General features: G+C 45.5%; 2 protein-coding genes across 8 annotated transcripts; one reads left to right on the top strand and one right to left on the bottom strand.

Moving 5' to 3' along the window:
• Positions 1 to 35512: 35512 nt before the first annotated feature.
• Positions 35513 to 43067, bottom strand: PTGS2 (prostaglandin-endoperoxide synthase 2). Its single transcript, XM_032118374.1, has 10 exons — positions 42964 to 43067; positions 42478 to 42594; positions 42223 to 42366; positions 41653 to 41796; positions 41089 to 41270; positions 40200 to 40283; positions 39783 to 40029; positions 38584 to 38870; positions 38276 to 38423; positions 35513 to 38132 (listed from the first exon to the last, which is right to left on the bottom strand). Exons 1-10 carry the CDS (start codon positions 43016 to 43018, stop codon positions 37726 to 37728), a joined length of 1815 nt encoding a protein of 604 aa, XP_031974265.1. The 5' UTR covers positions 43019 to 43067; the 3' UTR covers positions 35513 to 37725.
• A 26900-nt stretch (positions 43068 to 69967) lies between these two features.
• PLA2G4A (phospholipase A2 group IVA) lies at positions 69968 to 140202 on the top strand. 7 transcript variants are annotated; one of them, XM_032118019.1, is made up of 21 exons: positions 70157 to 70265; positions 79115 to 79215; positions 82633 to 82793; positions 86089 to 86191; positions 86346 to 86497; positions 92771 to 92852; positions 106213 to 106361; positions 108822 to 108935; positions 111329 to 111366; positions 113092 to 113233; positions 118368 to 118504; positions 121689 to 121911; positions 123068 to 123182; positions 125512 to 125649; positions 125992 to 126084; positions 127438 to 127509; positions 129213 to 129464; positions 134390 to 134574; positions 137418 to 137613; positions 137814 to 137971; positions 138776 to 140202. In XM_032118019.1, the coding sequence occupies exons 5-21, from the start codon at positions 86465 to 86467 to the stop codon at positions 138905 to 138907; spliced, it is 2259 nt and encodes a 752-aa protein (XP_031973910.1). In that variant the 5' UTR covers positions 70157 to 70265; positions 79115 to 79215; positions 82633 to 82793; positions 86089 to 86191; positions 86346 to 86464; the 3' UTR covers positions 138908 to 140202. The 7 variants fall into 7 exon arrangements, with proteins under 7 accessions (XP_031973914.1, XP_031973912.1, XP_031973910.1 ...); XM_032118021.1 differs by lacking the exons at positions 70157 to 70265; positions 79115 to 79215 and adding an exon at positions 70014 to 70059; XM_032118020.1 differs by lacking the exon at positions 79115 to 79215.
• The last annotated feature ends 2492 nt before the right edge of the window (positions 140203 to 142694 follow it).

Genomic DNA, 142694 nt, shown 5'->3' with positions numbered 1-142694 from the left:
TTGAGGGAAATAACCCCTGAATTAAGCTCTTCTGAAATAGCTCTGTCTGGGGAAAGTATGTTGAGTTCCTCTTTGTTTAACTCTTATTTAACCCTGGTATTTTCACAATAGGACAACAACTTCAAAGGAATTTTGTGTGGCAAACAGATTTCTTGAGTTTTATACCCCCTCCTAAGATCTCCTAAGTGGTGTAGCATTGTCATGGTCCAGAGAAAATGCAAGAGCTATTCCCATCCATCCATCCATCCATCCATCTATCTTTGTGTGGTATCCCTGGGATAGAACTGTTGTATAGGTCCCTGTGGTTCTGGAGTCATTCCATGCTACAACTTGGGGATTGAGGAATGAAGAGGAAGAAATTTTGGGGGTTTGCAGAGCAGCTGTAAGGCCAGGAAAGCAATCCTGGCTTTTGGGGGCTTGGGGAGGTTTTGTAGCACAAATCTTGTCACGTACCCTGGAACTGCCCCTGGCTTCTGCAGGAGGCTGAGCTGCTCTGGAAATCTCTCTGAGAACTTCTCAGAACTTAGGCATTAAGACTTTTCCATTGCTCAGGAAATTCACCTTTTCCACATAATCGCGGCACTCATCTCAAGCAGGCTGGAGAGCTTCACGTTTCTTTATCTTTTGCCTGAGTGTTTGTCCATGTCCTCGTGAGCTAAATGGCAGCATTTGGCTTCTGGAGAACAGCAACTGGGGCAAACTTTTTTCAGTGATGCTCAGCTCTTGTAAAGGTGTCCTCAAAAACATCTTCAGAAAGTGCCTCAAAAGTTGAAGAACCCTGTGGTCACACCTAGGGGAGGGCAGTGACTCTGAAGGTGAGATCCTGCCCTGCTCCCAGGGAATGTGCACTGTCCTTCTCTGGGAGCGGCCAGGAGAGGATGGGGAAGTTTTCCTCCAAGACGAAATATGTGCATGGGCAGGCAGGAGCCAGCGTGGCACCTGAGGGATCCTCCAGGCTGGAGCATGTGGAAAGTTCATGTAGGAATAGACAAAACCCCCTATTTTTCAACAATATGCAATTTCCAGCACCTGGAAGGTGCATTTACTTCCCTTGGCACATAGAAGAGACAAAGATTCCTATCCCTGCTCCCAAGGAAAAGGCAGAGTGACCTCCCAATAAGCCAATGGAGCATCCTAACAGGGACATGCCACTGCTGTGGGGTGTGCTGCCCTTTTTGGGGCTGCTCCCCAGCCCACGGAGCTGGACGGGCACCTGGACACATGCAGGCACATGGACACATGCCGGAACATCCATGGAGAGAATCCAAAGCCCGCATTGTTTCCAGAGACAAAATCCCTCTGCTCCAGCTTTGTTCTCATCCAGCAGCTGTTCCTCTGGGGGCAATCCAGGGTCCTTGAGCTTGCGCTCGTTTGCTTGCCCTTAGCACACAGTGCTGGTTTAGATTTATGACACAGTGATTTAATTGGAGGTCAGATTTTCCCTTTCCTTTCTGAAGCCTACCTAGTCCAAATGCTGGATCATGCAGTCTTACAAAGTCTTTTTTGTTAGGCCAGTTTTTTTCTTGGCCCCCACAGAACCAGCTACCTGAATTTTCCAGCATTCTGTTTATTTCCCTGATTTCAGGGGTCATCAGTGCTCCAAAATGTTTGTCTTGAATGTAGCTGACTCTAACACTGAAGTAAAGAAAATGAAAATATTTACTAAATCATTAAAGAATCATTTGATATTCCAGGTTGACCTGTCTGATTCTCCTTATGGAAGCACAATTTGAATCCATTTTTTTAAGTAATTCAAGTGTTTAGCTAAGTAAGACTGTAAGTATTTAAAGATGAGTGTTCTGCCCAGTGCTGCCTTGCAGGTTTAAGGATGGAGTTGTTTCCTCAGCTGTTTCATGAAGCTAAACAATACTTGAGCTTCAAAGTGGTTTTTGAATTTGATATTTAAAAAATAGCTGCTGAAATAGTGAAAGAATAAGTGAAAGACTGGTTTTTTTGTTGTTTTCTTGTTGTTGTTCAAAAGAGAGGACCTGCTGATGCATTATCTTTCGGGTTTTTTGCTTGAAATGGATCTTTAAAGAAGACAAATGTAGTTGTTTGGTGGATTCAAGGCCAAACACTGTTGGGCAAGTACTGCACAGGGATTGGACTCTACTGCAAATTCAGTCTGCCCAGTCCTGTTCTCTCTGCAGGATGCAGAAAATAAGAGACACTAAAAACTTCTTGTCAGCTGTACAAGCCAAGATCTCGATTCAGATGGGAGACAGACCTGTGGAGCCTTCTTTTTGTGGTTGTGCCTCATGGTGAGGCCACACCTTTGGACCTGAAATTCTTAGCAGGCTTCTGGATGCTTTGGAGAGTTTTCCTGGGTGAAGACCAGAAGAGCCCAAGAAAGGCAAAAAAAAATAGGTGTAAAGGCAGGGGAAGACGTGGCCAGAGTCAGGTACGTGCCCGGATACACCGACTCCATGGATCAGATCAGATCACAGAATATTCTGATGGTGCAGAAGAGCAGGAAAACGCCGTGGCTGACCAGAGGAGAAACACGACACACAGAGGAAAAATTTGGAAAATATTCCTCCTTTGTCTGGGCATGGTAAGAGCTGCCAGTGTCTGTTCCAGTGCAGCTCAGCACATTCCTCTTGTCCTGGTCACTTTGCTCCTGGACCTTTGCTGTGGCCGGAGCCTCATCCATCCAGGAGCAGGAGGAGTCTCAGGGTGCAGAGGACCATGGCAAAGAGGGTGTTTGGACAAGCTCCTTGCTGCCTTCAGGAAAAGGCAGCAGGCACCCAGTGTAATAGGGGAATAGGAATTCATAGGGAAATCAGTTCGGCACTGGTGACCACGCGCTCTCCTCACGTGGCGGTGTCAAAGCTTCCCTGGAAAGGCTCTCAGCAGCCTGACCCAGCTGTGGGGTGTTCAGAAACATCCCACTGGGGCCCACCAAGGCCTCCTGCTCGTTCAGGAGGTCACACCAGCCTTGATGTTTCCATGAATGTCACTTTGTGCCTCCGTAGTCGAGGAGAACAACCCTGATCACGGCTTTGGATGTTTCCTCCAGGGAAAACCCCTGCACACGTGGGATTTATTGAGGTTCCTGCCAGAGCTGCAGCCCTCCATTTATCCCATTTATCAAGAGGAGCTTTTGGAGTACCTGTTCCAGCAGGATGCTCAGGATGGCAGCTGCTGGCCTGGGACGTGAGCAGGTGAGGGATAAGGAAGCAGACACGCTCCTGCAGTGCTTCAAAGGCATTTTGATTTTTATGGAATATGAACCTGCTGCCTTGAACTTTTATGAGCCCATTAGAAACATGGGGTGAGTTCAGGCTTTGAAGACAAGTCATCTGGTAAAACTGCCCGTGAGACTAAGGCACAGTAAATAATCCTGCAGCAAAGCATATTATTAACTTTGCTGTTCCTGGTGCTCTTTTTTAAAACATTTCTTTAATGGAAACATTTTGTCTCCTGGTAGTTTTGTCTCGGCTGAAGTGCACTTCTTTGCTATTTTATGGTTTAGGCATATCAACATTGATGAATTTCAATAGACAGACCAAATAAAATTAAAAGTATGTTTGTGGGTACAGCCAATACTTTCAGGAAAATAAAGATTTTAGAGGGTGCTGTGATAAATAATGCAGACGGGTATCTAAGTTAATAAACCCCAGATACTGAGAGGGATAGAAATACCTGTAAAAGGTGAATTTAAGAGCTAATAAATGTGTTCACAGGGAATGTGGGGTGGCCTCAGCTGGGACTTCCTCACCCCTGCCCATGGCTCCAGGCCACCATTTAGGCTCAGCCATGGAGTCCCAGGCCCAGTTTGAGTTTGATCCCAGGGCTGCCAGCTGATTGAGACACAAAAATTTATGGGTTTCTGGGAAATGGTTGGCGAGAAAGAAGGATTATGAAGCCCAGTTGTGGCACTGTCAAACCCTTTCCATGGCACTGCTGGCTGATTCCCCACGTTTCTCCCAAAGCAGCTCCTGGGCAGACTCCTGGTGCTGGGCTGGGGGTTGGCTGGTGGATAAGGCCCTTTGTGTTTGGGGTGCTCGGGATGTGGTGGCTGAGGGATCCTAATGAGCTCTGGCTCAGTTGAAGTGGAGAGGAAGTTGGCAAGAATGAGCAACGTCTGGAGAATTTTGATCACCAAAGAAAAATGGAAAACCAGATTACTTTATACACAGCTTTTAAAGTTTTTTGAACCAAGAACGTTTTCAATGGCTATGGAAGATCCTGAGTCCTCTAACTACATAGTCTTGCTTCTCTACGCTATATTTTATGGACTTTTCTCTGTAGGCTTAGTTTTAAGTTGTGTTTTATGGGGGACAGGCTTCTGGATCCTGGAGGAAAGAAGCACGTCCTCTAGCTGGGAAAGGTCTCTGGGAGGGATTAAGGGAATGAGCTGTTCCTTCCTGGCCACGGGCAACAGAGCAAGAAGCTGTGGGTTTAATTTCCAATAGGAAACTCCAGTGCCTGTCTGATGGAAGCAAACCATGGGTCTGAGGGTGTGGTATCTCTGAGGTTTTTAAGAATAGGTTGGACCAGCATCTGTCAAATTATTTGGGTCAAATTGATCATGGCTTGGGGCTGCGGGAGGGAGCACGTCGAGGCTCCTTGGAGCTGAGCGTCACTGAGGGAATAAGCGCCATTCCCTTTCCTTGGGCGTCTTTTCCTCACTTCCAACCACAGCAGCTCTTGCCAGCTCCTTGCTCCCCTCCAGGCATAAAAATTTGCCAGATTCCACCCTTTTTGGGTATTTTATTTCATCGATTCTTGCCCCTCATCAGAAACCCTTTTATTAACAACCACAGGCCCTATGGTAGGACATTTCCCTATGATTATGGCTGCAATAGGATAAACCCCCTGGCTTCTAAATGCAATTATTTTTTATTTTAAAGTGCACAATGAGTTTCTTAAACACTTGAACCAAATCATGGGAATTCATGGGTATGGAGTTAATGGAGAACTTGCTCTCTACAACTCACTGACAGGAGGGTGCAGCCAAATGGGGGTCAGGCTCTGCTCCCAGGGAACAGGGACAGGATGAGAGGAAAAGGCCTCAAACTCTGTGAGGGGAGGGTCAGGTTGGACATCAGGAGGAAATTTTTCATGGAAAGGGTGGTCAGGCCTTGGAAGGGGCCGCCCGGGGAGGTGTTGGAGTCCCCATCCCTGGAGGTGTCCAAGGAAGGCCTGGATGTGGCACTCAGTGCTCTGGGCTGGTGACAAGGTGGGGATCAGGCACAGCTTGGACTCGATGACCCTGGAGGGCTTTTCCAACCTTAATGATTTTATGGTTCTGTAATTCCCTCAGCCTAGGGGAGCCTAAGGATCTTTGTTTGAACAGAAGAGGCAGTGAACTTCAGAGCCCCCAGCCTGGGGGTCCCATCTGCATTGAGGGAATTAGCAAATACCTGGATGCTCACATGAGCTTTCTAGATCTGAGCACCCTCAGCTTAGCAGAAAACTGTTCTCCTATGGGAAAATGTACCTAAGAGAAAGTGGTCATTCCTTTGCCCCTTTTTCCTCACCTTTCTTCAGTATGGTCACTTCACTGCAAATTTTTATTAATTAAACCACAAGATGCTCAGAGACCCCAGCAAGCCCCGCATGGCACAGGAATTTGGGGAGGAGGGTACATTGAATTGATCCTTGTGATCAATTAAATGGGAGAGCACTCTGGAAAACCCAGTCCTTAGTGCACAGCAACGTGTGCTGCAGGGGGAACTTTGGGATGCCTTAATTCACTGCTTGTAGGGGCAGCCTGGGAGGCTCCACACCCAGGGAGGGGGAATGGAGTGGTTTGGGGAAGGCAAAGCAGGAGTGGTTTGGGGAAGGCAGAGCAGGAATGTCGTACGTGCGCTGCTGCCTGTGCAGGAACCCTGTGACTGCAGCAGCTCTGGGCTGATGGGGGAAGCAGCTGGGGCTGGCCAGTTCCACCCTACAGCTCACCCATGATGTGTTGAGTTGGTTGTGTTGACAAGGGAGGTGATAAAATAGGGGTTCTCCCCTGGATTCCTCTGGCTGAGGGTGCTTTGGTCATCGAGTCACATGTGAGCATCTGTGGGCAAAATGAGTAGGAGAAAATTCCTCTAAAGCTGGCAGCACCCAGCCCTCAGCAGAGAGGCTGAGCTCTCTAAAACTCATCCTAGAAACCCCATTTTAAGTCTGCATGCATTCTTTTAAGTGGAAAAAAACTGAAAAGGAAAGGGAGTGGAGGAAAGCCAGAAACAAAAGTGTGTCTCTTGGAGCTTGAGTCTGGGGAAAAATAAAGGGAAAGGGAGATGGAAATCAATTACTCTGAAGAGGTACAGATGGAAGCATTGACACAAGTGTGCTTTGCTTTCAGCAGGGCTGTAATTTGAGCAATGAACAGAGCTGAGAAAGTCAGACTAACCCTGAAGTTTGGAAGCGCAGCACCTTCTTGTGACTGCTTATTCTTATTGTCAAAGCTGACCCAAGACGAGCTGAGTTTCCTCAGCTGACTTCCCTCCAAAACAGTGCTAGAATTGAGTTTTGCTGGCTGTGGATAATTCCTCTTTTTTGGCTATTTGTATCATACTTAATTTTCCTTTCTTCCCCTGGAGAGAGAAGCAGTGAAAAACTGTGAAATACAATACAGCTCTTAGCTGAACTGATGATCCCAACATAGATTGTAATGATTCAAGCACTAGCAATTAATTTTATGCAATTAACCCATTTAGTTAGTTATTCAGAGCAAAATTAGAACATGACTTCGCTGTCTGTTCACTGACACAATTTCCCAGTTGCCAGCCAGAGCCTCGTATGTGCCCAGATGTGAAATCTATGCCTTGGCCACCGGGCAGATTCAGGCTGGCGCAGGCTGAGCGCCTGAGTCAGCAGCCCTTGGGGGCTGATGTGCTAAATACAGACCAAAGCGACTGCAATGGGTTTGGTCTCCGTGTGGAGCTGTGTGTTCGCCCCAGCCACACCCAGGGAGGGGTGGGAGCCGCCGGTGTTGTCTCTGCCCAACGCGATCCATCCTGGATCCCGTACACGGCTCTGCCTCTCTTGGTGGTGTGGCCTGGACTCAGCTCTCAGCTGGGGCTTCCCAGTGACACAGGTGTCCTCACATCCAAAGATCCTGCTGGATAGCTCAGGAGGGAAGGGATAGGCGTAAGCCATGCAAGAGCTTTAATCCTGGTTTTCTGCGTGTGGCACTGCAGTTCATCCCCTCACTGCCAGGAATCAGCCTTTAAAAGGGAAAGCCACCCTCCTTTTATGTCAGCGTGCAGGAGCCTCTGCTCAACAGCCCCTGCTCTCCTCAGCAGCATTTCCTACCACAATCATAAAACTTGGCAGTGGGGCCCAAAGGAACTGAAAGAAAGAACTCTGTCACTTCTTCTCACTGGAAACTTGCTTTCATCTCCTGGGAGGCCTCCTCTAAAGCAGGCAGTGGCTAAAACAAACAACAAGCCCTGGGGTCTTCTCAGTGCTCTGTTAAATCAATTGCACTGAAGAAACTCAATTTTATAATGAAGTGATCCCTCACATCCCCTCAAGAAGGGGCTGCAGGAGGAGTGCCTGGCTGAGCTGGAGCTCCTCATCCCCATGCACATCCAAGTGTCTGTGACATTAGGTTAAAATTCAGCCATTCTCTTCTGTGCAAAGCATGAGTGCTTTGGAAAATACATTATTTTCCATCAATTACAGGCTAGAAAATAACAAAACTTCCTCCCACCCCAAGGTGCTCCTCTTCTTTTTCATTTTGAAGAGGGTGTTCAGTTGTGTGGCCTCAGAGCCATGAGGATCCCTGTGCTGGGCTTTAGAGCAGTTCACTGAAGCGAACCATTTTCAGTTGGATTCAAAATAGGATATTTTGATTACTGAGATAATGAGGAGAATGCTGAACCCTTATCACTGTTGAATGGACCAGGAATTTAGAGAACATTATTCACCCAGTGTTGGTCTTGAAAAGGAGCTGCTCCTCCAGCAGATTTTTGATCAGAGGAAGGCGATGGTGGGTCCTGGGTGGCCCAGTTTGTATATTTTGGTGATTTTTAACACATGTGATAATTGCAGAATTGAGTAAACTTTATGTTTCCTAGAAATCTTAATCTGGAGTCATTAAGATGGTCAATATTGCTGGAAATCAACCACAGACTGTGCATGTTGGTGTAGAAAAGGGGAATTCGGTATTTGCCACAGAAATCATGAGGATGATTAATCCACCACTGGTAACCAGCACGTGGCACGAATGGAATTAACCCTGAATTTTGAACAGGTTATTCAGTGATGCTGGAATGCCAACATCTGCATATCAGCACAGCTCCTGCAGCCTTTAGAAGGGCAAGACTTCACAGGTTTGGGGTGAGATCATGGTTGGAGAGAATGAATTTAGTCTAAATTTAGCCATCTGAAAGAAAGTCTTGTCTAAACGGGGCTGGTACCACACATCACAAACATCTGTCAGTGTGTGGCGTGACTCACCTGGGAGCACATCCATCCCTTATCTACAGCCCAGGGATGGAGCCTGGCTGACCAAACTGGTGAACTTCGGCACTGACAAGGTTTGGGAGCTGACTCACACCCGCAGTGTTTGCTGAGTGCATTTCTTCCACGTGTTTGGTATCTCCAGGCGCCACTTCTGCTGCCAGGGAGTTGATCTGAGGTCTCTGCAAAGCCTCTCTCAGGCAGTGGTTACAGAGCTGCACTTATTATTGATTTAATGCAGCCTGGAATAACTAAACTTGGCTTACTGGAACAAAAACATCTGTTTTGACCAGGGCTTGAACTTCTCCTTTTTCTCCCTGCAGAAATCCCTCTCCCTGTCTGTGGGGTTCCTCCAGGTGAGGAATTTGGTGCTTTTAATTCCAGACTGGTGGAAACCCTGTGCTTTTTGCCTCTCTGGCCAGGGGACATGCAGGGAAGCAGCTGGCTTGGGATGGTTCTGTTTGAAACTGTGGGAAGAAAGGAGAAAGGACAGTGGGAACAGTACACGTTGAATATCCAGGGAGATGCTGGGAATGCACTGCCCATGCATCTGGGAAACAGGGACACAGACTTTTCTCATTTCCCATGCAGGCTGGAACTCCAGAGTCAGGCTCAACATCCGACTCTTGAGCCCTTCCTCTTCTGTGGGCTCAGGGTGACTCTGTGGTGGGTTAAATGAACTCTCTCCACTCCCTACCATTTAAGCTGCTTTTTAATTAACTTTCTCAGCAGGAAACAGTGCTCGAGGCACACAGCTAGCCCAAGGTGCTTTGTGTTTAATGGTTTCTAGTGCAGACACATAAATTCATTATTAATTATTAATAATGAATTAATAGCTGATTAATGATTTCCTGCTGCTCTGACTCCTTGTCATGCCAGCTGCGGCCAGTGGAGAGTGTCCCTCCACCACTCTGGGACAATGCTCCTGTGCAATGCTGTAGGGAAGCCCTAGATGCAGCTCATGCCACCAGCTTGGTCCCATCCTATGGCTCTGCATTCCCAGCAGACATCTGGGATCACACCTCTGGCAGCTCCCTGGACGTGTGTTGTAGGTGGAGTCTGCAACCACAGGCTGGGAATAAAAACAGGATGAGTTTTTATGGGGAAAAATACGAAGTTTCAGGTACTTTTGGTGAGGCTGTGGGAGTGAGGAAAGGTCCTTTTGCAATCTGACAGGGATGCAGGGACTGTCTCATACGACTCTGCAAACCACGAGTTCCCCTGGTAGCTGGGAAGGCAAGCCATTGAATTACCATCAAATCAGTAACTCTGAACTCTGTATCATTGGTACAGCCTGGGTTTCTATAGTGATTGTATTTTTTATAGGGTTTGGACAGGTTCTCCTGTGTTCTTAGACCCCAAAGCTTCTGCACTCATGCAAGGAAAACAGTTTGCCCTGCTCTACATCACATTGAGGCAGCTTCAACAGTTTGAGGCTTTTTACTTTTTTTCTTTTCCTTTGTGTGCTTTTTAAAGTCAGGTTGAGTGGGTTGGATTCCTCTGTCCTGGTAGCTGCAGAAAATAAAATTAAAATCTATTTCTGGATCTACCCAGATCAGCTCCTCTTGCACCAGCTTGTTTTGGTCCGTAATTATATTTAAGTACTCGCTTTAAAATTAACCCAAAGCCACAAATAAAGCAGACTCCATAACTTCTACCTTCAGCTGGGGGGGGCTGGATAGAATCCCCCGAGTGAAACAGAAACTTGAAGTATAACAGTTCGAAACACTAAAGTGCAATTTCAGCTCCCAACTTTCCTCTTCTGTGTAATTGAGGTACTTAATTTGATGCGCATTGAAAAGTAGTTTCCTCCTTTTGGGTGCTGCATGTTTCATGAACTTTTGTGTCTCTCTGAACTCTTCTGTGTAAAGGGTAGGGTTGTCAGGGAAATATAATGGTAGCTTGACCTCAGATTTTTCTAGGAGAGGAAGTTGATTTATTTGTCTGAAGTTTTATTAGACTAGCTGGAAATATTTAAGGAGAAATTGGGGATTTTTCTAAAAAAATCCTCTCCCAATTATATGAAATAATTGGAAATTTCACATGTTCCTTGTGCCTGTTTCAGCATCTGTCTTGCTCCTCTATCCCCCACCATTTTACCCCTTGATTTAACTGGCAAAATCACTCTCAGGAAACTGAACATGCCAGCACTATGGTAGAAAAAGAAAAGACCCAAACTTCTATTTTGCAACAAGACAATCCTAAAACTGTTACATGCAGTGGAAAATTTCTAGAAGGAGTTGACCTGTAATTCACCTCCCTGCTGTATTTTTATTATCACTTTGAAGTTGAATGAGACACCTTGAATAATTCGTACATAATTTTATAATTACTTGTTTCCAGAGCTCTCTAAAATCCCAGGAAGAGGAAAATACAGATACAGCACTCAGCAGGCTGCAAAATTGGGTTTTGCTGTTGGCTTTTGGCATGGTTTAGCTGTACTGGATTGAAGTTATGCTTGTAGGTGTTAAATGTAAAATCATCTATTAGTACAAATACTTTTTGACCTGGGTTACATCAGTTCTTGGTCAGGTTTGCATCCACCCAGTTTGTTAAATAAATGCAGGTGAGGAGCTTAACCCTGCCCTGAGTTACAGAAGGAAAGGTGGCAGGTAAATAAAGGAAGTTATAGTTCACATTGGTTTGCTGCTTTCCCGTGACAGATCTGAGGTAATATTAAAGGGCATTTCAGCACCCACTGGCATCTAGGGTTATTCTACTGTGTTTTTTATTAAAATACATGATGAACAGTGAAGCTAACCTCCCTGTTTCACTTTTCTTAATCCTCCACGAAGTTCAGTGCCTGTGAGTCAGGCATAGTCAGATACAGCAGGAATGTTACACACAACTTGCTAATCAATTGCTTCATTAAGAAAAAAGTTAATCTTTTGTTTGTTTGTTTCCTTGGGGCTTTCCTTAGATTTCCTGGGGCTTTTTATGTTTTCCTTAGTCTCAGAGTTCTGGGTTATGTTTTAAAAAGTTTATATCTTCTGAGAGGATTTGAAAAGAAACCACATCCTGGTTTCTATTCTTTCCTATCCATCAGAAATAAAAGTCGGGCTGTTCCCAGATGGTTTTTGGATTCTGTAGAACTGTTCAACACAGATTTCCTATTGCGGGGCATGCAGCTCCCTCCTCTCTGACTTTGGTTTTCATTCAACACAAGGCAGTTGTGGAAACAAACCCTTTTATCTGGATCTTGAAAAGTGGTGTGTTCACTTTCAGATTTTGGAAGAAAAGCTAGAAAAATTTTGAAGACCACAGTTGAAGAAAGAAGGGAACCATCCAGGATGCATCTCAACCAATCCATCATGGAGAAGGGAGACATGATGTTGAGCTCCTCACACCCAAAAGAATTCAGGAAAATACACAGTTTCTGAGGGACTCATGGCTAAAGAATTCAGGGTTTTGGTATAAACCTGCCTGGTTACCTGCTCTTGGAAGAGGGAGCCACTGGGAATCCCAGTGACCAGAGCAGGTTTTGGGAAAGCTGTCTTGGCGATGACTGGGAGGCTGGGAACCATCCTGCTTCCAGTCTGACCAGCTGGGTGTCCAGTTCTCAGAAGAGAGCCAGAACTGGACAGGTTAGAGTGCCCAATTCTCGGAAGAGAGCACAACCTGGACAAGTTAGAGCGTGCAGTTCTTGGACAAGAGCCAGAACTGGGCCAGTGAGGGTGTCCAGATGTCAGAAGAGAGCTCGTGGTGGTGCCTGAAGATAATTATGTGGTCTTCTTCCCATCTGTGGCTTTCCAAGACCAGGGATCAGGGAGCCCCAGGAATTTTGGTGCAGGGAACTTTGTATGGATTTGGACAATGAAGGTGTGTGACCAGCCAGTATCCATGTAGGTGTGACAGGTGTTCCATGTCCCATGAGCCTTTTCCATGCTTTCCCCATGGAAATGACCTTGAGGATTTGAGGCTTTTCCAGGCTGAGCCAGGAAAGAGCACTCAGGGGTGGGATCATTTGACCTTTCCCCATTTGCATTTTCAGCATCCCAGAAGCCATTGGCTACATTTTAAGTCACTCTTTGACAAGTTGAACAATTCAGGGCTGAGGGGGTGCTGTTGGGACAGCCAGACAATCCCATCTGGATAAACAGCTGGGGGATGGATGGATGGATGGATGGATGGATGTCTCAGAAGCACTGGAGTTTTTCCCTCAGCACACACAGCTCATGGAGTACGTGAATCAAATCACATAATTGGACAGGTCTGCAGGGTCCCATTTCTCTGGCCACTGGGAAATTGGATCATTCTCCTGATATTTATGGTATCTCTTCCAGTTCAATGTGAGATATTGGTATCTGCAGCCAGAGGATGGGAGTTGCAGGGTAAATCTCAAGGGTGAGTTTGGTCCCTACACCTGATCATTCTACCCCCAAACCAACACTGTGAAAGGGAGTTCAGGACTTCAGCGGCTCAACCTCATTGAGAAAAATTATTGACTATGAATTCCACTCAGAGCAGTTTGGGTCTGCAAATAATTTTACTATAAATATTGGGGTTTTTCTAGACGGCTTTGGGATTTCCGTACGTCTCCATGCTTTCATGTTTGAGCTTTACAGTGAAGGACTGAATGGAAAAGATTCTTTTAAAATAATTACGAATAGTCAACTAGACCTATGTGCATAAAAATCGTAGCTCTACAAATAATTGCAGTGAAGGATAAATTCTTTGGTAGCTGCTGGTTGTAGAAGCACCAACAAAAGGAATTTTTTTCTCTTCTCTGAAAGGGTAAAAATGAGTAGAAATAGGTTTGACCTGTGAGAGCACCTGCTTGAGGAGCTGAGGCTGTTTTAGATGTACAGTGATAAAAGCAGACAACCCAGATTGCTGGTGGGTTTGGAAAGTAAAAGTCGTGAAAAGGAGACTTTCCTCCTCCCCTGCTTCCAATTCTGGAAGGAAGGTGAATGTCTGGTCCAGGAAGTGTGAAAACTTGTGCTGCACTTGTCGTGGGGGACTGCCAGTGCAATGGTCCTATTCCACAGCTGGAAATACAACCTTTTTCCCTTCATAAATATGCAAATGCTCTTTGCTTTGGTTGGTTCATATTCCCTAACTTTGCCTTCAAGCTCCCTAATTCAAACTGTTTCAAACTGAAGAGGGAACCCAAAGATTGTTCATTAGTTTCATAACTTCCTTCCCCAGACACTGTAGTGTCAGAAACAGGGAGCTGTTGATGGTTGAAATCCATATTTGGCTGTAAACTTTTGAGCCAAACTCTTCCTTAATGTGTTCAACGAGTTGCCACTCGTTGATGTGTGTGTGTATTTGAGTGCTCTCCATGCTCAGATTGGAGGTTAAAATCCTACGTGTCAGAAATCACAGCCAACAAACCTCTACTGTAAAACCCCCCACTGAATCAATACATTATGGAATACCAGAATGGTTTGTGTTGGAAGGGTTCAAAAAACTCATCCAGTGCCCCCCCTGCCATGGGCAGGGACACTTCCCACTAGCCCAGGCTGCTCCAAGCTCCGTCCTACCTGGCCTTGGACACTTCCAGGGATCCAGGGGCAGCCACAGCTGCTCTGGGCACCCTGTGCCAGGGCCTCCCCACCCTCACAGGGCACAATTCCTTCCCAATATCCCATCTAACCCTGCCCTCTGGCAGTGGGAAGCCATTCCCTGTGTCCTGTCACTAAGGTTACCCTGGAGGCTTCTCTTCTCCAGGTGAACACCCCCAGCTCTCCCAGCCTGGCTCCCAGAGCAGAGGGGCTCCAGCTCTGGGATCATATCTTAATTTTGAAAAGTTCTCCATGTAGTTTTTAGTCTGAATTTTACAGGCATCAGCCCAACTTGTATTTCAGCATAACTTCTGCTTCAGAGTTCAGCCTCAGCGGAGCTTTTTGAAGGCTTCTCTTACAAAGAGACTTCTTCTTATTGGAAAAGATTTGCATGAACTGCGGCAGTTCCCAACAATTATCCTCCACTTGCAGACAGTGGTTTTCCCCTTCTCCTTGGCAACGTCAGCCAAGGTGCATCCACATCCCCACTGCTGTATTTACAGCACTCTTCCAGGAGTTTGGGGTTAAATTTGAGGATTGTGACATCAAAATTGTACATGAGGTTTTGTGGTGATAGTCATGCACAAGAATTCTTCTCCTGTGAAAAGTGTTAGCAAATTAGGGAAAAAAGGCTGAAACTCCATGTTCCCAGCCAGGACTGTTCCTGTGCTGCTCGTACAAGGAGATGAGCAGTTGGGAGATTCCCGATCGCAGTGGGAGAGGAAGGGGATCAGCCCATCTCCTCTGGGTAACTTCCACTGAGCCAGTGCCAAAGGCTTCATGTTGACTGATGCACAGAAAGCACCACTTCAGCTGCATCCCCCCTTTGGGGGACGATCCTCTGAAGCATGGAACATTTCCAGAGTGCATCCGCGGTGTCAGCACAGTGGCTCCTGCTGTGGCCAGCTGGGCCATAGGGTGACTGCCTGGGTGACAAGCTCAGCTGTGCCAGAGGTGTCCAGCAGGCTTCTCATTGGGACATGCTTTACCTTGGTGATCTCTCAAACACAAGGTAAAGGAGATTTTTCTGGGAAGTCTCACCCACCAAATAACCTTTGTATCATGTCTTGGTGTTACTTTTCCAGGAAATATGTGATAATTTCTACTTTAAGGGTCCTGTAGGAGGTTGATGTGAGGATTTGTGTGAAAAACCACCTCTCCAGATGGGTCTCCCAATTCCTCATGTTTGTCTGTGGCTTTTTCTGCCAGGATCCATTCAGGATGCCCTCCTGGAGGCCTCTCTGTTTGTTAGACAAGGATGCTGTGGCAATGGACCATGTATAAGTCTGATTCACTGAGTCACAGAATAACAGAATATCTTGAGTGGGAAGGGACCCACTAGGATCACGGATCCAGCTCCTGTCCCTGCACAGACACCCCAACAATCCCACCCTGTGCATCCCTGGCAGCGGTGTCCAAACGCTCCTGGAGCTCCGGCAGCCTCGGGGCCGTGCCCATTCCCTGGGGAGCCTGGGCAGTGCCCCAGCACCCTCTGGGGGAAGAACCTTTCCCTGATCTCCAGCCTGACCCTCCCCTGGCCGAGCTCCGGCCATTCCCTGGGTCCTGTCCCTGGTCACAGGGAGCAGAGATCGGAGCTGTCCCTCAGGAGGAGCTGCAGCCCCCTGGTGAGCTCAGCCCTGGCTCCTCTCTCCAGGCTGGTTGATGCTGGTGCCAGCACTGTTCCACCATGGTGCTCCCTGCCCAGCAAAGCCTGACAGCCCCCACCCTCCTGACCCCTCTCCCCACACAGCAGGCTAAAGGGTGAATAAAAACAGCTGTTTCCTCTCCTCACTGGGAGTCAGGAAGGCTTGGAAACACCCAGACAGCCCAGGAAGTGCCCCTGTGAGTGTGTAGGCACAGAGCAGTGCTTGGCATAGCAGTGATCATGCACTGGCAGTATGTGCAAGGTTCAGGCATCTTGCATCAGCCCCTTGGCTAGCTAAAAAAACCCTCTCCAGGAAATTCAGGGGTTCCCCTTTTTCCTAGTCACTGCTTGCACGCAAACAGTCTGTTCAGGAACTGTTTATATTTCCCCGAAATAATAAATATACTACCTTTAACTCCCATTTGAGGAGAGCAGGGACGATGAATGGAGCTTCTGCTCTTCTTCTAAAATCCTACTAAAATCTGCAACAGCTGGGAAGCTTTCCTTTGCCTGTCCCATGGTCCCAGACACTGGAAATGGCCAGGTCTTTGCTGTTTCTTCCCATAAACTGCTGGATGAGGAGAATATGTCAGCTCTGTGCAATGGCAAACCATGGTATATAACACCAGGGATGGGGACTTTAAACCCTGTTGGTCTTCCAGTGATTTCCTTTCAGAGGGCTAGCTGGTTCCTTTATACTCAGATTCACAGTGAAGGATATTTAAAAACTGGTCCTAACTTGCATTAAGAAACAGGGAAGATTTTCATAACAAAACCAGCCTATTATGATTCTTTCTATATAAAGCATTAGAAAAATGGAAGTGACCCTTGGTCAGACATAAATGTATTTGTCAAGCATCAGCAAACAAAGAGGCACAAAATCTACTCAAAAGGTCCAAATCACTTGCATTTCCCTCCACTTTCTGCTCTGGTTAAGGACAGAGCCAGGGAAAATGGTTTGTTGTACTTTTACTGGTGTGTAGAACTCGCTGTGCAAGTTTGACCCCTCATTATTATATGAATAACTTGATTGAAATGCAGATATTAGGGAAGGAGAGCCTTTAATGCCTCTAGGAACAACCTTATCCACCGACCTTACTGAATCGTACGGAGGGAGAGATTTGGGGTTCATGAAACCCTTCCATGAATCTTATCAAAGACTCAGAAAAGCCAAACAAGTGCCATCACTGGGTTCAGAACAACGCGTTCATCCACAAGGAAACATTTCCAGCACTTTATAGAAAGGATCTGAGAGGAAAGGCAGAGTGAGGGGTGTATATGCAAACCAGTTCAGTGAACAGCTTGTTCTCTTGAGTAACTTGAGCTTGATAACAAGCCCATGTGGGCTTGATATGACGGCTCGTGAGCTGCGGTGGGGCTGGAATCAAGTTTCATCAAGTTCTTCTGGTCTGTCTGTTCTGAGCCTATGACCTCAATCAAGGGAGCTTTCCTAGCAAAGAAAAGGGATGCAAGAGCTTCTGGGCCTCCGTAATACTTGTGGGTGTAGTGTGGGCAGCCCCTCACAAAATGTGTCTGCAGCAGGTGATGGAGCTCAGAGAGAGCAAACACTTCTCCAACACCTGCTGAATCCAACCTGATGTCTCAGACACCCATAAATGTCACTCTTTGGGAGAGATTTCTCTAGGCTTTTGCTTCTGCTGGTCAAAAATGCCTCTGCTGTTGGCTGCTGAGGTGGATCACATGAACTTTCCACACAGACATGGCTGCAGGAATCCAGTGACTGTAATTCCTTCCCTCTCATGCTGCTGTCAGGGATCTGCATAAAGGTGTGCAGAAAATCTGGATTCCTCAAGTGTAGGGTATGCCCAGCCCCTGCCCTGGAGGGATGTCTGCTGAGATAAGAGATTACACAATCCCCAGCAGGACTCCCTGGGAAGGCAGCTAACCTTTTACTCACCCAGAATCCTCTGGAAAACCCTATGCAGATCCTTTGTAACCCATTGGCCTTTACCCTCTGACATCCACCCCCTGTATCCCTATAAAAGCAAGCCCTCTACCCCTGCGAGGAGAGAGCTCTTGTCCCTGGCTTTCCCCTTCGCCGGAGGGGACCAACGATAAAGCTCCTTCCGTGCAGAACCAGCCACACGAGCCTCTCCTCTCTCCCTGGTCTGGCCTGGAGGCTGCCCTGCAGAGCTGAGCTGGAATCACGAGCTGACAATCACTAAAGAGCTGACAGCCTCTGCACGGGCCCTCCTGGCCAGCAGCTGAGGGAAGACACCGGGCCCCGGGAAGGCGATTCCTTTCAGGACCATCTCTCCAGACCGGTCACAGCTTCCTCGGTCAGAGCTACTGACCCCTCTCCAGCTGTAATACCGAAGTACCGAACTGAAATATTTACTTTTCTCTCTGTGGATTTAGCTATTGCAAAGCCAATGTCTATCAGCAAATCATGAGGGCTAAAGGAGCAGAGCACCCTGGAAGTTACCATAGAACATGGTGAGACCAGGTGTTGTCCCTGCCAAGGACTTTGGAATTATTAACATGGGGCTGCTTCTTCTGCTCCTGGAGACCGGAGGAACTTTTTGGATTGCAATTTCAGCTTTTCTTTTTCTCCATGGCCTTTAAAGGGCTTTAAGGGTTTCCCAGATCCTGTTCATGTAAAAAGCTAGTTATAACAATGGTAATGTGGGTAACTGTTGGATCAGAGCTGAAAAGCAGAGTCTGACCTTTATACAGCTATTTTTCCCCTCAATTACACAGAAAATGGATGCACGATTAACAGACCACTAATAACTGCGTGACCAGCACTGGGTATTGCAGAATAGGTTAACACATCCAACCAGTGACTGCGTTTGGTCATGGGAAAGGGCTGTAAATCCATGAGAACCGGTGTTTCATTCATGGAAGCTGAAAGGATGGACGGTGCGTAACTCCTCGTAAGTCACCGGTTGTGTAAGTGTGAGGAAGCGTGGTCAGCCCGAGGGTCCTGCTCCTGGATCATGTATCCTGCAGGGAAATGGGTTTGCACAAGTGCAGGAAATCAGCTGTGTCAAAGATTGGTGACACACTGTGAGTGCTGAGTGACGGATGCACAGGGCACCCTGTCCGTGCCATGGGGTGACAGGATCACTTGGCCTAGAAGTGACCTCAGGAGGTCCCTGTCCAACCCCCCCTCGAAGCAGGTCAGCTCTGGGTCACACTAGGTCACTCAGGGCTGGCACCAGCTGGGTCTTGAGAGCTTCCATGGATGGAGCCAGCCCTGGGAGCACATTGTACCTTCCTCCTGCCTGGAATGAGCAGTGAGGGTCAGCCCTCATGTCCAAATGGCCACTGTAATTCCTGATCCTAATCAATTCCTGAGCTGATAATCCTGCTCAGCCTGGGGACCCTCAGGCTCATCTGAGGTCTGGGCCTCAAATCCACTGTTGTTGCTCTGCTTGTCTCTTAGGTACAGTGAGTAGATTCCAACAAAACTAAAACTACACTAAATGTTCTGTGTTTGAATAGCAAGAAACACCCTCCAAGATAACTCCAGCCAGGCCCTGGCGAGTGCACGGATGGTTGGGAGTTGAGGTGAGAAGAGTTCCAGGATCTGCTTTGTGGACGTGGCTTCCCTCTCTGTGCCAGGCAATAGGAACTACAGGAACTTTTCCTTCCTGAGAAAACTCTCCTTTTTTTCCCCTGCATTTCTTTTCAAGACTCTGCAGAGTTTGTTTTAAGGACACTGCACATTCAGAGGCTGCATTGCATAGTTCCTATTGTCCTTGCTAAAGCCTTAAAGGAAAATCACTTGAATTAAATATTTTTCCCCCTGCCCCAGGCAGGATGTAAAAGAAAACAGATTCCTTAAACCATGGATGGCCAAAGTATTTTTATTTACTTTTTTGATGGCCGGTTTAATTGTCGTCAGTGACTGGTCAAGGGATTAAATGAAATCCACCTGTTTTCAATGCTGGTTGTGGAATTATTATGTATGAGGAATGTTTTTATGCACATTATAAACAAAATGGGGGTGATTTACACCAGCTACTGTAACAGGAAGCATTACAGAGTGAAATGAATTGCAACATAACACGCAATGGCTGAAGGCAATGAACTTAAAGTAAAATTCATTCTTCTGATTGCAACTTCTTTAGTGCTGTCATTGCTTAAGAAAATTGTGAAAGAGTGGGAGAAGTTTCAGGTCTGCTTGAATCCTCTGAACGCGTTCAAACTGACTGAGGGGAAATTTAGGTTCAATACATGTGGGGGTGGGGAGGTCCTGGCACAGGGTGCCCAGAGAAGCTGTGGCTGCCCCTGGATTCCTGGCAGTGTCCAAGGCCAGGTTGGATGGGGCTTGGAGCAACGTGGGCTGGTGGAAGGTGTCCATGGCAGGGGGGCACTGCATGAGCTTTCTAAGGTCCTTTCCAACCCAAAGCATTCTGGGACTCCATGATACAATTTACTTTTCCCACCCTCCTTTATCTTTTTGCAGAGAACAGACCCCGGGAGGGACACTTGCCTTGTCCATCCCCTGGGTCCTTCCCTAATGTCCACGACCTTTCAAAGATGATGGACAGGTCTTGCAAGGACACCAGTCAGCACTCTGGGCACCAGTGGATGCCACCCATCAGGTCCCATGGACTTTATGGGAGAAGGTCTCTTGAGAGACCCTGGCTCAATTCCCTTCTAGCACTGCTGTATCCTCTCCTCCTTGATCCCCATCTCTAAGCTCTGAAGCCTGGAGACCTTCCTGGGGAACAGTGAAGCAAAATAGCCAGAGTCCCTCATTCCCACCTGCATCAACAGTCACTAAATCCTCTGCCCCACTCAGACACGTTTTCCTTGTCAAGCTTTACTGCCCGTATAGGTTTAGAAACTCTTCTTGCCAGCCTTGACCCAGTCCCTTCAGCTGTGGCCTTCCTGATGGCACCCCTGCACGCCTGGGCCATGGTCCCAGTCCCTTCTTTTGCAGACTGTCCCTGCTCCCAGCTCTGTGTGCTCCCTCCTCAGTCTGAAACTCAGAGTAGACCAGGCTGCCATGGACTTCCACGTCCCCAGACCAGACTTCCTATTTTTGTGAGAACTTGCTTTCAGTTGTGAACAGAGAAAACATCTCAAGGCAGAGATTTCTTTCTCTGTTTAGACCTAAAGGCATATTGTGACACTTGAATTTCTGCTTTCTCATTGTGCTGGGGGAGCACTGTGTCTTCAGCTTCTCACCTGGCAATTAACCCTGTCAAATAATCAAGGTGGTATTTGGATGAGTGTTCTCTTGTAAGTGGTGCTACTGAATCAGGAGTTGCCAGGTGAGAGTATTTAGGAGCTGCCATGAATGTTTATAGAAGTGAAGAAGCCTAAAGAACTTTGCTTATACATGAAGAAAGTTTTAAAAAGTGTTTATTCTAGAAGGCAGAGTTTGACTCGGATCTGATTACATGATGCTGTTGATATTCTGCAGGCCTGGGCAGATCCCTGGACATTTTTGCTGTGGCCATGGTGACATTTACATGCCAGGTCTAAGGGGAAATTAGTGAAATAGAGTCATTTATTTGTATACATTCTTGTCTAATGGATTAATCCATGTTTACATACCTACTGTGTGAGCCACCCGGTAAACACCGAAACTTGAGGAGAACACAAGATATTGGACATGGCTTTGCAGAGTTCCTTTTCAAAGTAAACAGGCCTGTGTTGCTGCTTGGTGCCCAACAATTTGATTTCCATTGTATGGAAACGAAGCCTGGCCAAGAAGAAGGTGCTCGAGCACCGAGGAGGTTAAAGCATTAAAGGATTTTCTGCACTCTGTTACCTTCCCTTTCTAGAGGGAGGCACTTCCTTTAAATATTTGGTTCTAGTTCCTGCAATTTTTGAGTATGTGGCACTTGGACAGATGATTCATATGTTTTCATATACTTCTAGGCACGTATTTATTAGCTCCTCAGATACAGAGAATTGAATTTGTTAATTAATTAATTAAGAAGCTGTGGCTGCCCCATCCCTGGAAGTGTTCAAGGCCAGGTTGGACAGAGCTTGGGGCAACCTGGTGTCCCTGCCCATGGCAGAGGGTGGAACTAGAAGAGCTTTAAGGTCATTCCAACTCAAATTAGTCTGGGATTCTGTGATTTGTGAGTGAGTACATGAGTGCGAATAGGAATTCAAATTAAGTCATTTTTTTGTAACAAGTCTTGTTATGAGACAGTGTAGAGCTGCATCACTGCTGCATGACCAAAGCAAGAAGATGATGAAATCCATCAACAGCTGCTGAAATCCATCCCAGCCACCCTTATTTCTCATTATTCCTGATGCTGGCATTTATGAAATCTCTTTTTAGAGAATTTCTACTCTACAGGAACTCTTGAAAACCTATTTTTCTTTGAATTGCAACAAACCCAAGATGAAAATGTTGGGATTCCCTGCAAATTGGAAGAGCTGTTGGTGATGTGCCATGTGTGACAGGCTTTTTTCTTGGCCATGCCACAGGAGTGAGTCAGCAGTGTGGACAACAACAGAGAAACAAAAGCCAGGGATGTGAAAGGTCTTATTTCACTGGTGTGTGTGTGTGTGTGGGGGGGGTGGGGTGTTGGTCATTTTTCCAACTCAGAAACCGGTAATTTGTTTCAAAGGTTTTCTCTGTTTCATGCCCTTGATGGAGATGACTCAGATGAGAAATTTTCTGAAATTTCCCTTGGCAGGTTATTGCACAGTTTTATAGCCTGCCACCATGAACAATACTTTTGTGAACGTGTTAAGCCCTTAAAAACATGGATTTGTGAAAGTTTTGTGTGAGCTAATGCAGGTTCTGTAATAACTTGGTGGCATAAATGGAATTCCATTGGAATATGGTCTTGAGGCTGTTCTCACCCAGGGAGGGGCTGTTTGGGCAGAAGCAGACAAGTGTCCTTGCAGAAGGAAAGCCCTGCATGGCACTGGCGTGGTGACGGTGTCAGCGCTCATGTCCCTGCCTTGGAAAAAGCTTTTAGGAGAACAGAGTAGCTGAGGCTGCAGACACTTACATTTGTTGGTCCTCTACCTATGGCAGCAATTCTTGATTGCAGGATTTTGGTTGTGCCCCCAGCCCAGGCCCATAGCGTAGGGGTGACCATACTGACTTGCATTTATTTATTGTTACTAATCAATGAATGGCCCTTCTTCCATTCATCCAACTAATTATTACATCTATTTATACTCTGGGCTTTGCCATTACACCAAAATGTCGTGCAGCTTTACAAGTTGCGTGGAAAATGTCATCCTTTTGTTTTAGAATTGCATCAGGTGAGCTGAATAGGCCTCAAGATGAAGAAGAGAAGCAATGACTACTCCAGTGCCAGTCACCTTCCAAATGCCACCCGCTCATATCTGCGTCATGGGTGAAGCTCTGGGCTGATCCTAGAGGTGACCTGCTTTGAGCTGCAGGTTGGACCAGGGTTTTCCTGAGGTCCCTTCCAGACTGGGTTTTCCTAGAAGCCAGTTTCTCCCACCAGCTCTCTTCCAAACAATATATAATATAATACAATATAATACAACATAACATAACATAACATAACATAACATAACATAACATAACATAACGTATCAAATCACAGAATGGCACATTTCCCACTAACTTTATTATCATAAATATTCCAAATTGGAAGGGACCCACAAGGATCATCAACTCTTCAGTGAATGGCTCTACACAGATCTACCCCAAAACGTTGGTGTCATCAGCACCATGCTCTGACCAGCTGAGCTAATCTAATCTAATGAATATATCCAAGTGTCTCAGGTGCTGGCATGGCTTTGTCCATGGCACTTGACTTCCACACAGATCTTTTGTCTACCTCTGCAAGATGGCCAGCTGCCAACATCGAGATTGGGTCTCTTCAGGTGACAACCTGAGTTTTTGTCATAATTCTGCCAGGCATGCAAGGCAAAACTGATTAGGAAAATGAATTCTGTTGCCAAAACTTTGCCCTGAAGTATTGTGCTGTCCTGAGAGCATTTCTTCACCTAGACAGTGCTCATGAAGACAAGAAACCTGGAGAACTTCACACGTGTCCTGGTGCCTGGGAGTAAATTACCTCAGGTCTCTAATGGCTTCTCCTGATGATCCTGAAAGGAATTTTTTCCCTCTGTCATCAGTTTCAAAAGTTAGCCAGTCCTTGGTATTTCCTCTAAGAATTTAAGCTCATGGAGAAGCAGTTATAGATTATTTCATTTCAGCCTGTGGGATGAACACACAGATGCCACACAAATACCAGTGAAATAGAGTTTTCCCATTAGGAGTGAGAGCAGGAGTATTTGAACGGGCTTCAGGCTTTGGATCCAGAATTGCCTTACTGTGCTAAACTTGCTTACGCACACCTAAGCTGTCTGCTGGACAGCCCTGCTGTCTGCTTCTGGTCAAAGAAAGATTGGGGGTTGATGATTCACAGCAGGCAGAGAAATCAGTTGTGAAGGTGAAGCTTCTCTTAATTCCGGCTTTTGATGTACGCAATCCATTGAACCAGAACAGGTCAGCAGCAGTGGATGACATTTACATGTGTAAATACATTACACACATAATCCACTGCTCTCAGAAACCTTTCAGGCATTTTCAGGCATTGTTAGAAGTCCTTTGTTTGGATTTAAATAGAGTGTATAACATGTCCATACTCTATATGATATATAGTGTTACTGTGCTCCTCATTTAGAGTACTTCAGGTGAGGTGGTAAAGGGTAAAAGTGTAGCAGATAAATCACATTTTGCCAGACAGCTACAATTAGTTGGGGTCACTAAAAGCTTTCTTTTTCTGGGATAGAAGGAAAAAGCCTTGCTTGGAGTCTGAGCCGGGTCTGGGTGTGCTGCGCTAGCGCCGTGTCACACCGAGCAGAGCAGCACATGGAAAACCCATCCATCTGCATCTGCTTTTCCCAGGAACTCACATTTTCTTCACCAACCAGCACCAGGCGATGTCAGAGTCCAGGAATTAAAAAAAACAGCAACAAAAGAAATCATTGGTGCTGTTCCAAAGTGCTGGAACAAGAATGGTGTTACGCCACTCCTCTGCAGCCAGACGAACAGGGATGGGGATACGAGAAGCTTTCCAAGCACTGTGATACAACTCCTGGCTCTCTAAGCCTTTCACAAGGTCTTCCTAACCCTCATCTCATAGTGTTTTGGCTCCAAACTGGAGCGATTTCACTTTATTGGGATTCTCTCAGTACTTCTGGCTTGAAATAGGGTGATTATGCTCTTCTTCTTTATTCTCCCCATAAAATGTTTTGCTCTGGGTACTTTCTTCCTGCATAAGTGACAGCATGAGAGGACATAAGCAGTTTCTGCCTTCATAATTTTTACCTTTTTTTGGTTATTCTATACATTCAAATCCCTCTAAAAGCCAGGAAAGTTACAATTCCACATTATGTAGAATCATAGAATCACAGAATATCCTGAGTTGGAAGGGATCCAAAAGGCTCGTAGGTCCAGCTTTGATGTAATTTGATGTAATGTAAGGAGGAACCATGAAATTTTCATTGTATTCTGCCACTACCAAGCGCCCCAGCCCATATTTCTCCTTCCTTGGCTTTAGCGTAAGTCACAGATGATTTAGGCAGCCATAGGAAGCTTTACGATTTCAGACAATTTCAGAGTTTTTCCAAAAAGCAAAATGTTTTACACATCCAAGTTGGTCTGAATCATCCTCTGTAGGTGCACAGCTCTGTCCACTGACTACACTGGGGAGAAAAGGCTCTTTTTTTGTCTTCTGAGTCACAGCTCAGTTGTATTCGCAAAGCAGACGGAGAAGGCTCAGACAGGAGGTGGGCCGTGGATCTGCCTCCTTCCTCAGGGGGAAAAAATTCCTGGGATTTGTCAAAAGGAGCCGTCCTGGCCCTGACAGACAAATCTCTCTGGGAGAGCCATCAGAACCAAGGGCTCTTCCATAAAAGGAAAAGGAAAAGAAAATAAAGAACAGGGAAGAGCTGGAAAGTAGAGGCGGTGAAGGGAGGGTGGGAAGCCCCATGGTGGCCCTGCAGATGTGCCAGGTGAGCTGGCCCAGGGGGGCTGTCCTTGGAGGCAGCTGGAGCTCCATGGAGACATTTGGAGCTCCTTGGGGACAGCTGAATGTCCACATCTGCTGGCCCTTCCTGCTCCCATCCCTGACGACCTTGGCCAGCCGGGAGTGTGGACACCGTGCGATGTCCACTGCTGACTGTTCCTGCTCGGTGACTGTCTGTCCAGTTTCACATGCCTCTGCAGTTTATCCTTCCCAGAGCCTTCCCCTTCCTCCATTGCCCTCCATCCTTTTTACTCTTCTTCCTGTGCTTTCTCTTCATCACTCCTGTTCCTCTTCCTCCTTTGCTCCATCTTTGACTCTGTCTCCTTGTGATATTTTTTTTCCTACACAAGAAAAGCCACCACACTTTGGACGATTTGTTCGTCTGCTGAGTTATGTCTTTCTGAAAAGGAAGCCCTTCACATGAGGGCCTGTGTTGCTACTTTTTGTTTCTGGACCACAAGAGCTGCTGCCCATGGAGGCCTCTGGGCATCAGGAGAATATAAATAATGATAATTAATGGAGCACTGCATTCATGGACGAGCTGGGAGAACTGATGACACCGGGGTGACGTTTGAGACCATTTAGGAAAGGCTGCTGAGATGTTCCTCCTGCAGTTGTGGAGCAGTTCCCACTCCAGGCTGGTGTTAACTCCCCGGAGCTACCCATTAGCACACAACAAGGCACAGGGCTATGGGTACTTAAATTCTGAAGAAGTCTGTGCATAAGTGAGTTTAATGAAGAATAGCAAGTTTAACAAAGACGTTAGTCCATGTCCTTGCAAGGTCTGCCCAACTGCACATGGACAAAGTTAACACCAGCTTTAAGGGCTCCAAATTGCTTTTCCATGCAGCAATGTCTACCAAAATGAATCCTTTGGCAGACCCTGATGGGCAAGCTCGCAATGCAATGCCCTTTCCCATATCCTTCTTCTAGAACATCTCCACCCCAGAGGATGCATTTCTGGGGTTCATCCCCACACTGTGGTGATGGGTCTTGAGCTCAACCAAATGAGCTTGTGGAGCTTTTCCAAAGGCACTGAGCTAAGCAGTGAATGCTGGCAATTAAAATGTGTGTCTGCTCTGCACAGCCTTTCCAGGAAACTTCTCCAGATCCTTGTGCGTGGAGAGAGTTCTGCTAGATGAGAGAGGTGTGAGGAAACACTGGGAATGGCAGGAGGGAGCAGGGAGCTCTTCTGCCCTCATCCAGGAGGTGCCTCCCTTGTCCAGGCTCTCAATTTAAAGCTCCACAGCAGTCTTGCTGCCAGGACACCCAAGGTCAGCCCCGCTGACTTTAGGCAGCAGCAGGGCTCTTATCTGTGCTTCTCTGCCTCTTCTCTGGTGTCCATGAACCCCTGGGTGATGTGCTCAACTTGGTGTCCTGTAGGGGTGTCCTTTGAGAGGTGCAAAGAAGGTGTCAGGGGTTTCCTCACTCTTGGGATGTGCTGGGGTGACCCTCCCACTGTGCTGTTCCCAGCATCCACAGCCCCATGGTGGGAGCACCAAGGACCATGACATCACACAAAGGGCTGGGTTTTGTTAATATTCCCAAGTGTCTCGTGACTCTGAGATCTTTTCTGACCCCACAGGAAGCCTGAGTCTCGCTTTTCTGTCAGACCACACAGTGCCCTGTTCGCTGTGCGGGGACCACTCTGTGACTGGGCTCTGCTCAGTGACTCCAGGGTTGGGTCCATGATTGGCTGCATCCCCCCCATCATTCCAGAGCTCTGTTCTGCACCAGGCTCTGGGAAGGAGAGGAGGAGGGAGCCATGGTGCCATAGCAGAGCCTGCACCCCTCACGTCCTGCCCTCCTGGGGTGCGTCAGATACGCCACGTAGGGCTCGGAAGTGTGAATGGGTTGGTGTCTGTATCTTCACACACCTTCACAAGCTGACATCACAGTCAGAACAAACAAATTGATAGGGTTTTCCCTACCCAATTAAATAAATTTGGGTTGCTTCCCAGAGGCACTTTTGCTGTGCTCCAGTGTGACTTTTTGTGCTTGACAATGGCTCCACTTTGCATATAGGGGAATTTTAAAATCTTTCTCCTTGTCCCAGTTCGTTTGAGGGCAGCATTAAATATCTTAATTTTCCTTAGGCTTTCAAACCTCAAACAACTTATACATACCATGTCAAACATTTTCTTCTTCTATGACAATTGAAGAAATATAATCCAAGTGGTGCGATCATATTTTGGCCTTTTGTTTCCTTTTAGAGCCCTGGGAATACACTATCCAGGTGATGATGCTCTCTCTGCCAAGTGGGCCAAAGAACTCTGTTCCAGGACTAGTGGTAGGCAGGAGAAGATCTGTCATCCTACAGAAATTTTCCCATTTTATGGCAGAAGAGAAATGGAAATTTTAAGTTGTGGGGTTTTTTAAATGAAAGGAGGGAATTGATGGGGAAAGAGTGACCCTGCAACAGTGATTTTATTTGGAGTTAATGTACTTACCTGGAGGATTGAGGCAACACAAAAGCTGATCCCAAGCACCGGCCCAAGACCCTCCAAGAGAGGTTAAACCTCTGCTCTCTCTGGCAGATGGAGGGGAGGGGGAAGGCCTCAGCTGTGCTTTGACCAGCACATTCCTTGCTAGACCAGAGAAACACTTCCCAAGGACACTTTAGTTGAACTTGGCTTGTCTCCAAAGTATTACATTCCAACAAAGGACAGATTTGTCTGAAAATTTCCATTGGCTCAAGCTGAGAGGTTTCCTTGCTTCCCAGCACACAAAGGAAATGGAAATGAACTCCTGTTTGCTATGGTGGGGTGGGGGGAGAAGGGGATTCCAGCTCTGGGTGTATGCGGCTCCACACGTCCGCTCCTTACTCATCCTGAGTCCACTCAAGATGCGTAATGTTACGGAGCAAAATAAACTTCCCCCTAAAGATGCTTTTGTTGGAGATCAGGAAAAGTCCAGGGCCCAGCTTGAGTCTAAAGGAAAAGTCCAGAGCCCAGCTTGAGTCCTCAGTGCTTGCTGTGGCCCATGGCATCTGAACAGAGCAACTCCATCCCTGTATCTGCAAACAGTGCAGGGAGGTGGGCCAAGAAGATCCGAATCATTCCAGGATCCTATGGCTTTGTGTTTAGGGATGGGAAGGTGAAGAATTTGGCTATCCATGCGGGGACATTGTAAGGAGATAGTAAATTTTTTTTTTTTACAAAAAAGAATAAAGGAATTTGAAAAAATGAGAAATTGCTTTTCTCAATGCTGCACTCAGCCAGGGGAACCTCAGCATTGCCCTCCCATGGATTTTTACTATTTTGTTCCCCTGTTATAATCCATATATTTCTTAATTTTAAAATTGGTTTCATTGCACCTGTTCTGACTTCTGATATCATTGTGAAGTAGGGCTGAAGCTGTTTATTGCCTGACATGCAGCTCTGTATTTCAATAGGTCTCTATTTCCTTCAAACTTTACTTTTATTCATTGCACCATCTCTATGTTATAGTCTATTCTAAATCAAAAATGTTTTTTTATTATAATTTATGCTTGCTTAAGTACTAAACATACATCCTTGTTTAAATACTAAACAAGAAGCCTAAAGGAGACTTTATTATAATCTGCAGAGGAGTAGTTTAAATTATGAGGATCAAAACTTGGAAGATGTTTATTACAACTTTTCATATTGGATTTGGAGACACGCTCCAGCTCTAACCAAAAAAGCGATAAACACAAAGCAGGTCTTCCTTTCCCCTGGGAGTGGTCACCATGTTCCTCCTTAAAAAATAGGTCTGAGGACAGAACTGGAAAAGTGTTGTCTGAAAAAGAAAAAGAAGCTGGCTCCAAGTCCAAATTTTGACATTTTCAAGCTTTTAGATAGATTTTAGATTGGCAAAAACCAGCTCAATGAAATTAAAAAGCAAAATTTGCAGAAAAATGTACTTGTATGAACTTGTTCTACGAGTAAATGCACTTTACTTCTTATCACCTTGCAGCCTGTGCCCTGTCAGGGTTATGAGAGGCAGGGAGGGGAAATGAGGAGGGGGCTTGTTAAGGGACTCAAAGTGTGCAGCCATTACATAATTTTTGATTATATATCACCAATGGAGTAAGAAGAACTTACTGAGTTCTTCTTGATAAGCTCTCTCAATGGAGAATCGAGCGTGGCTGTGAACTGGAAGGTGGGGCTGGCTTTGTGCAAGTCAGGCAATGATGGATTGCTCTGTCAAAGTGTGCGCATTTATGGCCCTTTAATAATAAAGAATCTGATTCGTAACCTCCCATGTTGCCTACCCATTCAGGTACTGATTCATGAGTAATGTAGCTTCTTTTATAAAGGAAGGATCGTCTCGTGAAAATGAAGCTAGAGGCAAATAAATAAAATTTTTATTAGTCACTCAAGATGATTTATTTGACTTCCAGTTCCCCCAGTAAATTTTGTAGTTACTGAGAATGAGCAAACAGATTTAATGTGATGAGGAGCAGCACATCCTTCTCTCAATGTATTTTTTTCTTAGACAAGCTATTATGAAATTGTTCCCCAGTCTGTCTTCTGGTTCCTGGTCTCTAAGTGAAGAGGACAAAAAACTTTAAAAATGACTAAAATTCTATTTTGGAGTTTGGTCTTGTAGTATCTGGCTGAAATCAGAAGCGACAGTAATCTCATGGGAACCTTTTCTAGGGAGCTTCCCTGTCCATTTTGCAATGTCAGGCAAGATGATGCAGACAAGCCCTTGAGTTTTCCAGAAGTCAGTTCTAAATCTGATATGCAGCTGCAGAAGAGTTTTTCAGATTGGTTCAGAGCACCGAGCATCCCAAGGTGCTGGTTTGTGTTGAATCACACCTGCACATTTTCAGTCTCTAACAAATTCCACAGGGAAAGGGCTTCCCACCTCTCTTGCCATTGCATTTGCTGAAGGAGAGTGGGACGTGCAAATGATGTTTACAGCAGCCCAATGTCATGCAAATCGTCTGCAACTTCAGCAATGCCACCTCGAACATGCCAGCTGGAGGCACTGGAGACCTGGTTGTTGAATAAACAAGTATTAAGGAAAATGGTGGTAAATGTTCACTTATTTGCAAAGAAGGTTTAAAGGGATTTATGAGAAATATTTGCAACAAAGGGTCAATGAGGAAGTGACTTCAAAGAGGAAACCAACTTCCTAAAAAATCAGAAACCCTGGGGATTTTTATTCTCTATTCACATGAGAAATGGTATTATTTTTGCTGCTGCTTTTAAAAACTTGGCTGTGAATTGCTATTGATCTTGGCTTGCTGTGAACCGTTCCCTGCCCTAATTTTTCTTCTATTTAAAGGGATATTTAAACTGAAAAGCCTTACACATTTGGCACCTCCTTCCTAAGTGATCCAGAACACTTCACTGTCGGACAGAAAATCTCCAGAGATGCTTTCATGATTTCTGAATCTGATTTTGGCAGAAACCAAACCCCTAGGCTCTGATGAAGCAGAGTCACTTTTCAAAGTTTCATCTCTCCTTGAGTGTTCTGATACTTGTTCTGCAGTTATGGGAGACATTAACTTCATGGAGGGTGTTCATATGCCCCTCAAATTTTCCTCAAAATGAGATAAGCATCCTTTTTCTTTCTTCAGACTGAGGAAAAACACATGGAAACTTCAGTTCAGTGTTTTATCCATGTCCACCTACTGAGCTGGAGATTCAATTTAAAATTGAATGAAAACTATTCCTGATACAGGGTGAAGACTATGTAGAACATCCAAGGTTTACTTAATATACAATAATGCCATCTTCCTTTTGGAATGATGCTAAATCCTTCTCTTCATTTATAAAAAGATCTTCTTCTTCATGGTCAGGTTAGGAAATCTTTTTTTCCCCATCCAGCCTGGGTCAGTTATGATGACAAACACTGAAACACTTGACCTAGCAAGCAGTGAAAAGATGGTTTGCTGCCCCACTGCCAGAAACACATCCTGAATCTGCCTGAAATTCTACCAATTCATTGGACACTCAGAAAATTCAGTCCATTTCTAATTTTAAAATGTTTTCTTTTTTCCTGCTTTCACTGAAATTGTCCATGCTACAGAAATCCCAGCCCTGATTTAGGCGGAACGGGCTCTCCTCCCTGCCTCTCTGGACGTAATAGCTCTGGATGTGATGGCATCACCACATGGAACATCCTCGCCTTGTGTAAGAGCTGCTATTTCACCTCTGCGCCAGCTCAGCCAGGATTTGCTTTAATGAGTACCTACCACTGCTACTTAGAAACTCTGCTATTATTTGTTAGGCAGGATTAATTAATCTTGTCTAGGCAACAGGCTGGAAAGCCACAACTGCGAGGACACTGAGCTATGCCAGTCTCAGGGCAGGGTTTTGGAGCTGCTGGAGAACAGCCGTGTTTTGTTGCTCTGTCATGGCTCACTGCAGAGTTTCAGTGCTTAGAATCATACTAAAAGATCCTTTTGCTGGGTTTTTACCCCAAAGTCGTGGTGCTTCTCATGGTCTTGGTTTCACCTCCCACCTCATAAATTCAGGGATATCCCTGTTAGCTGGAGCCTGTGTGGCTTGCACAGTGTTCCCTTGATGAATGCCTATGGAATAATTTCTTTGGGTACATCTCCTAAAGGGGGAAGGAAGATGAGACCATTTGGGGAACAGGCCTTCCCACCCCCCCAGCTGCTCAGTCTCCTGGGCACTGCTTTCACGCTTTTAGCAATTTTGGGGTGTGCGTGTTTCAAAGGTTTCAGGTGCTCCCAGAGGAAAGTCAACCGCAATGTGGCCCTTTTGGGGCAAATGAATGGGTGTTAAAGTTCCCTGTCAGCAGGGCAGGTTTGGACAGGGATGCTCGCACACACCTACATCCACCTCGGAGTGAGCCTGGGCTACACCTGGTTACTGCAAGAAAATAAAATACAGAGCAGGAATGCAGCTCCCACAGGGCCTTGGAAGGATTCTGGGGTTTGTCCTGAGACAGAAGAACGAGCTGCTACTTTGATCTTCAGGGTCTTTTCCAACCTTACTGATTCTGTGGTTCTATTAAGTAAAGATTTGAGGCACTTGCAAGCAGGATGCTCCTGGTTGTGTGACACTTTGTGTTTTACCAGTGCCCTTCTGGTAAGTGTTAAGTAATTTAACATTGAAAAACAAAACAAAACAAAAATATATAGATATTAGGGTTGCAGTTGGTTAGAAGATGCAAAGTATTTTCAACTTTTTGTAGATGTGCCCCGCTATGGGCTAAACAGAATCATAGAAACCCAGACAGGTTGGGGTTGGAAGGGACCTTAAAGATCATCTCTACCCCCCCTGCCACTTCCAGGTGTCCAGCTTGCTCCAAGTCCCGTTCAGCCTGGCCTTGGACACTTCCAGGGATGGGGCATTGATCCAGAGATCCTCAGGGGGCATGCAGTGGGTTGGTTTGAAAGCAGATGCTTTGAACACTGCCTTCTTTCCCCAGGTTTAGGGTTTCCCTGCCTTGCTTTGTCTCTGATGGGGAACACCCGCAGGATGAAAAGTAACCAGCATGAGTCAAATTCGGAGTGCTTTGCACCCTGCCCTCTCCCAGTGGCAAACTGGAGAGATTTCACCAGCTTTAACAGGTTCCCTCTCCCAAAGGTGCTCAGCTCCCAACGTGCCCGGGCCACCTCTGGCTCTGCTTTCTCGAGCTTTGGCTGGAAGTGAACGCTGAGATTTTCAGTGCGGACTCAGGATTTCCAGACAAGAAAATTGCAGAATGGAAAATTTGGTTGGGTTTGGTTTTGGTTGTGATCGGTACCTTGCCAATATTGATGAAAATATCTGGACTTACTCTATAAGTAAGCACAGAATTCAGAGATTTTATGCTAATAGGAAAAAACAAGCGGATTAGAGGAACGAATTACAAATTGAATCCAATCCTGTTGCTCCTCAGTATGTTATTTGCAAACTGAAATCCCAGATTAAAGAAAAAGGAGCATTCGGCTCTTTCCAAGGAGACTTCTTCCCCATGATATTCCTTTGGGATATCGCTGCATTTCTGCCTTGTGTGGCTCTTTTCATGCCTTTTAGCAAAGCGGGTAGGGTGTCTCAGTTCACCTCCTTTTCCATATTTAGAGCATAGATCTAGCTACAGCCTGCTCTTTCTGTCCTGTATATACAGTCCTACAACGTTTAGGTGTCTTCCTTCCTGGTCTTCCAAAGGAAACAGCACAGATTTGCAATAAGCTTTCCAGAGCTGTTCACCTATTTAATTCTCTCTCTCCAGCCAAGACACCTGTTGACTTTTCTGCATTGATGCTGAAAACCAAAGGAGTATTTTCTTGTGGCCATCTGTTACAGGAAGGTCTCCTGGAATCTGGAAAAGCAGCCGCCTTGGGAGCTCAATGTAAAGGTCAACTCAGCTCAGCTCAGCTCAGGTGCAGAGCCCAGTCTGGTCAGGGCTCCGACTCAGCACGCGTAAGGAATTCCTGCGCAAAGGGCAGAGAGTGAGTGATGCTGGGGAAAGCCCTTGGCAAGGATGGGAGGTGACCTGCTTCCAAAATCACAGAGCTCCCGTGAGCTTGGATGGACTTCCTGCTGAGTCCCCCTCCTTTATCACACTGCCTTGGGTGAAACAGTTCCCTCAACCCAGGCTGGGGAGCAAGAATTTGGCAGGGCAGGTTTCCTCTGGGGAACATTCTTGCCTTTTGTGTCATCAGGACATGCCCCTGCTCAGAGGGAAGGAGGAGCTCCTCCTGTATCAGGCTATCTCAGCCATCATGCTCGAATCCATCCGGGCTGGCCCTTCCCTAATTAGGGCAGCAGTCACCCAAAACACCTTCTTCATGGATGACCCTGCAGCTGCCTGATCACTGCCCATCCTCTCCCACTGAAACCACCGGCCTTGTCTTCACTCCTCCCCTGCTCAGCTTCCCCGCAAAACAGGGATGTGGCAATTCACTTGTGGGGACAATGAGCTGACTGGGTGTTAAAGGAAAAAAGCCCCACACGTGGTCTGTACCTGCCCCCATTCACCCACAGCCTGGAGTGTGGCCAGGAGAGGCACTGAAGTGATGCTTTTGCAAGGGTCCTCAGGACATTGCATTTTTGGGGCTGAAGATGGTCACTGAAGTGATGAGAACTGAGTGTTGAGGAGAATTGCTGGAGGTGTTTGGGTGCCTGGCTACAGAAGGAATGCAAAGGAACTGCACACCTGTGGAAATGGAAACGAGCTCCAAAGCAGAAGCAGAACTGTCACACTCTCAGGACTGGAGCGTTGTTGGGAATATTGACCTGTGGCACACTGGGATGAGCTTGGACCAAAGAGGACTTTGGGTGGCTGGAAGGAAGGTGACTCTGAGTGAAGGACTGTGGCTCTGGGGTTGGCCTCTAGACAGAGGCTGGGAGAGGACAGGGCACCAATATTGGGATGGGGGAGTACTGGGGACAGTCAGCAGTGGGATGATCGTAGGGGACTGAGGTGACACTTGGTCAGAGGCTGGTGCAGGTGGTGAGTGACAGGCAGTACAGCAATCCCCTGGGATGTCTCCTTCCCAGCTTCCACTCATTCCTCACCAGAGGTGAAAACGCAGGGAAGAGGCTGGGTGGCCTTGAAGGTGCTCACTGCAAGAGGGGGACACATTGTCCAAGCTCCTGCTCCAGCTTTTAGGAAGAACAGCCCTGCTCTGGTCCAGTGGTCACTTGCATTCCAAAGCGGTTTCCCCTTCTGGAGAATGCCAAGCATGAAAGGAAACAGCTCTGGACTGTTCTAGCCTGGGAAAAGGGAAGTGAGGAAGGGAAGTCAGTTACACCAAGGCAGTGTTGTGCAACTCCAATATTGTACTTTCCCTTTGAAGCTGCCAGGGCAGTGCTGGCATCTCCGCTGTAGATAAGAGGAGCTGGCTCTTCCAGGGATGGAACAGTGAAATCCCTTTTCACTTGAGGCCAAAGGGACAAAAATTACGTCATTTGGGCAATTTAAGGTACAGGCATCTTGGGTTTGACACACCAGAGAATTTAGTGCTGCTGGTAATGCCTTGTAATTCTCCATGTAATCAATTAAAGAACTGATCCATCCTAAACACTGCTGAAGGAAAACACAAACAAAGGAGCCCATAAAGGTAATGTTTTCAATTTATTTGTATAAACAATTGCATTTTAACAACATTGTTGTCCTACAAAAATAAAGTGAAAAACAATTCACAGAATTTTAAATAAATAATCTCAAACATCCACATTTAGAGGCTGTGGAATACAAAACGCAGAGTGCACAGGAATCCTTGCTGAAGCTGCCTGTAACTTAACTCAAGTGAGATGGTCTGAGGAATTCCTCTGTACCTACCCCAAAATAACTTGATCTGTCCAGACTTGCCTCCCTTTGCCTCTCAGCCAAACCCTGTTCCTGGGTTAATGGCAGAAGGGTGCTCTGAAGGGTGCCCAGAGCTGGGTCTGATGGACAATTGCATGACGAACAAGTGTCCAAGCAGCGTTCACTCATTAGCACATACAGTACTGACCACCTTTGGATACAAGGGGAGAGAAGGTTTTCCCTTCTTCATGCCTCACAGAGAAAAAGGAAAACAAAAGCCGTTCTTGCTCCCACAGCATCCATACCAAGGACCACCCCAGACCAGTCACTGGTATCGATGGCTGCAGGAGAGCTTGGTTCTGCTGTTCCCGGCCACAGCTACAGACCTACCCAGCACGAGGCATGGCTGGCTCTACACAAATCCATGGAAAAAGAAGCCACAGACAAACTACACTACTGCCAGAGCTGGTACAATGCACAAGCCTCTACAAGTGCTTGAGAGTTCAGATGAAATGGAAAACTCAAGTCCTTTTCCACAAGTAGTCAAGGAATTTTGGGCAGGGGCACAGAATACCAGGTTGCTGTTCTACTCCAGTCTGATGTGACATTTTCTTTTTCCCTATAGTTCCCCAGCTGTTTTTATGGGAAGATCATCTTCTACATTTCCTCTCTAGAAATTAAAAAAAGATACCCTTACATGCAAAGTCTGAAGTGCTGGTACAAGATCCCTATGTGCCCAGATGAGACTAGATTATTTTAGTGCTGGATCAGGACAAATACATCTAGGAGATTTTGTGCTGGCCAGTTTTAAAGAAGCTTAAGCCACTTACTTAAAATGCCTCTGTTTATAAATTATAAATAAAACATTATCCCTCCCTCGCCCACTAACCCCCCAATAAATAGAAGTACAAATGGCACATACAGCTTGTGCACATAGGCAGAGCTACCTTCTGTGTCTGGAAGCACTGCTTGAATATCTTCTGTGTTCAGTTCTCTGTGTATTTACAGAGCTGCTCAGTTTACAGCCCCCCTGGTTTTGGGAGCACAAAGCCACAGCCACACCCTAACTCCAGCTATACTGTCCTCCTGTCCTTAGAGTGACAGACATTAAAATTACATTATCAAGTAGACCAGAGAACTACAGCTATGAAAAGAATCCCAGTGCCTTGGGCTAAGTTTAAGACCTCCTCAAAGTTACATAATAAAAACATCCCTATCCAAATGCAAGCAGCCTTGTATTGCAGCCTGAGAGTAGTCAGTTACTGTAAAGCTCAGTATCTCATTCTCACACCCTTACACAACTAATACATCCGTCACACTTCCTTCAAAAAGAAGTAGAATCCAGGAAAAGTACTATTTTCTTTAAATATTTAAAACATTAAAAACATTTTTTAAAAAAGTTGTAAAAAAATTTACTTTCACCTAAATCCAGAAGTGGATTGGTACATAAGAGACATTAAATTACGATACAAAGTGCACTATCTGCAATGAGGGAGAGGTAGGTAGCATCAACAACAAATGCAATGCATTTTCTGACCTTACATAAAGAAGTGAGTCTCAAGTATTTTTGTTTTGTTAATTTTTGAGTGCTCATATGAAATCCATAATCTCTTCTGGCAGTTTTCATTAAGTCAGATTTTTTCTTGTACTTTTAGCTCAATAGCTGCTTTCAAGTCGCTGAGAAAAAAAGTTGCTTTTGTAGTGTTACGTGACCTATGAAAACTGCTAGACAGAATCACCACGCCTCCCCTTCATCAAGTATTAAAACAATAGTAAAAAGAAGTTGGAACCTCTATCCACTTTGGAATACATCGTTCTGTTACAGAAGATTTTAAACAAGGGATTCAGCACTGTCAAGCTCAAACACAGAAAATCCCTTTTGTAAATGGAAGCCTTACCTCAGGTAAGGAATTTAAGGCAACCCCCACAGTGAAGATGCTCAAGTTGGTTTTTTAAATACTAAGCCATAAATAGAATAAATAACACAGTTAAATAAATAAATAGATAGACAGCTGGGTTTCTACAGCTCTGCAGAGCGCTCTTTCAGCAGGAGCGTGGGGTTGATATCTTCCATGGCAGTTTTTGAGGTACTAACGTTAATCGTGGCCTCGGTGGGCTCAGGAGGCAGGATGTGGAAGGCAGTGAAGGGACAGCCCTTCACGTTGTTGCAGATGAGCTTCTGCAGGGAGGCCGTGTTGACGATGTCGAAGCCCACCTTGCCCCCGAAGGTGCTGGGCTTCCAGTACTCAGGGGAGCAGATGGCGTTGCCCATCAGCCCCTTCAGGGAGAACGGCGCCCCGATCTCCACCATGGTCTCGCCAAAGATGGCCCCAGGCCGGGGCTTCTCCACCAGCAGGCCTGGGTACAGCTCCATGGCATCGATGTCCCCGTACAGCTCCTCCAGCTCCGCTGCCATCTCTTTTTCTCCTGCAACGAGTAAAAAATGTAAGTGGAAAAATCCCATTTTCCATGCAAGACTGTCCTGCTCAAGCCCAGTAATGACACTGCAGGACTCTGCGGGCATTTTAAGACAATGTGTCTCATTTGCTAGGAGGGATGAGGACTGTTACCTGTAAGCTCTTCGAAGGATCGGAACGGTTTCAGCATGAAGCGTTTCCTGTACTCGTTCAAGGACTGGTACCTCATCTGCCTGCTTTGGTCAATGGAGGCCTTTGCCACTTTCTGTACTGCAGCAGGAACGTTCTTCCCACCAGCAACCTGTTCATGAAAGAGGAAAAGCTGTTAAGATCTCCTGATATGAGTCACGAGGAAGTTGTGACTTTCCAGTGATTAGTTTTAAATAGCTTTATCCTGTTCCCTTGTCCCACCCCCAGCTCATGCCTCTGTTGGTTCACCATCAACTTGAGGAAGGACCTACCCTGCCAGCACTTTGCTTGGAGAAAGATTTGACCATATGGGAGAGGCCGTGCTCCAGCATGATGGAGTTGTTGTAGAGGAACTGCTGGAAGGTGTACTCCTGGTCGTGGATGCGGAAGGTGTCAGGCAGCAGCGGGTGCCAGTGGTACAGGGTGTTGAACTCGGCTGCGATGCGGTTCTGGTACTGGAACCTCTGGTTGAACAGCAGCTCGGGGTCAAACTTCAGCTTGAAGTGGTACCCACTCAGGTGCTGCACGTAGTCCTCTATAACAATCTTGATTGTCTCTCCTGTTGGACAAAGGAATAGGAGAGAACGTTAGCACTGCTTCTCCTCAGTGGCAGGGAAAACACAATTTCTGAACTGTTCTAAAATATACTTCAGTGATCAGGACAACAAACACTTTCCTGTAATCTCTCCTATAAAGCAATTCATGTATTTTATGTGACTAAGGCATGGAACAGTACTTCAGGTCCCAAGAGTTCTGGGCTGTGGGTAGTGAGGTGTTTTCTACAGCCTGTTTTCCCCCTCCCACCCTCCGAAGACACAATTCCTTGCACCCTCCACAGAACAGCACACACCAGCATTTACTCTGTGTTCAGTCACACAATATCTCTAGCAGAAAGGGAGGAGATAATGAAGAAACTTGATGTCTGAAAGCAAATCTCAGCTTCTGAACTACTTAATACAATTGTCTTGGTTTATGGTTTCAATTGGGGCAAGGTTTTTTCCAGCTTAGACCACATCACCATTTACATAAGATGAAATACCACTGGGCATACAGTTAGACAGGAGAACTATGCAGAGTTACATTTTTCAGAACCTCCTGAACTTTAGACTTAATCACAGCCTTTATTTTGAAGCATACCTAAGCTGACCCAACCCTAGGGTGAAAAACCCCCAAAATCCCACATCAGGGAGCCCAAGGTCATCCAGCCTCACAGGCTTTCTCTGAGAAAGGAACCTGAGCTTCCTGTCTTTTCACTGCTTTCAGTTCTGCTTCCCTCAGAAAAGGGAATTGAGTGTCACTGAGTTTTCTTCAGTTTCATCTTTAGCAGAGCTGGGGGGAAGCTGCGCCTCAACACAGCCCCAGTGACAGGCCACGAAGAAGCCACTCACACCCCAATTTATGGGATAGCTTGCCCCTCACTCCAGCTCTGCAGGCTTGAGCTGGAGCTGCACGTAGCAGCAGTGGCCCTCACCTATCAGAATGAGCCGGGTGGTCTGGAAGAGCTGCTCGTCGTCCCAGTCGGGGTGCTGGCGCTTGAGCACGTCGCAGACGCGGTTGTGCTCGCGCAGCCAGATCGTGGCGTACATCATCAGCCCCGGCACCAGCCCGAACACCTCCTGCCCCACGGAGAACTGCAGGTGCTCGGGCACGTGGGGTGGGTACAGCATCTCTGCCTGCGTGTCCCTCACCGTCGGCGGGTACATTTCTCCATCGATCATCTGTGTGTGTGGGAAACACCAGGAGTTTTGAGCTATGGTACTTTGGTTAAGCTCTGTCGGCTCTCTCAGCTCTGACTCACGCTTTAGATCACCTACACCATTCACACAGCACTAATTTAGGAAATCTATGCCATCCAGTAAGAAGGTAGGAATTCTGAGCTAAGACATACCTGGTATTTTAGCTTTCCATCCTTTCGAAGTCTCAGTTTAAGTTGTCTCTCCAGAGTCTCTCCATAAATGTGGTTCAAGTCAACCTATAAAATAAAAGCATTTGGGACATGAAGCCAACCTGCATTTTTTGCTATTTTAGGACAGGTCCCACTTCTATGGATACCAATAGGAGTTCACCCCCTAGATATTTACCTTTTAATTACATTACTGCTACCTTATAAGTATCATGCCCCAATATTTAACATGAAGCCAAATTATTTCCTGGCAACTGGAGCCATCTCTGCGTAAGAGGAGGTTGTTACATTGGCAATTTAAAAGGACTCTGTTTAAAGTGTCAGCAACTTTCTACTATGCAGACAGCTTTCTATATATACACACACAATTTATAGCTCTGATTTGGACATACAAGTAACACTTACAGTGAAGAACTCTTTGTTCAAAGGCTGCCTATCTTGTAGGTAAAGATCCTAAATCCAAGTCTGCTTTTGAAGTTCTTTTTAAACTAAGGCTATTAGCAGTACACAAGCAATACTACAGTGCTGGATACAGCTCTTTGGAACCAACAGAGTCCAGAGAAGTTTTGGATACTCACTACATCTAACATGCTTTAGGTGAAAGCAGATTTTTGGGAATAATAAGTGACCACTGGACAGGTATTCTAAACAGAACCACTTCGGCAGAGCGCGTGGTTCTCACCCAGGAAGAGACACTGCCCAGCAGCAGAATTTGGCCTGAGGAGCAGTTGCAGAAGAGGTAATCCCATGGGATTGTGGCACAGTGTGCACACAGGTGTTTGTCCCCTGGCAACCCGCAGGATGCCATTCTGGCCATTCCAGCCACTCAGCAGCTCCCAAAGAGCACGAGCCATGTCCCCAGAAGTGACCGTACCCCGTGGCCGAGCGCTCTGGTGAAGGCAGGGCCCCTCTTGTGGTCCGTTTTGAAGAACTGGTGCGTGAAGTGCTGGGCGAAGAACGTGAACATCACGTTTGTGCCTTGTGGGTCAGGAATAAACTTCCTCCTCAGCAAAAACTTCTCCACGATCAGACTTGAATCTGGGAGCTCTTTCTTACCTGTGGGAGAAACAGACAGTGAGATACTCAAGACAACCCTTCATGAAATACTGAAGTTTATTCCTAACAAAAAGGCTTTAGACTTTCAGTGGAATATTGAATGACAGCAGCATACAAACAAGGGGAATTACCTACTTCTCTATGCTCACTTTCTTGATTTTATCAGAAATTGCTAAGTTCCCTGCTTTAGCATGTAACTCAACAGCAAGAGCCAGAATAATTATCTTTTAGATCTTTACACAATATATCCAAAATATGGTTATTCTAAAAGTCAACTATACTGAAAAAAGGCTACAGACAAGCAGGTCCCATAAGAACTTCTAATTATTTTTTCTTCTTAGAAAAGACCAAGCAATCATTACGTGTCTGGTTTATCCCTCACCTTTAACACCCATCGGTGTTGGGCAGTCAAGTCCTACTGGTGGAAGGCTTCTTGTGTAGTAGGAAAGATTGGAATAAGCTTCCCAGCTTTTGTAACTGTAGTCACTATTGTAAGTTGGTGGGCTGTCAATCAAGTGTGATCTTGCTGAAAGACAAATAAATATTTGGTTGTTTTTAACTGTACATTTTAGTCTGAAAAAGTAAAATCACAAAGCCAGATCTTTTCCATATATTCGGCAGCAGTTGTAAATTCTACACAACTCAGTTACTGATGTTAAATACGATTACAGTTACTGAATAACAGGACTGGATCCTGGTTTATCAGGTGGATCTCACGACTAACATGAGCAATTGGGTGCTAAATTCATGTCAGCAAATTCTGGACTCTTGCAGAAAGTAGAATTAAATTGCACTTCAGCATGTTTCATACAAGTCTGCATCATGCAGAAGTCTTAAATTTTGGTGTTTTAACCTTAGTGCAATTTAGGCTGCTTGATTTATACACAGATCAATTCAGTGCAATATCCTGGAGTAAGTTTTAAGAAGACTGGAAGAAACAATCCACACTTACATGTTAGTACATATCTCATAATAGTGTCCCGTAAGAAGGGAATGTTGTTGATGATATTCCAGGCTCCTTGGAAGTGGGTGAGGATGTAGTGGACAGTGTTTGGTGATGGTTTCAGCACTAGCCTCAGCCACGTGAAGAATTCCGCTGCGAGAGGCAATGGGAAGATCATTATTAATCAGCTCATGGAGGATAACCTGCAATGCTGGAATTGGATTACGCGTTCCAGTTCCACAGAGAGGGGTGTGGGATACTCACGAGTGGTGCAGTTCTGCCCGTAGTAGCCTGTCCTGGTGCAGTCGCACTCGTAGCGATCGGGCCCCGCGGTCATGCAGACGCCTCTGTTCTGGCAGGGGTTCGAGCAGCAGGGGTTGGCTGCGAGGGAACCAGAGCTCGGGTTAGCACCTCTGCAATGCACTCCCACCTTCCCAGGACTTTGTACAACGAACGAGAATGCCCTGGAGTTTAATGCTGATCAGGAAGGCATCACAGCGACCATCCATCCATCCATCCATCCATCCATCCATCCATCCATCCATCCATCCACGGTAACCTCTGGGCTACCAGGGAGCAGCTTTAAAAAGCGCAAGAATTCGCCTCTTGTCTGCTGCTCCCTCTGAAGGGGAGATCACCCCGCACAGGGCCTGGCACCCACACACACACCAGAGAAATGGCAAGAGAGCGAGGAGCACAAAAAGCAAGAAGGCAAAGCGTGCGTTGATGCGGAGCGCGGGGCGGACTCACCGGCGCGGCCGGCGGCCAGGAGCGCGGCCAGCAGGGCCAGGGGCAGCAGCGGCATGGCGGGGCTGGGCTGGGCTGGCGGGGCTGGCTCGGCAGCTCTCTGTGCCGGCCCCTGCTTCCCCTCTCCTATTTATGCCAGGGCAGAGCGAGCGCGGCTGAGTCACTGGCCGGAAGCCCAAACCGGGAATTTCTCGGCCCGCCCCGGCCCCGCTCGGCCCGGCCCCGCTCGGCGCAGGTATGAGGGGCGGCCGCTGTCGGCGGCTGAGGGACGGCACGGGGCTGGCACCGCCACAACGAGCTCCTGCCAGCGAGGGGTTCCGCTGATGGACCATTTATTATGTATTTAATTCATTAGGCAGGAGATCGGAGGGCTGTGATCACACACGGGCTGCAGAGCACTCGCGCTGCAAAGCGCCACACAGAGCGGGAAGGAAGGAATGCTGGAGGGAATTTAGTTTTAGTTTAGTTTTAGGGAATTTAGTGTGTCTGGCAAGACCAGATCCTGTTATTAGGCATTTTTGGAACAAACAATGGCTTTTCCCCAGCGCTTTTCCTTTAAAATTCACCACCACCACTTCCCACCCCCCCTAACCCCCCCTCCCCCCCCCCCCCCCCCCCCCGTATAGTTGCACTGTAAACAAAATTTCCCTAATATCTTTGAGAATGTTTTATCTTTTGGTCATAGATTATTTTTTATTAATTAGGACGCTTTAGCTACTATTTTTAGTCCCTCTTGCGTGAGGAGCGACGATGAAAGCAGGAGGATGTCATGCGGTTGTGCAACCGTGCAGTGGGGAGTTGCACTTTCGCCCTCGAGGTCAGCATCAAACTCCAAAAAACCACTGCTGCTCCAACAAAGATAGCTTGTGATGGGGTTTGAATTGCAAATTGCAGTGACTTGACAGTGGATTCAGGCCGATTTAAACACAATCTTATTTTTAGCCCCAAAGCGTGTTGTGGTCAGTGAGTAATTTGTGTACATCTGTAGTGGGTCTTTCTGGATGTTTTAGGACTGGTACACAAAAGGCTGCATAATCAAGAGAAGGCAGACAATATTTATTTATACATTTGCATGCAGAAACCATGGGCTGGGTCAGACACTCAAGCAGAGGATGGCTGTCAGCAGCCTGTCCCCAGCTTAACCAGGGGCCACATCCATGTCTTGCTCAGTCTTATCAAGTATAAAAAAGGTGATGTTTTGTTCCTGCATAACCTATATCAATTAATTACAGAATGCTGGTTATCCAGTGGATCAGGCTATAGTATTCCCAGCACTATAGATCAAGGGTCTACACACATTTTCATACATTTCATGTGTCCATCTCACACTGATTTTGTTCCATTTCACAAAGCTTTTGTGGATACTGTCACGTGAGAAGACTTTTACTGCAAACAGCAGGCAAATGAGATGTTGTGTTTAATAAAGTGCATAGGAAAATGTTTCTAGAATGTAGAACCAGCAACATTAAGGGGACAACTGAAGTAATTGTGTGCAGCCAGACAATTGCCCCTAAAATGATAATACAAATGAAATGAAAATACAAATATTGTGCTATGAGTTAGAGGACCCTGGAGATGATAGATAACTGATGATGCTTAAAGTTTTCAATTATTATAATTAACCAACATGTAAACCAAGAAACTGGGCAGAACTCCAGTCTTTGGAGAGAATGATTCCCCTTGGGAAGCAGTACTTCTGCAGCTGGAAAACCAGTCAGCCTCCCCCACCTCCCAGCCAATGCTGCATACAGTGTGACATGAGCTCTCTCGAGTCTGATTTTGGCTGGGGAAGGTCACTTGTGTGCCTGCCAGCTGCAGCAGAATTGAAGGGACTCTTCAGCTTTCCAAAATAATGAAAAATCAGGGAGATACAATAGTGCTGCTTCTCTGACGGCTACCCTTCCCCACTTGTTGCTTTGGGACTGTCTCGGGTAAAGAACTGGTTTTATGTAGGAAAGAGAATTTTTCTTCGAAATGGAAGTTTGCTGTGGCCGGATTCACCACCAGGTGGAGATTGTATGCATCAACTAAGCGCTCTTTTGGTTTTTTGCACATAAACTATCTTTGCAAAGAATTAGTGTTATTTTTCTTTCTATTACTTGAAGTACCCTTTGGTCCAGGTAAGTAGCCTTTGGAACAAAGAACCTTCGTCAGCCTCAGCCTTTTTGCATTTGCTGACATTTCTGGAGGAGGCAATTCCCTGAAGCTGTTCCTGTTTCTCTTTTAGGTTTAACTGCATAAATTTCCAAGGCAACGGTTTGGGACAGAGGATATGGTGACCTGTAAGGATTGACATGCTTCAGTGAAGCCATCAAAAGAAGGGGAAATGGAGTGGCAGCAGAGAAAACATTGTCCCTCGGCACTGGTGCGGCTCCATATTGCAATGGCTCAGCTGAACTCAGCTGAATTAGCACTTAATTTATCCTTAAGCCTTTTTAATTTGTTTGAAATATTTTCCATCCCTTTGTGACTGTGGCAATATCATGTTTTACAGCGCAGTAGTTTCCTGAGAGGTGAACCAGATTCATTTGCTCTGTGCCTTTTTCCTGCTCTTTTATGGCAGAAGGAGCTCAATCTGAAGTTTGCTCTCTCATTTTGGATACGTTGCTCCGGAAGCAAGCACACTCCAAGGCTGATCGAACACGGATACGATAACAATCCTGGATGTTCCGAAAATGTTCTTGAGAACTGAAGGACCTCCGGGGAAAGTCGGTGTCTTTAAGCTCCTGTTTGTGCCTTTTGCAGTATCAGAACTCTGTTAACAGACGGGTTTGATTATGAAATTGCTTTGTGCTTTCATGGGATCACCCTGGCCGGGCAACTGCGCTGCACTTGTCTGTCTCTTCCTGCTGTGTCCTCACGGAGCACTCTGGTCACTTGGGTCTCAGTTTCATCGGCACCCTGGGTTGTACTGGAAAACAAAAGTACTAATTACCTGGCTTGGAGACAAGGGAGGTTTGCTTATTTTCCCCAGGAAAATCACAGTGACAAGGTGCCTCATTTATGGGGTTTCCAGGCTACTGCAATTTTGGAAGTGTTCAGAACACAAATCAGTTCCAGGCAAAAATACATGTGAATATAGAGGGTGTGAGAGCTGGGGGCTGGACTGCCTTGCCCTCAGGAGAAATCCCATGGACAGTGATTGGAAAGGAATGTTTGTGCACAGGCTGGGGCTGCACGCACACACCTGTTCCAGGGGGACCAGGAGCGGGAGGGTGAGCTAGGAACTCACCTCAGGGGGACACCTGTGGACATCAGTCGTTATGTAGGGAAATGGAGCATACCTTGTTATCCAAATCAGCTTCAGTTGGGATTGTTTTTACTCCTGGAATTATATTTTTTTAAAAGGTACAAAAAAGTAGGTGGGTGGCACAAAAATCTACATCAGACTTAGGCAAGACCTGAGCAACTTTGAGTCCCCTTTGTTGTGGTTTGACACTGGTTAAAACACCAGGCTCCCAAGAAAACCATTCACTCACTCTCCTCTGCTATAGTTGGACAGAGAAGGGGAAAAAAACGAAGGGTTCATGAGTTTAGATAAGGATTGGGAGAAAATATTCTAAGGGCAAAACAGGCTCAAATTTAAAGGTATAAAGTAAATTTATTATTAACAGAGTCAGAGGAGGATAATGAGAAGTAAAATAAGCCTTTAAAACACCTCTTCCCCCCCAGCCTCTCCCTCCTTCCCACCGACAGTGCAGGGAGACAGGGCACGGAGGTTTGGTCAGTTCGTTACTTGGGATCTTCTGTTCGCTCAGGGAGAGGACTCTTTCCTCTGCTATGCCATAGGGTCTCTCCCATGAGCAGTCTTCCCAAAACTGCTGTGGTGTGGGTCACTCATCCACAGTGTGCAGTCTTTTAAGGAAAGGCTGCTCTAGTTTGGAAGCAAGGGCTCTCTTTATCTCTGGAAGCAGGGGCCCTCTCTCTCTCTTCGGGTCTCCCACTGGATCACCCTCTGGTATCCATCTGCTCCAGCGTGAGCACTTCTCCCACGGGCTGCGAGTGGATCTCTGCATCCCCCGTGGACTTCCTGGATTACAGGGGGACAGTTTGTTTCACCATCATCCTCACCATGGCTTGCAGAGGAATTTAGATGCTGATGTTTGGAGCACCTCTTCCCCCTCTTTCTTTTCACTGACCTTGGTGCCACCATGTTGTTCTCCTTCACATGTCCTCACTTCCTTCTCTTTCTCTGACTAGAAGAAAAATTGCTGCTTGTAGGTATCACTGTCAACAAGTTTCACTAATTCAAAGATTCTTGCAGCATCTCGCAGTGCCAAGAGGTTGATCTCATCTAGGTTCTGCGTCGGGGAACCGCTTGCCGTGTTTCTGCTGCTGGCCACGTGGCCCCACTGCCACCGCACAGACAGTGGCGGCCGCTGCAGTGCTGGTGCTGTTTAACGCCTCTCTTCATGTGGGGCGCTGGGAAGGAGAAGCTACTGCCACCCCTGCCCTTCTGCCCGTGGCACGGCTGGCTAGGGACGGCCAGGCAGGTGGGGTTCGCCATGGGCCGCACCAAAATGGTGGCAGCCACAGTGGTGCTTCGCCACGGGTTGTGCCAGGATGCCCCAGCAGTGGCTCACCGCCACTGGGAAAACTGCCCCCGCGCCGTTTTGATTGTCTTCTTAAATATGTCATCTCAGAGGCATTACCAACCCGTCTAATTGGACCAGCAGCATTTCCATCTTCAGAGCCATCAGAGATTGGCTCTGCCGGACATGGTGGAAGCTTCCAGCAGCTTCCCACAGAAGTCACCTCTGTGGCCCTCCCCCACTACTAAAAACTAGGCTGTGCCCAAATCAGCACACCCCTTTTTTATTGCCTTTTTAAAGCAGCTTCCCTTTGGACTTCAGCTGCTGGAAAATGACATAAATCCACAGCTTGTGTTTTATTTGCAAGCCAGTAAGAGCTCTAAGGAATGCTTTCCAATATGAAAGATTGTATTTTATCATTAACATCTGCATAGAGTAAGCCCTGCTCAACAAACCCTTTCCAAGCCTCTGTTTTTATTAATGTCTCCGAGTTCTTGTTTTAATCCCCTGGCATTCTTGACAGACTCAGTTACAAATCAAAGGCTGTAATGAAACAGGTGAGAAGAGTGACTTTACATGAGATTTACCTGCAGAGATGAGATGTGAAATGAGACACCTGTACGGTGCTGTATGGTGCCCAGGTTTCTCCTAGGCCTGTTTGCTTTGCAAATTCTTTGCCAGATACGTGTATTATATCATGACTGCAGGGCATCTGCACACTGCTTGCGACGTGATACACATCAGTTTCTTACCAAACCAGAGAGGAAAAGAACATAGGAACACAATTGCTCCTTTTTGCTCAGCTTAAATGTGGATTTCCACCTGATCCAAAGCAAGGCTGAGCTCTTTCCTTGGGAGGTGCCCAGACACTGAATTCCCATTGATTTTAAATGAAAGAGAATGAATGAAGCCCATGCAGAAATGGCTTTCAGAACTGTGTTTTGTTTGTTCAGATGAAGTGGATTAGACATGATTCCTTTCCTCATTGGCACTCTTGGTAGTCACAACTTCAGTCCTGCCTGACTAGTTCCTGACAAACAAGCCCTAAATGACTTAAACTCAGCTCGAAGCTCTCTAGGACAAGCTTTTTCCAAGGAGTGTAGATGAATGGAGGATGAAGCACAACATTTTTATCCTTTATGGTAGTTTGAGGCAGAGGCTGACTGAAAACTTCATCCTAGCTACGATCTGTCCCATTTTTTTTTAGGTCACAAGGCTTTTAATGCCTATTTATGGTGAATTTAAAGGGGAAGGCCATAAACATGAGCTATTAGATAAACATAAGATTTTGGCAGCCACACTCTGGATTAGATTTGTGGATTTTTTTAAACTTGTTTTTTAAATTTCAACTAATTTTTCAGAGACTTTGTTTGGATACACTCCTCTATGGGATTTTTTTTTCCCTATATAAGCGGTACCTATTAAAATGGAAAATATTTTTTGTTGTTCCTTGACTGAAGAAAAGGATGTTTTCTTTATTGGCAATTGTTATTGGCAATTGTTACCAAAGTTAAGTTGTGAACTTCCCTGCTCCTGTGATCCTGGGATTTTTTGCAGAGCCCGTTTTTCCTCACGCAGCCTCCATGTGTTTGGATGTGGACATTTGATCACAGGGAGCTCTGAAATACGTCATGAAATTTTGTAACTGCCTTACCTAAGGTAATGTCAGCTGACATTTTATCTGCTTTTGGTCACCGGCTGCAGCTCACATTAACGTAATTGCTTCTGCTGTGCCATTTTTAGTAGCATTGTATATAAAAATGCTTTTTTTCTGTGGGAAACCTGCACAGAAAACCCTCCTTAGATTTCCAAATACTTCGCTCCTCAATGCAGATGCTGAAATTTTCTTTTAGCAACTTCCTGCTTAACTTTTAGTGAAATCTGTCATCCAGCCTCACGCCCTTTTGTTGTGCAAATACAATCATCTGGAATTTTCCTTTGCTTCCAGCACATGGGCATTAAACTGGATAAGGGAAACTGAAGTAGGTTTTGCTGAGTGGAAAATTGTTTCAGTGTAATGCTTTCTTGCATAAAACATGCCTTTGGGTACTAAAGTTTATTTAGCTTTATTCATTAACCTCTTTTTTCATTCACTTTAAAGAAAGGAAATATTACTTCTAAAATAAGAATTTTTTTCCTACAAGAGCATTTACCAGATCAGTTTACAACAGTGCAAAACCTGCTGTAAGCTCTGCTCTGCGGGATTTTGTAACGTTGTCTGTGAACTCATGGTTTCATGGAATCACAGAATTCCAGAATGGTTTGGGCTGGAAGGGACCTTAAAGCCCATCCAGTGCCATCCCCTGCCATGGGCAGGGACACCTTCCACTATCCCAGGCTGCTCCAAGCCCCATCCAACCTGGCCTTGGACACTTGCAGGGATCCAGGGGAAGCCACAGCTTCTCTGGGCACCCTGTGCCAGGGCCTCAGCACCCTCACAGGGAACAATCTTCCCAATATCCTATCTATCTCTCCTCTCTGGCAGTGGGAAGCCATTCCATGTGTCCTGTCCCTCCATGCCTTGTCCCAAATCCCCCTCCAGCTCTCCTGGAGCCCCTTTAGGCACTGGAAGGAGCTCCAAGGTCTCCGCAGAGCAATGACATCCAGTGCTTTGAGAAGGGAGAAGCTCCACGCTGCAGCTCCTTGTTGTGACCCTTCCTTCAGTGCTCACAGGGAAGGTGCCACCAAGGAACCCCCGGGCTCTTCCCTGGGGTGTAGAGGGGATTCAAATATTGATACTGAGACACTGAGTTCTTTAAAACTGACTTGAGCTCTTCCCAGCTGGAGGCTGGAGGAGTCATCTGGTGTCAGCCGGAGAAGAATGTTCCATGACACAGCTCTCGTAGCAGCCCTTGGGATGGACAGTGCCCGCACAAATTATGGCTGTGGCTTGCACCAGGGCGGGGAGGCTCCCGGAGCAGGCTCTGCCCACTGCAGTATACCCAACCTCCCAAGGCTCCTTTCTACTCATCTTCACATCCAGAATTAAATCAGGACTGTTTTCCAATGGCTTGTCACTTTGCCACACTTCCAGCACACACTTACAATAAAAAAAAAAAAAAAAAAGGAAGAAATTAAGAGATAAAAGGGATGAAATGATATTGAATGAGCTGGTTACTGATGAGGGAAAAAGACTCAGCAACCAGATTAAAACTGTGCCCCATGATCCTTTTCCACAACAGGCCTCTAGAAACTCAAATTATTTGTCGTTACTAGTGGGAATTGGAAACACTTGAAGAAATACTGTGAGTAAAACTACTCAGGTCAGAACAGGTCAGGTCAGAACAAGATCAAGACAATGAACATCTCAGGAGAGAAAAACTGGAGAAATTCCTGCTTTATTCAAAGTGAAATTAAATTATTGGGAAGGAGACATCACATCATATTGTGTCTTGCCAAGACATATGACTCTAAGCAAAGGCAAATCATCTGGAAATTGTTCAGATGCTTTTCTGCTTTTTGAGACGGCCAATTATGCAATGGCATAAAAACCTGGCCAGCTCGCTGGGCTTAAAATCCAGCCTCCGAGGGAAACTGCCCTGGAGATGCTCATCAGGAGATAAAGCCTCGCTGGCTTTGACCCCTCTCCCTAGAATATGTAGTTAGGGAAAATGTATAATGATCAAAATTACAGAAATAGAAAATAATTAAGGAGCTACAAGCGCTGCAGTGATTGTAAGAGACCTACAGGCCAGAGAGTTTATATCTGGCAGGAAAGACATCTCATGTCTCTTTTCAGTGCTGGAGCTGTGTCAGTCATCCCTCTTCAGGAACGCCATCTGCTTATCATTTCCATTTGCATGTCTTGGGGAGCCTGAAGCCAGCCAGGTGTACCTTGTGCCTTCAGGAACAGCCCTTTGCAAAGAACAGAACTGGGGATCACAGGATCCTTAAGGCTGGGAAAGACCTTGGAGACCATCACGTCCAACCATGATTCCCAAGAGGATGTGTTCTCGCACAAGAGTGTTCCAGGAACTGAAGTGTCCAGGTTAGGGACTAACTTATGTCTAGCTGAATTACTGTTTTTACAAGTAAAGTGTGTGAATTTATGGTTCTAATTATTGTCCTCCACAGAACTCATCCTATATCATGAATTTTGATGGTGTTGCTTTGTGGAGCAGTTGTAAATTTGGTTTAATATCGATGTGACTCTCTTCCACTATTTTTTTGTTTATTCAGAGGCGGTCCTGACTATACTTTGGGATTTATCTCTCATCCTGACCCCCGGTGTAGAGAAGATAACTCATACCAACCCAACAGAAAACAATCAGCTTGTCTGGTTCAGTGGCTTCCAGCAGCTGTGGAAAGTCTGTGCTGGTGCCTCTCTGTGTGCTGCTTGGAGGGAGTTCATTAAGTAAATGAGGGCTTTGCAGCGTTTGGTGCTGTGTGTTATTTTGGGGTTTCATTTTAGATGGAATTCTTCCAGGGATTGTTTTGGAGAGAGTTACCAGTGGGCTGGAGGCCAGGTTTGGGTAGAAATAGCAGGGTTTATGTCACCAGCACAGAGCTCTGTCTGGGCAGCTAATTTTGGGCTGGTGCTTCTTTGAGGCATCGCCAGTTGCTGCGTGTGACTGTTTCCAGCTGTCACAAAGGCTGTCACAGGCTTGGGACAGGCCTTCTGTGGTGTCCAGACCTGCAGCTGGAGGCAGGGCCAGTGGGAATTGCCATTCCCTGCTGTTCCAGGGAGTGTTTCTGTGCCTGCAGCTCCCAGCTCTTTCTGGGGAAAGAACACCTGACTCTGTGCAGCGCCTGTGTTTCCTCTTGACTCAATTTCCACGGTAAGGGCCAGAGCTGCCATGCAAATAGCTCCCCGTGGCTCCTCTCACCACAAACACATTCCTCCACCCTCTCTCCTGGACTCCATGAACTGGGATGATCTGGGGTCAGGCCCGTGTGGGGTAGCTGGGAATGGAAGTGTGGATGTGGCAAGAGAGACCTCGTGAACTTCCACTGGCTGTGCAAGGCTGGAGCTCCTGCCCAGATCCATCAAATATTCCACACAGAATAATTCTGAAGTGTTGCAACTTAGCTCCTGGGGGTTTTAAATGTTTATAGACTTTCCAGAGTGTAGGAAAGAAGGGAAATATTTACCTGTAGAACATTTCTGTTATAGTTGAGCAGTAGGAATGCTGGGCCCCTTGCCCAAGGGTTCTTGCTCCCTGCTCTGTAGCACTAATGAATGTAAATGAGTAAAGGCAGGACTGTGAGCAATGCTGAGCGGGGAAAAAGCCCCCAACAAATGCAAAGCACAGCAGGAATCACCATGTAACCAGGTTACATCCTTTTCTGTGTGCTGCATCCACTGGGCATGCAATATTTTCATATCAGGTGATTTGTTATCTACTCCCAAACAAGTCTCTGCAGCCCCCTGGAGATTTACATTGCAATGATTTGGATGCTCCACTTATCCTTGAGCTGGAATATTTTAGTGATTGCTGATTACCTGGAAGTCATCCTCAGCACAAGGCAGTGCAAGATCAGTGTGAAATAAAGAACTTAGGCACAGCATCAGAATCTGGACAGTTAAAATGTTCACGGTGGACAGGAGTGAGACAAGCCTGTCTGCAGAACTCCTCAGATCCAATGGTTTCATACACTGTTGGATAACACTTATCTAACTTGGAACCACTTCCTATGCAAAAAACCCTCCATGACTTCAGGCTTGCAGTCATCAAAAATTGTGTTGATTGAGGTAAGGTGTTTCATTCTGTACCCTAAGGCCATTCGGATTTCATCCAGGTGAGCATTTCAAAACATCCCCTTCCCAGGTGTTCTGATTCCAACTTAATTAGGAGAGTAATTTTAATTTTACTCTTTCGCAGCTGTTCCTTTTTGCTCTGATGCTTAACCAAAATATTAATAAAGTCTTCATCTCCCATGCATTAAAAACTGGCTTTTCCACCAAAAACTGGCTTTTTCCTTATCTTAAGGTGAATCTTTTTCTCTCACTTTGAATTTCATATTTGATTTAGCCATTTTAAACCTTCTTTTTAAATTACCAGTATGTGGAATCAGTCTTGATTTTGGGATGGAGTGCTCGTCCCTGAGCTCTAATCCCTGTTGTGCCTGGAGTCAGGCATTCATGAGCAGGAGCACTGCTAAAGAACATGTCTTTAAATACAGCCATCCCTGGCATATCCATATCCATTTCCAGGTCCGGAATAGCATATTTGAAGCTTGTGGCAAACAATGTATTCCACATTTGCGTAATTTTTGTTTAAAATGCAATGGTTTTTCCTGAATATATGCAAAGTGCTTTGTTATGACGAGAGCTGAAATTATTTTAGTCCAGCCTAGTAAAGGGACTCACCCCTCTGCCCTTTCCATGCACCTGGGGTGGATTAGAAGTATGGCTTCCTAGAGAGGTTTTAGAATCACAGAATCATTCAGGTTGGAAAAGACCTCCAGGATCATTCAGTCCAGTCTGTGACTGATCACCAGAGCTAGACCAGAGCACTCAGCCCAACGAGCTCTTGTCAGCCAGACCAGAGCCCTGAGTGCCACATCCAGTCATTCCTTGAACACCTTCAGGGATGGGACTGGGCAGCCCCTTCCAGTGCCTGCCCACCCACGATTTTGAGTTAGTAAACCTGCTGGGTACTGTGGCTAAGGGGAGATGCATATAAAACCCTCCGGGGAAAAAAAAGGAAGAAAAGCTTTATTTGAAAGGTAATAATTAACATGAAGGTAACAAATGCTAACACAAATAGTTTGTTTAGTTATTGAATAAAGTGCCACTAGGCAAATGAGATGACAAATTTGAATTGACGTGCATCCTAAAATAATCCATACAAATATTGCAGGAGTGATAGCCACTGCTGTCGTTCTTTGAGGTCACACCTCCTCCTTTTGTCCATATGACATAACCTGGGCTGGGAGCTGTGTGAGCCTTGTTTGCCCTCCTGTTACAGGAGCTGTTCAGCTCCCTGAGGTTGTCAGAAACCCCTGAAACCTCCAGAAAAGTTTACGGGGGATGACAGGGAGCTGCAAGCTCTGGAACACCAGGATATCCCTGTGTTGCTGGGATCGTGTCTTCAGCTCAGAGACTGGATTTAAGCAATATGGGCATGGCTAGGTGATCATTTTTGGCTTGATGTTGTTCTTTTGTTTTACCAGAGAATAAAGGTGAAAGCAAGACCAAAAATGATCATCTGTCTTTAGATTCTCACTCCCATTGTTTTCCCACTTCGTTATCAAAAAGGAAAGATGTTGGTTTTCAAAATATTTACCAACTGAAAATGCCCAGCAAGTTGCTCTCAGCTGGGTGTGGACACACTTATGATTCAGTCCATTTTTAGAATCCCAGAATGGTTTGGGTTGGAAAGAACCATAAAGCCTATCCAGTTCCACCCCCTGCCCCTTCCACTATCCCAGGTTGCTCCAAGCCCCATTCAGCCTGGCCTTGGACACTTCCAGGGATGGGGAGTCCACAACCTTTTCCTGATGTTGGTGTGAATGTGCAAGCCATGGATAGTGATGTGCATTACATGCCCTGTTCTATCTCCTCTCCCTGGCTCTGACCTCAGCATTCTCCTGGCCAGGCTTCCAGTACTTATGTTTTATGAACTTTACTAGATTGACACTTTACCGTCCCATAAATTGAGTCTCTCCTGATGGGAGAGAATTTGCTGAAAGTCCTTGCAAGGAGTTTGAGAGATGAAGTGAGACGTCTTCTTTAGTTTCAATGCTTCTAGATAGTTGTTTATTAAGTCTTATCAGCGGAACAGAGCCACTAGCGTGACCCAGGTACAGCATAGAAGGAGGAAAAGTAGGAGTGAGAGCAATTATCAAGATTTACACAGCCTTTTAAAGATATTTTAACCAATAGTTACTAAAAACGTACATTATTTTCACTTTCCTACCCATTATTCAGTAACACGGGCAGGAACTGCAGAATTTTCTATCCAATCAATCCAAACTACTTTTACTGCAGAATATGGATTAGGAGAAGAAGGAGAAGAAGGTCTAGAGAACAACAACAATCCTCCATTTTGATATTTTTAACTCTTATCTATTTACTATAAAGAGAAGCCCAAAACCTTTAAATTCTTCCCCCTGTGACAATCTTACATAGCAGTCTATCACCTAATTCACACCACTGTATTTTCTAGTTCTTGTCTGACTGTTGGTAGTTTTTTCCAAGGTTTGAAGCTAAAACAGTGTTGTTCAGGGGGGTAAGAACCCTTAAAAACAGGCAGAGAAATATTCTTGGCACTCTGGGTTCCTACACTAGATAAATATGTGTAAGGCATAATAAAGTTTATTTAAACAGAGAAAATTGTAAATAAGAAAAAACCAAAAATAAGTAATATTAAACAGATGAACATTTTTGGGAGAGAACACAAAATTTATCCACACATCTGGTGAAATAGTAACTCTTTTTGGGCTGTCTCCTTACAACTTTAAAAATGGGAAAGGTGGAGCCGAAATAAGGTTGGGCTTATGAAGGATTTTGATTTAATCCTGTCTGGTGAATATCTACATTGCAAGTGGAACAACCTTGTGCCAATCCACAGAATTATGATGAGGAAAAGTAGAGTCTGACGTACTCAGCTCTGAAGAGCCACACGCGTCTGTAAGGGTGAAAAAATAGGAGTGAATACAAGTGGGACTCTACTGGGAAAGCTTTAGGAATCGCTGAACCTGGAGGGAATTGAATGGGAGCTTATTGGGGGTTTAAGCTGCTGACACAAGCCCCAGAACAAAAATCATTCAGGTGTGCATTGTGTTACAGATTTCCTGTGATGCTTCTGCTGCTGTTCCAACGTGTGACCTGCCTCTTTCAGAGAAGGTGAGGACCCATCTGTGTATTTCCAGACACCAACCATAGATATTTATGCTCTCCCTTAGGCTCAGAGATAAATTGCTTAAGGAGATGTGTATTCTTAAGAGCAAGCCCACTGCTGTCTTTGCTATTAATGATGTTATGGATCGTATGAATGTTCTCAAATTTTCACCTAATCTCAGTCTCAAAGCTTCTGTATTTGTGATCAAGTTTCTCACTTCTTCTGACAGAACATGGGGGGAATATAGGGTTTTATTTAAAAGAAAGCATAATATTAGGAAGTGGGTAATTATTTGTGTTGCATGTTTCTAGTTTGTCACAAATTTTTATGTTTGCCCTTTTATGTGAGGCACTGTGTTATCACCTTAAGCTTTATCCAAGATATCCCTGGAGAAATAAACAATTGAACTAGTTCTTCAGAGCTGGAAGAGGAAGGGTGACTTTGAGATTAAAGTTAGGCTCTTGCCATTAGCTTCACATGCAGCCTGGTGAGAACTGTTCAGGTTCTGGTGCCAAACCCCCAAGTGTAAGAGCAGAGGAACAGGACTGGTTTGTCACCTCTGCCTTGTCCCCTGGGCAGGGGCACACTTTGGAGTTCTTACCAAATTCACCACACCTGGGAAGCAGGGGCAGTGGGAGCCTGTGTCACAAAGTGCAAATAATCTCGCCAACAAGATGGATTGAGGGTTGTGGCTGCAAGCTCTGGTTAACAGGTGTGATCTGTGCTCACTGGATTGGCCCTCCTAAAACATTTCAATTAAGAGAAATTTTCAGGTCACTCCATGCATGAGGAGGGGTCTGCAAGTGAATTGTCTTTTACCTGTGGAAATATTGTACTCACATTTGTTCAGGTATATCCATGCTCAGCCCCAGCTTATTGGCTTTCCAGACATGAATCCATGACCCCCTCCTTCCAGGATGACTCTTGCCCATGTGCTCTCAGCTGCTTGGCATGTTGTTAGCTGAGTATGACCTCAATTTTCTCAAAGCCAGCCTATTTCCAGCTGAAGTTTTAGGATCCTGATCCTGCTTATTGATCCCTAACCTAATGTCTTGCTCCCAGCAAATGTTTTGGCTGTATCTTGTACCTCTTTTTGCAAAAACCACCACAAAGTAGCATTTGTATCTTAGGTTTGTGCCTGTCACTGTCCAAAGGATCAAATTTCCCAGTTGTTCCAGCAAGCAGAGACACAGGATTGGCTGAGCAGGATCACAGCTGTGAGTTGTCAAGATAAATCAGCAGATAAGTCATCTAAGAGGAGAAGAGAATTAGAGCTGATAACTCAGCTAAGTTGTCTTTTCACAGAGGGAAGAGCTGGACAGGTCCTGTGAAAATACCCGAGAATTGGCAGCATTTGTTGAACATTAGCAAGGTGAAATTAAATCTGGAATCAACAAGGATGCAGGGACATCTTTGCTGTACAGAGGAGCATCTGGCTACTAGAGAGTGATGAGCATCCTGATGGAAAGCATCATTCCTATCTTTCCAGCTTTCTTGGCAGCAATTTTTACCTTAAGGGTGGGTAGGCCCTGGCACTGGTTGCCCAGAGAAACTGTGGCTACCCTGGATCCCTGGAAGTGCCCAAGGCCAGGTTGGATGGGGTTTGGACCAACCTGGGCTAGTGGAAGGTGTCCCTGCCCATGGCAGGGGGTGAAACTGGATAGGTTGTAAGGTCCCTTCAACCCAAACCGTTCTGGGATTCTGTGAATTTGTTAAACCTGAGCATGTCCAGTTGTATAGGGGAAACCTCAGCTGGTGAGTATTTCTCCTTTGGTATCTTTTGCCTTTCTTGGTTGGCAGTAATGAGTATTATCCACTGTGATGCAGGTTGTGTTTGCCTTGCTTTTTGTGCCTGCTTGTGGCTCATACTATCCTGGACAGATACATTTATAGAGATACAGAGGATGTGGGGGTATATTTACATATGTGGCACATCCAGCCACATAAACCTGTATTTACAGGGTTTTCTGAGAGCCCACTGTGAACATTTTATTTGGTGTGTTTGAAGCTCTAGAGTTAATTCCAGTCTGGCTAAGAAATCTATAGCATGTGCTTTTGGAGAGGTCTGGCTGTAGATAAAATTTTAGATAAAATATAGATAAAATCTTACTTAACCACTATAGGAACTTGCAGTCAAGTTGATTTAGATATAGGATATTTCAAGCCCCTAACCCAAGTGGATGACATGGATGCAGAGGCTTTGTGTGGTGCTGATGGGTTCAGAATTTCACCATGCTCTGTGCACCCTATTTGCACCAGGGGCCTGTTGCACTCAAAGAAGATAAAATTAACCATGGTAGATGGAATTCATGATCTTCCTTCTCACCCTTTGTTCCTGCATTCCCATCCAATCACTTCAGGCTGCGGATGGGGAAAAGGCACGGGTATTTAACTAATTTGGGAAGGGAGTTGGAGAATATTTGTGTGCCAGGCACAATCCAAGGCTTGCATAACTGCAGTAAAAACACGGAGTTGTTCTGGCACTGTCAGAGTTGGCATGGAGGAGGAGCAGAGTCCTTTGCTAGAACAAACAGTTCCCAAGTCAGCCTCAGTGCAGGGATCTCCTCCTTGGGATCCTTTCAGTTCTGTGGAGCTTTTACCACTGTGATGAGTTTAAACTGGAAATAATTTCCATCAGGGAAGGAGCAGTTAGTTTTTTTCTACCTAATCTTTCCTGGCTAATGGTCCTCTGTGATTGCTGGACTACTTGGGATTTTCTGAGCACTATTAACCTGGATTTATGACCTGAGCTCAGTTAGAACTGCAAGCACTGGGACCTTCAAGAATGTTAGAATTACTGCCCCATTCTTAGAAACAATAAAGCATCTGGATGTTTTACACTGAGGAATAAAAATTTCAAAAAGAAAAGGTCTGGATCGAAGATATGCTTTTAAGACTTCAAAAGTGAATCAAACTTTCAAAACTTCAGGTGTTGTTTTGTGCAAACTTGGGCTAAAACCAACTCTTTATACCCAGGAATAGTAATATGCCCCTTCAAAATTCTAACATCCCTTCCTAGCAGAGTTTTACAAAACTACTGGCTGAATGGATGACAGCGTAGTATGAAACAGAGTTTGAGTGAAGCATTTTCAAAAGGGAGAAAAATGCAATTCTGCCATCTCAAGTGCAAAACTCCTTGAAATATCCAGCAGGCTGATAATAGCTTGATCAGTAAATCAAAGATGTTCAATAATTACGGTTTCCTTACAGAACTAACTTCTCAATTATTAGGAAGTTAACCCAGTATAATATGGAGGTTGGTCCCATCCTGTACCAGAGTGGGATGTAATGGTTTTTAGTGCAATTCCACCTAGATCCTGTCATTCCCTTCTGAGCAGAGAAGAGCTGGAAGAAGTTCAGAGCCAGAAATAAACCAGGTAAGTGCCTGGAAGGCTGGAGTTCTGAGAGGGTAATAAAGTAGGTAAATATACAGTATAACTTGGCTCCATGACAGTTCACCTTCTATGGGCATACTGGATGGGGAAAGAAGAGTTTCAGGTGTCTTTAAAAATAGCAGATGAAGTAATGGAGGAAATATTCATCTGGAGACAGGGGAGGGAATGCTTAGAAAATAATGTCTTGCAGATCGTCCCATTCTCTCTCTGGGAAGCGATGGAAACATCAGAGGGTGCTGAGCAGCACATGAGGAAGGGGGCGGCCTGGTAGCAAGAAGCAAAGCAGGCACAAACTGCTTTGGGAGAAGCAGGAGAGAGGGGAAAAAGCCCTGTCCTGTTCTCTCTTCCTCCCAGCCATGCTGGGCCAGTGCCCCCAGTGCTGTGCTGGGAGCGGCTGCTGGAGGACAGCATCCTGCCGAGCAGCCGGGGCTGCTCCGTGTGCCAGAGCTTCTCCAAGCACAGCTGCTCTGAGGGTTTTATCTCAGCGCCTGAGAATCCCTCCAGCCCTGCCTGGAACACACATTCCATCCCAATGACAGTGGGATTTTAGGTAGCAGGACACACTTTAATTGCCTTTTCTCACGTGCTTGATGGCAGAGAGCTGTGATATGAGAGCCTGAGGTCAGGGCTGGCCTGGGAGCAGAGGGGGACGTGTCCTTCTAGAGTAGCCAGAGCAGGGAATGCCCATTGCCTGCAGTGACACCAACTAACTGTGGAGTCAGTCCGTGACAGGAACCAGGCTGGGAGAGCTGGGGGTGTTCACCTGGAGAAGAGAAGCCCCCAAAAGGGCTCCAGGACAGCTGGGGAGGGACTTGGGACAAGGGATGGAGGAACAGGACACACGGAATGGCTTCCCACTGCCAGAGGGCAGAGACAGATGGGATATTGGGGAGAAATCCTTCCCTGTGAGTGTGGGACCCTGGCACAGGTAGTCCAGAGAAGCTGTGGCTGCCCCTGGATCCCTGGAAGTGTCCAAGGCCAGGTTGGACGGGGCTTGGAGCAGCCTGGGATAGTGGGAGGTGTCCCTGCCCATGGCAGGGGCTGGGACTGGATGAACTTTTAGAGCCCTTCCAACCCAAACCATTCCATGATTCTGTATATTCCATAAATGATAACATTCTTGTCTATTCTTTACTGATGGGTGATATTACTAAAGACACAACAGAAATTGGAAGCTTTGAGAACCAAACTGGAAAGGTGGAGGATGGGTAGAAAAGGCTTCAGGCAGAAGGACTTGTTTGGTGACCTTTACCACTCAGTAGTGTTATAATAAATCCTAAGGAAACACGTAGGAAATTGGATGTTTGTAGCAAGTAATGGCCTGGAAGAGCAGCCTGCAGCCTTAGGCAAAGCTGAAAACCAAAGACGTAGCAAATTAATCATTAAGCACGGTAATGGTTTGTTTTCAACACTTTATTATAAGAAATGCAGTTTTTTATTGTCAGGTACTCAGGCTTTAGGATTTTCTCCGGGTTAGGCTTAGGATGGTTTACACATAGAGAATGGAGAAAGGATTTGGTCTTAGAAAAATGAATGTGTGAACATGAGAATTACTTCTGATGGAAATGATCCCACAGGATTCAGAACAAATAGAGAAGGTGGCCATTTGTGACCCATTTCAGACCAGCCTTTAAGCATACAATTAAAATTAAGCATATGTTTATATTTCTTTGACGTCAGTGGGACTTCAACAGGGCTGAAGTGATGTCTTGACTAGAGAAGCTTCCATCACCTCATAGTTCTTCTGATTTAAACCTGGGCTGAAACAGAAGTCCTTAAAGCCTCCATGCATTTTTATGTGGTGTACAATCCCACTGGCAAATGTGTGCACAATAGAATAAAAATGTAGTGCCAAGTCGTATTCAGAACCAGAGCTGGCTGCAGGATTGATGGCAAGATTTTACACAGCTTTGGCACAATTTGTCTCCACAGGAAGCTTTGTTTGGTGGTATACAGGGAGAGGTCTCATTAGGGAAAAGGCAGCAGGAATATTTTTACATTCATTGAATGAGATGCCAAACTCCCACATGGGAAGGGAAGAGGTGGCCAGCAAGGAAACAAGGGTTTGTTCTGATAAGCACAGGGCTGGATTAAGCTCTGCGTGCTTGGCATCAAATGAGAGGGGATGCTGATGTAAACTGTGCTGAATGTGCTTTCAGGGCTGGTTTGCTGTGGCTGCTTGCTGAGGTCTGGGTATTGACAACGCTTGGTGAATGCTGGTGATGGTTTATGTTACTTTTGTGTTTAAAAAAATGGGCAAGCAGAGCAAAAGGGGGAAGGTCGGGGTCTGCAGGCCCAGGAGTGGAGGGTGCAGCTGCAGGTGAGCCCTGCTCTGCAGTCAGTGATGTTTCACCAGGACAGCTGGGTGGAATTCCCCCAAACAAAAGGTGGAACAAAGAAAAGAGAAATTCTTCAAACATCTCAAGCACAAGAACTGCTTTGTTCTCCTTATTTTCTGCATCCTGATTCTAACAATTTGCATACTTGAGTTCCTTGGTATCATGATGCTTCTTCATCGGGGTCTTCGTTAAATTACCAGTATTATCTGTGTGCTGTTTTTCTCATGTGTTTCATTCACTTGCCTGCTCCTGCAAGTGCCACAGGACTGTGTTCTTCTGCCACTAGCAGGCTGGTTTGTCATACTGAAACATTCCAGTGTCACATACTGACAAAAATACAGCTTATGGTTCAATCTGTGGGTATTTTTGCTTCAGCTGTTTTACTTGGCACCTCCACAGGAGTAAGCCCTGTTGGACTCATGGTAAATAGAGAGTTATGTCCCTTCACAGAATTTATTTTGAGAATATCCAGGAATGTAAAGAAGCATAATCATTGAGCACTAAGCTGTTGCACCCATTTAGTCATTAATAAAAAGGATTATGCTCTATCAAATAATAACATCCTCTACTAATTCCTGTATAAGGTTTGTTTTATTTGGCAAATTTCTGTGTATTCTTTTCCAGTAGATAGTGATACTTGTAACGGGTGAGTAGATAAGGCATGAATCATTGGGTCAGAGAATATCCTGAGTGGGCTCACAGGGATCATCCAGTCCAACCCCTGGCCCTGCACAGACACCCCAACAATCCCACCCTGTGCATCCCTGAGAGCATTGTCCAAATGCTCCTGGAGCTCTGGCAGCCTCGGGGCCGTGCCCATTCCCTGGGGAGCCTGGGCAGTGCCCAGCACCCTCTGGGGGAAGAACCTTTCCCTGATCTCCAGCCTGACCCTCCTGTGCTGGTGTTCTGCACTCTGATGTTTGGTTCTCCCCCAAGGCAGTGGGTGAGACAGACCTGGAGTTCAAAGTCAGGGTTGTGGAGAGAGGCACTCCCAGGAGAGAAACTGCTTGTGGGGAAGAAGCCCCCTTATTCACAGAATCATAGGGATCTCCTCAATTTTCTTAAGGTGACAAAAAACTACCTTATCCTGGGAGGGTCCAGTTGTGTGACCTTACTGTGTTAGGTAATGAGTAAAAATCCCAAGGCACAACCCATGTTTAGGAATCATCCACCAGGAGATTTTCCTTAGGATTCCTTAGGAATTTAGCTGCCTTAGACCACCCCCCACCCCGACCTCTCAGTGCCAGCATACAGCATAGAGCTGCAGAGCAGAGACCACAGGGCTGGAAGCCTTTTCTTGCCTCATACAGCCTTGAGCAGCAGCACCAGGGATGCCAGGCTGTGGCCAGTAGACCCCAAAGTTTAGGAGAATGAGGGAGGATAGAGAAAAATTACCCAGAGTATTTCTGTAACTCAACATTGTGCAAAAAGACTAATTGGGATAGTCAGGTCCTGAGACAGGAAATGCACCGTTTTGCTTGCTGTATTGGAATGCCCAGGTTTGTCTGTAGAGTTGTAAAAAAGTCCTTCTGCATGCACCATGTATTTTTCAGCTCTTCTGTGTTGATCTGTGTGTGATGGTGGCTTTGGATATTTCCAGGTTTTACTTCTGTTTCTTAACTTCTACTTGCAAAATGATCTGTCAGTTTGTTATTCTGGGGAGAGCGATGGCTTGCTGCCGGGCAGCGTGGTGTGGGTGATGTTTGCTTCATCCTTATGTTTTCCAGCTATTTCTGAGAGCAGATGTCTTTAATCACAAGGATCCTCCACTTCAGAAATAAGTAATGGAAATATTCATCCCTGCGTAGAATTGACTGCCAAGGATCAATCTGATAAGGAACAGCAACTCATGAATTCAGCTGTCAGTGAGAAATCTTTAGGTTTGCTCTTACTCCAGAGTGCCTTTGACCATTTCTAAGATAAAGAAAAGATTTCATAGTTTCTCAAGGAGAGATGTGCAAGTCTGTACAATCCCCAAGAAACAGCTGGCTCCTGATTTCCTTGTTTTTATTTGTATATTGAGGCAAACATGTCGAACTTCCAGCTGATCTATTCCTTAGCGTCAAACAAAAACCAAGCGAGAATAAAATACCATTTCCTCATTTTTTCCATCTACATTCTGCAGATGTAAAAAATTGTTCACTTCTCTCTGTATTCTTCAAATTTGGATTCAATTCTTCCCAAAACAGCAGGTTGGGAGATTGTTCCATATAAGACTTATTTTTGATTATTTAATGCTTGGTACCAGTCTGAATCAGTACATTGAGGTTCTGCTGCTCTAGAAGTATTTTGGAAATTCAAATTCAGCCTCAGCACACAAAAATATCTTTGTTTCCTGTGATGGAAAAGGACTAAGGGTCCATAACTCTTACTGGTTAGAAAATTGTCCTGTTTGAGTTTAACTTGTTTTACAGAGCGTTTCTTTGTGGTAAGGGAACGTTTTTAAGTGCTTTGCCTTTGTCATAACAATGTAATAGATTTAGGGCATTAAAGAATAAGGTTTCCTGATAGTCAAAAACTTTGATGGTATCTAGGAACTTTCCTGAATATTAGGGCATATTTAAAATAAACCCAGCTCTCTGCCTGGTGTTGTGTCTCATATCAGTCTTTGATGTGGGGTTTTCATGTCTAATTTAGTTCATGAATGTGAGACAAACAATGTAGAATGAGAATTCAGGAGGAATTCAATGGGGACAAAATAACCCAAAGAGATCAAGGCAGAGTTTATCAACAGAAGATGCAAAACTCAGCAAACACATTTCTCCAGAGCTTCTTGTTGGTCTGTCGCACCTGGAGTTTTGCACTGCTCCTGGGTTTCCATTATAATTTCTGATGTGGAACTGAGTCTCTTGTGGTCACAGCAGAGCTCAGATTGATTTTAGTCAACAGAGAAGCCGAAGAGTAATGGCTGCATGGAAAGAAAAGGAAGGCATTAGAAAGAAATGGCCTCATTTGGGAGAGGAAATGTGCAAGTTACCTTTTAAGTGGAGTGTTGTCTTTGAAGAGCCTGAATGAACCATAAACCCAGCGACCCATGATGTTAATAACACAGTGTGAACTGAATGTTGATGGTGCCATTACTCTCAAAAGGGCAAACAAGGTTGTCCAAACAACACCTTCAGCTATTTAATGGAAATATATCTCCTCAAAAGTGTATCTCCAATATAATCTCCGGGTTCCTTTCAGTTTTCTTGTCATACTTGGGGGAGTTCTTTGCACTTCTTAGGAGTGGGGTTGACTTAATTTCTTTTGATTTCTTTATTCATTACAAGGTCTTCATTAGTTACTGATATTTAGTTTGAATTTCAAGCTGAATTCTATTTCTTGTAGCTTTTTGTTTGCACTGACTTTTTCCTCTAATAATGGTTATAGGACAGAGCTGAGACTTCTACACCTGTGAGACCTCACTTCTTCCCAGGGAACATTAAGTTACATCAATAAATATGTGATAGCCACATGATTTTTTCAAGGGGAAATCATGCTCACTGTTGGGCACAGTTGTCAGCAAGGTACTGGGCAAGAAGGCAGGTGGGAAATGACAGTGAGGACAACAGATCTTCAGAATAATGAGCTCCATGCCATTCATGTTCTTAAAATGTTTGGGGTTTTTTGTCTATTGCCTCTTTTAGTGACTGATTTTTAGACTGAGGCTACTTTATTTACATCCATAATGTAAGTGGTACTCCTGGATATATTTTAATAAAATCTCATTTTAAATGTCCAAGTATAAATAGGATAAGTCTGGGTATAAAATTATTCTAATTTGTTGAAAAGCCACAAGTCAAAGTCACATGAAAAGTCAGTTTCTTGCCAAAAAAAGCTGGGAATATCAAGCCCTGGGCAACTTGGTCTGACCCCAGAGCTTCCTCTGCTTTGAGGGGGAGGTTGGATAGGAGCCTCCCGAGGTGCCTTCCAGCCAGTTCTCCTGTGATCCTATTGTTTTATGAGGCCAGACACCACAGATACAATAGCAGGCAATTACAGGGACTGACTTCTCCCTTAATATGAAGGTTTCCCCCGACATGCTGCATTTCAAGCACTCAGGGGATATTTCAGGATTGTGTCTGAAACTTGCTGTTATTTTAGCCCTTTATGTTTGTTTCTATAAGTGCCATGGGTGGCTCGGCCACAGCCCCAGAAAACCATCATGTAGGTGGAAGCACAGAGAGAAAGAAGGGAAGGAATATCAAGGAATCAAACACCTGATTGAGAACTCCCTTCAGAAGTCCCTTCTGGTGCAAATTTTTCTCATTCGCAGTGGAAAGTCCTCCAGAATTATTACTTATTTTTTATGGCATAGGGGAAATGTTTCCATGTGGGAGTGGGGAAGTAAGGGCAGGGGCAAATTGGCTTAGAGGAAATGCCATTTTTCTGCAGCCCTGATAGATCTGATTAATGGTCTTAGAGGAGTAAAGTGGAAATAAGGAGTGCATTTACTCTGCCAGATGTCAATGATAGGAGGCACCAGCCTGAAAATCCTGCTTTAGGCAGAACCCCAGCTAAACCATGTCAGGATATGCAATGGATAAGCAAATGGCTGTTTTTCCCTAGCAGAAATCTTAATAGCAAGTTACAGTCCCCCCCTCACCTCATGGTGCTAATGATTTTCACCACAGGAGGAGAGAGATTTTATCTTGACAAGAGCAAATGTCAGCCTTCCATGGAACATCTCATGTTTGTGAGCCTGATCAAAGAGGGATTTTTCTCTGATACATGGTGAAGTGTCTGGAAGAAAATAGTGGGTTGGTGTGAAGCAGCTGACAAAATACCCCTCTTTGTTTACTTAATTGTGTGTTTTTCCTGATATTCCCACTCTCCCTTTTCCATGGTTTGCCTGAAGCTGTGCCCTCGAGGGTACACTAAGAGGCCCCCTGTAATTTGGCATGGCTTCCCTTACGGTTCTGCTTCAGAAGAGAGCTCTGTGTGCTCAGTGCCTCTCAAGGCCCTTTTCCATATCCGGTCATTGCCTCACCACAGCCCAGGGCTCGTTTCCCCTGCGGAGCAGCTGTGGGAAGGGAGGGAGGCCAAGGAGGCAGTGCGAGGTCGGGGGGCTCTGGCAGCTCCGGACGCACACACAGCACATGGGGGCAGGGACACTGCAGCAGGCAGCTCTTAGTGGACTGAAATAGCCTGAAATTAGAAAAACAAACTTCACATCAAAGACAATGGAAAGAGGTTTCTTAACCCATTCCAAGGTTAGTTGGTGGGGCACCCCACAGCACAGGACCTGCAGTGGGTGGGGAAGAATGAGGGATGGGGGAAAGCAGCTGCTAAACTTCCTTTGTCCCAGGGAAAAAAAAAATCATGAAACCCTACCCATAATTTTCTTGGAGAAACAGGATTAAGACAAAAAAAAATTATATGAAATAACAAGAACAGTCATAATATATATAAAAAGCTTTTTATTTCTCCTTGCGTCAACCAGAAGGGAAGAGGAATTTTTGACTTTTAGTTACTCAGCTCCTTATCAGGAGTCTGAGTTGTTTCCTTGGCCAGGGAGAAATTGGAGTTTTGATAATCAGAACTCTGGGAATTCTGTTGGAAATACCGGAGTTCCCCTGTTTGCTGGGGGTTGTGTTTATTCCAGCATTTGCTATCTGTAAAACCACAAAAATTATAACCAGAGCCGTCCCCTGGGAATTGTGCTTTGGAGAGATTTAAAATGCTGAGAAAGAGAGTCAGAGATAAATCTTGGGTTTGCAGATGCCCCCTGCTTGGCAGAGTTCAGGGGCAGCTGGTCAGGCCTGTGAGCAGCACGTGGCTCCACACAAGTTTGTGGCTGGAGCAGAGCTGTGCCAGGGAGACGCTGGAGCAGGAGGACCCCCAGGAATGTGGCTCACACCTGCCCTGGGCACTTAGGGTCACCTCTGAGCTCTGGGAACTCTGCTCTTCTTGTGCTCAGCAGGGCATCTCTTGGACACTTCAAATCAGTACAGCTGGGGGATTTAGAGCACAGACAAGGGGGTCAGACCCTCAGCCTTGCTGGTCCATCCCCAGTCAAAGGGGAAAGGGTAACTAACTCGATGAGAACAATTTTATTAATGCTTTTGTCATCTCTACATGTCTCCAGACCAACACTGAGCTCTTCTGACACATTTCACCGTCCTTTCCTACCAAGAGACGAGGTGGTCTTCAGACAGTGGTTGACGTGGAAGACAAAAGGACCCAAATAATGGCACCATCATGAGTTCACTGCATTTTTCTGGTTAATGTTCCCTCAAATGGGCACAATGAGGACGTGGAGGAGGAGGCTGCCACATCAAACAGGCGCTTTCTGAGCTGGCAGTCCTAGGCTGGCTTTCTAAACATAAACTCGCCCTTCTTTGTGACAGCCCTTACAGGGCAGCACTACCCTGCATTTTTCCCTCACAAATGAGACAGACCACTGGGTCATCAGTAGTGGCCAGAGTGGCTCAGTCCCTCAGTGCATCACAGCAGGGGACCAGTAAGATGATGGAGAAAATGAGGTTTCTGGCTTGCTTTGTGCCAAGGAGTGGCTTGCTCTCCTCTAATTGTGGCTACTGCTTTGCCAGACACTGAGGAACTTGGTTAATACAATGTGAATGCCACCTACGTGCCCCTCACTTGTGGAACAGTATCCTTTGGTTTGCTGCACTTTGAGGAGGTCTCGGCTGAGTCATTTAAGCTTTTTCTTCCCCCCTTTATCTTTGCTTTTTTATGACCATGTTTTTCAAAGAAGTGAGTTCCAATTTAGGCACTGAGTTTGTGCAAAGCCCCAGTGTAAAAATGGGTCTTTGGAAAGAGCTTGACGTCAGTGTGGAAGTGAAACTCAGTCTCGTCTTTTGGTGTGTCTGGGGAAGAACTGGTGTCTTTGAGAGGTGTCACGTTGAGAGTGCAAGTTATGGGCGAGCAGCAGCTGAGGTTTGAGCCTGTCAGATTCTCCCCCTGACTCATTGTGAAGTCCAAAAGCCCAGGTGGCAAATATCTTTCTGGGTGTTAAACAAAGGATCATAGAATCATGCAATAGTTTGGGTTGGAAGTTTAAGTTTCATCCAGTCCCACCCACTGCCACGGGCAGGGATGCCTTCCACTGTCCCAGGCTGCTCCAAGCCCCGTCCAACCTGCCCTTGGACACTTGCAGGGATCCAGGGGCAGCCACAGCTTCTCCGGGCACGCTGTGCCAGGGCCTCAGCACCCCCACAGGGAACAATTCTTTCTTAATCTAAACCTGCCCTCCTTCAGCTTAAGGCCATTCCCCCTTGAGCAGGAAACGATGCAGCAAATAATACAATGCAATTTAGACATATATTTCATTTAGACGTATTTCAAAACACCTCAATTTTAAGTCCATTAAAGCAAAACAGAAAAAATGTGAATGAATGGAAGAGAATGTTACGGTCTTTAATCATCACAAAGGGCAAAATTGATAGAATCAATAGTGACTCGAAATTCCACTTTTTAGATGGAAGTGTAAACGTGGACCAAAGGGAACTGAGTGATCAAGCAACACCTTGGTGGACCTGGCCGAGGTTCACAGGGCAGTCACTGCTGTTTCAACACTCATCCTTTCAAAGACGAGAGTCAGTAAGTGAAAGTGTTACACCTGCAAATGTTCGCGAGGTACTTGCAGGGAAAGAAAGTGTTTTGTGGTCACACCTGCTGAATCAAACACCTTGCGGAAGGCATATTCCCACAGGAACACCCACCGCCGCCGCGACAGCGAGGGTTTTTTAAAGCAAGGGATATTTTAATGCAATTTCCATTTATTTGATTACAATTTTCTGTCACATCAGTCGTTCGCTCCGGCTCCGGCCGAGCGCTGCCCGCCCGCCCTTCTCCCCACGGCAGCGCCCGGAGGGACAGAGCCACCACAGCCCCACCGCTGTCCTCCTCAGACCCCCTGTGCCCTCTCCCACCCGCTGCTCCCCCTGACGCTCCCCGTCCCCCTCACATCCCCTGTCCCCCACCAACCCAGGCCAGCGCCGGGATCCTCCTTAAGAGGCGGCGGCGGCGCGGGCCCCTCCCCACCCGGAGCGCGGAGCCGCCCGCGGCGGGAGCGGGACGCGCCTGGCGGAGCCCGGCAGCCGTAAGCGCGGGGTGGGAGCGGGGGCAACGCGGGGTGGGAGCGGGGCCGGGCGCGGCTGGAGCGGCCGCAGGGCGGGCGAGGAGCGGCGCCGGGGCCGGTGCGGAGCCGCCCCCGCGGCGGGACAGGACGGGCCGGGCCGGGGCCGGCGGAGCCCCCGCGGGGAACGGTCCCTGTGAGGACACCCCCGGCCGCGAGGGCTCCGAGAGGTACGGGGGAGGCAGCGCGGGGGGAGCGGGGTGGGAGCGGGACCGCGGGGTCCCTGCCCAGGTCCCGCAGCTCCGTCCCCAGCCGGGGCCGTCCCCGCGGCTGGCACCGGCACGGGCACGGGCACCGGCGGTAAAGCAGTCGGCCGTGGGAGCTGTGGGGAAGTGCGGCAGGGCGGCTGCAGAGGGAACATGCCGCAAAATGCCTGCGAGAACAGCTTTTCTCTTGGGTCTGATGTGAGAGAAATGCCTGTAAGAGTTCCTGGCCACAGCCTTTAGCAGGTTCCTGTTCGTTTACGTTGGTGTGACCATGGACCAAAATCGCGGAATGGTTTGGGTTGGGAGGGACCTTAAAGCCCATCCAGTCCCAACCACTGCCACGGGCAGGGACACTTTCCACTATCCCAGGTTGCTCCAAGCCCCGTCCAACCTGGCCTGGAACACCCTGGTTTTCATGGGGGTTCCGTGTGCCTCTTTGGGACCCGGCTCCCGCACTTAACAGGTGCAGGGTATTTGCCCTGTCCGGCCTCTGGCCCGTCCTGCTGCACCAGTGCAGAAGCTGCTGCCTCAGTGGTGGGACCAGTTCCCGTGCTGGTGGTCGTGCTCCCCCCCAGCAGCTCAGGGTTTGCACTGGGGTTTGTCCCCTTCCCTGGGGAACTGGTGTGAGCTGGGGCTGCCCAGAGCTTGTCCACAGGCACCTTGTGCCTTCCCTTTGGGGAAAATCCCTTCGGCTGCCTGAACTGCTGAGTGTGGAACTTGCCATGTGGATGATGGGATGCAGACTCCCGGTTAAAGCTCCAACCCCAAGGGAGGAGCAGTGGTGTGGGTAGGACCTTAACTGCAGTGGATGTTCCTGGCAGAAGATGCTGTTCCGCACCTCAGTAGGGTGAGATGCACTTGAAACTATTGATGCATGGGATCAGCTGCTTTGTGGTTACCAAGAGTTGTTCAGCCTGCTCAGGATTCCAGACAGAAAGCATGAATCTAAAATTAACGTGCTTATTTTAGTTCCTTTTTGTTAGTGAGAGGTTTTCAATATACAGTGTAGAGATAAGTGCTCTTCTAGCACTGTTGTCTCTCCAAATCTCCACGTTGGCCCTGTCCACCTTTCTGCACTCTCTTGTTCCCCTATGGTGGGGATCCATAACAAAAGAGAAATGCAAATATTGATTTATGCTCAAATCCCATCAATGCATCTCCTCCTGCATGGCCAGTCAATCTGCACTGGGAAAACACCAGTTTGACTCTTGGCACCAAGTGCTGTTTATGATTTGTTTTTCTTAAAAAAATTAGAGGAAAAACCAAAAAAAAAAAAAAAAAAACAAACCAAAAACGGGGAGGAAAAGAAAAGTTATCCAATGCTGCTGCGTCACTAGGGTTGCATACTTGATTTCATTTTAACTTGAATATGTTCCACTGAACATTGTTATCATGGGTATAATTTTCATGACACTTTGAATAGGTTGCTTTTGCCAGTTGGCCTAAACCAGCTAGTATGAGAAATATTTCAGGTTTTGTCTTAGTTTTTCCCTTCAGTTCGTGAATTTTCATCCTACAGAGGGGAAAAATAATGAGCTTGGGGTGAGCACTGAGTATTTCCCTCAGAGGTATTCCTGCAAAGCCATTGAGCAAACTTCACTGACACTTTGGATAACCTCAGTTCTTCCTGACAATGCTGAGGGCTAAACCCAAGTGCAATGCAGCAATGACCTTCCAGATGCACATTGCTGCAGGAATAACAGGAATGGCTCTGTCGGAGTGTTTGAATTGATGTGCAACATCCAGGCATGTGGCAACTTCAGTGACTTCCATGTAGGCTGGAACAGGACAGCGTTGGCAGTGGAACTGGAGACTTGGGAACTGTGAATTCGAATCACGTGAAGTTAATTGAATGGCTTGGGCTGGAAAATACCAGGGATAGAAGCAAGCAGCATCCAGAGAAGGTGTCTCCCCCTTGTACCCAGAAGTTCAAGTATATGAGAACTGACTACAAAATATGAGAAAATACTTAGTTTTCCATGGCAAATTTCTAGCTCAAGAGGTAAAAGCTCCGAGTGTTGTATGGTCTGTGGTGAATGTGTGGAGTTGAGAGATTAAATTCCGATTAACTTTTTACCTGACACATAACACTGCTGTGGAGCAGAGTGTCCCTATCCTTCAGGGCAGTTCCGAGGAGGGGGAGTGGTCTTGGGGGAGCAAAACTGAATTCTTAACGAATTGTTTAGTTGACATTGATGAGCAAGTACCTGTCAAAAATATTGGTGCCTTACAGTCTGGACATCATATAAGCAATAAGAGCAGGTCCTTCCCTACAGCTCTGGTTCAGCTAGGGATTCAGCTTCCAGTTAAGGCCTGGGGGCCACTCAGGAGGCACACTTTTAAACTGAGTTTGCAACCAGTCTGGTTTTATTTCATTTGTCTTTTTCTAAACAGAAGCTCCACATAATTTGTGGAAGGATTTCTCTTTGATTTCATGGGAACAGGCAGCAGGATCTTGCTGCAAGGTGATGAACTCTTGTCTGTGTTTGCTGTGGCACTGTGATATAACTGTGTCTTTCTCAGTAGTCTGAAAAACAAATCCCAGAACCTGCCTTGGTAATGGAAATTACCTCATCACTGCCCTAGGTTATAATAACGTGATGTAGTAACAGAATACTTTCAAAAGAATTCTTCCTTTTTTAAAATAAGAAAAAAAGCAGCCCCTCACCACCTTGGTATTCAGACTTTCCTGAGTGTTTTCATTTACTGTTTACCTCAGAGAGATGACCCAAATTTCCTGACTGTACCAATTTCCAGTAGCCTGTGTGTCAACGTCTGGAGCAGAGTTACTCAGCTCATGAGGCAGGGATGGGAGGTGGGCTCTAGGACAAGGGAGAGTGGTCCCCAAAGCAGGACCAAACAAAGCATCGAGAAGCTTCCAATATTATTATATTTTTTTAAAACAGATTATGGGAGAAGTAAAAGGAAGTAGTGAGCATTTAATCTTTTCTCTAATTTTTAAAAGTGAAAAATATTGTGGCAATAACTGCAAGTGAGAATTCTTGGACTTTTTTTAGGAATTTCAATTAGTTCTCCAGCTTGAACACATTGTGGAGGTGTCCGAGGCCAGGTTGGACGGGGCTTGGAGCAAAGTGGGCTAGTGGAAGTTGTCCCTGCCCATGGCAGGGGTGGGGCTGGATGGGCTTTAAGGTCCCTTCTGGGATTCTGTGGCGTTATATAGTATGACACAGTTCCTGTAAAAAATAAACCCACAGTGTTGGTGAGGGGAAAACATCAACCATATATTGATAGTTGTACAGATTTGATTCGTTTTCTCACGGGTTCATTATGGGCTGTCAGCAGTGGCTTTTCCTCAGCCTGTGCTGGTCCTGTCTCAGCTGGCAGCTGTGCTAGGGGGACACAGACACTGCAGCTTTTCTCCCAGAACGTTTTCCTTTCCCAGAGAGTGGGTTGTGGGGATGACACTTCCATCTCAGTTCATGCTTTTGCTGCGTGCTGGGAATTCCAAGATTCTCAGCACGTGTAGGGAAGGACGTTTTTAGGATCTAGACTGACAAACAGCCGGAGTAGGAGTCAGTGTGGGAGTGTCCCAGACTCTTAAAGTGATCCCTGGAGGAAAAACAGGTGCTTCCATGATAAAATCCATGTGATTCTAAAGAGAGATCCCCCAGAGCACAGGGATGATGTGCTGGGAGTGCCCTTTGCTCTGTGCGAGGGGTAGAGTCCCTGGGGATGGTGTTGGAGCTGGAATGAGTGGATCCTGCCTGTGGTCTCTGAGCTGGGCTGCTGTCCAAGCCCTCTTTAATTGTGATGGTTAATCTCCTTCCAGATGAGTGGTAGCATGGGTAACTTGGAGAGAAGGATACAGAGCTGCTTTTTCTCCTGATAAAAACATTGCTTCAGCTTAGGATGCTGAAAGTGTATTTTTCAAAGTACAGCTTAGCCTGCAAACAAAAATCTTTGTCTTTCCATCTTTCCAGTTTCCCTAAATATTTAGGGAAAATTTAGGAAGGAGACAGAAAATACAGGGTCAAAAGCTTCCACATACACAAGTTCTGAACTATTTGAGATGTATCAGTCACCTGTGTGTTTTTATGGTTACCTGATAGTAAAGCTGTTGAACTGACTGATCTTTTATATTCATCTCGTATTTTCCTTAGAATGATTTCAGCATAAATCAGTAAGACTCTTAATTTCTTTTCCTACTAGTAATATCAGTGCTCATATCCTTTGCCAAGATGTTTAGGAATGTGCAGTTCTGTAATAAATGATCCTTTTATATTTACTGGGATTATAAAGGCCCTTGCTTGTGCACACACAGAGATCTTACAGTAAGATCTGTACAAGCATGTATTTCTTGTGGTAAGTGGCAGTCCCAGCCCCCAAGGAATTGCATTTTATTAAACATGTATGAAGGACAAGACTGGTAAGTGGAATGTTGCAATAGATGGAGCTGATGGAGTAAGAATTGGATGCACATGTCCAGGCTGTCTCATCCCATCTGCTCCAGTATGGCCTTGGCCATACTATTAAATAGAAAGATTTGGCCTTACAGGTTCGGTGCGAGGTTACTTTTGATTTGGTGATGCTTTTTTTCCCCCCCTCCCCACTACCATGTCTATTTCTCAAGGGTAGAGATTATAAATAGGGTTTGATTCCTAAAACTGTGTTACTCATGCATTTAACTTACTGCACTGTCAAATGGATGCTAAAAACAAATGTCCCCAAGCAGAGGTTTCATTCTGTCCCATCTCAGGGGAAAGCAAACAGCACCTGTGGGTGATTGCACTGAACAGGGAGCAGCTCTGGCTGGGGCATGCTCGATCACTTTGCATGCTCCATCCCAAAAACTGTGCCTTTGGACCCCAGATGCAAAACTGGAGCTCTATGCAAAGCCAGCAGCTGCTGCCTCATCTGGCAGTCCTGGGAGAAACAGCACAAAACTACATTTTGGGGAGAAGGTGGTTGTAAACCGGTGGAATGTAACTGAGTAGAAGCTTTCTGGTTGATTGCCTTGTGCTCTGTTTTTCAAAACTGGCCTATAATGGAGAATTTTAAAAGACTTTTGAGGAGCATCTGTTCTTTAATTTCATAAATATGGGTGTGTGTTAAGTGAACATTGCAACAGTGGCCATCTCTTGTCCTAGATAATTTCTATAAAATACAGAACCAACTGTTCATGTGCTGCTGTTCTGTTTGAATCCTTTTCCTCCTTAATCCACAGAGAATGGATAAAGAGTTTCTAACCACAGAACTGAGTGTAACACCCCTTTATCTCCTGATAAGCGCAGGACTCTGTAAATTTCACAAACCTGGTGTTTGGGGACTGTTGTATTGTGAAGAGAAACTAGTTCTCCCCATGTAACCAAAGCCCTACAGCTGTGACTTAAGGACAGTGCTGGTGAAAAACCTGCCACAAAAGGGAACAGGAGCTTGCTAAGAGGAGGGTGCTGGGAAGCAGGTCCTGGTTTCTCTAAATCTGGTGTATTTTTAGGGGGTTTTGTTTGTTTCAGGGACGATACTCTCAGACTCTCTGCTTTTCCCAGGCACTGTGAGGTTCCCTTAAGGAGCTGCTGTGAAGCCTGTGCTGATGGTAATGAGAACCAGCTCTTTGCTAATGGCAAAGCCTGCCAACATCTTGCATTTCTCTGGCATTTTCCACTTGGAATAGCACATGTCCACACAGGCTTTCTTGATGAGTGATTACATTCAGCTGGGACATGCTTCCAAGTGTTATTTTGCTTTTGATACTTAAATTCCTTTTTCCAAGAATCCCAAATTCGTTAACTCAGTGTGTTATTCAGTGAGCTCTTCAACTCCCCTGTGGCCTGGAGAACACAGGTTATATTTTTATAAGGGTGTTTTTGATATAGAGAAAATTAGATTGGCTGTTAGGAAGAAATCCTTCCCTATGAGGATGGGGAGGCCCTGCCACAGGGTGCCCAGAGAAGCTGTGGCTGCCCCTGGATCCCTGGAAGTGTCCAAGCTCAGGTTGGATGGGGCTTGGAGCGCCCTGGGACAGTGGAAGGCGTCCCTGCCCATGGCACAGGGTTGCACTGGATGGGCTTTAAGGTCACTTCAAATCCAAACCTTCTATGATTCTGTGAAATTAAATGGCTTCTTCCGAGGCATTAAGTCAAATCCGAATCAAAATCACCATCTGAAAGGAATGCTGTGTGCAGGGAAAGTTGTTCTCCCACAGCTGAGAGTGACCTTTACTGGCCACTTAGTGGCTGTTTACATTTAACTGCTGTTTTGGGTATAAATGGGGTTAAACTCTTCCCCCAAAGAGTTTTATTTAAACTGATGTCGTTTTCTTCTGACAGCTTAGTGCTTTGACAAATTGACATTTTCTTTACAAAAAGTCTTCTTGAAAAGCGCTCAAACACCTGTGCTATGTAATCTCTGCCCTGTAATGTGTCGGTCATTTCCCTTTTACCACAGAGCCAACATGTCCATGGGTGTTTAATATGCTGAGAGAGCGTTTGAGTTGGCAAAGGAGGTAGTAAGCCCTCGGTGTCTTAAGAAATAGTTAAATTAGAAGCTTAGGTAGTTTGGTAAGAGAGTAGTCATAGTTCATTTAAGTTTCCTGAACCAATCCTCTGTGCCTCAGAGAGAAGCATGAAAGTCCCCCTTGTGTCCCTGATTTTGCAAAGCTCTTTTAACAAGGGGATATGTAAATTTGGGGTTTCTTCCTCCCTTTTACTTTTGAAGTCATCGTTTGTGGCTCCTTAGTGACTGAGAATTATTGTGTCACACTCCTGAAGGCCATGTTTAAGTTGCTGTGTTTTTATGGGTTGTGTTAGTTCTGTGGTTTTTTTCTGCTTTATGTAACCACTGATGGAATTAACCTTCTGGTACTGGCAGAATCACATTACAGTAAAGAGAAAATTATTTGTTTTTTGCTTATGATAGAGAAAATTTTCCAAGAGTTGTATAAAGATGTTATTTCCAGTTTTAATCTATCTCCAAAGCCTTAGTTGGGAATGTTCGGCATCAGTTTGTTTCGGCTTCAGTCCTTCCCTTCATCCTCTCAGGGCTTGGCTGTGTGAATAACAGTTACCTAAAAATGAAGTGGCACCTGATTCAAAGCTTTTTTCCTAAATCAGCAGGGATGGCACTGGAGCTCATGCCACAGCTCAGCGTTTTCACTGTTGGCATTCTGAATCCATCCGAAATGGTGGGGCAGAAAATTGAAGCCCTTGGAAAAGAGCAGGAGCACGGCCTTGTTGGCTGGGCAGGGCTGGCAGAGCCGCCCAGGGAACAGAGAGCTTGGGGAAGTTGTGAGAGCCACAGCACAGAAAGAGGAAGCCCAGGAAGAGGCAGTGAGGCACTGCTCCCAGTGTGGTCTCCAGGCAGGAAGGTGCCACTGCTCACCCTCTCCAGCAGGACAGGAGGGTGGAGCAGAGCCCAGCCAAGGCTTGTGGAGAAAGTCAAATCCCCTGAGCAAATCTTTGCCAAAATGAGGTTGCCTTCAAACACAAGCTGGAAGCTCAGGAGCTGCTTGCTCCTGAGAAGTTGTGGCTGCCCCAACCCCGGAAATGTCCAAGACCAGTGTGGACAGGGCTTGGAGCAACCTGGGATAGTGAGTGGCATCCCTGTGGGTGGAGTGAGATGGTCTTTAAGGCCCATTCCAGCCCAAAGTGGTCTGGGATTCTGTGTAACAGCTCAGATCCAGGGCTGAAGGTCTGCTTGGCCAGAGGCTTGGCTGTGTGGAGCTAGGTGGGGTTTGCTCCAGGTCTGGCTTTGCTCAGCAGCCAAGGGTTGGATACAAGACAAAGACCACTGTTATGGAAGTACTTAATCTCTCCTCTCAAAAATATAATATATGCGTTGGGCATGTCTATGTTTGTCTTTGTGTGTAAAACATATATTTATGTTACTTACTCAGACTCCAGCTTGTCAATAGCCATAAAATATTTCCATATAAATTTTACTTGCAGCATTTAAAGAGGCTGAAAAATGCCAGCATCAGAAGTTTGTTCATGACTACTTTTACTAGAAAGTCCAGACAGATTTCCTTGAGTCACTCCAACTTTGTCATGCTTTAAGTGCCGTAGAGACCAAAGGAAGTGCTGCACAATTGTCCCCTTCGCTGCAGACGATGACCAGAGCTCGTGTTTGGAGTGAGGAGCCCAAAACCAGAAAGCTGAGTCACATTGTGCAGACATGACGAGTGGGAGATGACAAAACACACCTTGTGTGTGCAGCCCTTCCTCCAGCCTGGCAGTGCCAGCAGCCTGGGTGTGCTGGCCGGGGCTACAGCCTGTGCCAAAATGCCAGGAAATCCCCAAAGTTGATACCAATTGAAATGAAAAAAAGTGAAACAGATGTTGAAAGGAAATATTGACCTTATGTTCAGCTAAATTTGTTTTGCGTGCGTTACCTGACCAGAAGTCTGCTGTTAATTTTACCAGCTCTTTCCGTTTTTAGCTGGTTTTGTTGGTTTTTTGTGTGAAACCACTGCATAACTGTAGTGCAGAAGGACTGTCAGCTGCAGTTGAAGCCTGAGTGGATCAGGCACCTTTGCATGTTGGTTTCTTCCCCCAAAACCCCATAAATACTTAAACAAAAGGTAATTCTAATGTTTTCCCTAGAGTTTTTGTTTTTAAACCATTCCTACTTTACAGCAGGGAAGCAAAAGAAGGGGAATGAAGGCGTGGATAAGTTAAAGATATGTAAGAACCAAACCCTCGTGATTTCAATGAAATCTTTAAAAGACGTTGGCCCAGAAATACTTAGAAGTTGGCTGAGGTCAATGCTGTCCCCAAGGGACAGGGATGGATTTGGAATGAGATTTTTGGAGGCTGATTCTAGACCTCTAAATCATGCAGCAACAGTTCTTTCCACAGTACCAGTGAGGCTTCTGGAAGGGGAATCCTGAGCTTTTGGCAGGCAGCAACTCTTGACCACAGTGCAGCAGAGCAAGTGGAAAGTTTTGCCAATGCTCCAGGTAAGAAAGAAATGCAGGGGAGGTTTTTTCCTTCCTTCCCCCCTTCACATGAGCTTTAAAGGAACATAGTCAAGAAAAAGCTCTGCCCGGTCAGGTGTTGCAGTTGAGATGTCTATCATTTAATTTTAGGAGTTCTTGCATAAGTGTTTGCATTCCTGGCAAGACTTTGGAAGCTGCCACTGGCAGTGAGTTTTTCCATTTCAGAGAGCCTGGCTCTAGGTTCTTGGGGCACCCAGTATCTCAGAATTCAAGTGCGAGCCTTAAGCTGGGCTTCCAAAAGTGAAAATACCTTTAAACAAATAACTGTCAAACATCTCTGGAAGTGTCCAAGGCCAGGCTGGATGGGGCTTGGAGCAACTTGGGGTAGTGGAAGGTGTCCCTGCCCATGGCAGGGGATGGCACTGGGTAGGCTTTAAGGTCCCTTCCAACCCACTTCATTCCAGGATTATATGATGAAAAGTTTAACTGTGGAATAAGTAGTTTCCAAATTCCTAATGTACAGAAATGCTGGGCATTTTTCCATCTGCTTTTCCTAATTGCACTGTGCTCGTAGTAAATTACCTGCAGAGATGGTCTTGCAATGACACAAATTATAGGTGGACTTGAGTAGTACATTGTAATTGTTTTAGGTCTATATGCTAATAATTCTTTTTCATGGAACTTCCATCAGATTTTTCACATTCTTTATCTCTTGGCCTTCTTGCTGGAAAACAAGTGAGCTGGTTCCCACATAAGCCTGACCCACACAGTGGGGATTACTGGTCAGCTGCCTGAGGTTTTTTCACCAGTTTTGAGACTCTGCCATCTAAACACTCTGCCTTGTGGCTTTGATTTCTGTAGGAAAGGATAGTGATTGTTGCCGTTTTTAAAGAGTATTCTTGGCATCTCTCAGCTGAGCTTGTTTTTTTCCCTCTCAAGGCCGTTTTTTATTTCCAGTGCGATTTAAGTTGAAGTAAAATATGACGTTGGAGAACACTTATTTAAAGGTATTAACTCAATTTCATTCCTGGAATAGATGAACTCCTTACTTGGAATTCACTCAGTTCACGTTGAAATCCTTCTGTGAGTTTGCCATACAGTGAGTTCACGTATGGCGACATGGGTTTTTCTCATAACCCCACAGGCTGTTGCAGCGAGTGGTTCTTGTTAAGATTCCTTTGCGTAAGCAGGATAATTGTAACATAAACCATTGTGCCCTGAATCAGTTGCCTCTTCCGCAGACCTAAAGATGGTGTCCATGGGGAAACTACAGCACTTGGCTGGGTTTTCTGTCCAGGGAACTTCCATGGCCCATATGACACAGGTGTGGGTATTCAGGCAGAGATGCTTCCAGCCTCTTGAATATTCCTGTTGGGGAGGCCATTCCTTGCAGAATGTAAGATAGGGAGGATGTTTTTTTTTCTTGGATTGAATCCAGCCTAATTCAAGTTTATTAAAGGACCATGTCTGATGCCCCTGACTCCCCTGGCCTTGCCTCCTGTAACATGGAGTGTATCAGTGGCCTGATAATTCTGCGACTTCTGTCTTCCTCACTTTTGGCCTCTGAAGTAGCCTTTAGCACTAGAGAAGGTGATACTTTGAACTGGTGGTGATTGTTGGGACTTTTCCAGAGTTTCAGCCCTGCTAGAGTGTTTACAGCCCTCCTTCCACTGTTGCTGTGTCACCTATACTTTCAGTAATTCCTTACAGGCCAACAGGTCATCTTTAGAAAAATATTCACTAGCTTTTCATCTACTACCTCCCCTATAGCAGGAAGTCAAATGTGGTTTCCAAATCTTAAAATCTCCTATCTAGCTATGCTGTGTCAACTTCCTTGATGAGCTTCACCCCACAGTGTCCCTCCAAAAATGTGGCACAAAGGTTGAGCTTTTTGCCGTTCTGCTCGGAATCCTTCCACCCACCCATGTTTCCTTAGCAAGGCATGGGGAGAGCAGTCATAGAACTACAGAGGCATTGGGGTTGGAAAAGGCCTGTGACCGATCCCCACCTTGTCAGCCGGATCAGAGCACTTCCCTGGACACCTCCAGCGATGGGGACTCCACTGTGGGCAGCCCGTTCCAATGTCTGACAACCCTTTCCATGAAGAAATTTTTCCTGATGTCCAACCTCACAGCCTGAGGCCGTTCCCTCTCCTCCTGTCCCTGTTCCCTGCGAGCAGAGCCCGACCCCCCCGGCTGCCCCCTCCTGTCAGGGACTTGTGCAGAGCCACAAGGTCCCCCCTGAGCCTCCTTTCCTCCAGGCTGAGTCCCTTTCCCAGCTCCCTCAGCCACTCCTGGGGCTCCAGCCCCTTCCCCAGTCCTGTTCCCTTTCCTGGACACGCTCCAGCCCCTCAAGGTCTCTCTGGCCATGAGGGCCCAGAATTGGACACAGCACTCGAGGGGCCTCAGCAGTGCCAGCACAGGGGACAGTCACTGCCCTGGGCCCGTGGCCGGAGCAGGGCTGGGACAGCCCAGTGACCATTGGCCTCTGGTCTGCCTGGGCATACCTGGGCTCATTTTTAGGTTCTGTCCCCAGTACCCCCAGGGCCTCTTCCAGCTTTCCAGCCACTCTTCCCCTCAGCCTGGAGCTGCATGGGGCTGGGCAGGACCCAGCCTGCAAGGGCAGGACCCAGCACTTGTCCTTGTTGACCCTCATCCTGTTGGCCTTGGCCCATGGGTCCACTTGGCACATGAACAGAGCATCTACTTTTCCATTTGTGGTGGAAGTGGAGTGATGGGTGCTCTACATAGAGTCAGAGGTAATCCTTCCTCCTTGTGTGGGAAGCCCTAAATTAAGAAATAACATTACAGTGATTTTCCAGGATGCTGGGCAAAGTCATGTAGAAACAGCATATTTGTTATTTCTGTTATACAATCACAGGATCAATCTAACCAAATAAAATGCTGTAATCTGATTTGATAGAAATGGAGGGTGACATTCATACAAAAAGCCTGAGTCATTACTTAGCTTATTTTCTACCGTTTACTCTTCTCCTAATAGATTGAAAGTTAATGACTGTGCTGGTGAGTCACACTTATTATTTTTAAAATTTTTCGTGTCTTTGATTTTTGAAGAAGAATTGGACAGCTTGATATAAACAACCTCCCTCTAATGATTTTTCTTACACTCATGAGGACGTATTCTGGTGATGATATTTGTATTGTGCTGTGTTTGCTCATTTTCAGAGCTTTTCCACTCAGTGAGACTAACTCTGGAGTAAGCTTGTGCTCAGCATGGGAAAAATCTCATTATTCTTATCTTTGATATATCCTGTATGATTGAATTACCTGTTTACTGAGTTTGAAAGTTTACTGAGAATGAAAATGTTCCAGTAATAATCTGTGTGTGTGTGTGTGTGTGTGTGTGTGTATAGCTTCTTTTTCTGAGTTGTTTTGTTACAGTCAGTCTTCCAAGACAATAATCCCTTCTCCACTTCAGTCTGTCACCTCAAGTGAGAAGGATCTGAGATCACAGAAGTCTCTTGACTCAAGGAGGGATCCAGCTATCCACTGACAGCTTGGTACTGATGGCATCTGAAACTGTGCCTAGCCATGGAACACCCTTGTCCTGACAGAAGCAGAGTTCACTTTTGGGTGAAGGTGAGATTTAGGCATTTAAGGAAAGGCTGGCTCTCCATGACCAGGCTGAGATTTATGGCGCTTGGAGAAAGGGAAAGGCTGTCTCTCCATGACAGGGCCAAGCTAAAGTGTGGTCTGTTTGCTGTGTAGTTTGTAAACTTGGACATTGGCTAATAAAACAGTGAGAATCAGAGGGTCATGGAATGATTTGGGTTGGAAGGGAAATTAATGCCCATCTAGTCCCAACCCTAGCCGTGGCAGGGACACCTTCTACTAGCCCAGGTTGCTGCAAGCCCCATCCAACTTGGCTTTGGACACTTCCAGGGATGGGGCAGCCACAGCTTCTTTAGGTACCCTGTGCACAGGGAAGAATTTCTTCTTTATGTCGCACCTAAATTTCCCCTCAGTCAGTTTGAAGCCATTCCCCCTACTCCTGTCACTACAATTCCTGATGCAGAGTCCCCTCTGGCTTCCTTGTAGATCCCTTCACATCCTGAAAGGCTGCTGGGAGGTCTCCACACAACCCTCTGTTCTCCAATTAACTTCATCTCTTTTTTGATTTCCTATAATATACAGTTAAACAGTCTGGCCAGCTTAATGTTGGTGGTGCTGTCTGTGAGGTGCTTTTCCTTTAGGAAGGAATGCTGTCAGCCCCGGCAACAGTGCAGTCACAGATGGTGTGATACCACCAGATATCAGGGAAACAAAACAATCTCTGTTGGTACTATCAGAGTGTCCTTGAAGATGTGTTTAGAGGCACTGTTTCCCCTACATCTGCCGAGGGCTGGGCTCACCAGCTCCAGCTCAAGTGCAGGACTTTGTGTGTGCTTGCGATACAGCCCTGAATTAGTTACAGTCAGCCTGGGGAGGAGGAGGCTGAGGGCAGAGCTCACCAGGGGCTGCAGCTGCTCCCGAGGGGCAGCTCCAGTCTCTGCTCTCTGTGACCAGGGACAGGACCCAGGGAATGGCTGGAGCTGTGCCAGAGGAAGGTTTTCCTTGATACTAGGAAAAGGTTCTTCCCCCAGAGGCTGCTGGGGCACTGCCCAGGCTCCCCAGGGAATGGGCACAGCCCCGAGGCTGCCAGAGCTCCAGGAGTGTTTGGACACCGCTCCCAGGGATGCACAGGGTGGGATTGTTGGGGTGTCTGTGCAGGGCCAGGGGTTGGACTGGGTGATCCTTGAGGGGCCCTTCCCACTCAGGACACTCTGTGATTCCATTAAGACTTTTCCATTAGGCTTTGTGGGATGGACAGTGTGTAGGTGAAGTGTTAAGCAAGATAATTTTGGGATCACAGCTTTATTTGCTGCAGATGTTTGCAGTGAACATTCTTCAAGACTTTCTTCACAGCTCTTGATGAGTGTAATTGGGATTTCCTGCTAGTGCTGTATTTCCTGCTCTGCTGCCACACTGCGATTTTTAGATCTAGAAATGTCTTCGTGTGCTTTACCCAAACTCCATGGATAATGTAGTGTGAGTTTCCAGAGGGTGTGGTGTAATTAACTCATTTGAATTAAATCCACTGTAAGGGTTGTAAGTATTCAAGTCACTTAAATGTCTGCTTTCTCTTGAGATGTCCTGCTGGCTCTGGGAAGAGCATGGATCCCTGGGCCCCTGAAATGGCACCAGGGCCTGTGCTCGGGTACCTGCCTGTGTTTATCACATCCTGAGAGACTGATTAACACAGCAAGCCAGGAGCTCCTATTTGGAGTCACACAGCATGGGCAGGGCTGGGATGTGCCGTGCTGCTCGTTGGAGCCGTGTGGGAGCCCGGGATCCCAGGCTTCGTGTGTGGCACGGAGGTCTCCGTGCTCCCTGGCCCTGCTGTCCCTGCTGAGAGCCCTGCCTGTGGCCCATGCTCTGGGCGGGTGTTGGGATGCAGTTGCTGATGACGTGGTCGCATTTTTGTCCGCCTGCATGATCCTTGCCTCATCCAGCATGGAGGGCAGATGGCGCTTGGGGACTCATCCTGGCCCCGTAGCCAAAGAGACTGTTGTCTGCAGCACCACGAACGCGCTTCCTGCAGATGTTGAAACAAATGAGGCGGGGGGTTGTAGGGAGAGAGCACGATCTCATGTCTGAGCCAGTTGAGGGATCATCTGGGGAACTGGAACTCTGCCTTTAGGATGCAGGACATTAACTCGAACCAGGCTTTTCGTCCTGGGTCTAACCTGTTCTCTTATTTCCCCAGACAGAGCAGTATCCTTGGCTTGGTTTTGTGTATCCTCTCAAAACGAGCATGGTAGTTGGCTGTGCACTTAGGGGAAATGTGTATTTAAGGTTTTGCAAATTTCCTCTCCATTACGGTGATTGGGTAGCTCCTGTTGTTCCCTTTTCTGGATTGCCTTCCAGGCTGGCAGCAGTTCCTCCAGAACTGATATGGCTGGGCACGTTTACCACGATTCTCCAATGCTGAAGTCTTTCTTATTCACACTTCCTCAGATAAAAATGAATAAATAAAGCCAGGGTGATCCCTAGCCTCAAACTGTTGTTAGGGCTGATAGGAAGGGGTGGTCAGGCATGACTGGGAAGTGATGGAATCACTGTCCCTGGAAGTGTTCAGGAAGCATGTGGGATGTGGTGCTTTGGGACATGGTTTAATGATGGACCTGGCAGTGCTGGATTAATGGTTGGACTTGATGATCTTGGAGGGCTTATCCAGCCTTAATAATTCAATGATTAAAGAAAGGATATTGTAATGTTCTAGTAATCATAAAGAAACTAAAGTTGTATTATAATGCCTTCATGCAGTTGCTCAAGAGCAAAGATTTGGGAGTGACATAAATCATCGTTTAGGGCTTATCCTGCCATTTCAGAATTGAAGATTAGGAATCATTCCCTCGAGAGCAAACCCCACATGGTGCTTTGTTTCTTTGAAATTTCTGCTGGTGGTTCAGGTCTGACTGTGGTCCAGCTGGATCTGAGAACTGATCCTGTCCAGCAGTTCCCAGGGTTTTTTAGAGATGCAGAAAGGAATAACCTCTGTTACTTTGATGCTTGAACACAGTTCTGAAGTTGAAGGCCTCTGGTGGCCCCTGATCTTCAGAGTGCTCAGAAAGCAGTGGCCTATGGAGAGCCTGTTGAAGTCCTGCCAGCTGGTTTGCAGTTTGCCCCTCGAAGCCTCTGGAGCATCTCCAGACAGCCGAGGTGGCTGGGAGGTTACACACAGCTCCAGCTGGAATTCCCTTCTCGGATTTACAGAGGGCAATATTGCTGCTCCTGCAGAGCTCACAATCCTAACTAGGGTTGTAATGGGTGGAAGCATAAATACTACAATGTATTTAAGGAATAAATGTATTCCTTTCTTGTTTATCTGTAGAGCTGCTAGAAACACTGGGATGACTGGAATTTAAGAGACTTGATTCCTGCTCTTACCCTGAGGCAGAGGAAATAGGCACGAGAAATTTCTCCAGCTCGGACAGGTAAATACCTGTATCTCCATAGCTTATGTGAAATTAAGTTCTTGGTAAACAAACAAATTGTGGAAACCTTCCTAAAGAGTAGGAACTGATTTGCTCTGTAAAATACAGTTTAAAAGGAACAGATTAATTTTAATTATATCTTTTTCTTTATTAGAAAAAGGACCTTTCTGCTCTGAAAAAAGGGGAACTCTGCTCTGAAAAAAGGGGAAGCCTCTCCTGTGTGGGATTGAAATAGATACTTGGCAGTTGTCTTGAATAAAAACGAAGGCAAAAATGTCTATCATAGATCCTTATCAACACATTGTGGTAAGTAGCGCTGAATCTTATATATATCTACACCATCTTCTCTGATATCTACTGTCTTGTATAATGACTTCCCTGCTGGAAGTTACTCTCTATAAGCACATATCACTGGAGTTATTACTATTTCCTTCAAGAAATGGTTGGTGTGTCTAGCTTTCTTCCTTACAGTGCAGTTTTGGGACGGGGGGTTTTGTACTCTTTTCCTTTTCATTAGTATGAATGGAGGGATAAGTTGACAAGTTGGGATATTTAGATCTTAAACTGGTGTATATCAGTAATGTTGGTTCAAAGAGAATCCTCAAAATATATCGTGCAAACTCTGAGTGAGATGATCTGTGCCACTCAGCAGCACACTGTTCCCCTGCTTCCCTTCCTCCTGCTTTATTCCAGTGTTCCTGCTGCATCCTTGTCCCAGCTGTCACACCCTTGGGATGGCAGTGAGCCAATGGACGTTCCTGAATGAGCAAAGACAAAAATTTCTTAGGGAGAAGTCCTTCCCTGTGAGGGTGGAGAGGCCCTGGCACAGGGTGCCCAGAGAAGCTGTGGCTGCCCCTGGATCCCTGGAAGTGTCCCAGGCCAGGTTGGATGGGGCTTGGAGCCACCTGGGCTAGTGGAAGGTGTCCCTGCCCATGGCAGGGGGTGGGGTGAGATGAGCTTTAAGGTCCTTTCCCACCCAAACCATTCTGGGATTCCATGGAAGGGTTAGAAAATCTGTTCTGTGCTGTTAGAACTGGCCCAAGGTGAGCTCAGCCTGTGGAGGTGTAGAAGTAGGGACAAGGGAAGTGGGAGTAGAACTGCCCTTCACGGGGCAAGCCCGTGGCTGCGCAGCCACTGACCACTGGAATGTTCACACGTAGCTGTGCTGGAAGTGAGTTTCCAAAGCAAACACTGGAACAGCAATTCCTGCCCAAGCTGAAATCTGGAGCCATGCTGGGCGTGTTCCTATCAGGGGCTTCTTGTAACAGCATCATGCTGACTGTAGCACCAGTGAGGTGTCCCCAGAAATAGCTGCCACACACTTGTCAGTGTTTTACATGGCTAAAAATACTCCCTGAGCTTCCTAGAAGTGATCTCTTATCAGCCCTGTGGTTTGTGCCCCGTGCACTCACATCCTCCACATCAATGTGCAGCCAGCAGATGTCAAACTGGCTTTTACTCCCTCGCCAGTCCTGTGAACTGCTGGGAGGGAGGGCAAACCTCAGGGTGATGTCTGTGTAAAAACAATACTGACTTAATTCCTTTCAGCATCAGTGCCCTCTCCTGGATGGATTGCTTGGAATGATCTGTACCTTTATGGGAGAGGTCTCTGAGGCACTCGGTTGTATTTTATCGATTCACTGACGTAAAAAGACTTTTTGATACCAATAATCAACAAAATGGAGCTGTCCTACATATATAATATAATGAATGAAAAGTGTGTGTAGTAAATGTAGTTACAGCTCTCTGGGAATGCTGAACTGTTGCTGTGGGAGTGTTGCTAATTCCAGAATCAACACTGTTCATGCAAGAGCTGATCCTTTAATTGCTTGGAAAGTGAATGGAAATCTTTGAAGTTTTTTAATTTGAAAACTGAAATCCCTTGGAAAATTTTACTGAAATTTCAAACAGTCAAGGGCAGCAGGCTCACATCAATGCAAAATCTTGCATTTAAATTATAGTTGGCATTAAATTACTCAAAAGGATTCTGCATTTTCCAGAAGTCCTTGTGCTAACTGTTGCGTGTTTTCTGATGATTTCTTTTCTTCTCATTTTATGAAAGACTCTGAGGTATAAATTAAAATGTTCAGAAAGCTGCTGCAGGTGCAGACAGAACTGACTATACCAAAAATGCAAAGAATTCAAGTGTGTAATACATCTTCATTTACTTTGATATGGGGGATAAATATTATAAGAATGGGAAAAATGACTTCAAGATAAAATTTGTGTGTGTGCATAAAAGTTTGTCTTAATTGTAATACCCTGTGAAAGAAGAGCATGGACTCCATGAAAATTAATTACTTAAGTAAACAGGCAAATATTTTCATTTGTCTAGCCCCATTGTTAGCTCAAGTGTCCTTAACATGAAGGAAGTAAACCCATTTAATACTTGTGCAGTCTGCCTGTGCCAGGGCCTCCTGATTGCCTGGCACACAGAATGCCAGTGTCCTGGTGGAGCTCCGCTCTGTGACTCAGCATTCTGGAATATTACACATGTGGTATTGGACACATGCAAATCCCTGCCTTTCTGGGCACGTCCGGAAGGGCGGCAGGGAAAACCCGCCTGTGTTACGGGAGATCTTGGGGCTTGTCCCAGCCCCTGGTGGGAAGGGGGTGGTGTTTGTCTGCTCACAAACACAGGGACATCTAAAAGAGAGCAAAGCAGATAATTAGGGAAATGTTACTGGGGGGAAGGAAGGCACTCAAAGGTGAGAGAGGAACAACGGAGGCAGGAGCAGGAGTTGTAAGAGATGGAGAGCTGAGGTCAGGTGTGAAAAGAGGAGATGCTGAACCATGGCTGTGCAGTCATGGAAAACCTTGTGGATTGAATAGTGAACACTGTCCACCTGAGTTTCCATAACTCAGAAAACCCACATTCAGACAGGGCACAGTGAAAACTTCTTTTCTCCTTTCCTCTCTAAATTTCTGGAGAAAGAGGAAGTGAAATGAAACACATGTAAAGCGAGGTCACTTTGGACAGTGTGTTTTAGTTTTTTAAATCCATGGAATCCCAGAATGGATTGAGTTGGATGGGACCTTAAAGCCCATCCCACCCCACTGCCATGGGCAAGGACACCTTGCCCTGGAGTTAATTGTGAGCTTTTGAAATTTGTAACCTGTCCTAGATTTTTAAAGGAATGTAGATGTTGCTTCTCTCAGTGTTGCAAGGTTTAAGTGATTTATTTACCATCATCTGTTTTTCAGAAGTACTTGAGGAGTTTGTACAGATTTTTATCAAGACTTAAGGTGAACATAAGTCACATGAGAAAATGCAGCTTAGTCATCTAAACTAGCAAGGGCTGGATTTGTAAAGGCATTCAGAGTCAATGCATTTATCGTGGTGTTTTCAAGGGGCTTCTTCAGAACTCCCTTTGAAAATCTAATAAAAAAAAAATCTTCTGAAATATGGACATTTAGGCCTTTTGATCTCCTTAGAAACTGGCCCCTAAGTGGAAAATTGCCCTAATTTCCGCTTGCACTTAATCTGCATGAAAAAACATTTATTTTGGTGTAAGAAGAGATCTAGACTTTAGAGCTTCCTGTGTGTATTTGTGGTTTTTTTTGGGTTTTTTTTCCCTAAGAGGGAGATTGTTTATTTCAGTAGTGGCAAATTTCCTCTAAGTGTGTGGCTATGGCCAGATATTAATAACTGTGTATAACTGCAATCCTCAGTGTGTTGTTTTGGGTGAGGCACAGGGAAAGAAGATACTGCTTTTCTGTTTTGCCAGGCCTCTGTGTTCTCACGTGCCTTTCAGAGGATCCCAGTCTTAAACGAGACTTAATTTTCCTGGCAGTACAACAGCTGGAATGACGGGGGTTGGTTGCTGCTTGAGTCAATAAAAAGCAGTTTTTGTGATGGCATTAGTAAAACAGTTATCAGCTTGTAATAGAAATAGTGATGGTCCCTGTGCTGCTGGGAAGAGAAGAAACTGGTAAGTGGTGGCTTGGCCTTGCTTTGATGGTAGACATATGAATTTAGGCATGTGAGTTTAGACGTATGGGAGATGCAAGCAAATTACAGAGTGCTTGTTGCCAGGGAGTATTGTGTAGTATCCCCCTTTTCCAGCCAGAGCTGTGGGACACCAGAAGTGCACATGAATTTCACCTATCAGCTGAGAACTAAACCCAGCACGCCCATGTCCCATCCTTGTCACTTAATTGCAACTCCTCTTCCCTGCTAAGTGCTCAGTGATCTCTGATTTGTGGTCTCCAGTGAGGACAAGCTCTTTCTTGACAGCTGAGAAAAAGGAGGTGGATTGTGTGTTTGTAGTTTGGGCTGTTTCTTTTAATTACAAGGTTGGATATGACAAAGGAAATGCTTCAGTCTGTATGAGGAAACAGGCCAGTTGTGAAACCAACTTCATCAATCTGACATACCTGGGAGATAATATAATAGGGAGATAATAAAGCAGCTTTGAGCATTTTCAGACAGCAAACTGAAAATAGGGGGCAGCGAGAGCCGGTGGTTTCTGGAGAGTCACAGCTTGTAAAAGTACTTGGGGCAGGGTAAATGACAGAGCTGGGGTGACCTCACATGGTTGTGTTCCCAGCCCTTCCCAGATACCCACAAAAATCCCCATTTACCCTACTGTGAGGAAAACTCTGGAGATTTTTTTGCCCTGTGGCAGAGGCAGAAATGTATTCAGGGAGAAGTCATATCCTCCTTCCTGTTCATCCATCTTGAAGCTGCAGTTCAGAAGGTGATGGATGTCACTCAGTCATTGGGATGTCTTCATGTCAGCCCATGGAAAGCTGTTAAATAGGTGTTGCTCCTTAGGAACTTTGGGTTCCCACAGCTGAACCCTCTCTGCTGGGTCTGATGCTTTCGAGGTGAGCAACATCCCGCTGAGAGTATTGGGAAGAGTCTGAATTTCCCTCTTCCTGTGGTTGCTGAACCACTTGCTGTGCCTTGATGGTTTCAGTGCACCACGCTTGGTATTGCCACAGTTTCCCCTGCCTGCTCACTTGGTCTTGGATCCACATAACTCCTGTGGCTGCCAGGGGAAAATTCCAGAGCCAGGCAGACAGTCCTGGCCGGAGCCTCCAGCAGCTGGCAGAGCGTGGGGGTGATTACAGCCAGATAAAGCTGCTGAACTCGGTGTCTGGGTCAGGCAGTGGCTGCAGTGAAGTCATCCCTGTATCACTGTGGGCATTTTCTCCTGGAGCCTTTGCCATGGGGATGTGGCCGTGCCTTTGCACACCTCAGGCTTCTGCAGGAGCTGTGTTGGTATCACTGGAGGTGCTTTTTAATGAGTCCTGACTCAAGTGCCACTTAAGTACTCACAAGTCACTTTTGCTGTTTTTAGGAGATTAATTTTGGCTTTCTTTTTTTTGAGAAAATGATATGTAACCTATAAGATATTAACTTTTTTCTATATTTGTATGAAAGGGATCCAGTTTGGCTCAGGTCTCTGGGTGTGAGCTGTAGACACAAAATAAGGGTTGCCTGAAACAACCAGTTCTAAAAAAAAAAAGAAAAGGAAGTGTCCAGATGAAAATTAGCAAGAAGGCACCAGGCAGAGCCTGAATGGGCATGTCGTGTAGCAGGGTTATTGTCTATGATTTTCAATAAATTTCAGTGAATTTCCTGATGGTGGCCTTCTCCCTGGTTGTTTTGTTCCCAGTGACTGATAGGCTGTGTTTATTTTAATGTACTTCACAAGGTTGGTGGGTGGTTAGGAAAAAATAGGAAATATGCAATTGTGTGAGACCTGATCCTGGCTTTAATACCTCACATTTCCTCCCAGTCTCTGTGTCCCTGTAAAGCCACTGTTGGCTGTCCTGCAGTCTGTGCTGGTAAGTCTCAGTGGTATCCAGCAGGTTGGTCAAACTTTGGGCTATGTAGATAAAGCAACAGTAGAGCTGAGTTGGTGACCTCTTTTTATTAAGGCTTTTACTTTTTGTTTCTTAATTTCACATCTTTTCCTACTTCCCTGGCTTGCTGGGGGCACACCTGCTCCTAGGCAGGCAGCTCCTGCTGTGTTTGGGCTTTGCAGGAAATGGGAACCTTCAGAAATTGCATGAAATGTGCTGGTGACTGTTTTAACAGCTTGCTTTGCACCTTCCTTACATTGTCTCTTGAGGATGCTTTCACACTGAATATTGATATGTACTAGAAGGTACAGCACTAACTCTACCCCTTGCGTGTGCAGCGTGCATTTATCTATTCCAGAACACAGACTTTGAAGTAATTCCTGCCATTCTTTTTAGCAAGGGAAGGCAATTACCACAACAAGCTGTAAAATAGCCTGGTTTTATTTTTCCCTTGCCATACCCCGTGGTTCCTGCCTGACTAAATGCCTCGGAGCAGGTTCTGTGGTGAGGGAGGGGGAGTGTTGTTGGTTGAGATTAGTAGGTGTGGCTGCAGGAAAATCCAGCAGCCCCAGTGCAGGTACCTCTTGGTAAAGCTCCAGGGTGCAGTTCAGCTTTAGGATGCTCTATCCTGTATGAGTTTCCCTTACATTTTGACTGGGTGATTTCTCTCTCTCTGTTTTTGGACACAGTGAAACCTTATTTTGATAGATGGGGTTTCTTTTTTTGGTTCTGGAGCTTAATCACTTCTCACTCTCTGACTTCCAGGTGGAACACCAGTACTCACACATATTCACTGTGACAGTAAGGAAAGCCACAAATGTCACCAAAGGAGCCATTGGTGACATGCGTGAGTATTTCTCTTTCTGTTCTGCCTTTCTTCCATGAGCCTGTTGCCGTGGGCAGGGGGATGTGGTGACACATTGTGCGTTAAATGGTTGTTAGTGGGCTGGTGGTGGGTTTCTGTCTGCCTTGTTAAAGCCAGGGCAGAGTCCCCGTGTCGCTGCTCACTCTCATTCGGAGAGCAGATCTGCCGCTCCTTCTTTCCATTGATCCAGAAAGGCTGAGTGAGTTGTAAGCGATTTGCCTCCAAGCCAGCAACACCTACAATTAGCTTTTTGGCTCAGTCAGAAGTGCTGTGTGAGTGCAGTGAAACTGGAAATTGCTGCCTCCTCACAGGGCTGTGGTTTGGTGGGGGAAAGAAAGAGCCCAGAGCTCTGCTGAGTCAGTGCAGAAAGCAGAAAAAATGTAAGGCCATTTAAAAAAACCCACCCAAATGGGTCAGCAGATCTTGTGGTAGAGAGATGGATGATGCCAGCACTTCTTCCTCTTTCTGGGAGTCTGCTGAGCCTCTGGACTTTGCAGCTGAACAGGAAACCACTAGGAAGAACAGCTCTGCTCTTCTCTTAAGGGGGGAAGAGGGAGAGAATATTGGCTGAATCTGCAAAAAGAATATTCCTGCTTCCTTAGATCTGACTGCTTTGCTGCCAGGCCATGTCTCCCTTTTCCCAGTGCTCCCCAAGGCTTGCAGGCTGGGGCAGGAAGGATGAGTGTGACTCTTGGCTCCTGCTCTCGCATCAAGCTGATTGGACATACAAGTGTTTCCCAACTCCTGGAAACTTACTTTTGGGTCAAACTACAGCAGCTCCTCTGACCCACAGCTTTGCTTCAGGGGGTTTTCATAACTGAAGTCTACTGTTGATGCTAAAATTGTGGCAGGGATACTTGAAAGGGGGATATTCAACAGCCACAAGTACAAGGGAAGAGATGGGAGCCCTGGCAAAGGGGAAAAAGGGAAGCTATCTGTCATCCCCTGTGGGGTGAGGGGTAGGAGCACACAGAGAAGATGCATTGGGGTGTGGGGGTGTGTGTGTATATACATATATATATATATATAAAATTTCATCTATATGGTGGTCTTCAGATAAGAAGACCTCAGGAAAAGTGCTGGAAGAGAGGAACAAGGAGCCTGTGAGTTTGTGTGTGTGTAAGAAGATGAGTTAAATGGAAAGACACAGGTTCTACACGGGTTCTTGGACACAGGCGTCTGTCATGAGACAGTGGGGGCAACATGCAAAGGGAAAAAAGGGAAGTTGAAGTGGGGGCCCCATGATATGATATTAAAGGGAGACTAAAGGGTGATGAAAGCCTGGAGATCATGGCAACTTTGTGCACCAGAGCAAATACTGTCCTGTATAAAGTACTGTCCTACGAAGTATAAACTTCAAATACTATCCGTCAATATAATTGAATTTTTTTTCTAGAAAAAACCCTCTTATCTTAGCAAGTCATCAAAATCGAGAAGCTGCTGAGGAAGAACATTTTATTTTGATCAAACCTGCCAGAGTGATGCTCTGGGGCCACTGAAACCTGGTTGGCTTCTTCTCTGAGGCAGCTGCCAGAGCTCAGTAGCCTGAGGCACCCCCAGTCTGGGGCATCTCTGGGTGAGCTTCCAAGGACCCAAGGCTGGTCCTTGGGGTCCTGGCAAATCCCCCAAAGTGAGAAAAACAGATCTTTGCTTCTTTTTTTAATTTTGGGAATTTTGGGAAAATTAAAAGTGTTTTTATTCCCTGTTACTAGAGCGTGGCAGCTACCTGATCAAATGAGTGATTGTGTTAATTGCTATGAGGAGGTGCTTAAAGCTGTGAGTGGGGAAGGGCCTTTACAGTTGATTGTGCCAACCTATATGTATATATATCTTTGTTTTATTTGATTTGATCTGCCTACTGCCCAAAATGAAACTTGTTGAGGGAATTGCTGAACTTTCCCATCGGGTTTTTTATCTCAAGGACAGGAAGGTGGCTGTGACAGACCACATGTGAGCCCTGGTTGGGGTGGGTGCCTGAGTGTTGCTCTCCCCTTATGGATGCTCCCAAGCTGTTGACTCTTCTGGGGGATTGCCCCAAATTTTTTCTGCTGTTGTTGCTCCGGGTTATGAACCAGAGATGCTCTGGGAATAAGAGAGTTAATTTTACGTTGTGGGGTGATGGAGGCCTGGGGGAACATGAGGGATTTTGTATGTTTTGCTGGTTTTTTTTCCATATCAGCCTTTCCAAGACTTTCTGGAACAGCTCTGAGAGATCTGAGCAAATCTAAGTCTATGAAGTGCTTTGTGTGATATTTTTCGTCCTGAGGCTCTGAAGTCTACCTCTGCTCAAGGAGTTTTAGCTGGCAGGTCTGGTGTGTGTGGTGCCCCACTCCATGGGTGGCATGGAGGCCCTGACTCCTCTGTCATGGCCATCCACACCTCTGTCTCCTCAAGCCCAGGCTGGGAAGATAACCAGTATTTCTAGAAAGTTTTCCAAGATTTCTTGAGCTCTTAATGAATGGGCAGTGTAAGTGGTTGTGTCATCCTCAGGCCATTTTGTCATTCTGTGGATCTGTGTGTGGGGGTGATAAATGAGATTTCCTGTAAGAACTCACCACCCAGGATGGTGGGGAGGGGGCAAAAGAAGTTTGAGGGCAGACCCTTTCCTTCCCAGCAGTTCATTCAAGTCTCTTATTTCAGGTGTCTGCCCATTTACTGTTGCCTCTGTGGAAGTCCTTCCTTTACTGGTGTCACTCATTTCAGTTTTAGTGTCCCTGTCCGGGTGATTCCCATGCCCTGGGTACCATCCTGTCAACATCCAGGTGATGCAGCTGTAGCTTTACAAAGGTTTAAATCCTGGTTTAGAGGCTGCTGCTCTGGTAGGTGTGCTCCGCTCGTTTCCAGGCTGGAAGTTTTGTGAGCTGAGTAAGTGCAGCAGAGGTGTGCTGGCTGACCTTGGCTGGCCGCTCTGTTACTCCCTCTGTCAACAGGACAGGGCGAGAACATGATGTAAGGGTCAACATGAGGACAGGGACATCTCTCACCTCTTACCCACACAGGCAAACAGGTTCAGTTTGAGGAAATGACTGTCATTTATTGCCAGTTAATTGTAGCAGAGTAACATAGTCAGAAATAAAGCTAAACCTACCTCCTGCTGTACACCTTTCCTTCTTTCCTGCTGCATCCCTGTACCAGCTGTAAATGGGATTGGAGTCAGCCACTGGACCCTGCTGAACTGGCAGAAACACAGTTCGATGAAAAAGAAGACAAAAAAATTTATTAGTAAGAAATTGTTCCCTGTGAGGGTGGTGAGGCCCTGGCACAGGGTGCCCAGAGAAGCTGTGGCTGCCCCTGGATCCCTGGCAGTGTCCCAGGCCAGGTTGGACGGGGCTTGGAGCAGCCTGGGCTAGTGGAAGGTGTCCCTGCCTATGGCAGGGAGTGGTATGAGTCCCTTTCAATCCAAGCCATTCTAGGATTCTATGCCCCTGCTGCCCAAAACCTGCCATATAAAGCTATTACAAGGTGAAATATCAAAAAATCTGCATGGCTTTGGTGAGGATTTCATTATCTTAATAGCTTAGCTTGCTGCTGATTGCAGACCTTGTAAAATCACTTCTCTGGACCTCTTGAAAAAGACCTTGCCTCTGCCCCAGTGAGTTCTTCTATAGTAGATGTGTAGTTTTGAGTCTACTCAGATGCCACCTGAACTGTAGAGCCTTTCCTTACTTCCATGACAGTACAAAAACTTGTAGGAAAAAAGACCAGAGTCCCAAACTGCAGCATTGTGAAAGAGAAATGCTTGCAAACTGGGTCTCCTTTCCATAGCATCTCTCCCCTTCTGGATTTTCAGGGATCTTGGTGGAAAACTGGGTCAGAGGAGGCATTGTAAAATTTGTCTTCTATCTAGATAGAAGCGTTCTGGCTTTCACAACAAATGGTGGCATATACAAAGGAAACCAGTTGTGTGACTCTGCTCTTAACGATCACTCATCTTGCTTAATCCTGTTTGGGATTTGCAGCTTTTCCTTGCTTCATCTTCTTTTGATGCTGTGGTAATGAACGGTGTCATTCTGGGTATTTTTAGGAAAAAATTCCCTTCTTAAAAGTGTTTAAAGTTTGATAGCTCGCAGCACTGGTACTCAGCTTCTATTCCAGTTGCTGTCCACCCCGTTGGAATCAAGGATGCATCTCCACTGCAGTTAAGCTGCTCAGATAAACAAGTGCTGGGAGCAGTGCAGTCACCAGAGCTCAGCTCTGGTTGCAAAACTTGCCCAAACAGAGCTGAGAAGCAGCTCCTGAGTAGCTCTTGGCATGGTCAGCCCACTGCAGGCAGCTGTGGACATCCCCCCAAGTCCAGGAGATGCCCTTCCTCATCGTTTCCTGCATCTCCAAAGGAAACTGGGATGGGAGCACACCTTCACCTCTCTGGCCCTGGCTCTGGGATCTGGGAATGGGGAAGGGATGTCCAGCATGCACTGTTTGTCCCTCACAGCCCTGTGCCCTGAGGCTGTTCCCTGTGAGCCAGAGCTCCTGGGGTTGCAGGTGGCTTGGTTAAACGCGAGTCAAGGCAGTCCAGGCAGGTGTGAGCAGGGTTTTAAACCTGGCCTAGCTGAAAGGGAGGAACTGGAGATTTGCCTGGTTGTATTATGGTTTGTGTTATTGAGCAGCTCATGCTTATGAGCAGCTCATTCAGGACTCATCCAGCTGTTCTCTGGACCACAGCAGGGCCAGTCTTGCACCCTGAATCAGCTACAGTGCACTTTCCTGTCGGAGTGCCATCAGATAAGGCTCTTCCTGCAAGGCCCTGGAGCAGGTCCTGATTTTTGCAAGGGGAAAACAAGCCAAACTGCTCCCCTTTTCCAGCCTAACAGCCTGGGAAAAGTAGGTCAGAGTTGGCCAATCCTCCACATCCTACAAGCTGCATGTGCAGGACTTCATGTGGCTGAAATACGGATCCATGAAAGATGGATAAAATAAAAAATCTTAAATGAAAAGTGCTGCTAGCAACTGCTCAAGATGTCTACTGCAGATCTCAGTCTAACACTGGGGCAACCAAATGCTAGATTACCATTTCCTTGGCACACCCAGTATCCTTTCCCTTTGGTGGGGATGGCCAGTGCTGGGAGGTGGAAGTCATGTTGGAAACAGAAACAGGCTTGTGTGTTCCACAGTGAAACTGATGGAGAAAATGCTGCTCTTCCCAGCTGCAAAAATATCGTTCTGATGAGAAATTCTCTCTGTGAGTGCTTGCCATGGAGTTACTGAGGGGAGACCTGTTCCTGTGAGAGGTTGGTGAAAACTCATTCCCGTCCTAGAGGAAGCTCTCCCATGACTCTGTTATGCTGTGGTGGTGACATGGAGCAGTGCTGGCTCAGGATCCATCTTGTGTGGCTGGAGAACCCCCCTGGCCCTGCTCCAGGCCCTGCCAGGCTGTCACCAGCCCCAGAGCGTCGTGGTAGCTGGGAGCTGCTTCTGTTCCATGTGCTGTCCTGTCTCCAGGCAGAGCTTCCTGGTGGGGCTCCCCTCCAGGACCTGTGGACACCACTGTTCCTCTGGTTTGAGCCTTTCACTCCCTCCATTTAGGAGGAGGCTCCCTCTGTTTATGCCATTTGTCCCCTGTCATAATCTAACTTTTTCTTGCTTTCGATTCTTTTCCTTCTCATCCCCTTTCGCAGGAGTGTTAGGGTTGGGCTAATGCCTGATCCAAGGGAGAATTGCGAAGAACATCAGTCATAGTGAGATGTAAAGGAAAAATATGAACAGGGTAAGAATGTGACACTTCCCACTGATCCTCTCGTCTCCTTGGCTGCCTTCAGTGAGATTCCCTGAGCTGGATGTGCCTTTGGGGTAATCAGCTGTCACTGAGTTTCTCTTGCAGAAAATTCACTGCTTTTCTTTGAATCCACATAGGTCTTCTCATCCACAGCTCCTTGGGTAAGGAGTTCTGCAGGTTGCTGCCTGAAGGAGACTTTTAATTAGTTCTGAAAATGTTTTTATAAAAGCATGAGCTGAAGAATGTGAACTGGGGTCAGTTTGAGGCCCTTCACGACAAGAAAGATACTAAGAGGCTGGAGCCAGGGAAGGGAATGGAGCTGGGGAAGGATCTGGAGCCTCAGGAGTGGCTGAGAGAGCTGGGAAAGGGGCTCAGCCTGGAGAAAAGGAGGCTCAGGGGGGACCTTCTGGTTTTCCACAACTCCCTGACAGGAGGGGGCAGCTGGGGGGGTCGGGCTCTGCTCGCAGGGAACAAGGGACTGGAGGAGAGGGAACGGCCTCAGGCTGGGCCAGGGGAGGCTCAGGTTGGACACCAGGAGGAATTTCTCTATGGAAAGGGTGGTCAGGCCTTGGAAGGGGCTGCCCAGGGAGGTGTTGGAATCCCCATCCCTGGAGGTGTTCAAGAACTATGTGCATGTGGCACCTGGGGACAAGGTTTAGTGGTGAACACAGTGATGGTGCTGGGCTGGTGGTTGAGCACGATGATCTTGGGAGATCTTTTCCAGCCTTACCCATTCTGTGATTCATCATCTGGGTACTGCCTTGCACTTTGTAGGATTCCAGCTGTCCCACAGATCCATCTGTACCAAAGAAAAGCTCTTACAACTCAGGAGTGTTCCTTTATGTATTTCTGACTGAACGTGTTCTGAAAGGGAGGGAGAAAATGATCAGCCTTTCTCATGTTTGTCACCACAGGAAGGAACACTTTTGTGGAGGATGGTTTTTAGTGACAGGCTTTATCAAAGCATCCAGCCAAGAGTGTTACAGGGCAGTTGAAATCCAAGGAATGTGTGCTCAATGCTGAGCTTTTAAAGCATTCTTGACAGTTGTCTGAATTAAAAAGTCAAGGGAGGAGACTCTTCTCCCTCACAGGCCCTGAGGCTGCACTTCAGCAATATGGGAAATCAAGCTCTGGGGCTGCTGGGAGAGTCCAAAACCTCTAAAGCTTCCCGATACCAAACACAGACCCAGTGTAAACTTGCTCTGCAGATTCAGAAAACGCTGCCAGTGTAAATTTGTATTAGCAGAGTTTATGCCAGACTGAGAATAATCTGTACTCCATCAGATAACATAAATGTGGACTAAAAATCATATTGTGGCTTTGGAGTAATTCAGCAGGAATGTGATGATATGCCTGTACTTACTGCAGACCAAATTACCCTGTCCAGGTCTGGCATTTCCATGGACCCGCAGTCAGAGTTGAGCCAGGCCTCCTTCTGTCTTGCTCGTGTCTTTGGTGGTGGAGCGTCATGGTTTGACACCAGCTAAACACCAGGCACCCATGAGAGTCACTCACTGACCCTCCCCTGCCACAGCTGGGCAGAGGAGAGAAAAATGTAATGCATTCCCTGTGGATCCCCGTGGGCTGTGGGTGGATCTCTGCATCCTCCGTGGATCCCCGTGGGCTGTGGGTGGATCTCTGCATCCCCCGTGGATCCCCAGGGGCTGTGGGTGGATCTCTGCATCCCCGGTGGATCCCCAGGGGCTGTGGGTGGATCTCTGCATCCCCCGTGGATCCCCAGGGGCTCTGGGTGGATCTCTGCATCCCCGGTGGATCCCCAGGGGCTGTGGGTGGATCTCTGCATCCCCCGTGGATCCCCAGGGGCTGCAGTGGCACAGCTGCTTCACCACGATCTTCACCAAAGCCTGCAGAGGAATCTGGGCTCCGGTGCCCAGGGCACCTCGTGTCCCTCCTTCTCCACTGACTCCGGTGCCTCCGTGTTGTTCCCCTCAGGTGTTCTCACCTGCTCCTCTTCTCTGGCCAGGAAAAAACTGTCCGTGCACACTTTGCTCTGATTTTCTTCTTCAATCTGTTATCACAGAGGTGTTAGCAGCCTCTGCAATTGGCCCAGCCTTGGCCAGCAGCTTGTCCATCTTCAGAGCCATCAGGGATTGGCTCTGTCAGACATGGGGAAAGTTTCCAGCAGCTTCTCACAGCAGCCACCTCTGTGGCCCCCCCACTGCCAAAAACCAGGCCCTGCAAAACCAACACATGGAGTGACCATTTTCACTGGTTTAACGGTGAGAACTAGGCATTTAAATCAATTAAAAAACCCTAAACCCCTTAGACTCTGGCACACTACTAGAAAAATGTTATTTTGCTTAATGCTTCAGTCACTTTTCAGGGTGTATCTGCAAAGAGGCCTGTACAGATAACCTAGAGAAGACAATGTTTCTTTGCTCTTGGCGCTTCTACAAATGTGGTTTGACCAAAAGCAGACTTGTTTGAGTTTTTTTTACCCTTTCAAGGCTGGATCAGTGGAAGCAGTGGTGTCCTGCACCAGTAAACTGGGTGATAGTGCAGTGCCTGTGCTGAGAGCTGGTTCTTCCCTCCATTGAAGTAACACCAGAGATGAAAAGCGCTGTCATAAAAGGCACGAATAATTTTTAATGAAGGTGTTACCTAATCCCAGTATTTCTCAAAGCATAGCTGCTGCTTCAGAGCTGCCTTACTTCCCTTGGAGTCACCTTCCGCTCATGAAATCTGGCACTGCATCACCCCTTTGCAAAATCTCCAAAGCCACCAGCCCTGGCATTCCCTGTGGTGCCTTAAACACAAGCAGCAGTGAGTATTCCTGGGGTTTTTAGGTTGCTGTGGCCTTCTGACAGATCTCCTGGCATCTGCATTACTGCTAGACTGTGGATTTGTGTGGAGCATCTCAAGTATCTGTTCCATGGTTGGAGGGACACTTATTGATAAGTACAGTTTTTAAGAATTCCCTTTTTAAAAACTGAAAAATCACATGAAACTGGGAAAACCCATGAATTTAAAATCTATTACTTTTTCTCTTGTCAATGGCAGAGACACCAACTCATAGTTCCGTGCCACTGTGAGGCCCCACAAAATTCACAATTTGAATAGAAATCCTATTGTTGTTTAGCTTCCTTCTCCTTGGACAAAAGAGAGGCCATCCAGCAATTCCCATTATTGGCTTGACCTCAGCCAGGCTGCTCAGCTGCATGTGCTAAACAAGTTGTACTATAGTGCAGCAAACCAAAAAAATGGTGGGAAATACACAAAGATGGTCATTGGGGACGTAGTAGGTTTTTATCAATGGGATTGCACTTAGTGGTGGATAAATTAAGGGTTATTACCACTTTTTATTTTGAGATATATATATATATATATAGTAGTATTATATTTGAACAGGCTTTCTATAGTTTCTTTTTAGTAATTATGCTGTTGAAGTAATTGAAATTGGAATGACTGAAATATAAATCATATATCTGTAATATTAATCATATTCATATGGAGGCCTGATGACATCCATCTCACCAGACTAACAACATAAGATCAAATAGTTTCCAGTCACTGCAGAAAATTTTACAGGTTTCCTTAATAGCCAGATTGCTTAAAACATTACTCACTTTTCACTGTGAAAATGTTTGACCCTTATTACTGTCCACTGTGTGTTTCACTTGGTGATTCATAATGTAATTTAAGGGGAGAATCCTTTAGCCATGACTTAACCAGGAGATAAATCAAATGAGGAAAAGTCAGTGAATCCTTACTTTCTACCTCTCAGCCATTCCTAAGGCAGCAGTTTAAAAACAGTAGTGGAGATGCTGACTCTGCTCTTGTTATTGGATGTGTGTCTTCAGCCCCTGGAGCTTGGGGGGGGCTGTAAATCTGAATTACCACCAACATTTTGTTAATTACCCCGAGACCTCATTGAGCTCCAAGCTGCTAATTGCAGGACCCTCGTTGGCATCAATGCTGAAAGCCTTAATTGTATTTTTTTAGTGTGCAGGTAGGGTTTGAGATACTTGGCTTAATTGTTAGCTCAGCCTGCCTTGTTCCTGAGAAATGGGGATGGAGTGGCAGTGCTTGCATAAGGAACAGCCCGAGCAGGGCTGAGCTGTGCAGAAACTCTCCTTTCCTCAGAAGTGTCCTGGGAACAAATGCAAATTCCCCCAGGTGCTGCTGCTCAGGAGGCTGTGCTTGGTATCTCAGGCAGCTGCTGCAACAAAAGAGCAATTCCCTGACAGTGCTGCCTCTACAGAGAATCCTTAAGGCTGGAAAAGACTTTTAGGGTCATCAGGCTCAGACAGAGATAATTCTCAGACATGGATAAGTCTCTTGTCGTGATTAAACATCAGCTTTTGACCCATACACCATAACAATTCTTCCTTTTAAAATCAAAATATAGATGGCAGCCTTCCAGTGCTTAAAGGGGCTCCAGGAGAGCTGGAGAGTGACTTGGCACAAGGGCCTGGAGGGACAGGACAACGGGGAATGGCTTCCCGCTGCCAGACAACAGGGTTAGGTGGGATATTGGGAAGGAATTGTTCCCTGGGAGGGTGGGGAGGCCCTGGCACAGGGTGCCCAGAGAAGCTGTGGCTGCCCCTGGATCCCTGGCAGTGTCCAAGGCCAGGTTGGATGGGACTTGGAGCAACGTGGGCTGGTGGAAGGTGTCCCTGCCCATGGCAGGGGTGGGGTGAGATGAGCCTTATGGTCCCTTCCCACCCAAACCATTCCATGATTCTGTGATAACAGCGGTGATCAAGCTATTTTTACTTACATTTTCAGCTTAGTTTTTTTAACATTACATGGCAAATCAATTAGCAGAAGCCTGGGCAGCAATGAAAACATCTATGGCAAGGGTGCACACTGGCTGTTTCATCTGCATTTGATAACTTGAATGTTTTGAAATACATTAAGTGAATACTTCTGTGTTACTTGCCAGGTTGCTGGTAGTTTTTGGTTTCCATCCAAGGAGTGAGGTTTTAATTAATATGGTATAGCTTAAAAAAGTATTTACTATAGCTTATAGCAATATCTTAATCAGAGCAAGAAGCAGTCTTCCAGTGCATTTTCTCCTCATCTGAAGAAGGAAGTTAAAAAATAATAGGTTTTCATTTTCTTAACTGAAAATAGCTGCAAATAAAGTTTCAAACATGAAAGGGCAGGTGATTAAATCTTTGCCTTGGGTTAAAAAGCTGATGAAGGCATGGAGTGGGGTGACTTGGCAAGACTGAACTGCCAAGACTGATTTTTCCAAGTTTAGTTGATCCATGCCTTAGGTTTAGTTTCTGTTTCAACACTTACCAGGGTTTGCCTGATAGGAAGTTAGTAATGGATCTGCAGGTCTGGGGTTTCCACATGCTTTGGGGTTTTAAATATGGATATGAAACCATTTGCTGTTTGTGTTGGTAAGAACAATTAGATTTTTGTAACAGAGTTTGGGCTGATCACATAATCACATGAAAAACTGAATGGAGAGGGAGCCATTGATGTTTTGCCCAGAACTCTGCTCAGCCATCAGGATTTTGGCTAAAATCCAGGTTTTTGTAGGCAAATTTAGTCTCTTGGCAGAGCAAGCCTGGGTGTTTATTGCCAAAGTCATGCTGGCTATCAAGACTTAGCAAATGAGACCTTGTCACTTCATGGATTTTTGGTTTCAAAGAGCCTTGTTTCTTTTGATTCTTGATTCTTTTTTTGTGGCAGAGCTTTGTGTAGTAGTTGAAATGAACTAATGGAAAAGTTGGCAAGTTGGAACATCTGCCTGGTGAGGAAAGACTTGGGGCTTGATCCCCCAGTTCCCCTGCCCATAAAGAAGAGACAAGATCAGACATAATTCCTCAGGAGATAATAAAGGTTGCTATTTAAAGGCTTTCCACACTGATCCCTAGCTTTAAATAGCTGCTTGTTCATTACTCAGGGAGCACTGAGACCACCTCAATGTAGCAATTAGCTGAGCCCCACAGGTATGGAGCACAGTGGAAAACTCCTGAGAAGTTGTATTAGAATAAAATTGAATAGGATGTGCCTGGGGACACATTCAGAACCTCCAGAGTGATTTCCAAAAGCCCTTTTTTTGGTTGTTTGGTCAGGTTGGTTTTTTTTCCCCAAAAGACAATTGATTTGATTTTAAATTATCCAACTCCTTTGTTTTCCTCTTTTCCTTCTTCTTCCAGCAGGAGGGAGAAATCTCTCTGGGCCTCAGGAATCTCATGGATAAAGTTTTATTGAACTCCAAGAGTTTTTAAAATTTGGCTTTGCTGAAAAAAGGTATCTTTGGACTTAAAGTGTATACAAGGAGGAATGTTCAGACTTGCTTTTCCTAGTAATAGGAATTAGTCTCTTTCAAAAAGAAGCCTGTAAGAAATAGGTTCCTGTTTGTGGTGGGCATTGGTTTGCTTGGTAACATTTCACTAAACCAGAGGACAAACTTGGAAGAGAGGATTCAGCTTCCTCCTGAGGGACAGCTCTGATCTCAACTCTCTGTGACAGGGAGGAGGACCCAGGGAATGGCTGGAGCTGGGCCAGGGCAGGGTCAGGCTGGAGATCAGGGAAAGGTTCTTCCCCCAGAGGGTGCTGGGGCACTGCCCAGGCTCCTCAGGGAATGGGCACAGCCCCGAGGCTGCCGGAGCTCCAGGAGCGTTTGGACACCGCTCCCAGGGATGCACAGGGTGGGATTGTTGGGGTGCCTGTGCAGGGCCAGGGCTTGGATTGATGATCCTGGTGGATGCTTTCCAGCTCAAGATATTCTGTGATTCCTTGATTCTGTGCTGGAAAGATGTGGGTGTTTTACCACAGCAGAGTAGGAGACTTTTGGTGATCCACCACAACCACAGAAATAACTTCCCCTGCTCTCCTGGGAAGCATTGGAGCCCTCGCCCAATCTGACACAAAGAAAAGTCTCATTGTACAGAAAACCCCTGCATGCTTTAACTTGTTAGAAAGTGGATTTTTAGGGCTGCATTTTGTGCTCTCAGGAATGGCTATTTTTAGACACATCCAATGGGATTTGCCAATGTTTCCTTTTCCCCCACTGGTAATTCCTATCAGCTGCAGTTGCCATATCTCTGTTTCCTGTTGGGGTTCTGCGCACTTGTTGTTCAAACATACTGTGTAAATAAGGTCCTGATCCTGTGCTGACTCCCCAGAGCTGTGGTGGTGGCAGTGTTTCAGAGCTGAGCACTCCTTCTGCTGCGTGCAGCACTGCAGTGCTGTGACTGATTTCCTCCATCATGCCCAAACCAGAAAATGTGAAAGAGGATCCAAAACCCACATCAGACTGCTTGTTTTCATTGTTTTGTGGGATACTTGCTGCTGTGACTCAAGCCAAAGCCATTAAAGGCTAGAAAGAGAGGAAGAAGTAAAAGCTTTTACAAACACTTAACCACTGCCTGCCAGACTTTTGCATATTCCCAATAAACTTGACTCAGTCCCTGTACCATTCTGTTTGCTCAAGGCTTTTCCCCTCTCCTCCTAGAAACCTAATGTTTCTTTTGGGGGAATTGTTGATATCATTGTATCATTCCTGTCATTACATTTATGTAATTTACAGAGTTGCTTATCCTTCTGTCCTTGACCATGAGGGGATCTGTGGTTTCACACAATTGTATCTATTACTCCAGCCCAGGCTGGTGTTTTCCCTTGCCTGACCTGTGTTCTGCTGCGCAGTTGACACTCCAGATCCCTACGTGGAGCTGTTCATCCCCACCGCCCCTGACTGCAGGAAGAGAACCAAGCATTTCAACAACGACGTCAACCCCACATGGAACGAGACCTTCGAGTTCATTCTGGACCCCAACCTGGAGAATGTTCTGGAGGTAAATCCCATGGTTGAGCTGGGAAGATGAAGGGTAAAATAACAGTGGCTTACACACATGTGGCATCTGATGTCTCAAGATTACCCCTTTGTTTAAAACGTTAAATCTGAGTTTAGCCATGGTGCTAAGCAAGAGGTGTTGGATAAATTGAATTATTCAAGGAGTAGCCTGGAGAGGCATTACAAGATATGCCTGTGAGTCATCTCTTGGACAGCTCCTGAGGGACAGTAGCTTGTTATTCCTCACATCAGCCATGGAGTATTTACTCCCTTCTTCCTACCCCGATTCAGCTCTTACGGACAGGGAATAGGTGGGACTTAAGTCAAGTGTCTGCCCAGGGAGACAAAGCAAAAGGCTGGTTCTGCTGTGTCCTTCTTGCCTGGAGCCCACCCTGGAGCTCTTCTGGGGACCACTCCATGTGCAGCCTTGTTGGCCAAGCCACTGTTCAGTCTCAGTGTGTTAAACTTCTCCAGGCTGTGCACAAGAGCTGAATGTTAGGTCTAAGTGGGCATGGCAAGGATTTAAAGTTAGCTCTAGTCATTTGTTAGCTCTGTTCTTCATAGAGGATGGCCCTGACATCTGTTCTCTTCTGACCCAATCTTACAGACTTCAGTCTAAATTGGCCAACTGGGACAGAGGCTGCAGCCTGTGAAGGTTTTCCTTGAGCTTTCCTTGTGACCATCAGACCTTGGGTCTGAAAGGGAACTGTGCTTCCTACAAGCTCCCTGTGTTCCTGGGGAAGGCTCTACAGTTTGGGCATTACACCTATGGTCAGCTTGGTGGATCATGAAGAACTATCACCTGCATCCTGCACTAGAGACAAAAGATACTAGGGAATTCACAATGATTTCCTGGGCATCAGTTCCTGCCTGTTCCTCGGTGCCGTTGCTGGGCCCCCTGGATCAGAGCCTGGGCCCTGCTCTGAGCCCTCCCTTACACTTAGGCAACTTCCCTAGGAATGTTTGAATTTGTTGAGGACAAAATTTGGTTTAAGGGTTTTGAAAGGATAAAATTACTAAAATCGCAAATACAGCAGGATGGATTATAGGTAGAAATTGGAAATGTGTCTTTACAGTAACTAAAGGCTGTTGCTGGTTCTGAGCTAGTGCAATGAAATTTCATGAAAATTGTCTGCCAAGAATAGATGATAACATTTAATAAGGGTTAATTGTGGACCTGGTAATGTAGACAAGATTCTGCAATGGAGTACAGTGTCAGAAATCTGTAAAATCACCTCCTCACCCAAACCCTCTGTGAATTCCGAAGCTCATACGCCACAATCCTTGTGACTCCTTGGATTGTTTTAATCTGCATCTTTAATTCTATCCCAAGTGCAGTTCCCTCTGAAGTGTGAGCAGCTCTTCAAAATCCCACTATGAAGTTTTTGCTTTTGGTTTTAAGAGACAGCACTCAGAGATTGCAGGAATGGGCATAAAGTTCTGCAAGGAAACAGAGCAATGTACCATTAAAATAATGAGCTCTTTCCTAAAATAAAGAGAATTCATAATTTCAAAGTGTTGCTTGTGGCACAGGATGAAGAAGATTCTTTATAGCTGAGAAGAGGCTGATCCCAGATGTAGCAACTAATTATTCAAGTGATTGTATCTTGACTCCTTTTGTTTTATACAAAAGATACAGTCCAAGCCATGAACATGTGATATTTTAGAAGATACAATGCCATAAAATGGAAAAAAACCCCATAAGTCAAATGAGTCTGGAGATGTGTAAATGATAATTTGAAATTCTTTCTGAATATCTTACTTGAGGACTTGGAAGGCAGCCACTGGGGAAAAAAAAGTCTGCTAGACCTAGATCCACATGGATTAGAGCAAAAGCATGGGATGGTGTTCTGCCATATCCACATCCATCTTTGGGTATTATCACATTTTGGAAAGGTCTGCTCCAGCATGAAAGATTTGAGAAGAGACTTGAAGGTCTGGCTGGATACAGAGAGAAGCTTTGTGTAAAATGGAATGCTGCACTCTTTGCCAAATCACTGCAAATCTTGGTCTGTAGAGTCAAGGCTGGGGTGTGTGGATTCCATCTTCTCTGAAAAGTTGCTGGATGTTTTTTGTGGCCTATCACAGTTAAAACTATACAAGTTTCTCCACAGGGAAATTTTACTTACTGGAAATGTAAAGGTACTGTGCTTTATATGTAGAATTTGAAGGTATTAGAAAGATGGTGAGATTTGCTGCCAGAATGGTGCTGGGATGAACATCCCTTCATGAATTATCCTGGTGTACTCCTGCAATTCAGTTCCTTGAAGTGACACCTCCACTGTCCATGAGCTTATCCTGGTTTAAAAGAAATGTCTGTTGGCACTGGGCATTGACTGGGTTGGGTCAGGCCCATTCTTTTTCCATATATATATATTTTTTTTTTACTTCAGGAATAGGTTTGATGGAATGAAAAAGGGATTTCTTGCAGTAGAATTGAATACCCAGCGATCTCTTCCAGGTTACTCTCATGGATGCCAACTATGTTATGGATGAGACTCTTGGCACATCCACGTTTCCCATCTCTTCTCTGAAACTGGGAGAGAAGAAGGAGGTCCAGTTAACTTTCAATGACGTAAGTTGGACATTCATGACTTTGCCCTGGTCAGAAGTTTTCTGAGCATTCACTGTTGCCCATGGATAAACACGGAGCCTAAAGACACTGTTAAACCTTAATTATTTATCTTCTTACAGCCCTGCTGAGAGGAGAATTAAGCAAAACAGTGCCACTGAATGCCTTGGTGTCCCTGCTGAAAGAATCCTCTCTAGAAGTCTAGTTTGGAACTTTCTCTGCCAAAAGCAGTTTCTTCCTTACTTGATGCAGTTTACTTTTATGGCCTGAGTGTGAGGTTACTCAGAGTTTGCTGCATTGCCCCTCCTGCTGCTGCCTGTGGCTTCCAGAAAGCTGAAGGAATTCTTCTATTATTACATGTTTCACTTTCTGTAAGTGGCTTGTTGTAACACAGCCCTGGTTAACATGCAATGATGCAGTAATTGGATTATTCCCTTTAAACGCATCTGCAAACAAGATGGAGTCATTTGAGCAGGGCTTGTCTGCCTGCACAGTAACTCCTGGCTAAATCTGGGTGGAATTGAGCTTGTTCTGCATGTATTAAAGTGTATAAATAGCATCTGCATCGCTGGTTTGGGCTGTAGTTTATTGTATGATGAGAGATCTTGATTTGTCACCACTCTGCTGTTTTCCATGTGGTGCAACTTTAAAAGCGTAGTTACAGCAAATAACTGGTTAAAGGCCTATTTATTGGAAACCAGAGAGTTTCATATGTTAGTTTTAACATTTAATTTGGCATAGCCTTAGGGCAGTTGGAATTTTGATACCCTCCGTTATTTTTCTTTTTTAAAATTACTGCATTGTTTGAAGTTTCTGCATTTTTATTTCACTAAGTGTCTCAGTAACTCTTGGACTTCTGGAGCATGGGTTGAGTACGGGTCCTGGTTCTGCCAGGCATGAGGTGGGGCAGTGAGAAAGAACTGATGAATACATTTTGCAAACACAGTTCACAAAGCTCATTCCATTAGTACAAGGCCTTGCCTTGCTTTAACTTCTCATCAGCATTTAGCAAAGCTTAGTAGGGAGTCATAGGGAAAAAACCAGTGCAGAAAAGGCAAATACACTCTGAAATTTATAAGCAAATAGTTAAGGGGAGATGAAGTCAGGTTGAACCCGATGTAGACAATGTGTACATAGCATGTATTGCTGAGATGTCTGTGGCAGTCTGGGTAAGGTGTAGAAAAGCCATGATATCTCCCTATTGGAATGCTTCCCTCCAAGGGTTTATTTCATGTGCATGCATTTTTGTAAGCATTGGATCACTGCATGGTTTCAGGAGTGCTTTCTAAATTAGTAATACCAGGTGGGGAATAATGTAATTGCTTCCCTGCCTTTGAAGTGCTTCCTGGGTAACTCTTCACTGTGTTTGTTCATGTCCTCCCTTTGTTGTTTCTCTGCCTCTTCTTTTTCCCCTCAGCTTGCTCATGCTCTGCCTCATTTGCAATTCCTGTTTCAGGAATTGGGCCTGGATGTTTGAGTCAGAGGCAGCTTTGCATCCCATGTCCTTCACTGCTGTCTGAGGGTCATTCTGGGGTGTTGTAGCTCCATGCCTGGTGCTCACATGCCCCAGGTGAGGAGGAGAATCTGGTTTTAGGTGGAGGACACGCTGAGTCTGTCACACTCCTCCAGGGCTGCACCAGCCTGGCCATTGCACAGGAGAGAGTCTGGGGAGCAGAAAATACCTCTCCATTCTGTCTTAGTTCCTCACCCTTGTACTGTTGGATTGTGCCTGACAGGGAACTGGTGCTTTAATCATAATTTTTTAACTTCTTGCCTGCAGGCAGCCCTTTCAGTGCTCTGTGAAAGGCCAACCCATAGCTTGTGGCCAGGGAGTTCAGTGTGGTTGGCAAGTGAAGCCATTGTGCAGTGACATTCATTGCATCTTTCAGCAAGTTGTAAGCAACCACCCTTCCTGACTGCTAGGTAAGGCATATTTAGCTGTGGAAAGACACTTGGTGGCTCCTGTGGAACACAGAGCAGTGATTCCCTCACACAGGTGGCAGATGGATGTGATCCCCTGGTTCTCCTGCCAGCCACAAGTGGGTGAAGAGAATCAGATCCCCTCAGGACAGAGATGAGTAGCACTGTCAGAAAGGGATTAGCAGTTCAAGAAAGGCAAGACAGTGGGATCTGAGGAATGAAAGTCAGCACTTACCATCATTTTCCACTCTATTCAGTGCTAGTGGTGTATTTTGGAATCACACTGTGCGCTTTAAAAAAAAAATCCATAGAGAAGAATCTCATTCACATGTGCCAAAAATATCCTCCTTTTTAAAAAAAGTGAAGAAGGGGGAAAAAAAAGGAAAAATTCTGACAGTAGTAGTTGATGTTCCAGGTGTGTTTGTGGGTTTTCCCTCTCTAAGTGCTGTAACCATATTTAAATATTCCTTCTTTAGGTCACAGAAATGACTTTGGAATTGTCTCTGGAGGTATGGTGAGTATCTCATATTTTTTAAAAAAGGGTGAAAATATACCAGCAGCAAAGGAATTTTTTTTTTTTAAATTGTTCATTAAAATTTTCATGGAATCACAGAATATCCTGAATTGGAGGGACCCACAAGGATCATCAAAGTCCAACTCCTGGCCTGCACAGGACACCCCAAGAGTCCCACCCTGTTGGGATTTTCTTAAAAACATGTGAGGTAGAGTGCAAAAATTCCTTGTTGTAGTGTAGAAATACCAGCTACTGTAAAAAAGAGGAACTTTTACAACTGAGGTTTATTTTCATGTTGTAATTCTGTCATTGACTAAACACCCTTACTGGGACTAAGATGTGTGACCCTTCCAAATGTTTGCAGGAGTGAGGCCATCCTGTGTCAATCTCTCAGCCTGATTTATTTGAAGGGCTTTTCTTCCTGAGGGCTTTGTCCCTAAAAAAACCCACAGACCTTGCTCAGGTTCAGCTTCATCCTCACTGTTTCACCTTCTCTGGGAACTTGGCCTCTCACATTAACTTCCAGCATCTATGACTGCTGTTACAGAGCCCCTAAAATGTATTTAAATGTAAATACCACACAGTGCTGAAGGCAAAGGTGAAGATTAGGGCCAGGAGTTCTCCATGTAAAAGCTAAGCAGATATCTACCTTTATTTGTCCCTTTTTTTCCCCTCTCTAGCTGCCTTTCTCCCTCATTCTTCACCTATCACGGTGAAAGACCAAAAATCACTTTGAGGCATAATCAGAAAAATGTATTTTAAATCTAAAAATGATTTCCTGAGAGCAAGGCATTTAAGGAGTCATTTTTTGTCTGTAACTATAAATAGCACCACGGACCACTGTAGAAGTTAAACTCTTTCCTGATAACTCCAGAGACTGACAAACATTCCCCGGGGATAATTTCTGCTCATCCTGTTGTACTAGGAAAATGCATTTGTGGGTGGTTGAGACCACCCTGAACCAGCCAGGCTTTGTACATTACAAGTATTTCATATCTCTGACATTAAATAAACAGAACATGCTTGGCTGTGTCTTCTCCTTAGGCTTTGAAATGTAAAGGATCTTATCAAGTTCTGCTGCTATTCCCTGATAGCCATGCAGATTGTGAATATCTTCATGGAACATTGCTTCTAGGGAGTCTTTTCCCCCCCTTTCTTAATTCTATTATTTTATTACATACTAGGTTTTTTTAAAAACCTGGGGAATCATTCTGTGAGCCTAAATGGATCCATTTCACCATTGTGTGCTTTTCAGTGGGTACCAGGGTGGATTTGTCCACTCCTCTCTGCTGTCCATGAGAAGTGGCAGCTGAAGTTGTACCTTCATTTATGTACAGCACCGAGATCCTTACACAGGCTTGTGTACATGTTTTATCCCACAATGTGGGGGAAAATACAGAGAAGAAGGCTTAGATTTTTCTGTGGTATGCCAGTATGATCTGTGCTGTAAGATTTATAATTGTATGTGAGTGGAGAACTCGCTTGCTGTATTTAATTATTTCCTTTTAATGAGTTCTGTATAAAATGGATGTCTCAAAGACGTGTTGTACTTGGCCTCCATCACTCCAGAGCTGATGAATGGCGTCACATGAGAAATACAATTTCATTTCATCTTATGTAAGTGAATGAGGAATTTCTGCTCATATCTGCTCATTTCCCACGGTGATGTTTGTGATCCTGTTTGGAACTGAGCCTTTTGTACCAGCCTGTCCCTTTTCCAAACAGCTCCTCGACGGACCTGCGGTTCAGCATGGCCCTGTGCGATGAGGAGAAGAGGTTCCGGCAGCAGCGCAGAGACAACATCATGCACAGCATCAAATCGTTTCTAGGGGAGGAGAACAGCCAGAACCTGACCACTTCCCGTGATGTAAGTTTGGAGAGTTCCCATCAGGATTAGCATCCCCTTTGGAATTCTTCATTTGCCTGTGAGAGGAAGGAATGAGGTGTGCGAGGTGGAAGAGTTCGATGAAGATTGTAGATAATAAAAATTCTTTTCCTCTATGAACATACAATGTTTAGCCTGGAGAGTAATTTTTCTTGGCTCTAAAGTTAGAGATTAAAGTTTATGACCAGGGGGAACAGTTTTAAACTATAAAAGGGGAGATTTAGATCAGATATTAGGAAGAAATTCTTGCCTGTGAGGGAGTGAAGCCCTGGCACGGGGTGTCCAGAGAAGCTGTGGCTGCCCCTGGATCCCTGGAAGTGTCCAAGGCCAGGTTGGACGGGGCTTGGAGCAGCCTGGGCTAGTGGAAGGTGTCCCTCGGGTGGCATTGTGGTGGTACTGGATGGGCTTTAATGTCCTTTCCAACCAAATCATTCTGGGGTTCTGTGATTCATTGGCCCTCTAAACAAACTGCTCCAACTTTTCCTGTTTGAATCCCAGACATTGTGAAGGTGTTGGCTCTGAAGGGAGATTGCCATCTGAAAAGTGCTTCAGGGTGTGTGAAATATCTGCTGAATCCTGCAGTGGCTCTGGGCACTCAACCAGCACAGAATGTGCCCCTGCATGCCCACTACCCATCCCATGCTCTGTGACCTTCATCTCTGAAAGAGTAGGCAGGAAATGAGCTGGTTTAAATTTAGAGTCAGCTTGGAAATTAGTTTATTTCTTTCCTTCCTTCTTTTCCTTGAGCCAGTTTTACTGGATTAGGGTTATGATGTTTTATTTCTTTGAAACATGGGAAAGTACAGCTTTCCTTGACTTGCTGGTGCTTTGAACCGAGCCAAGAGGAAGGGAAGCCAACAGATCTCAGTGGGCTGATGCTGGCTTGGGTCATATCACAGAATCAGGGAATGGTTTGGGTGGGAAGGGACTGTAAGGATCATCCAGTGCCACCCTCTGCCGTGGACAGGGACACCTTCCACTATCCCAGGTTTCTCCAACCTGGCCTTGGACACTCCCAGGGATCCAGAGGCAGCCACAGCTTCTCTGGGCACCCCATGCCAGGGCCTCACACCACAGTGAGGAGAGGAGCCAGATCCTACTGAGCTCTTAGTGATGCATTATTTAGAGTTAATTAAGAATCCATTTGGTCCAGATCTACTTATTTTGTTGTAGCTTTTTCATCCTCTTCCTTCCTTGCCCATTCCCTCTCCTGTGCTGCTCCCTGAATTGTGACAGGAACACTTGGTGCCTGTGGGGGTGTCAAGCAATAAACAGAGTCCACGAATTAATCTGGGTTTATTCCTTCATTGGCATTGATTCCTTTTTTTGCATTTTTAGTATAAGCAGAATGTGACACTCTTTTGCAACCAACACTGAAGAGTATCTTTTGAATTTCCATGAAGTTTTGGGCAGGTGGTAAATATTTCATTCTTGTGTACTTTTGAACTCTGTCTTGCTGCATGAAATGTTCTTATGTGAACTTTCTGAGGAACATGAAAGAATTTAACAAGTATTGTACATAGTTTAATTGGAGTGAGATAAATTGTGTGTATTGTGAAGGAACATTTTCAAGGTTTCCTAATTTTCAGTTCAGTTATTTTAATCTTAACACATGCAGATCTTACCAGAGTAGGTAATCTGTCAGTGGGACATTGGCGTGACCTAGAGCAGAATAGGATCTTCCTCAGAAAGGATGTGGATATTCTGCCAAGCTCCAGTTGGAACTGGAGCGATACTCAGTACCTCAGGTCTCAGTTCCATGCAGGTGGTATCTGTGCATGAATTATGGCAAAGGATAGGTAAGATCTCTTATTCTTTGTGTCATCATCTTCCCTTGGTATCCCTCACTGTCTCCAATACTGAAATTTTATCAGTTCAATTGCATCTTCCCAGACAGTAGCTGTAGCTATCCTCCGTTTTTCTTATGCCAAGTGTGTATTTCTAAGCTGACTTGTCAGAATTTTTATCTGTTTCTAGCAATGAAAAAACCTATTTTGTTCAAATTAAACTGCAGTTTTACTTTTATTGCTAGAGATGGAAGATAGCAGGAGGATTTATTGGATGTTTGGAGTCTCAACATGAAGTTGGGAGACATTGAGTAGTCTCAGTTGTCTGTGGGCCTTGTTTAATCTTGGACAAGTCACTTACTCAAAGTTCACCCAAGTTGCTTTATCTCTTGAGTAGCTTGTGCTTTGCAGGGATGCTGGGAGACACTTAATGCCTCTGAATTCATTATACATGTCTGGATGGAGAAGTGAGTAGTTCCAAATTTGCTAACTTAATCCTTAGGCACATTCTGGAAACACAGAGATTTCTCATACTTTCATTGTTGCTCAGTTTATTTTTATAATTTTGGCCGCTTCAAGCAATTTTCTAAAAATACCGTGATCTTCTAAAGAAAGCATGTAGTTCTCTACAAACTGGATTTGCAGAACAATTTTTTAATAATCATTTGTGTGCCCTATGGCATTTTTTTTTCTGACACAGATATTCAGATTTTGTGCACCGTGTTTCCAGGGCATTTGGATAAAAACATCTGCGCCACTTGTTCCCAAAACAAGATGCAGTATGGTTCAGTTTTTTCTTGCCTGATTACTGGAAGATATGATTAAGAACCTTTTGGTTTGAGTGATCTCATGTGCTGGTGGTTCTGTACAAAGGATTTAGGGTTCAGTAGAGGAGTGTGCAGCATTTGGTATCCTCTTTTCTCTGTTCTTCATCAGGACATGGTTTCCTGGTTCTTGGCTCTGGGTGCTCTGGCTGCAGCTCCTTCCCCCCTCCCTGCCTCTGCCCTATTTATCCTAGAGGGCAACTTGCAGGATGGGTGTATTTCATTTCAGTTTTTACTGTTTTGTGCCTTTAAACATGTTGGAAACTGAATTGGAGCTAAAAAGCTGTTTTGACAAACCTGCCTGCTTCCTCTGCAGAGCAGGAGAGGACTCTGAATCTGCCTCACTTGATTTATGCTGCAGCTCAGCTTGTATTGAAATAAATGAGGGGAAATGTGCAGGAGGTGCTTCTCTTCAGTTGTTTTTTGTCATCGTTTTAAAGATTTATTTATTTACTGTGCAATGCACGGGTGCTGGGGAGGCTCAGGCTGGAGCAAAGGAGGCTCAGGGGGGACCTTGTGGCTCTGCACAAGTCCCTGACAGGAGGGGGCAGCCGGGGGGGGTCGGGCTCTGCTCGCAGGGAACAGGGACAGGAGGAGAGGGAACGGCCTCAGGCTGGGCCAGGGGAGGCTCAGGGTGGATATTAAGGAAAATTTCTTCGCTGAAAAAGCTGTAAAGTTTTGGAAGGGGCTGCCCAGGGCAGTGGTGGAATCATCCCTGGAGGAATTAAAAAAATGTGTGGATGTGGCACTTGGGGACAAAGTTTAGTGGTGAACATGGTGGTGGTGCTGGGCTGATGGTTGGACCTGGTGATCTTGGAGGTCTTTTCCGACCTGAATGATTTTGTGATTCCATAATCCACCTTCCCCTCGTTGTATCCACCCTTCCCAGTGCAGGAATCTGGGATGCCCAGAGTGCCTGTGGATCCAGGAAGCATTGCAGTCAGGATGTTGGTGACTCTCCTGGACATTCCCAGCCTGTCTCCATAGCGGATTCCTCTGCCTCTGGAGGAACACTCCCATTTTCCCTGGTGCCTGTGCACTGATGAGTGGAGCAGAGGTGCTCTGGAAGTGTTCTCACATACTTTCTCCAGGCTCGCACCTGCAGGTGACATCTCCACTCTGTTGGGATGTGTCTGCTCAGGCTGAGTGAGCAGTGCTCCTGAGGAGCTTCCAGAGTTTCCCCACGTTATTAAAGGAGTGATTACTGACATGGCTCTTCCTTCAAAGCAGCTGCTCCGTTATTGGGGCGTTGGCTTAACAAAACACATCCCAAACCCTTCCCTGGGCTGTGTCATTTTTGGGATAGATCCGTATCTCTGAAGCTGCACGATGACTGTGGGGCCAGGGAATACCTGTGGTTTCTATTACTAAAGCTGAACACTTATGAACGAGGTAACAAAATAATCTCACTGCATGAAGAATAAGCAGTTTTGGGGAGTGGAAGCCTCAAGAAATGTCTTGAGTGCCTTGGTCATTGTTCACGGGCATTTCCTTGTGACGGTCAGTCCTCAGGGGAGTCTCATGGCTTGAAGCATGGAGTCTGCAGAAAGAACAGGACTCTGTAGTCACATGGATCCTTTTATCACTAATTCCATCTATAGGCACCTGAAATTGCCTTTCAGGGAGATTTTTGGCAGATTAGCAGTTTGATCAGATAGGGGCTTTTGGCACAGCTGTGTGATTCTTTTTATGCTCAGTAACAACCAAGAGGTGGTTCCTTTGCCACCGCTGAACAGTGGAAAATCCTCCTGAGTTTTGGAAACTGGGAACCAGATGGGCCCTTTGCTTAGGCCAAAACGTGTGATGGTGGGAGCAAGTACATTTTTATTTTATTTTGTCTTCTTTTTAGATACCTGGGGAAGCTGTGCAGTTGAGGGGAACAGCCTGGATGTCAGGGCTGGGCAGTAAGAAGGAGAGGAGTGTAAAATAAACCCCTGTGGACACAGTTTTAACCTGGTGCCACAATAACCATCCCTGGTTCTGGTCACTCTTCTCTCGGTGGCTGAGTAGTTGTCCAGATCCACATACATTCCCGCTACCTCTCTGGTAGTTTTTGCAAAGTGGTGGTAAAATTGAGACTGTCTTCATGCTGTGTAGTAATACTGGATGTTTTTGTTATAAAACTTGTTTTTAAACTCCCAATCAAAATATTATTTGTTTCTGTTCTGTTTCTCATTAGTAACTTTTACTGCCATTGGCTCTGTCACAATGATATGAATTGGATTAAACCTGGTGTTTATGTTGCTTTAAAAATCTCTGTGGTCTTGTAACTGAACAGTTCATGTAATAACTAAATTTAATATCTCCTCTATTTCGGATCGTGGATAAGAAGGACAGACAGTTCTAAAGAAATTCTGAGTATACTTTTGTTTAGAAATCTTGCTACAAGTGCTGACTTCTTCAAATAAATTCTAATTCTTCTTGGGGTGTCCAGGGGTTGGACTGGGTGCTCCTGGTGTGTCCCGTGTCACTGATGTGGTGGTGGTGTTGCTCTCATCCCTGCAGGTGCCAGTGATCGCCGTGCTGGGCTCGGGAGGGGGGTTCCGGGCCATGGTGGGCTTTGCTGGAGTCATGAAAGCACTTTTTGAGTCAGGAGTCCTGGACTGTGCCACGTACATTGCTGGGCTCTCTGGATCCACCTGGTAAGGCTTTCCTCTTGGTTATCCTCAACTGTTCTGCAGCAAGTTCTGAAGGAATTGGCACGAGAGCTGATTTATTTCTATGGTTATAATTCACAGCACATTTTACACGTCCAACTCTGCTGGGGAAGGTGTTTTGAATGCCCCAAAGGGCAAGGACAGCTCAGGCTCCAGGTGCTCTTCAGGAGCTTTGAGAGCAAGAATGGATGGAAAGAGGTGCCACACATATGCACCTGCATTTCTATATCAATGCCCAACATGTGTTGTTTTATTTTCCTGATGAAATGTGAAAAACCAAAAAAATCCCTTGTGATTTGAAGCGGATGACCCAAAATATCAACCCAAAATATGTTGTATGCTTTGGGAGGGCTTTTAGAGTGCCTCAAAATCACTGAAAGATCTTTTGCTCCGTTTTACACCCAGTGTAAAATCCTGGTGGATTTACTGGGAACGTCTAGGGCCTGGCTGCCATTCTGCAGAGCATCCCACTGTGGATTACCCTGTCTCAGTCTCACTGGCACTGTTTAATTTAGAAAATACTAAAATTTTAAAATACTTCATTTAGCCTTGAGGAGCAGGCACAGGTATTGATGGGGGAGATCTTAGTGTTGTCTTCAGTTCCTGGTAAGTCACTGTGAAGAAAAGAGACTCTTTTTGGAGATGCCCAGAGAAAGGACAAGGAGTAATTGGATTAACTCTTAGGGAAACTATGTTGCAGTGAGAGTGGCCAAGCACTGGAATGTGTTGAGCCATCCTCACTTGAGTAGGCTGGGAGCAGTGTCATCTTCTCAGTCTGACTCAGGCAGTGCTCATGTGAAAGCTGAACTTGACTGAGCACAGCCTCATCTGACTTAGGCTGGCTCTGCATTGAGCAGGAGGCTGGAGCAGAAACCTCCAGGATCCTTTCAGACTCAGTGATGAGATTAAACAAATGTCTTATTTCTGTGAGAGGAAAAGACTTGTTGGAATATAAACGAGCAGGGAGTCTGCCTGGGATGAGTTTTATCATCTGATTTAGCTCTAAGGAAGCACCTAAATTTTAATTCCATGCAAATACTCTAACTCCAAAGTTGACTCCTGAAGGAGGTAATGATCAGTTCTATTCCTTGGATGGGTTTTTTTGTCAATTGTTTTTCATTGTGTGAAGCTTGCTTCCCCCCTCCCAGACCAGAGGCAAGCTTTCAGAATGCCAGGAGGTTTTGAAATGCCAGAAGTGTCTGTGAACTAGAGTCAGTTTCTCCTTTAGATTGGACTACAAAAGGTTGGAACCTGAGTTTTCTATCACTGGTGGTGGGGGCAGATTTATCACTGTCCACTGAGAGATGGATGCACTTTGGTCACAGTTGTGGAAAGCAGAAGGTGGATGAAGAGCAATGGAATAGTGCAGCGTGGTATTAAAACATTCCCTGTGTTTCTGGGGAAGGGTTTGCCAACCCTGCTCAGGACAGATGTCAGTCTGCTGGCTGTGAGGTCTCCTTTGGGGATAACCCAAGGGTGAATACGTAGTTGGTCTAATGTGAACCTATAAAATCTGAGTTAAAATAGCGAGATTATCTGAACTTCTGCAGTCAGAAACAGATTGGAGGCAGTTGTGTTTGAACAAATTTGCTTTTGCTCTCTGATGTCACCCTTCAGTCTTTCCTTGCTTGTTGAATAAACAAATTGACACCTAGGCACTCCCTTTCTTTTCCTTCTTTTCCATGCAGTCTATCACTTGGGAATAATTCTCTTTTCTTTTTTTCCTGAAGGGTGGAGAATTCCTTTCCTGGAGAGGCAGGTTTTTGCTTGTCCACTCAGCTGCATGCCTAACCTTGGAGCAATGCTTTTCTGCCATCTTGCTTCAACCTTGTGCTGACTTCTCCTGCTGCATTCCCCTTTCCCTGCACCCAGGAGCTGACCTGGAGCCCATGGATCAAGCCCTGGCAGCCCATGTGGGACAGGGTTGGTTGTGCTGTCACAGAAATGGCTGGGCATGACCCTGTGTGTCTGAGCTTTGTTTGCAGTAAAACTAACTTGTTTCTCAGTAACAAACTCATTATATGCCTCTCCACATCCTCACAGTCAATTAACTCTCTGCACAGGTTGTAGTTGTTGTGCTTCAGTTTATTATGGAAGCATTATCTCCTGGAAAGTGGGGCCATATCCATCCCAGATATCCATCCCTCAGGCCCTGGGCTGAGCCCCCAGCGTGGGCAGCAGGAAGGGGATTGGGATTCTGCCCCTCTGCCCCGCTCAGGTGAGATCCCACCTGCAGAGCTGCCCCAGCCCTGGGGCCCAGCACAGGAAGGACCTGGAGCTGCTGGAGAGGCCAGAGGAGGCACCAGGATGATCAGAGGGGTGGAGCAGCTCTGCTGGGAGGAAAGGCTGGGAGAGCTGGGATTGTTCAGCCTGGACAAGGGAAGCTTTGGGGTGACCTCATTGTGGCCTTGCAGTGCCTGAAGGAGCTGCAGGAAAGATGGAGAGAGACAATTTCCAAGAGATGGAGGGACAGGACAAGGGAGAACGGCTTTCCACTGCCAGAGAGTACGTTTAGATGGGATATTGGGAAGGAATCCTTTCCTGTGAAGGTGGGGAGGCCCTGGCACAGGGTGCCCAGAGAAGCTGTGGCTGCCCCTGGATCCCTGGCAGTGTCCAAGGCCAGGTTGGATGGGGCTTGGAGCAGCCTGGGCTAGTGGAAGGTGTCCCTGCCCATGGCAGGGGTGGCACTGGATGGGCTTTAAGGTCCCTTCCAGCCCAAACCATTCTGGGATTCTGTGATACACTGAGATATTTTAGGAATTTTTCAGTAGTGATAATGAACTGGAGGGCAGAGAGGTGCATCTTACAGGGAGAGAACTGCATGTGTTGTCCTGAGACCTCCAGTCTGCCAAACTGAGCTATGCCAGCTGGAAGAGCTCCTTTCAGCTTAGGATGCTCTGTCTGGAAAAATGAGGACACTGTAATCATTTACTTCATACACATTATGGAAATGCCTGTTGAGTGTTTGATCCTATGCTTATATTTAGAACAAATTGCTCAGCTTTCTGTGCTCTGAGAAAAAGGAAATGACAATTTCCTATGTGAATGGAGAGTTAATTAACCTGATTTAATCAGTAATTGTATCAAATCATTTATGAGCTATTTGTAGCTTTCAGGCAGCTGACTCTGCAGCAGGTTTGATGCTCACAGAGGCTGTTTGCCATTGCAGGTACATGTCAACTCTGTATTCCCACCCGGATTTCCCAGCCAAGGGTCCAAAGGAGATCAACGAGGAGCTGATGAACTCCGTGAGCCACAACCCCCTGCTGCTGCTCACCCCACAGAAGGTCAAGCGCTACATCGAGGCTCTGTGGAACAAGAAGAGCTCGGGGCAGCCCGTCACCTTCACAGACATCTTCGGGATGCTCATAGGGGAAACACTCATCCACGATGTGAGTGCTCGGCTTCTGATGCTGTTAAAGCTGTCAAACTCTTCCATCATTCCCACCACTACCCTTTTTCTGGAATGACCTTAGCGACATTTAACGAAGGGTGCACATTTTGCTATAAGAAAAACAGCATTTGCTTAAAAAATTACTTGAAAGATCCCCCTGGTTTTTTGAGAAAAGGGACAACAGGAGAGCTTCACACTCTTGTATTCTATTATTGAAAATTCCTGATTGGCTGAGTCAGGCACACAGACTTCAGAGTTCAAATGAGTCAGGTGAGCAGTAGCTGGATTTGGTCTTGTGGCAAGATTGAAATGTGTTAATAGATTTGCAGATGTGTTTTATACACTTCTATCTCTCATGAGTGTACACTGATAGTGGGTTTTATTTTAAACAATTATAACACTGAAAAAGAGGCAGCACAGCTTTTAGTGGCAGATGTGCAGAATTCTGATGCTGAAGGGCTGTTAATGATTATGTGAGGTTGGTTAGAAGTCCCTGTTTACCAAGGGATGAAACAAATGCACAGATGTTTAGTTTAAATCAGAACCTGACACATCAGTGAAAAATGGCACTCAGGCTGGTGGTTATTTACAGATAACACATGTCAGTGCTATTCCATCATAATGACTTCAGCCTTTCTTTGATTGCAGGCTCCAGAATGTTTTCCAGGAGAGATGCAGGTGGTTAGCAAATAGAAAAGCCTCCTCATAGTGCATTTGGTGTTCTCAGTTACCTTGTGGCTGACTCTTCAGAAACAGCCCAGGTTGAAAAACGTTACCTAATTCTTCCTACGAGATATTTCCTTGCTTTCATCTTTCAGAGTAAGAAAAGGAAAGCACTGGCTTCGTCCAGCAGAGCTGATTGCTTTTTGGCCATGTCCCTTTGGCTTGTGGAACATAAGCATATTTCCTCTTCCTGCCTCTCACTCCTTCCTTCCTTAATTGTGCAGAAAAAAGGCATCCAGGCAGATTACTTCCTTTTACCAATTCTTCTGTTTTTCATAGAAGTAACTGAGTTTGCCTACATTTTTTCTCAAATTTCAGAGACAGGAGGAGTCTCCCAGATCTTTATACAAAATAAAAACATGTGATGTTTATTTTTTATATATCATATATATATCGGCAAGCCTTTACAGGATGTCTTTCTTTCCTTGCAGAGGATGGACACCACTCTGAGCAACATGAAAGAGAAGATCAATAATGCCCAGTGTGCTCTGCCACTGTTCACCTGTCTGCACGTCAAACCAGATGTCTCAGAGCTGATGTTTGCAGGTGTGTTCCCAATCTGTGTTGAGTCACTTGTGGCAAGGAGAGAGGTGTGTGGCTGACTAAAATCCCCTTTTTTTTAATGCACCTGAGACTAATTGCATCTGACTTCTGGGAATCTGACAGAGTGATAAGAAGTTACTCAGGGATAGGTGATCACATACTCAGATAGGAGTGCCAAGCCAAAGAGGAACCTGGTGACTCCACGAGGGAAAAGATGTTTAAATTAGTGTATCAAACAGGGAAAGGAAAATGTCCTCAGTCACCTTCTCTTTCAGAGAAGGGTGAAATCAGCAATTAGTCTTGATGATCTTAGAGGTCTTTACCAACTTTAATGATTCTGTGATTAAAATTAGACAAACAAATTAGATATAATGCCTCTTTTTTACTTCTTGCCCAGTGTAAAGTGCTGTTGGTAATACAAAAATCCGTTTTTCTTGTATTTATTCCATCGGTTTTAGTCCTCTCTGGGAACTTCAGTTGAGAGTGGGTCCAGTTGTGGAAGATGCCACACAAAGATAAGGATGTGTGCATCTATATATAGTTATATACAGAACTGAAAAGGGAAGTGCCAAGGTGGTTTCTCCAGGTTTATGTCATTGTATTTCCTGAAATAGTTATTTGGAGAAGTTGCTGTCAAAGCTTTGGTTGGAAATGAAAATGAGGTTGTGAATTAGGCTAAATATTTCATGGGAAAATGTGTCTTTAACTTTGCTACTTAGGAAACTGATAACTTTTTGTTTGAAAATAGGAGTATTTTGGATTTTAGATGAACTTCTGTTTTTCAGTAAATTTTATTTGGGTTACTATTTTAAAACCAAAAGGATCTTTAGTTAATAATGTCTTTCTCTAAGCAAGATCAGAAGCACCTGAAGGCTTTACTCTGCTCTAAAAAGAGGTATTCCTTGTGCCAGTGGATCTTGGGTTTGCCTTTTGAGGCTGACATCTCTGTCATTATAGAGGGTGCTAGATCCTGAACAGAAATATTTACATTTCCTAATTTACATTGATTTTAAGGTAGAAATTTTGTTTTCCTGAGCAGGCTTTGTGATTTGAGAAATCTCCTTCAGTGCAAATGCAAGCTGGAAGTGGACTAACACAAATTAATTCTAATTCTCAGTTCAGCTTTGCTGTCACCCTGGTTCTAAATACATATCTGCCAATTCATGTTTATACAGCCAAAAGGAGATATGCAATTCCTGGACTGGGTCTTCAAAGGAATTTCCTTCTGTTCCAGTGAATGTGAAGATTTGTGGGTGATTTATTTGGAAAAATAGGATGTTGTATTTGACTTAGCTCAGATAAGCATTACCCTGTGAAATGAAACTCCCAGCAGTTGTGATTAAATCTTTCCTTTTCAGGACAAGAGTTCACCTGCTCCACAGATCAGCAGGAATATCCTGAGGGTGGATGGCATTCCATGACATGTGGGGATTTTTCAAAGTGCTCTCTTTTGCCTTTCTTTTTCAGAATTACTTCTGATTTGTTTAGAGTCAAATCAATCCCTGCTAAAGATAGGGAAGATGAAATAGATGAATGAATGAAATGCTAAAAAGAGAAGTTATGTTTTGCTTGTTATTTGCTCCCTTTTTGAACTGAATTCTCTGATGGAAGCAGCTCCACTGGTATCAAAGTGTTTCCAAGTCAGCTAAGATCCATTTTCAAAGGCCTACATCAGTAGAATGTAAATAACTTCTGAAATTTTCTGCTCCGATCAGAAAATGCATTTGAACATTTTATTCTGAATTTTTCTTGAGCTCTCTGTTCAATAAAATGGACTTTTAAAAGATATCTTTAGCAATGTTTGAATTGATTATCAGCTGCCTCTCAGCTTTGCCTTTTGATATTGGATTTCTCCAGAAACTTTAGGTTTGGGTGGAATCCAAATAGCTCTCCTAGAATATTTCACAACTCTTGGGATATTCAGTGATTGTTGTGCCACCTCTGTCACTGCTCTCCATATTTTTGGTGGAATTGCAGTGAAGGAAAAGCAGCTTGGAGCTTAGACCCACATGTGGCAGGGAATCATGTTGAAGCAGGGGATGAAAAGCAGATGTCATTGTGTGTTCCTCATTTGTGATCTCTCCTTTTATACCTCTGGTTTTCCAACCTCATTCTTTTTACCAAAGTTTATGTTGATAAGAGAGAATGAGGATTCTTTCCCTGCTGAGATATCACTGACCTTGATTTGATATTCCTGATGGTTATTTGGCTTCCCATTTCACTAAAATGTCTTTGCTTGGAGAACGGTTTCATTCATTTCTGTGTTTTCCTCCTCTGTTTCTATTCAGGGTGAGATTTCTGACTGAGCACAATTTTGTTTCTGACTTTGCAGACTGGGTGGAATTCAGTCCATATGAGATTGGAATGGCCAAGTATGGCACTTTCATGTCTCCTGATTTGTTTGGAAGCAAGTTTTTTATGGGCACAGTGGTGAAGAAATATAACGAAAATCCCTTGCATTTCCTGATGGGTGAGTATGTGACAGGAAGAGGCTTGAAAATAAAAGCAATTTCAGTAGTTCATGGACTTCTAAATTCAGTCACAGAAAGTGTAAGACAAGAAGTGGAGCTCTCAGTCTGCTGGAAGACATTCATTTGAAAGATTTCAGAGATATGGATACACATTGTTTATTTGTTTCTTATTTCCATGGTTTTTCGTTCTGATTTGGACATCTGAGCTTATGACTTGGCCCACTCCAAACTCAGAGGTGTATTCAGAGAGCAACCAACTGCTTAAATAGTGCTTTTTAAGATATGTGGGGTTTATTTTCCTTCTGCCAAGCACCATTCATTGTGTATTTTTCCTCTTTCAGGTGTCTGGGGCAGTGCATTTTCAATATTATTTAACAGAGTCCTTGGTGTCTCCAATTCTCAGAATAAAGGGCCCACCATGGAAGAAGAATTAGGTAATTTTAGTAAATAATTCCTCTATGCAGAGCAATTACTAGCAAGATTCTCCCTCTGTGGAAGGGTGGCACCACTGGTGGTCATTTAAGAATGTGGAATTAATTACCTTTAATTGCTGGCACTGCTGGATGCTGCTGAGGTGGAGAAAGAGCATTGGGAATGTTCTTTCTTGCACTTTTGCTTCTGATCAGTCAGAGCTGCTGACAGTCACATGCATACATCCAGCTCTTTTCTGGAAGGTAATAGAATCCTCTCTCTATGTTGTTATGCTGATTGTTGGAGAGCAGAAGCTGACAAACATTTGATAGTTACTTGTGTCATCTCTTGACACTGGGCTGTGTTATTGAAGGGATTAGCAAATGCACCTAAACTCTCATCTCTGGGTTGTTAGATTGCTCCATTCTAATCACAGCCTGTTGGTATCTGATCCTTTGGAAATTGAATGGTTTTGGTTTCACTCTTGGCACACAAGTGGCAAGATGACTGTAAAGAGTTGTGGCTTGGTTTGGATGGACTTATCGAGTTTATCTGAGAATGTAGTTAATGATGAAAGGTTTTTTACACTTTTGTTTCCTATTCAGAAGGCAGCATCACAGGGGAAGATCTGACCAATAAATAAATTGTCCTAGACAGCCAGATCTTTCTGAAGAGCAAGAAGAGAAAATGTAGATTGAGATAGTTTTTAAATAATAACCTCTGTCTGCCTCTGCCTCCTAATGGATGGAATTCAGCTGTTTGATAATCTCTTACTTATGGATGAAAATGAGACCTTCAGGTTCCTATTTCTGAGGCCCCTCAGGAGTGTTAACGCCTCCTCATGGAGGATCCCTGTCAATAAATGTGATCATGGAAAAGTCTGCTTTTGAAACATAGTGAGAGGCAGAATGTTATCTGTCATCTGTGACTCATTTCACATATCATTTAAAAACTATTCTTTGAAGCGGGTACAGATGTGAAAATATTCATGTGGCTTGAACCACAGTCTGGAGCAGAGCTGGAGTTGTCCCAGTGGCACCTTGGCACCACAGTAACATTTCTGTAGGAGTTGTTGAGAGGACAGAAGCAAAACATCTAAGTTTTAATGAAGGTGAATAAAGTGTGTCAGGCATGTGGTGCAGGGAGGAGTGGGAGGTACTGCTTCAGGGTTACATTTTCTTTTCCAGCCCAAAAATTTCGGGCTAAAGCCAATACCTGCTGCTCACATTCTAATGTCCACAGCAGAGCCACTCTCTTCAGCTGTATTTTCTATTATAAAGACTGTGAGAACTTTATGACTCAGATTGTTTTGAAATTCTTAAGTGTTCTGCCAGTTAAACCCCATCAGTTTAAAGGAGTTTCTATTTCTTTCACAGAAAATATTAGGCTAAAGCACCTTGTAAGCAATGACAGCTCAGACAGTGAAGATGAATCACAGCATCCAAAAGGTAAGGAAATGCTCAGATTTCATTTCATAATTTCCTTTTTCCATCAGCTTTTGTGTGGCTCAGCAAAACAGAGAACAAGAGACCCCCAGGAGGTTCTGGGCTTGACTTCATGTCTCCTGCTCAAGCTGATCATCAGCTCTCACACATCTGGAATTCCACATACACCCAAAAATGTAGTTTGCTGGGCCAGAGCTCTCCAGAAGTCTGTTTCCAGCAAGCTGCTGAGCTCAGAAGCACCTTGGAATTGCTGCCAGTCCCCCAAACCAACACTACCCATTGTTTTCAAGGGTTTCCTGATAAAATACTTTCCTGATAATGGTTTAATGTGTTTCAGGCATTCACAGGTGTCTTCTAGCACCTTTACAAATGACATCTGATACAGGAAGTTCTTTGTGTTTGGCACTGTGTTTATAACAATGCCCAAATCCAGGTTCCCTGAAGAGGCACAACCACAAAGGGAATCTTGGGCAGTGGGAAGGAAAGATCCTACTGACAATTATCTCTAAGTACCTAAAGCACCTGGATATTTCTGGGGTGTTGGTCAGCTTTCTGTACTTCATGATATTTTGGGGACAAGAGTGATTTTCACCTGCAAAAACCTGGTTTTATTTTTAACAAGTGGAGCAAAGATGGGGATGCAGCTGTTTGTCATTTCAGGATCTACAGAAGAAAAGAAAATCCTCTATGGTGAGACAGGGAGTTATGTCACTAACTCAGCTCAGTGATTGCTTCTTCAACTCCCCTTATCGTAGGTGGTACCACGTTTTGTGTTTATGTGTGGATTTCCTGTTTAAACACTACAGCCAGCACCAAACACATTTCTCTCCTAGTTTGTAGCCATAGTGAACAACCAACAAATCTGGGATTGTAAACACTTGGAAATCCCTCTTGCTTCCATAGAGTGCTATTGGACAGGTGTTGGACTTCTTTGATGCTTGTTTTCTTGCTACTTATATAAAACTCAGTTCCTTTAAAGCCTGGGTTAAAGAGGCAAGTTTTAAAGCTGGATTTAAAGTATCAAGCTTGAGCCTGAACTATTTTCTTATCCAAAACACCCCAAAAAAAGTCAAGTTTTGACAGGTGAATGAATGCAGGGTGGTACCTGTTCAGGTCATTTTTACTGCGAGCTCCAACTGCAGACATCTAAGTCTGGATCTTTGATTGTACTCTTTAGTTAATTAAAGCCAGATATTAATTGTAGATTACAGTTTACTGTAAAGATCTTTTCAGGTATTTTAGCATTCCCATGCTATAGCATTATCCTTTATGCAAACTAACTGCTTTCCTGAGGAAAGCTGGGTTTCTAAGAGGCAGGAAAGATAGAGAAGGCTGTCAATGCACATCCAAATGAATTCATGTCTACATCAAGTATGGTTCTTACCAGCTCAGGTCTGTCCCTGAGCCCAGCAGAACTTACAGAGAAAGCCCTCAGACTAATTAAGTCTTCCTCAGGTCATCTAAGACATTCCCAGTCTGTTTTCCTAATATCCACACTATTGTGGTGCAGATTGAAGGTTTCACTGGCTGATGGATTCTCTGCGCTCCTCTGAAATGATGGCAGCAAAGCTCCATCATCCCGCCCCTGGCTTGTTGAAAGAAGTGTTTTATTTTCGTAGGTCCTTTATTTTGTAGCCCCTGAAATTCTGGCATTACACTTGCTATGTTTCAATATCACTGCTGGGTGCTTTCATTTTTGTGTGCAGGCACTGAGAGCGCTGAGGCAAAGCAGGAGAGCCAGGAGAGGCTGCAGGAGAGCAGCCAGGAGAGCTGGGTGCAGCGCATGCTGATGGCCCTGGTGGGGGACAGCGCCCTGTTCAACACGCGCGAGGGCCGCGCTGGCAAGGTGCACAACTTCATGCTGGGGCTGAACCTCAACAGCTGCTACCCCCTGTCCCCGCTGGCAGAGCTGCTCACCCAGGAGTCCCTGGAGGAGGAGGAGCCGGCAGCAGTGGCAGGTCAGTTCCCAGAACGCTGGCGTGATGTGTGTTTATTAATGAAGCCAGAGGCAGCGACTTCCCAGCGTGGTAACATCACACCAGGAGGGTCACAGCAGCACCGCTGGGGAGTGTCCAGCAACAGAGCTTGTGAGGGATCTGGGAGGATCAAAGGGCACCACACGGTGACTTCTGTCTGCTCCCTGCCCTGTCCCCTGGTACAGGCTGTGGCACAGCCACTGGATGGACAGTGGTCCTTGGTTTGGCAGAGGGGATCAAACTTCTTTTGTGTGTGGTACCCTTTGTTACATCCACTTTCTCACTCTCTTGGCCTTCTCTAAAGGGTGTCCAGGTTGTTCCTTGGCTCTTACTGATGCTAAGGTGGAAATGAAAGCATTCCTTGTTCTCCTGCAGGGCTTCCCTGTTGCAAAACCTTTGTAGCTCATCTGCTGTCTTTGTCTTTTGAAAAACCCCTGGAGGCAATTCACTTCTTCACTTGTAGGATCACAGAATCCATGAATGTTGGAAGAAACCCACAGGGATCATCCAGTCCAACCCCTGGCCCTGCACAGACACCCCAACAACCCCACCCTGTGCATCCCTGGGAGCGGTGTCCAAACGCTCCTGGAGCTCTGGCAGCCTCGGGGCCGTGCCCATTCCCTGGGGAGCCTGGGCAGTGCCCCAGCACCCTCTGGGAGAAGAACCTTTCCCTGATCTCCAGCCTGACCCTCCCCTGACACAGCTCATAGATTCTTACTTTGCTGACACCGTGTTCTTCCCATGTGGATGCACCTGACAAACCACTCCCATTCCAGGATGATAAGAATTTCAAAAAAATACGAATTTGCAAAAGAAGTTCAAAGTCTTCCCCCACTCCATGAGGGATGTGGTGTGTGGGACAGGAGCTGTGAAGAATAATTGTGTTTGATTAGGGTTTTGAAGCCTTTGCCATGGACAGTGTTCACTGCAATCTGCCCAGTGAAAGGCAATTAATTTCTTGGTGTTCTTCTGGCACTGGAAGTGTCCAAAGCCAGGCTGGACAGGGCTTAGAGCAACTTGGGCTAGTGGAAGGTGTCCCTGCCCATGGCAGGGGGTGGCACTGGGTGATCTTCCAACCCAACCCATTCCATGATTCTATGATCCATCAAGACAAGAACAACTCCACCTCTCTGAACGGGGTGTTCTTCCATGCTCTTCCTCCCAGCACAGCCCTACCAACCATCCCTTGGTGACAGCAACATTCCCCTCAGCCCTCATTTCCTATTCAGAGGAAGGAGATTGTCCCAACTGCTCATTAAGCAACAGTCATTTAAAAGCTTAAGAAGCAGCCGTGCTCTAATGTGTATTTGTGAATGCAACAAATCCCATGCAGGGCTTGAAGAGTAATTTCCATCTGGACTCCGCTTTCTAAATATTTCTGTCATCTCAGAGGTGTTTACAACTGGGTAGTCTTAATATTTATAGTACTTGGAAAAGAGGCAGGAAAGTGGGTAGGAAATTTATGGTTGGAAAAAATGACAGTTGATGAGAATTTTGCATAATTAAGGCACGTGGATAGTCTTCAGAATCAACTATCAGCTTCCTGGGATTTGATTTCAGTGGAAATAAAATGCTGGTTTGACGGAACTCTACACCTCTGACACAATTACTTTGGAGTGCCTGAAACTTCTTTGGGTTAAAATGGGAAAAGTTTGGCATGACTGCAGTTTTTTGCTGTTACCTGAAGCCCACACTCATAAACTTGCAGTAACAACTCAGATCTGACAGCTGCAAGTGGTTGCAATATTATAGTCAAGAATAGTTAAAAACCCCTTGAAATGTCAGCAGTTAATATAAAATGTGATCATTCAGTAGTGTGATGAGTGTAAACACATTTTAATGCTGTGAATTTTCCTAATATATGGAGGAGCCCAGAGGTGCAGACAGAAGGGAGACTTTGGTGTAAAATTTAAATCCTTAGATTATCATGGCACTGGATGCATTTAAGCTGTGCATATTTATTCCTAGCACTGGCAGTTTACCTGTCAGCTTGAGTGCACAGAGAAGTCTGTATTGCTTTAAGACTTACTCTCCTTTATTGCCAGACACTCCAAAGGAGAAATAAGTGAATAAAAAAGGATATCAATAATACTTCCATCTCCAGTTGTCCCAAGCCCTCTGCAGAGGATGAACTGTGGCTGACCTAAGGCAGTCTTACAGTCATTACTGAGGATTGAATTTAGGGTCTGCAGTGCCTGCAGCAGAGATCCCAGCTGCTTGGTCTGGAAATAAAACCCTTGGCTTTGCTTTTCCACAGACTCTATTTGTGGAAATAATGCTGAGCATTTTCTTATTTCATCAGGAATGATTTCATTGTGAACTCAGAGTTGTTCTGTTTCTTTTCTGATGTTACAACACACCAGAATGACTTGAGAAAATGCCAACTGCATAACAATGGGGGAAAATAACCCCTAATCTCTGCTTCCTTACTTCAGTATTTATGGAAACTGTTGCAGTAGATGGACGTCAGTAGCAAATGCCCTTCTCATCTCCCCTCCTTCCACTGGAGCTGCCATCTGTGGCAGATTTGGTCTCTAGGACATGCCCTCTTTGTGATTTCCAAACAAATACCAGTCTGTGTATCCCATTGCTGGGAAGCTGAGAGGGCTGGGCTGGCTGAACATGGAGCTGGCCTGGTAAACACAGACCCACAGAGTTGTTAAGGCTGGAAAAGACCTTTAAGATCATCAAGTCTAACCATCAACCCAGCACCACCACTAAACCCTGTCCTCAAGTGCCACATCCTCACATTTTGTCCCAATTTGCTGTTTGATGGACTGGAAGGTGCTGGTAATAGGGATGCATCTTTCCAAAAAGGCTGAAAATTCATGTGAACCCATTTATATGGTTGTTATAAATTTATTGACCACACTAAGATGTTTTCTGCTTTAAAATATAATAAGATTATTTTGATGAATTTGGTTTTAGAGTCACGAGGGCTGTAAGCAATAGGATCAGTCTCGTTCCTCAGTGTTGGGAGGGAGTTTGTGTGGCAGAAATACACTCCCATCACAAACACTGTTATAGCTGATGCTGTCCTTGGTTAAAGGATCTTTCAAATTCTATTTTTGTAACATAAGAAAAGATGAAACTTGAACAAAAATATTTTTGCAATTCTTTAGAGGTTCTAGTGAGAACAAGGGTTACATTATATTTGACATGTTATCTTTAAACAAGAAGGGGAAAACCAAATTGGTCTACTTGTGCTAAAGGGAACTGTAGTCAGTGTGGGTTTTTTACCAGTTTTTTTAAATTGTGATGAATTTCATAAATACCAATATATTTTCACTGATTTATGCTAATTCATGATTATGAAATATATCTGGTTCTAAAATAGGTTTATAAACACACTTAGCCCTTTAGCAATAGGCAATGATTTAAAAGTGTTCTCTCCTTTAGAAATCAAAGCAAATAGTGGGAAAATAGTGCCTCATTACTTAGAAAAGGGTCCTCTAATAAATAACAACAGAAATAAAAAGTGAAATCATCTGTTTTAAGATTTTGTTTGGTGCTCACAACGTGCTGCTTCTGAAATGACAGGGACAAGAGTTAGAATTATTTTTGATGGATTTTCTTTGCTTCAAAAATACTCTTTTTTTTTCAGATTACTACCATTGTCAATAAGTAGATGCCAGGAAATTCAATGATAGCAGGAATAATTATTTCTCTATCCAGCATTCCTTACATTACACTGCCCTCTACAGATATGAGCATTAGATTATTGTTAAAAAGCAAAACCACGCACTGGAAATATTTGTAAGGTCTAGAACAAGAAAAGATTGTCAGGGGAAAAGTTTTAAGTACAGCAAGGATAGTTTAGTAGTGTCCAGAGACCTGGATAAGTGTGAAGACACCCAGGAGAAATGGATTGGTTTTTCCTGAGCTGCACCTGAGGGAATGTTGGGGTTAGAGAGAAACATCATCAGGTTGGGCTTAGAGAGAAAACTGGTGGGACCACACTGGGACAGCACCAGCAGTGAGTGGCTGACAGGGAATTCTGTCCAGTGCCTAAATTATGGATATGGGTCACTATTTCTCTTTGTTCCTAGTGGAGTGGTGAGTGTGAGGTCGTCAGGTCTGGTGCAGATTGGAAAACAAGACCTGATGGTCCCAAATTAATGAGCAGAAGTAGACACAGACAAGTGTCACAGGAGGGCAGATCCACATCAAGGCTTTTTGGGCAAGTTTGGGAGAGCTGGGAAGGACTGGGAGAGTGGGGTTGGGAGGGAACCTGGGGGAATAGGTTTGGGCAGGGGTTGTAGGACACTGAAGGGATTACAGAATATTGGAAGATCTCTGGGGATCACCAAGTTCAGCCCTCTGCCCAGAGCAGGTGACACATCCAGGGGGTTTGGGATGGCTCCAGAGAGGGAGGCTCCAGGCCCTCCCTGGGCAGCTGTTCCAGGGCTCTGCACCCTCCAAGGAACACAAGTTCTTCCTCGTGTTGAGGTGGAACTTGTTGTGTTTTAGTTTATGGCCATTGCTCCTCATCCTGTCTCTGGCACCACTGAGCAGTCTGGGACCATCCTCTGACACCCCCAGCTGTCTCTTAACATCCCATAAACTTTTTCCTTTGTGCATGGATTGTTTGGGATGATGGAGTGAAAGTGGGAGGGCTGGGATCAAACCTGGGCTTTTGTCCCCTTTGGTTTTGCCTGAAGACCTCTGGGTCTGCCTTGTGCACTTGGCCTCCTGAGGGCTCTTCCAGATCTGGCTTTTCACCTCATTCTCCAGTTTTTAAGAGTTTTAGTTACACTTGAGTTCATGGTGTGTTTAACTGGGATACACTATGCAGTTCAAATTGCATGCTCTCTCCAGAACCTAGGGAGACACTGAAAAGCCCTTCAGAACCTCAGTTCTTAACTCAGCTGTCCCTGCTTGGCTCAGTTTTCCCATGTTCCTTGCAGATCCTGATGAGTTTGAGAGGATCTATGAGCCCCTGGATGTGAAGAGCAAGAAGATCCATATCGTGGACAGTGGGCTGACCTTTAACCTGCCCTACCCGCTCATCCTAAGGCCCCAGAGAGGTGTGGATCTCATCATCTCCTTTGATTTCTCAGCCAGGCCAAGTGATTCCAGCCCTCCTTTCAAAGTAAGTGACACAGGCCCTTCTCTTCCTGGGTTCAGGAGTTTAAGGTGACTCAGTTCTATTCCACATGGTCCTAGAAGGCCTTGGTGCTGTTGTATCTACAGCTTTGGAATATTTCTTTCGACGTCAAGGCAGAATATTCCCCTGTGCCTCAGTTCCTGTTTACATGCCTTCCATGAGGCAACTGGCACAGAGAGGGATAATGAAATTCCTTTGAAGTAGGAGGTCAGTTGTTTTTATGGAAGTTCTGCTTTGGCACTGATTGCAGAGTTTTATTTTCTGTCAGAATTAAACAATTAAGTCATTTTCCCTGCCGTACTCTCCCTCTGCCCAGCTGCTCTTCTTTGTGTGCTGTGATGTAAATGGATGGTTTCATGTCATCATCTTGCAGAAATGCATCATCTCAGGATTGCTAAATAAATAACCTTTTGGAAGCAGGGCTAACTTTTCATTTACATCTCACCAGGATAATCCCAGCACTGGTTTAAATGGGACTCAAATCCATCCAGGCCAGAGCAAAACAGCAACAGGAAAACAGGGATTAAGTGTTTTCCGCAGCAGGTGTGGAAAGCACAGCTGTCAGTCTGTACATCCTGCACATCCATACAGCTCCAGCTGATCCCAAAGCCTTTACACGGATCATTTTGGTAACTGCTACCAAAAAGTAGTGCTTCAGAGACTATTGTGAGGTTCTTTGTGCTGTGGTTTAGTGGGCATGGTGGGATTTGGTCAATCTGTGTGATTTTGGAGGTTTTTTCCAACATTAATGATTCTACCATCCTCAAGAAAGAGGCATTATTTATTTCAAACCCAAATGAATTTTTAAAATAATTTTTAAAAGAATTCAGAAAGCATTCCTGTTTGAGAAACAGCTGGCATTCCTTGTTGCTTTACAGACAAGTTTCAGTTAGAACAGAGAATACTTCTCCTTCAGCTGCTATGGAGTGACAAAACCCCCAAACAACATTAGAATATAACAGCAGTAGCAAAATGAGCTTGAGACCAGTGCTGCCAACTGCAAAGACAAATTTCAGGAGAATATAAAGGAGACATTCCTGTAACCTGTAGGTCTTTTGGGGCTACTGGGGAGAATAGAGCACTGAGGAGACTTCCTAGTGCTTGAGATCTTTTGTTTTTCCTTAAATTGCTGAATCCCAGAGTCTGTTTCTTCCTTTTAATATTGTATTTGCATAAGAATATAGCTCCTTTTTTTGTCGTGAATGTTTGCCCCAGCAGCTAAATTTGCTGACAAAGCACTGCCGTTGCCTCTGAAACATCCTTTTCCTCCCTTTCTTAACATTCCACATGTGGCGTCCGTGCGAAAGGCTGTGTATGGTCACCCCTGCTACTCTTAGCATTGTGTCTTTGTCAGCTGCAATTTTCTGGGTTGTTTCAGGGAACATGGAGAGGTTAATTACCACTCAAGTGGCATGCTGAAGGTTTTCCTCTATACTGTCATTTTCAAAAGGCAAAAAATCCCTTGACACAATAAAAAATGGTGGGAAAATTAGATGGTGCCTCAGGTTTTCCAGAAGGCTCTGTTGAAGGGAATGGTCCATTGTTTCTGAGGCACAAATAGGTGTGTGCTGAGGCAGACATTGGTGTGTTCCTGAGGTAGAAGACAGGAACAGGAACCAGTTCTGTCCCATTGGTGCATTACAAAGAGCAAATGGCACTTCAGGAGTGGGCTTGTATCTATGGTAGCACTCTAATACTTTACTCCCGTGGGGAAATCAGCCATCTGAACTCAATGACTCGAGCCTTGGTTTATCACTTTACACCCACTATCTCTTAATCTCTTGCGTATCCAAAACAGCCGCCCAAGGAAGGGTCCTATTTCATTGAAAACCAAGATTAAAGATGTTGACCTTCCCTCTCCTCCCTCTCACACACCCTCATTACATGCTTTTGAGTCATTATTTACAAATTATCTTGTTTACTGAGTTGTCATGAGGGAAAAGAAGCCTGTTTTCCAGATTTCTTCACTCGGTGTGCTTTGAGAGGCTGCTGTGTGCAGGGATCGACTCTGAGTACAACAATGCATGGCCCGGTGTTTAGGAACTCTCATGGTTTCCACAGCACTGGTACTCCTTTGCAAAGTAAAATTATGGATGGCTTTTCCCTCACTGTCAGCTCTGTAAATTCACCCCCAGGTTTCTGGGGCAGATCAGATTCCTTCCTGTGACTCATGGCAGGTGGTGGAGCATGGGCAGGGTGAGTGAGGTGCTCAGTTTGTCCTGCTGGGTCATCCGTGCTGAGATGGGCTTGATTAGTCCTGGGAACCACAGGGTGGTTTGGGCTGGAAGGGACATTAACCTCATCCCACCCCTGCCATGGGCAGAGACACCTTCCACTAGCCAAGGTTGCTCCAAGTCCCATCCATCCTGGCCTTGGACACTTCCAGGGATCCAGGGGCAGCCACAGCTTCTCTGGGCACCCTGTGCCAGGGCCTCCCCACCCTCACAGAGAAGGATTTCTTCCCAACAGCCCATCTAACCCTGCCCTCTGGCAGTGGGAACTGGCAGTGTCACTCCATCCCTTGTAAATTGTCTCTCTCCATCTTTCCCTGTCAGCTCCTTCAGGCACTGCAAGGCCACAATTAGATCACCCCAAAGCTTCTCTTCTCCAGGCTGAACAATCCCAACTCTCCTAGTCTTTCCTCACAGCAGAGCTGCTCCATCCCTCTGATCATCTTGGTGCCTCCTCTGGACTCCTTCCATGTCCTTCCTGTGTTGGAGATTTAAAAATTTATGGGTTGCTTTAACCACCCCACATGATCCCTGTCTCTGCAAACCTCACTTTGCAGTGGAGGCTTTTATGCACCTGAGTCTTTCTCCTCTTTCCAGGAAATCCTGCTGGCTGAAAAATGGGCCAAAATGAACAAGCTTCCTTTCCCCAAGATAGACCCCAACGTGTTTGACCGGGAGGGCATGAAGGAGTGCTATGTGTTCAAACCAAAGGACACCTCCTCAGAGAAGGACTGTCCAACCATCATCCACTTTGTGCTGGCCAACATCGACTTCAGGAAGTACAAAGCTCCAGGTGAGCTCACAATTCCTGATGCTGAATCCACCTGTTCCTTTGGAATCACTTTGTGGTTATGCACTAAGAATGTTTTGTCTCTGAAACAACTCTTGAACTCTATCTGCCATCCTTAGGGAATTCGAAGGAGCCGTTAAAAATAAGGTAATAAATCCTCAGGCCTAATGTTTAGATGGAATTTTTGTATTTGTCCTGTGCAGGCGTTCCCAGAGAAACACAGGAAGAGAAGGATTTTGCAGACTTTGATATTTTTGATGATCCAGATACACCTTTCTCCACCTTCAACTTCCAGTATCCCAACGAGGCTTTCAAGAGGCTCCATGACCTCATGGAGTTCAACACCCTCAAAAACATGGATGTAAGTATGGGGGTTGAAGGGGCTGGACTGTTAAAGGGGGAAGTGGGTGATGTGAGTAAAGCCCTAAATCTGCCCTACAGAAGGTGCAGGGCTTTGCCTCAGTGTTTGATTTTCTCATTCGGTTCTTGCCTTGGTTTTGCCATTTTACCATCACAAGCCATTCAGGGTAACTGAGCAAAGGGGGCTGTGGCGGATATAAACATGATGTGCAGGATTTTATACTCGGTTTTTTTTGTGTAATTGGACAAAAAGGACACTGGAAATTTTCTCTGAAGGAAATTTCTTTATCAGCTAACTCAGTAATAATTATTTGTAATTGATAGTTGGCATAGCATGACATCATGATCCCAACATCTGACAAGTGTAATGATCATCCCAGATAAAGATATGGGGGTTTTAATCAATATAATGAAGAAAACTTGTTACATCAGCACAAAGGAAATAAAAGTGAAGATTTAATCTTTCTCAATATAGTAATTACTTTCTACATCCTTGAAATACGGATTTTCTCAATGTTTGGATTTACCCTTCTCAGTTTCACTGAGGCTGTTTAAATACTGTATATTTTTGTGTGACTTCTTTGGTGTTGGTGGCCTCCCTCATATTTTTACTAACCACATTAAAATCAGTGTTTTAAACACTCAAGAAATACTATTTGTAATAAAACTCATTGATCCCTTTGTTCAGTGATGGAGCAGGGCTAAAAGTGGGAACAGCAGCTTTTAACAACAGAAGGGGCTGTTTGTGTCTGTTTCAAAGTGGTTCAGATGTGAGTTTTCCTGCTGGCTGTGTTGTTCCCTGCAGGTGATCAGGGAGGCGATGATGGAGAGCATCGAGTACAGGAAGCAGAACCCCTCACGCTGCTCCGTGTCCCTCAGCAGTGTGGAGGCCAGGAGGTTCTTCAACAAGAGCAACCTCAACAACAACCACACGTAGAGGCTGTGCCCTCCCAGAAACTGCTCCTGCCTTTGGAACTGGAGTCAAAAGGACCTCAGTGGAGCATCCCTGCTCCTCACAGGGCTGTGCAACACTCCGGAACACGTCTTCTTGTGAGCGTTCACGTTCCAATAGCATTTTGTACTGCTTTTTTAAAAACTAAAAACATTTCAGTAGGCTGAGGTCCTCATTTTTAAAACTCTGGAATTAGTTGGAGATCATTGGGTTCAGTGTCTTTTTGTTTTCTTATAAAATTGTAAACACTGGTTTCCTTTGGGGGGTAATTGATTTTTAATTGATGTAAATTGGGCATGGCTTGAAGGGTATGATGGAATTAGAAAAAAGAAATTGAAATCCACTTTACTGCTGTTTGAGAACGCCTGTACCACTCAGCAAAAAACTAAACCTCTGATATCTTCTTTTTCTTATTTAATCCTCAAAGTTACATTGCTTGAAATCTTGACCTACTGGCAACCATGTATTAAATTATTTGTCAGTTTGTGTACTTCTGATCAGAATGTTTCTTCATAAATTGACAGTGATTTTGCATTTGAGCATGATTAAAACAACACATTTCTGCAAAGGAACAGTGGCAACGTTTACTGGGGATTGGTAAAACGTGCCCAGGTGAGAATGTGAAGCCTTAAGGGCTATTTTAAAAATATATTCTTAGTACTTCGAATAATGAAAGACTGTGCATAGACAGAGATTATTTTACTGCCATCTCAACCAGTATTGCTGTAACTCTGCAAACACACAGAAAATGCAGCTGCACCTCTGAAAACTTTAATTGCTAAAATCAGTAAATCCCTGGGAAGGGAAATAATTACAATGCATTTCTTTTAACAGCCACTGCACCAAAGAATGATGGAATGCTTGGGGGTGGAAGGGACCTTAAAGTTGATCTCATTCCCTCCCACTAGCCCAGGTTGGTCCAAGTCTACATGCAAAGTTCTCTGGTTAAATAACATTTCCTTTATTGATCAATAGGTTTTATTTCTGTTTGAGTTAGTGCATGTTTAAAATCAAGAGAGAAAATAAAAGTAACTTATCTTAGTGCTGGATAATTTAAACATTTTCCATTAATTCTGGAATACAGAAAGGAACTGGTACCATTATATTATTGTAATATTTTCTTTTAAATGTTGTATTTCCTTCCAGTAATGTAATATTTGTATTTTTTATTTTATAATATGTACCTACTCTGTTTCATGGAAGAGTTTTATCATGCTTTATACAGTTTATATTATCAGTGTTACCAGATGATAAAAAATAAAACTATATTTGGCAGCTGCTGTTTTCAGACAGTTTTATTTTGATAATTTATGGGCCATTTTCAGGTTTTTTGTGAAGGGATGTGGCGCAGCTGGATGGTGTGAGGCAGCTCACAAGACTGACAGTGCACAGGATGGGTCTTTGCTGCCTTTAATCTTGGATTCCTTATAAAGCAGGGAAGTTCCTTAGACATTACTAAAAGTAATGTGGAAGGAGAATAATAATGCAGGGAGAACGCTCTTCTGACACAGTGTGACACCAGCCACAGAGAGTTTTCCCATACCTTGAAATGTAATCCTTTGTTTCTCATTTTCCCCTCCCTTTAATCCTGGTTATTCTGCTTTGTGTGCACAGTACTTTTTTCCAACCGAGCGTGTGATCCCTAGGAGGCAGAAAAAGGTGGATTTAGAGAATGAATTGTTTCGGACTTCAAACATTACTGTAGGGGCAGCACATGGGAGATCCTTCATGCCTGAAGGACATGGAAGTGCCACCCTGCAGGTCTGGTGGTGAGGCTTTAGGGGTGAGCTCAATTCCTGGAAACCAGCTCTGGTGGCCTCTGGAGAACAGCTCTGGTGGGCTCTGGGATACCCAGCACCACGCCTGGCCCTGAGCTTCTCTTCCCTGGGACCTTGGGACAGGCTCCAGTGCCGGGATGGGCTCTGGAAATCTCTGCCCACCTTTTCCTTTACCAGCAGAAGTGAATGCTCAGACTAAATCCCAGGGACCCGGGAAGCACTGGAGCTCTGGAGCACACACACCCTCGGTGTGTTTGTGTTGGTGAGAAGAAAATCCCTTTGTCAGGGAATGGGGCTGCAGCCAATGCCCTTACCCATCCCCCTGGGCATTTTTGTCTGTGGGATGAAACCTGAGCACTCAGTGTGATCGGTCACCTGCAGAGCTGTTCCGACAGAGCACACAGAGCTGCTTTTCCAGGAGAGCCGCTTGTGCACGGGAGTGGATGTGCGCTCGAATGCCAGAGCCAGTTGTGCAACCGCTTGTGTTGACATAACAGGGTTTGCTTTGGTGCTCGCTGGAAGCAAAGCCGAGCAGACGTTTCCTGGAGCTGTAAATTCACCCCTCGCTGGCTGCTGGCACCTGGGATGGACAGGTTTGTGTAGGGATGTGACTCACCCGGGAGGTTACACAGGGCCCTTCTCACGAAGGGTGGAAGGCAGGGGCTGTGCGGGTTCCCAGGAATTCCCCATGGCAACACAAACACGGCACTGCTGTGCATGCGAGGAGCAGGCTCTGGGGCAAGGCAAAGACACGCGACTCCTTAAACTTTAGACAAACCAAACCCCACAGGACTGGGTCCAACAGGAACAGGAATTCCTTATGTGGCTGTTTAACCCATGACTGCCAAGCCCCACCAACTTGAAATTAGGGATCAAAGGCCAAGCCAAAAGGCTCCTGGTTTCGTTAGGTTTGGTCAGGAGATGTTTGGGAACAGAACTCCCAAAGAAGGCAGACATGAGCTTGGAGAGACCCATGTGGGAGGATGGACCTGGATCTCGAGGGTTCCAAAAATACAGCCAGGTCTGAGAAACAGGTGGGGACAAATGGGGCACTGAAAGGGGAATCCCAGCTGTGACAGGGTCACTGGTGCTGGGCTGGGAGCCGGGTCTGATGTCTGCAGAGGAGAATGTTCTGCAGCACCTGGGGCTTCCCTGCTACTCCGTCTTCACCTGGAGCCAGCAGCCCATTTGTGAAGCCTTCCTGAGACCTGTCAGAAAAACCTCGAGGAATCTAACATCAAACCAACTTTATACTTAAACATTTTCTCTTTAATCAGTACAATGCTCTTCCAGTGAGCCCTCCTTGAAGGCTGTGGCCAAACTGGCCACAGAGACCTGGAAACATTGAGGTGGTTTTGGCCTTTGTGTCTCTCTCAAATTCTCACCCAGGCGTACTGTTTTAGGCAAGTCAAAAGTGAGCAGGGAAAAACAGGCAGCTCTGGGCTTATTTGGGTGTGAAGCTGTAACTTCTGCCACTGAAGAATAAACGACACCGGTAAAGCTACACCTCCCATCCCTGGCAGTGTCCAAGGCCAGGTAGGACGGGGCTTGGAGCAACCTGGGATAGTGGAAGGTGTTCCTGCCAGTGGCAGGGGGTTGCACTGCACGGGCTTTAAGGTCTCTCCCAACCCAAACCATTCCACGATTTTATGATTCTAAAGTCATATCACTTGTTTGGTACCATTTTGTTAACACAGCTGCATTTCTGCTCCTCACCCAACTTTTTGGATGGCCTGAGGGGGATGGATGGCTGGGCCAGCACTGACAGCACGGGACACGGGACATGTGCCAGGCAGGTCTCTAAGTTCTGAGATGAGGAGGAGAACTAGGAAGCACCCTCCACATCCCGCTGGTGCTTAACACCTTCCAGACGTTTTCTCACAGCTCGTTTAGGGCGTGTGCTTGGAAAACACAAACCGGAATTAACGCCATGGCTTTAAAAGAGATTGAAGGAAGTGTTTCGCCAGCGTGTTTGGGAAGCAGAGACACTGATG

The sequence above is a fragment of the Corvus moneduloides genome, chromosome 9 (assembly GCF_009650955.1).
Source record: "Corvus moneduloides isolate bCorMon1 chromosome 9, bCorMon1.pri, whole genome shotgun sequence".
In the NCBI taxonomy this organism is placed as follows: Eukaryota; Metazoa; Chordata; class Aves; order Passeriformes; family Corvidae; genus Corvus; species Corvus moneduloides.
This window is presented reverse-complemented; position numbering and strand designations above follow the sequence as displayed.

Excerpts from the sequence above, each read along its gene's own strand:
- PLA2G4A (XM_032118023.1), top strand. The coding sequence starts at position 86,465 with ATGTCTATCATAGATCCTTATCAACACATTGTG. Across the intron at positions 86,498-92,770 it reads ATCCTTATCAACACATTGTG|GTGGAACACCAGTACTCACA; the intron begins GTAAGTAGCGCT and ends TCTGACTTCCAG. Across the intron at positions 113,234-118,367 it reads ACCTGACCACTTCCCGTGAT|GTGCCAGTGATCGCCGTGCT; the intron begins GTAAGTTTGGAG and ends TCATCCCTGCAG.
- PTGS2 (XM_032118374.1), bottom strand. The coding sequence starts at position 43,018 with ATGCCGCTGCTGCCCCTGGCCCTGCTGGCCGCGCTCCTGGCCGCCGGC. Across the intron at positions 41,797-42,222 it reads TATGAGATATGTACTAACAT|CAAGATCACACTTGATTGAC; the intron begins GTAAGTGTGGAT and ends TTTGTCTTTCAG. Across the intron at positions 38,871-39,782 it reads CACCCGGCTCATTCTGATAG|GAGAGACAATCAAGATTGTT; the intron begins GTGAGGGCCACT and ends TTTGTCCAACAG.